Raw genomic sequence first — 144179 nt, 5'->3', positions numbered from 1 at the left:
TAGGTGATGTAACACTGTGCTGTAGGTGATGTAACATTGTGCTGTAGGTGATGTAACACTGTGCTGTAGGTGATGTAGCACTGTGCTGTAGGTGATGTAACACTGTGCTGTAGGTGGAGTAACACAGTGCTGTAGGTGATGCAGCGCTGTGCTGTCGGTGATGTAACACCGTGCTGTAGGTGATGGAACACTGTGCTGTAGGTGATGGAACACTGTGCTGTAGGTGATGGAACACTGTGCTGTCGGTGATGTAGCACTGTGCTGTAGGTGATGTAACACTGTGCTGTAGGTGATGTAACACTGTGCTGTAGGTGATGGAAAACTGTGCTGTTGGTGATGTAGCACTGTGCTGTATGTGATGTAACACTGTGCTGTAGGTGATGTAGCACTGTGCTGTAGGTGATGGAAAACTGTGCTGGAGGTGATGTAGCACTGTGCTGTAGGTGATGTATTGCTGTGCTGTAGGTGATGTAGAACTGTGCTGTAGGTGATGTAACACTGTGCTGTCGGTGAGGTAGCACTGTGCTGTAGGTGATGTAACACTGTGCTGTCGATGGAGAAACACTGTGCTGTAGGTGTTGTAACACTGTGCTGTAGTTGATGTAGCGCTGTGCTGTAGGTGATGGAACACTGTGCTGTTGGTGATGTAACACTGTGCTGTTGGTGATGGAATACTGTGCTGTCGATGGAGAAACACTGTGCTGTTGGTGTTGTAACACTGTGCTGTAGTTGATGTAGCACTGTGCTGTTGGTGATGTAACACTGTGCTGTAGGTGATGGAACACTGTGCTGTAGGTGATGTAACACTGTGCTGTAGGTGATGAAGCACTGTGCTGTAGGTGATGTAACACTGTGCTGTAGGTGATGTAGCACCGTGCTGTAGGTGATGAAGCACTGTGCTGTAGGTGATGTAACACTGTGCTGTAGGTGATGTAACACTGTGCTGTAGGTGATGTAGCACCGTGCTGTAGGTGATGTAGCACTGTGCTGTAGGTGATGTAACATTGTGCTGTAGGTGATGTAACATCGTGCTGTAGGTGATGTAACACTGTGCTGTAGATGATGTAGCACTGTGCTGTAGGTGATGTAACACCGTGCTGTAGGTGATGTAGCACTGTGCTGGAGGTGATGTAACACTATGGTGTAGGTGATGTAACATCGTGCTGTAGGTGATGTAACACTGTGCTGTAGGTGATGTAGCACTGTGCTGTAGGCCATGGAACACTGTGCTGTAGGTGATGTAGCACTGTGCTGTAGGTGATGTAACACTGTGCTGGAGGTGATGTAACACTATGGTGCAGATGATGTAACATTGTGCTGTAGGTGATGTAGCGCTGTGCTGGAGGTGATGTAACACTATGGTGTAGATGATGTAACATTGTGCTGTAGGTGATGTCGCGCTGTGCTGTAGGTGATGTAGCACTGTGCTGTAGGTGTTGTAACACTATGCTGTAGGTGATGGAACACTGTGCTGTAGGTGATGTAACACTGTGCTGTAGGTGATGGAACACTGTGCTGTAGGTGATGTAACTCTGTGCTGTAGGTGATGTATCACTGTGCTGTAGGTGATGTATCACTGTACTGCAGGTGATGAAGTGCTGTACTGCAGGTGACGTAACATTGTGCTGTCGATCCTGTAGCTGTGCTGTAGGCGATGTAGCACTGTACTGTAGGTGGAGTAACACTGTGCTGTAGGTGATTTAACACTGTGCTGTAGGTGATGTAACACTGTGCTGTAGGTGATGTAACACTGTGCTGTAGGTGATGTAGCACCGTGCTGTAGGTGATGTAGCACTGTGCTGTAGGTGATATAACATTGTGCTGTAGGTGATGTAACATCGTGCTGTAGGTGATGTAACACTGTGCTGTAGATGATGTAGCACTGTGCTGTAGGTGATGTAACACCGTGCTGTAGGTGATGTAGCACTGTGCTGGAGGTGATGTAACACGATGGTGTAGGTGATGTAACATCGTGCTGTAGGTGATGTAACACTGTGCTGTAGGTGATGTAGCACTGTGCTGTAGGCCATGGAACACTATGCTGTAGGTGATGTAGCACTGTCCTGTAGGTGATGTAACACTGTGCTGGAGGTGATGTAACACTATGGTGCAGATGATGTAACATTGTGCTGTAGGTGATGTAGCGCTGTGCTGGAGGTGATGTAACACTATGGTGTAGATGATGTAACATTGTGCTGTAGGTGATGTCGCGCTGTGCTGTAGGTGATGTAGCACTGTGCTGTAGGTGTTGTAACACTATGCTGTAGGTGATGGAACACTGTGCTGTAGGTGATGTAACACTGTGCTGTAGGTGATGGAACACTGTGCTGTAGGTGATGTAACTCTGTGCTGTAGGTGATGTATCACTGTGCTGTAGGTGATGTATCACTGTACTGCAGGTGATGAAGTGCTGTACTGCAGGTGATGTAACATTGTGCTGTCGATCCTGTAGCTGTGCTGTAGGCGATGTAGCACTGTACTGTAGGTGGAGTAACACTGTGCTGTAGGTGATTTAACACTGTGCTGTAGGTGATGTAACACTGTGCTGTAGGTGATGTAACACTGTGCTGTAGGTGATGTAACACTGTGCTGTAGCTGATGTCGCACTGTGCTGTAGGTGATCTAACACTGTGCTGTAGGTGATGTAACACTGTGCTGTAGGTGATGTAACACTGTGCTGGAGGTGATGTAACACTGTGCTGTCGGTGATGTAACACTGTGCTGTAGCTGATGTCGCACTGTGCTGTAGGTGATCTAACACTGTGCTGTAGGTGATGTAACACTGTGCTGTAGGTGATGTAACACTGCGCTGTAGGTGATGTAACACTGTGCTGTAGGTGATGTAACAGGGTGCTGTCGGAGATGTAGCACTGTGCTGTCAGTGATGTAGCTCTGTGCTGTAATTGATGAAGCACTGCGCTGTAGGTGATTTAACACTGTGCCGTAGGTGATGTAACACTGTGCTGTAGGTGATGTAGCACTGAGCTATAGGGGATGTAACGCTGTGCTGTAGGTAGAGTAACACTGTGCTGTAGGTGATGTAACACCGTGCTATAGGTGATGCAGCGCTGTGCTGTAGGTGATGTAACACCGTGCTGTAGGTGATGTAACATTGTGCTGTAGGTGATGTAACACCGTGCTGTAGGTGATGTAGCACTGTGCTGTAGGTGATGTAACACTGTGCTGTACGTGTTGTAACACTGTGCTGTAGGTGATGTAACACCGTGGTATAGGTGATGCAGCGCTGTGCTGTAGGTGATGTAACACCGTGCTGTAGGTGATGTAACATTGTGCTGTAGGTGATGTAACACCGTGCTGTAGGTGATGTAGCACTGTGCTGTAGGTGATGTAGCACTGTGCTGTAGGTGATGTAACACTGTGCTGTAGGTGTTGTAACACTGTGCTTTAGGTGATGTAGCGCTGTGCTGGAGGTGATGTAGCACTATGCCGTAGGTGATGGAACACTGTGCTGTAGGTGATGTAACTCTGTGCTGTAGGTGATGTAACATTGTGCTGTAGGTGATGTTACACTGTGCTGTAGGTGATGTAGCACTGTGCTGTAGGTGTTGTAACACTGTGCTGTAGGTGATGTAACACTGTGCTGTAGGTGATGTTACACTGTGCTTTAGGTGATGTAGCACTGTGCTGTAGGTGATGTAACACTGTGCTGTAGGTGATGTAGCACTGTGCTGCAGGTGATGGAAAACTGTGCTGTTGGTGATGTAGCACTGTGCTGTAGGTGATGTAACACTGTGCTGTAGGTGATGTAGCACTGTGCTGGTGGTGATGGAAAACTGTGCTGTTGGTGATGTAGCACTGTGCTGTAGGTGATGTAACACTGTGCTGTAGGTGATGTAGCACTGTGCTGAAGGTAATGGAAAACTGTGCTGTAGGTGATGTAGCACTGTGCTGTAGGTGATGGAACACTGTGCTGTAGGTGATGTAGCACTGTGCTGTAGGTGATGGAACACTGTGCTTTAGGTGATGGAACACTGTGCTGTAGGTGATGTAGCACTGTGCTGTAGGTGATGGAACACTGTGCTGAAGGTGATGTAGCACTGTGCTGTAGGTGATGTTACACTGTGCTGTCGGTGATGTAGCACTGTGCTGTAGGTGATGTAACACTGTGCTGTAGGTGATGTAACACTGTGCTGTAGGTGATGTAACACTGTGCTGTAGGTGATGTAGCACTGTGCTGTAGGTGATGTAACATTGTGCTGTAGGTGATGTAACATCGTGCTGTAGGTGATGTAACACTGTGCTGTAGGTGATGTGGCACTGTGCTGTAGGTGATGTAACACCGTGCTGTAGGTGATGTAGCACTGTGCTGGAGGTGATGTAACACTATGGCGTAGGTGATGTAACATCGTGCTGTAGGTGATGTAACACTGTGCTCTAGGTGATGTAGCACTGTGCTATAGGTGATGTAAGACTGTGCTGGAGGTGATGTAACACTGTGCTGTAGGTGATGTAGCACTGTGCTGTAGGTGATGTAACACTGTGCTGTAGGTGATGGAACACTGTGCACTTGGTGATGTAATACTGTGCTGTAGGTGATGTAACACTGTGCTGTCGGAGATGTAGCACTGTGCTGTCAGTGATGTAGCTCTGTGGTGTAATTGATGAAGCACTGCGCTGTAGGTGATTTAACACTGTGCTGTAGGTGATGTAACACTGTGCTGTAGGTGATGTAGCACTGAGCTATAGGGGATGTAACGCTGTCCTGTAGGTAGAGTAACACTGTGCTGTAGGTGATGTAACACCGTGCTATAGGTGATGCAGCGCTGTGCTGTAGGTGATGTAACATTGTGCTGTAGGTGATGTAACACTGTGCTGTAGGTGATGGAAAACTGTGCTGTTGGTGATGTAGCACTGTGCTGTAGGTGATGTAACACTGTGCTGTAGGTGATGTAGCACTGTGATGTCGGTGATGGAAAACTGTGCTGTAGGTGATGTAGCACTGTGCTGTAGGTGATGGAATACTGTGCTGTAGGTGATGGAACACTGTGCTGTAGGTGATGGAACACTGTGCTGTAGGTGATGGAACACTGTGCTGTCGGTGATGTAGCACCGTGCTGTTGGTGATGTAACACTGTGCTGTAGGTGATGGAACACTGTGCTGGAGGTGATGTAACACTGTGCTGTAGGTGATGAAGCACTGTGCTGTAGGTGATGTAACACTGTGCTGTAGGTGATGTAACACTGTGCTGTAGGTGTTGTAACACTGTGCTTTAGGTGATGTAGCGCTGTGCTGGAGGTGATGTAGCACTATGCCGTAGGTGATGGAACACTGTGCTGTAGGTGATGTAACTCTGTGCTGTAGGTGATGTTACACTGTGCTGTAGGTGATGTAGCACTGTGCTGTAGGTGTTGTAACACTGTGCTGTAGGTGATGTAACACTGTGCTGTAGGTGATGTTACACTGTGCTTTAGGTGATGTAGCACTGTGCTGTAGGTGATGTAACACTGTGCTGTAGGTGATGTAGCACTGTGCTGCAGGTGATGGAAAACTGTGCTGTTGGTGATGTAGCACTGTGCTGTAGGTGATGGAACACTGTGCTGTAGGTGATGTAGCACTGTGCTGTAGGTGATGGAACACTGTGCTGTAGGTGATGGAACACTGTGCTGTAGGTGATGTAACACTGTGCTGTAGGTGATGTAGCACTGTGCTGGTGGTGATGGAAAACTGTGCTGTTGGTGATGTAGCAATGTGCTGTAGGTGATGTAACACTGTGCTGTAGGTGATGTAGCACTGTGCTGAAGGTAATGGAAAACTGTGCTGTAGGTGATGTAGCACTGTGCTGTAGGTGATGGAACACTGTGCTGTAGGTGATGTAGCACTGTGCTGTAGGTGATGGAACACTGTGCTGTAGGTGATGGAACACTGTGCTGTAGGTGATGTAGCACTGTGCTGTAGGTGATGGAACACTGTGCTGAAGGTGATGTAGCACTGTGCTGTAGGTGATGTTACACTGTGCTGTCGGTGATGTAGCACTGTGCTGTAGGTGATGTAACACTGTGCTGTCGATGGAGAAACACTGTGCTGTAGGTGATGTAACACTGTGCTGTAGCTGATGTAGCACTGTGCTGTAGGTGATGTAACATTGTGCTGTAGGTGATGTAACATCGTGCTGTAGGTGATGTAACACTGTGCTGTAGGTGATGTGGCACTGTGCTGTAGGTGATGTAACACCGTGCTGTAGGTGATGTAGCACTGTGCTGGAGGTGATGTAACACTATGGCGTAGGTGATGTAACATCGTGCTGTAGGTGATGTAACACTGTGCTGTAGGTGATGTAGCACTGTGCTGCAGGTGATGTAGCACTGTGCTGTAGGCCATGGAACACTGTGCTGTAGGTGATGTAGCACTGTGCTATAGATGATGTAACACTGTGCTGGAGGTGATGTAACACTGTGCTGTAGGTGATGTAGCACTGTGCTGTAGGTGATGTAACACTGTGCTGTAGGTGATGGAACACTGTGCTGTAGGTGATGTAGCACTGTGCTGTAGGTGATGTAACACCGTGCTGTAGGTGATGTAGCACTGTGCTGGAGGTGATGTAACACTATGGTGTAGGTGATGTAACATCGTGCTGTAGGTGATGTAACACTGTGCTGTAGGTGATGTAGCACTGTGCTGTAGGCCATGGAACACTGTGCTGTAGGTGATGTAGCACTGTGCTGTAGGTGATGTAACACTGTGCTGGAGGTGATGTAACACTATGGTGCAGATGATGTAACATTGTGCTGTAGGTGATGTAGCGCTGTGCTGGAGGTGATGTAACACTATGGTGTAGATGATGTAACATTGTGCTGTAGGTGATGTCGCGCTGTGCTGTAGGTGATGTAGCACTGTGCTGTAGGTGTTGTAACACTATGCTGTAGGTGATGGAACACTGTGCTGTAGGCGATGTAACACTGTGCTGTAGGTGATGGAACACTGTGCTGTAGGTGATGTAACTCTGTGCTGTAGGTGATGTATCACTGTGCTGTAGGTGATGTATCACTGTACTGCAGGTGATGAAGTGCTGTACTGCAGGTGACGTAACATTGTGCTGTCGATCCTGTAGCTGTGCTGTAGGCGATGTAGCACTGTACTGTAGGTGGAGTAACACTGTGCTGTAGGTGATTTAACACTGTGCTGTAGGTGATGTAACACTGTGCTGTAGGTGATGTAACACTGTGCTGTAGGTGATGTAGCACCGTGCTGTAGGTGATGTAGCACTGTGCTGTAGGTGATATAACATTGTGCTGTAGGTGATGTAACATCGTGCTGTAGGTGATGTAACACTGTGCTGTAGATGATGTAGCACTGTGCTGTAGGTGATGTAACACCGTGCTGTAGGTGATGTAGCACTGTGCTGGAGGTGATGTAACACGATGGTGTAGGTGATGTAACATCGTGCTGTAGGTGATGTAACACTGTGCTGTAGGTGATGTAGCACTGTGCTGTAGGCCATGGAACACTATGCTGTAGGTGATGTAGCACTGTCCTGTAGGTGATGTAACACTGTGCTGGAGGTGATGTAACACTATGGTGCAGATGATGTAACATTGTGCTGTAGGTGATGTAGCGCTGTGCTGGAGGTGATGTAACACTATGGTGTAGATGATGTAACATTGTGCTGTAGGTGATGTCGCGCTGTGCTGTAGGTGATGTAGCACTGTGCTGTAGGTGTTGTAACACTATGCTGTAGGTGATGGAACACTGTGCTGTAGGTGATGTAACACTGTGCTGTAGGTGATGGAACACTGTGCTGTAGGTGATGTAACTCTGTGCTGTAGGTGATGTATCACTGTGCTGTAGGTGATGTATCACTGTACTGCAGGTGATGAAGTGCTGTACTGCAGGTGACGTAACATTGTGCTGTCGATCCTGTAGCTGTGCTGTAGGCGATGTAGCACTGTACTGTAGGTGGAGTAACACTGTGCTGTAGGTGATTTAACACTGTGCTGTAGGTGATGTAACACTGTGCTGTAGGTGATGTAACACTGTGCTGTAGGTGATGTAACACTGTGCTGTAGCTGATGTCGCACTGTGCTGTAGGTGATCTAACACTGTGCTGTAGGTGATGTAACACTGTGCTGTAGGTGATGTAACACTGTGCTGGAGGTGATGTAACACTGTGCTGTCGGTGATGTAACACTGTGCTGTAGCTGATGTCGCACTGTGCTGTAGGTGATCTAACACTGTGCTGTAGGTGATGTAACACTGTGCTGTAGGTGATGTAACACTGCGCTGTAGGTGATGTAACACTGTGCTGTAGGTGATGTAACAGGGTGCTGTCGGAGATGTAGCACTGTGCTGTCAGTGATGTAGCTCTGTGCTGTAATTGATGAAGCACTGCGCTGTAGGTGATTTAACACTGTGCCGTAGGTGATGTAACACTGTGCTGTAGGTGATGTAGCACTGAGCTATAGGGGATGTAACGCTGTGCTGTAGGTAGAGTAACACTGTGCTGTAGGTGATGTAACACCGTGCTATAGGTGATGCAGCGCTGTGCTGTAGGTGATGTAACACCGTGCTGTAGGTGATGTAACATTGTGCTGTAGGTGATGTAACACCGTGCTGTAGGTGATGTAGCACTGTGCTGTAGGTGATGTAACACTGTGCTGTACGTGTTGTAACACTGTGCTGTAGGTGATGTAACACCGTGGTATAGGTGATGCAGCGCTGTGCTGTAGGTGATGTAACACCGTGCTGTAGGTGATGTAACATTGTGCTGTAGGTGATGTAACACCGTGCTGTAGGTGATGTAGCACTGTGCTGTAGGTGATGTAGCACTGTGCTGTAGGTGATGTAACACTGTGCTGTAGGTGTTGTAACACTGTGCTTTAGGTGATGTAGCGCTGTGCTGGAGGTGATGTAGCACTATGCCGTAGGTGATGGAACACTGTGCTGTAGGTGATGTAACTCTGTGCTGTAGGTGATGTAACATTGTGCTGTAGGTGATGTTACACTGTGCTGTAGGTGATGTAGCACTGTGCTGTAGGTGTTGTAACACTGTGCTGTAGGTGATGTAACACTGTGCTGTAGGTGATGTTACACTGTGCTTTAGGTGATGTAGCACTGTGCTGTAGGTGATGTAACACTGTGCTGTAGGTGATGTAGCACTGTGCTGCAGGTGATGGAAAACTGTGCTGTTGGTGATGTAGCACTGTGCTGTAGGTGATGTAACACTGTGCTGTAGGTGATGTAGCACTGTGCTGGTGGTGATGGAAAACTGTGCTGTTGGTGATGTAGCACTGTGCTGTAGGTGATGTAACACTGTGCTGTAGGTGATGTAGCACTGTGCTGAAGGTAATGGAAAACTGTGCTGTAGGTGATGTAGCACTGTGCTGTAGGTGATGGAACACTGTGCTGTAGGTGATGTAGCACTGTGCTGTAGGTGATGGAACACTGTGCTTTAGGTGATGGAACACTGTGCTGTAGGTGATGTAGCACTGTGCTGTAGGTGATGGAACACTGTGCTGAAGGTGATGTAGCACTGTGCTGTAGGTGATGTTACACTGTGCTGTCGGTGATGTAGCACTGTGCTGTAGGTGATGTAACACTGTGCTGTCGATGGAGAAACACTGTGCTGTAGGTGATGTAACACTGTGCTGTAGGTGATGTAGCACTGTGCTGTAGGTGATGTAACATTGTGCTGTAGGTGATGTAACATCGTGCTGTAGGTGATGTAACACTGTGCTGTTGGTGATGTAGCACTGTGCTGTAGGTGATGTAACACCGTGCTGTAGGTGATGTAGCACTGTGCTGGAGGTGATGTAACACTATGGCGTAGGTGATGTAACATCGTGCTGTAGGTGATGTAACACTGTGCTCTAGGTGATGTAGCACTGTGCTATAGGTGATGTAAGACTGTGCTGGAGGTGATGTAACACTGTGCTGTAGGTGATGTAGCACTGTGCTGTAGGTGATGTAACACTGTGCTGTAGGTGATGGAACACTGTGCACTTGGTGATGTAATACTGTGCTGTAGGTGATGTAACACTGTGCTGTCGGAGATGTAGCACTGTGCTGTCAGTGATGTAGCTCTGTGGTGTAATTGATGAAGCACTGCGCTGTAGGTGATTTAACACTGTGCTGTAGGTGATGTAACACTGTGCTGTAGGTGATGTAGCACTGAGCTATAGGGGATGTAACGCTGTCCTGTAGGTAGAGTAACACTGTGCTGTAGGTGATGTAACACCGTGCTATAGGTGATGCAGCGCTGTGCTGTAGGTGATGTAACATTGTGCTGTAGGTGATGTAACACTGTGCTGTAGGTGATGGAAAACTGTGCTGTTGGTGATGTAGCACTGTGCTGTAGGTGATGTAACACTGTGCTGTAGGTGATGTAGCACTGTGATGTCGGTGATGGAAAACTGTGCTGTAGGTGATGTAGCACTGTGCTGTAGGTGATGGAATACTGTGCTGTAGGTGATGGAACACTGTGCTGTAGGTGATGGAACACTGTGCTGTAGGTGATGGAACACTGTGCTGTCGGTGATGTAGCACCGTGCTGTTGGTGATGTAACACTGTGCTGTAGGTGATGGAACACTGTGCTGGAGGTGATGTAACACTGTGCTGTAGGTGATGAAGCACTGTGCTGTAGGTGATGTAACACTGTGCTGTAGGTGATGTAACACTGTGCTGTAGGTGTTGTAACACTGTGCTTTAGGTGATGTAGCGCTGTGCTGGAGGTGATGTAGCACTATGCCGTAGGTGATGGAACACTGTGCTGTAGGTGATGTAACTCTGTGCTGTAGGTGATGTTACACTGTGCTGTAGGTGATGTAGCACTGTGCTGTAGGTGTTGTAACACTGTGCTGTAGGTGATGTAACACTGTGCTGTAGGTGATGTTACACTGTGCTTTAGGTGATGTAGCACTGTGCTGTAGGTGATGTAACACTGTGCTGTAGGTGATGTAGCACTGTGCTGCAGGTGATGGAAAACTGTGCTGTTGGTGATGTAGCACTGTGCTGTAGGTGATGGAACACTGTGCTGTAGGTGATGTAGCACTGTGCTGTAGGTGATGGAACACTGTGCTGTAGGTGATGGAACACTGTGCTGTAGGTGATGTAACACTGTGCTGTAGGTGATGTAGCACTGTGCTGGTGGTGATGGAAAACTGTGCTGTTGGTGATGTAGCAATGTGCTGTAGGTGATGTAACACTGTGCTGTAGGTGATGTAGCACTGTGCTGAAGGTAATGGAAAACTGTGCTGTAGGTGATGTAGCACTGTGCTGTAGGTGATGGAACACTGTGCTGTAGGTGATGTAGCACTGTGCTGTAGGTGATGGAACACTGTGCTGTAGGTGATGGAACACTGTGCTGTAGGTGATGTAGCACTGTGCTGTAGGTGATGGAACACTGTGCTGAAGGTGATGTAGCACTGTGCTGTAGGTGATGTTACACTGTGCTGTCGGTGATGTAGCACTGTGCTGTAGGTGATGTAACACTGTGCTGTCGATGGAGAAACACTGTGCTGTAGGTGATGTAACACTGTGCTGTAGCTGATGTAGCACTGTGCTGTAGGTGATGTAACATTGTGCTGTAGGTGATGTAACATCGTGCTGTAGGTGATGTAACACTGTGCTGTAGGTGATGTAGCACTGTGCTGTAGGTGATGTAACACCGTGCTGTAGGTGATGTAGCACTGTGCTGGAGGTGATGTAACACTATGGCGTAGGTGATGTAACATCGTGCTGTAGGTGATGTAACACTGTGCTGTAGGTGATGTAGCACTGTGCTGCAGGTGATGTAGCACTGTGCTGTAGGCCATGGAACACTGTGCTGTAGGTGATGTAGCACTGTGCTATAGATGATGTAACACTGTGCTGGAGGTGATGTAACACTGTGCTGTAGGTGATGTAGCACTGTGCTGTAGGTGATGTAACACTGTGCTGTAGGTGATGGAACACTGTGCTGTAGGTGATGTATCACTGTGCTGTAGGTGATGTATCACTGTACTGCAGGTGACGATGTGCTGTACTGGAGGTGACGTAACATTGTGCTGTCGATCCTGTAGCTGTGCTGTAGGCGATGTAGCACTGTACTGTAGGTGGAGTAACACTGTGCTGTAGGTGATTTAACACTGTGCTGTAGGTGATGTAACACTGTGCTGTGGATGATGTAACACTGTGCTGTAGGTGATGTAACACTGTGCTGTAGCTGATGTCGCACTGTGCTGTAGCTGATGTCGCACTGTGCTGTAGGTGATCTAACACTGTGCTGTAGGTGATGTAACACTGTGCTGTAGGTGATGTAACACTGTGCTGTAGGTGATGTAACACTGCGCTGTAGGTGATGTAACACTGTGCTGTAGGTGATGTAACACTGTGCTATGGGTGATGTAACACTGTGCTGTCGGAGATGTAGCACCGTGCTGTAATTGATGAAGCACTGCGCTGTAGGTGATTTAACACTGTGCTGTAGGTGATGTAACACTGTGCTGTAGGTGATGTAACACTGTGCTGTAGGTGATTTAACACTGTGCTGTAGGTGATGTAACACTGTGCTGTAGGTGATGTAAAACTGTGCTGTAGGTGATGTAGCACTGTGCTGTAGGTGATGTAACACCGTGCTGTAGGTGATGTAGCACTGTGCTGGAGGAGATGTAACACTGTGCTGTAGGTGATGTAACACTATGGTGTAGATGATGTAACATTGTGCTGTAGGTGATGTAGCACTGTGCTGTAGGTGATGTAACACTGTGCTGTAGGTGATGTAACACTGTGCTGTAGGTGATGTAACATTGTGCTGGAGGTGATGTAACACTACGGTGTCGGTGATGTAACATTGTGCTGTAGGTGATGTAGTGCTGTGCTGAAGGTGATGGAACACTGTGCTGTAGGTGATGTAACACTATGGTGTAGGTGATGTAACATTGTGCTGTAGGTGATGTAGCGCTGTGCTGTAGGTGATGTAACACTGTGCTGTAGGTGATGTAGCACTGTGCTGTAGGTGATGGAAAACTGTGCTGTAGGTGATGTAGCACTGTGCTGTAGGTGATGAAACACTGTGCTGTAGGTGATGGAACACTATGCTGTAGGTGATGTTACACTGTGCTGCCGATGGAGAAACACTGTGCTGTAGGTGTTGTAACACTGTGCTGTAGTTGATGTAACACTGTGCTGTAGGTGATGGAACACTGTGCTGTTGGTGTTGTAACACTGTGCTGTAGGTGATGGAACACTGTGCACTTGGTGATGTAATACTGTGCTGTAGGTGATGTAGCACTGTGCTGTAGGTGATGAAACACTGTGCTGTAGGTGATGGAACACTATGCTGTAGGTGATGTTACACTGTGCTGCCGATGGAGAAACACTGTGCTGTAGGTGTTGTAACACTGTGCTGTAGTTGATGTAACACTGTGCTGTAGGTGATGGAACACTGTGCTGTTGGTGTTGTAACACTGTGCTGTAGGTGATGGAACACTGTGCACTTGGTGATGTAATACTGTGCTGTAGGTGATGTAACACTGTGCTGTAGGTGATGTAGAACTGTGCTGTCGGTGATGTAACACTGTGCTGTAGTTGATGTAACACTGTGCTGTAGCTGATGTAGCACTGTGCTGTAGGTGATGTAACATTGTGCTGTAGGTGATGTAACATCGTGCTGTAGGTGATGTAACACTGTGCTGTAGGTGATGTAGCACTGTGCTGTAGGTGATGTAACACCGTGCTGTAGGTGATGTAGCACTGTGCTGGTGGTGATGTAACACTATGGTGTAGGTGATGTAACATCGTGCTGTCGGTGATGTAACACTGTGCTGTAGGTGATGTAGCACTGTGCTGTAGGTGATGTAGCACTGTGCTGTAGGTGATGTAGCACTGTGCTGTCGATGGAGAAACACTGTGCTGTAGGTGATGTAACACTGTGCTGTCGGTGATGTAGAACTATACTGTAGGTGATGTAGCACTGTGCTGTAGATGATGAAACATTGTGCTGTAGGTGATGTAACATCGTGCTGTAGGTGATGTAACACTGTGCTGTAGGTGATGTAGCACTGTGCTGTCGGTGATGTAGCACTGTGCTGTAGGTGATGTAACACCGTGCTGTAGGTGATGTAGCACTGTGCTGGAGGTGATGTAACACTATGGTGTAGGTGATGTAACATCGTGCTGTAGGTGATGTAACACTGTGCTGTAGGTGATGTAGCACTGTGCTGCAGGTGATGTAACACTGTGCTGGAGGTGATGTAACACTGTGGTGTAGATGATGTAACATTGTGCTGTAGGTGATGTAACACTATGGTGTAGATGATGTAACATCGTGCTGTAGGTGATGTAACACTGTACTGTAGGTGATGTAGCACTGTGCTGTAGGTGATGTAACTCTGTGCTGTAGGTGATGTAGCACTGTGCTGTAGGCCATGGAACACTGTGCTGTAGGTGATGTAGCACTGTGCTGTAGGCCATGGAACACTGTGCTGTAGGTGATGTAGCACTGTGCTTTAGGTGATGGAACACTGTGCTGGAGGTGATGTAACACTATGGTGTAGATGATGTAACATTGTGCTGTAGGTGATGTAGCGCTGTGCTGTAGGTGATGTAGCACTATGCCGTAGGTGATGGAACACTGTGCTGTAGGTGATGTAACTCTGTGCTGTAGCTGATGTCGCACTGTGCTGTAGGTGATGTAACTCTGTGCTGTAGGTGATGTCGCACTGTGCTGTAGGTGATGTAGCACTGTGCTGTAGGTGATGTAACACTGTGCTGTAGGTGATGTAGCACTGTGCTGTAGGTCATGGAACACTGTGCTGTAGGTGATGTAACACTGTGCTGTAGGTGATGTAACACTGTGCTGTAGGTGATGTAGCACTGTGCTGTAGGTGATGTAACACTGTGCTGTAGGTGATGTAACACTGTGCTGTAGGTCATGGAACAATGTGCTGTCGGTGATGTAGAACTGTGCTGTAGGTGATGTAGCACTGTGCTGTCGGTGATGTAACATTGTGCTGTAGGTGATGTAACATCGTGCTGTAGGTGATGTAACACTGTGCTGTAGGTGATGTAGCACTGTGCTGTAGGTGATGTAGCACTGTGCTGTAGGTGATGTAACACTGTGCTGTAGGAGATGTAACATTGTGCTGTAGGTGATGTAGCGCTGTGCTGTAGGTGATGTAGCGCTGTGCTGTAGGTGATGGAACACTGTGCTGTAGGTGATGTAGCGCTGTGCTGGAGGTGATGTAACACTATGGTGTAGGTGATGTAACATTGTGCTGTAGGTGATGTAACACTATGTGTAGGTGATGTAACACTGTGCTGTAGGTGATGTAACAATGTGCTGTTGGTGATGTAGCATTGTGCTGTAGGTGATGTAACACCGTGCTGTAGGTGATGTAACACTGTGCTGTCGGTGATGGAACACTGTGCTGTAGGTGATGTAACACTGTGCTGTAGGTGATGTAACACTGTGCTGTAGGTGAGGTAACACCGTGCTGTAGGTGATGTAACACTGTGCTGTCGGTGATGGAACACTGTGCTGTCGGTGATGTAACACTGTGATGGAGGTGATGTAACAGTGTGCTGTAGGTGTTGTAACACTGTGCTGTAGGTGATGTAACACTGTGCTGGAGGTGACGTAACACTATGGTGTAGATGATGTAACATTGTGCTGTAGGTGATGTAGCATTGTGCCGTAGGTGATGTAACACTGTGCTGTAGGTGATGTAACATTGTGCTGTCGGTGATGTAACACTGTGCTGTAGGTGATGTACCACTGTGCTGTAGGTGATGTAACATTGTGCTGGAGGTGATGTAACACTATGGTGTAGGTGATGTAACATTGTGCTGTAGGTGATGTAGCGCTGTGCTGAAGGTGATGGAACACTGTGCTGTAGGTGATGTAACACTGTGCTGTAGGTGATGTAGCACTGTGCTGTAGGTGATGGAACACTGTGATGTAGGTGATGGAACACTATGCTGTAGGTGATGTTACACTGTGCTGTCAGTGATGTAGCACTGTGCTGTAGGTGATGTAACACTGTGCTGTCGATGGAGAAACACTGTGCTGTAGGTGTTGTAACACTGTGCTGTAGTTGATGTAACACTGTGCTATAGGTGATGGAACACTGTGCTGTTGGTGATGTAACACTGTGCTGTAGGTGATGGATCACTGTGCTGTAGGTGATGTAGCACTGTGCTGTAGGTGATGTAGAACTGTGCTGTAGGTGATGTAGCACTGTGCTGTAGGTGATGTAACATTGTGCTGTAGGTGATGTAACATCGTGCTGTAGGTGATGTAGCACTGTGCTGTAGGTGATGTAACACCGTGCTGTAGGTGATGTAACATCGTGCTGTAGGTGATGTAGCACTGTGCTGTAGGTAATGTAACACTGTGCTGTAGGTGATGTAGCACTGTGCTGTAGGTGATGTAGCACTGTGCTGTAGGTGATGTAACATTGTGCTGTAGGTGATGTAACATCGTGCTGTAGGTGATGTAGCACTGTGCTGTAGGTAATGTAACACTGTGCTGTAGGTGATGTAACACTGTGCTGTAGGTGATGTAGCACTGTGCTGTAGGTGATGTAACACCGTGCTGTAGGTGATGTAGCACTGTGCTGTAGGTGATGTAGCACTGTGCTGTAGGTGATGTAACATTGTGCTGTAGGTGATGTAACATCGTGCTGTAGGTGATGTAGCACTGTGCTGTAGGTAATGTAACACTGTGCTGTAGGTGATGTAACACTGTGCTGTAGGTGATGTAGCACTGTGCTGTAGGTGATGTAACACCGTGCTGTAGGTGATGTAGCACTGTGCTGGAGGTGATGTAACACTATGGTGTAGGTGATGTAACATCGTGCTGTAGGTGATGTAACACTGTGCTGTAGGTGATGTAGCACTGTGCTGTAGGTGATGTAGCACTGTGCTGTAGGTGATGTCGCACTGTGCTGTCGATGGAGAAACACTGTGCTGTAGGTGTTGTAACACTGTGCACTTGGTGATGTAATACTGTGCTGGAGTTGATGTAACACTATGGTGTAGATGATGTAACATTGTGCTGTAGGTGATGTAGCGCTGTGCTGTAGGTGATGTAACAATGTGCTGTAGGTGATGTAACACTTTGCTGGAGGTGATGTAACACTATGGTGTAGGTGATGTAACATCGTGCTGTAGGTGATGTAACACTGTGCTGTAGGTGATGTAGCACTGTGTTGTAGGTGATGTAGCACTGTGCTGTCGATGGAGAAACACTGTGCTGTAGGTGTTGTAACACTGTGCACTTGGTGATGTAATACTGTGCTGTAGGTGATGTAACAATGTGCTGTCGGTGATGTAGAACTGTGTTGTAGGTGATGTAGCACTGTGCTGTCGGTGATGTAACATTGTGCTGTAGGTGATGTAACACTGTGCTGTAGGTGATGGAACACTGTGCACTTGGTGATGTAATACTGTGCTGTAGGTGATGTAACACTGTGCTGTAGGTGATGTAGAACTGTGCTGTAGGTGATGTAGCACTGTGCTGTAGGTGATGTAACAATGTGCTGTAGGTGATGTAACACTGTGCTGGAGGTGATGTAACACTATGGTGTAGGTGATGTAACATCGTGCTGTAGGTGATGTAACACTGTGCTGTAGGTGATGTAGCACTGTGTTGTAGGTGATGTAGCACTGTGCTGTCGATGGAGAAACACTGTGCTGTAGGTGTTGTAACACTGTGCACTTGGTGATGTAATACTGTGCTGTAGGTGATGTAACAATGTGCTGTCGGTGATGTAGAACTGTGTTGTAGGTGATGTAGCACTGTGCTGTAGGTGATGTAACATCGTGCTGTCGGTGATGTAACACTGTGCTGTAGGTGATGTAGCAGGGTGTTGTAGGTGATGTAGCACTGTGCTGTCGATGGAGAAACACTGTGCTGTAGGTGTTGTAACACTGTGCACTTGGTGATGTAATACTGTGCTGTAGGTGATGTAACCATGTGCTGTCGGTGATGTAGAACTGTGTTGTAGGTGATGTAGCACTGTGCTGTCGGTGATGTAACATTGTGCTGTAGGTGATGTAACACTGTGCTGTAGGTGATGGAACACTGTGCACTTGGTGATGTAATACTGTGCTGTAGGTGATGTAACACTGTGCTGTAGGTGATGTAGAACTGTGCTGTAGGTGATGTAGCACTGTGCTGTAGGTGATGTAAAAATGTGCTGTAGGTGATGTAACACTGTGCTGGAGGTGATGTAACACTTTGGTGTAGGTGATGTAACATCGTGCTGTAGGTGATGTAACACTGTGCTGTAGGTGATGTAGCACTGTGTTGTAGGTGATGTAGCACTGTGCTGTCGATGGAGAAACACTGTGCTGTAGGTGTTGTAACACTGTGCACTTGGTGATGTAATACTGTGCTGTAGGTGATGTAACAATGTGCTGTCGGTGATGTAGAACTGTGTTGTAGGTGATGTAGCACTGTGCTGTAGGTGATGTAACATCGTGCTGTCGGTGATGTAACACTGTGCTGTAGGTGATGTAGCACTGTGCTGTAGGTGATGTAACACTGTGCTGTAGGTGATGTAGCACTGTGCTGGAGGTGATATAACACTATGGTGTAGGTGATGTAACATCGTGCTGTAGGTGATGTAACACTGTGCTGTAGGTGATGTAGCACTGTGCTGTAGGTGATGTAACACCGTGCTGTAGGTGATGTAGCACTGTGCTGGAGGTGATGAAACACTATGGTGTAGGTGATGTAACATCGTGCTGTAGGTGATGTAACACTGTGCTGTAGGTGATGTATCACTGTGCTGTAGGTGATGTAGCACTGTGCTGTAGATGATGTAACATTGTGCTGGAGGTGATGTAACACTATGGTGGAGATGATGTAACATTGTGCTGTAGGTGATGTAACACTGTGCTGTAGGCCATGGAACACTATGCTGTAGGTGATGTAGCACTGTGCTGTAGGTGATGTAACACTGTGCTGGAGGTGATGTAACACTGTGCTGGAGGTGATGTAACACTATGGTGTAGATGATGTAACATTGTGCTGTAGGTGATGTAGCGCTGTGCTGTAGGTGATGTAGCACTGTGCTGTAGGTGATGTAGCACTGTGCTGTAGGTGATGTAGCACTGTGCTGTCGGTGATGTAACACTGTGCTGTAGGTGATGTAGCACTGTGCTGTAGGTCATGGAACACTGTGCTGTAGGTGATGTAACACTGTGCTGTAGGTGATGTAACACTGTGCTGTAGGTGATGGAACACTGTGCTGTTGGTGATGGAACACTGTGCTGTAGGTGATGTAACACTGTGCTGTAGGTGATGTAACACTGTGCTGTAGGAGATGTAACATTGTGCTGTAGGTGATGTAGCGCTGTGCTGTAGGTGATGTAGCGCTGTGCTGTAGGTGATGGAACACTGTGCTGTAGGTGATGTAGCGCTGTGCTGGAGGTGATGTAACACTATGGTGTAGGTGATGTAACATTGTGCTGTAGGTGATGTAACACTATGTGTAGGTGATGTAACACTGTGCTGTAGGTGATGTAACAATGTGCTGTTGGTGATGTAGCATTGTGCTGTAGGTGATGTAACACCGTGCTGTAGGTGATGTAACACTGTGCTGTCGGTGATGGAACACTGTGCTGTAGGTGATGTAACACTGTGCTGTAGGTGATGTAACACTGTGCTGTAGGTGAGGTAACACCGTGCTGTAGGTGATGTAACACTGTGCTGTCGGTGATGGAACACTGTGCTGTCGGTGATGTAACACTGTGATGGAGGTGATGTAACAGTGTGCTGTAGGTGTTGTAACACTGTGCTGTAGGTGATGTAACACTGTGCTGGAGGTGACGTAACACTATGGTGTAGATGATGTAACATTGTGCTGTAGGTGATGTAGCACTGTGCCGTAGGTGATGTAACACTGTGCTGTAGGTGATGTAACATTGTGCTGTCGGTGATGTAACACTGTGCTGTAGGTGATGTACCACTGTGCTGTAGGTGATGTAACATTGTGCTGGAGGTGATGTAACACTATGGTGTAGGTGATGTAACATTGTGCTGTAGGTGATGTAGCGCTGTGCTGAAGGTGATGGAACACTGTGCTGTAGGTGATGTAACACTGTGCTGTAGGTGATGTAGCACTGTGCTGTAGGTGATGTAGCACTGTGCTGTAGGTGATGGAACACTGTGATGTCGGTGATGGAACACTATGCTGTAGGTGATGTTACACTGTGCTGTCAGTGATGTAGCATTGTGCTGTAGGTGATGTAACACTGTGCTGTCGATGGAGAAACACTGTGCTGTAGGTGTTGTAACACTGTGCTGTAGTTGATGTAACACTGTGCTATAGGTGATGGAACACTGTGCTGTTGGTGATGTAACACTGTGCTGTAGGTGATGGATCACTGTGCACTTGGTGATGTAATACTGTGCTGTAGGTGATGTAACACTGTGCTGTAGGTGATGTAGAACTGTGCTGTAGGTGATGTAGCACTGTGCTGTAGGTGATGTAACATTGTGCTGTAGGTGATGTAACATCGTGCTGTAGGTGATGTAACACTGTGCTGTAGGTGATGTAGCACTGTGCTGTAGGTGATGTAACACCGTGCTGTAGGTGATGTAGCACTGTGCTGGAGGTGATGTAACACTATGGTGTAGGTGATGTAACATCGTGCTGTAGGTGATGTAACACTGTGCTGTAGGTGATGTAGCACTGTGCTGTAGGTGATGTCGCACTGTGCTGTCGATGGAGAAACACTGTGCTGTAGGTGTTGTAACACTGTGCACTTGGTGATGTAATACTGTGCTGTAGGTGATGTAACAATGTGCTGTCGGTGATGTAGAACTGTGCTGTAGGTGATGTAGCACTGTGCTGTCGGTGATGTAACACTGTGCTGTAGGTGATGTAACATCGTGCTGTAGGTGATGTAACACTGTGCTGTAGGTGATGTAGCACTGTGCTGTAGGTGATGTAACACCGTGCTGTAGGTGATGTAGCACTGTGCTGGAGGTGATGTAACACTATGGTGTAGATGATGTAACATTGTGCTGTAGGTGATGTAGCACTGTGCCGTAGGTGATGTAACACTGTGCTGTAGGTGATGTAACATTGTGCTGTCGGTGATGTAACACTGTGCTGTAGGTGATGTAACACTGTGCTGTAGGTGATGTAACATTGTGCTGGAGGTGATGTAACACTATGGTGTAGGTGATGTAACATTGTGCTGTAGGTGATGTAGCGCTGTGCTGAAGGTGATGGAACACTGTGCTGTAGGTGATGTAACACTATGGTGTAGGTGATGTAACATTGTGCTGTAGGTGATGTAGCGCTGTGCTGTAGGTGATGTAACACTGTGCTGTAGGTGATGTAGCACTGTGCTGTAGGTGATGGAAAACTGTGCTGTAGGTGATGTAGCACTGTGCTGGAGGTGATGTAACAGTGTGCTGTAGGTGTTGTAACACTGTGCTGTAGGTGATGTAACACTGTGCTGGAGGTGATGTAACACTATGGTGTAGATGATGTAACATTGTGCTGTAGGTGATGTATCACTGTGCCGTAGGTGATGTAGCACTGTGCTGTAGGTGATGTAACACTGTGCTGGAGGTGATGTAACACTATGGTGTAGATGATGTAACATTGTGCTGTAGGTGATGTAACACTGTGCCGTAGGTGATGTAGCACTGTGCTGTAGGTGATGTAACATTGTGCTGTCGGTGATGTAACACTGTGCTGTAGGTGATGTAACACTGTGCTGTAGGTGATGTAGCACTGTGCTGTAGGTGATGTAACACTGTGCTGTCGATGGAGAAACACTGTGCTGTAGGTGTTGTAACACTGTGCTGTAGTTGATGTAACACTGTGCTGTAGGTGATGGAACACTGTGCTGTTGGTTATGTAACACTGTGCTGTAGGTGATGGAACACTGTGCACTTGGTGATGTAATACTGTGCTGTAGGTGATGTAACACTGTGCTGTAGGTGATGTAGAACTGTGCTGTAGGTGATGTAGCACTGTGCTGTAGGTGATGTAACATTGTGCTGTAGGTGATGTAACATCGTGCTGTCGGTGATGTAACACTGTGCTGTAGGTGATGTAGCACTGTGCTGTAGGTGATGTAACACCGTGCTGTAGGTGATGTAGCACTGTGCTGGAGGTGATATAGCACTATGGTGTAGGTGATGTAACATCGTGCTGTAGGTGATGTAACACTGTGCTGTAGGTGATGTAGCACTGTGCTGTAGGTGATGTAGCACTGTGCTGTAGGTGATGTAGCACTGTGCTGTCGATGGAGAAACACTGTGCTGTAGGTGTTGTAACACTGTGCACTTGGTGATGTAATACTGTGCTGTAGGTGATGTAACAGTGTGCTGTCGGTGATGTAGAACTGTGCTGTAGGTGATGTAGCACTGTGCTGTCGGTGATGTAACATTGTGCTGTAGGTGATGTAACATCGTGCTGAAGGTGATGTAACACTGTGCTGTAGGTGATGTAACACTGTGCTGTAGGTGATGTAGCACTGTGCTGTAGGTGATATAACACCATGCTGTAGGTGATGTAGCACTGTGCTGGAGGTGATGTAACACTATGGTGTAGGTGATGTAACATCGTGCTGTAGGTGATGTAACACTGTGCTGTAGGTGATGTAGCACTGTGCTGTAGGTGATGTAGCACTGTGCTGTAGGCCATGGAACACTATGCTGTAGGTGATGTAGCACTGTGGTGTAGGTGATGTAACACTGTGCTGGTGGTGATGTAACACTGTGCTGGAGGTGATGTAACACTGTGGTGTAGATGATGTAACATTGTGCTGTAGGTGATGTAGCGCTGTGCTGTAGGTGATGTAGCACTGTGCTGTCGGTGATGGAACACTGTGCTGTAGGTGATGTAACACTGTGCTGTAGGTGATGTAGCACTGTGCTGTAGGTGATGTAGCACTGTGCTGTAGGTGATGTAGCACTGTGCTGCAGGTGATGTAGCACTGTGCTGTAGGTGATGTAACACTGTGCTGTAGGTGATGTAGCTCTGTGCTGTAGGTCATGGAACACTGTGCTGTAGGTGATGTAACATTGTGCTGTAGGTGATGTAACACTGTGCTGTAGGTGATGTAGCACTGTGCTGTAGGTGATGTAGCACTGTGCTGTAGGTGATGTAGCGCTGTGCTGTAGGTGATGTAGCACTGTGCTGTAGGTGATGTAGCACTGTGCTGTAGGTGATGTAACACTGTGCTGTAGGTGATGTAGCACTGTGCTGTTGGTGATGTAGCACTGTGCTGTAGGTGATGTAGCACTGTGCTGTAGGTGATGTAACACTGTGCTGTAGGTGATGTAGCTCTGTGCTGTAGGTCATGGAACACTGTGCTGTAGGTGATGTAACACTGTGCTGTAGGTGATGTAACACTGTGCTGTAGGTGATGTAGCACTGTGCTGTAGGTGATGTAGCACTGTGCTGTAGGTGATGTAGCACTGTGCTGTAGGTGATGTAGCGCTGTGCTGTAGGTGATGTAACACTGTGCTGTAGGTGATGTAACACTGTGCTATAGGTGATGTAGCACTGTGCTGTAGGTGATGTAGCGCTGTGCTGTAGGTGATGTAACACTGTGCTATAGGTGATGTAGCACTGTGCTGTAGGTGATGTAGCGCTGTGCTGTAGGTGATGTAGCGCTGTTCTGGAGGTGATGTCACACTATGGTGTAGATGATGTAACATTGTGCTGTAGGTGATGTAGCGCTGTGCTGTAGGTGATGTAGCACTGTGCTGTAGGTGATGTATCACTGTACTGCAGGTGATGAAGTGCTGTACTGGAGGTGACGTAACATTGTGCTGTCGATCCTGTAGCTGTGCTGTAGGCGATGTAGCACTGTCCTGTAGGTGGAGTAACACTGTGCTGTAGGTGATTTAACACTGTGCTGTAGGTGATGTAACACTGTGCTGTAGGTGATGTAACACTGTGCTGTAGGTGATGTAACACTGTGCTGTAGGTGATGTAACATTGTGCTGTAGCTGATGTCGCACCTTGCTGTAGGTGATCTAACACTGTGCTGTAGGTGATGTAACACTATGGTGTAGATGATGTAACATTGTGCTGTAGGTGATGTAGCACTGTGCTGTAGGTGATGTAACACCGTGCTGTAGGTGATGTAGCATTGTTCTGGAGGTGATGTAACACTATGGTGTAGGTGATGTAACATCGTGCTGTAGGTGATGTAACACTGTGCTGTAGGTGATGTAGCACTGTGCTGTAGGCCATGGAACACTAGGCTGTAGGTGATGTAGCACTGTGCTGTAGGTGATGTAACACTGTGCTGGAGGTGATGTAACACTGTGCTGGAGGTGATGTAACACTATGGTGTAGATGATGTAACATTGTGCTGTAGGTGATGTAGCGCTGTGCTGTAGGTGATGTAGCACTGTGCTGTCGGTGATGGAACACTGTGCTGTAGGTGATGTAGCAATGTGCTGTAGGTGATGTAGCACTGTGCTGTAGGTGATGTAGCACTGTGCTGTAGGTGATGTAGCACTGTGCTGTAGGTGATGTCGGACTGTGCTGTAGGTGATGTAACACTGTGCTGTAGGTGATGTAACACTGTGCTGTAGGTGATGTAGCTCTGTGCTGTAGGTGATGTAACACTGTGCTGTAGGTGACGTAACACTGTGCTGTAGGTGATGTAGCACTGTGCTGTAGGTGATGTAGCACTGTGCTGTAGGTGATGTAGCGCTGTGCTGTAGGTGATGTAGCACTGTGCTGTAGGTGATGTAGCACTGTGCTGTAGGTGATGTAACACTGTGCTGTAGGTGATGTAACACTGTGCTATAGGTGATGTAGCACTGTGCTGTAGGTGATGTAGCGCTGTGCTGTAGGTGATGTAACACTGTGCTATAGGTGATGTAGCACTGTGCTGTAGGTGATGTAGCGCTGTGCTGTAGGTGATGTAGCGCTGTGCTGGAGGTGATGTAACACTATGGTGTAGATGATGTAACATTGTGCTGTAGGTGATGTAGCGCTGTGCTGTAGGTGATGTAGCACTGTGCTGTAGGTGATGTATCACTGTACTGCAGGTGATGAAGTGCTGTACTGGAGGTGACGTAACATTTTGCTGTCGATCCTGTAGTTGTGCTGTAGGCGATGTAGCACTGTACTGTAGGTGGAGTAACACTGTGCTGTAGGTGATGTAACACCGTGCTGTAGGTGATGTAACATTGTGCTGTAGGTGATGTAACACCGTGCTGTAGGTGATGTAACATTGTGCTGTAGGTGATGTAACATTGTGCTGTAGGTGATGTAACACTGTGCTGTAGGTGATGTAACATTGTGCTGTAGGTGATGTAACACCGTGCTGTAGGTGATGTAACATTGTGCTGTAGGTGATGTAACACTGTGCTGTAGGTGATGTAACATTGTGCTGTAGGTGATGTAACACTGTGCTGTTGGTGATGTAGCACTGTGCTGTCGGTGATGTAGCACTGTGCTGTAATTGATGAAGCACTGCGCTGTAGGTGATGTAACACTGTGCTGTAGGTGATTTAACACTGTGCTGTAGGTGATGTAGCACTGAGCTAGAGGGGATGTAACGCTGTGCTGTAGGTAGAGTAACACTGTGCTGTAGGTGATGAAGCACTGTGCTGTAGGTGATGTAACACTGTGCTGTAGGTGATGTAGCACTGAGCTATAGGGGATGTAACGCTGTGCTGTAGGTAGAGTAACACTGTGCTGTAGGTGATGCAACAGCGTGCTATAGGTGATGCAGCGCTGTGCTGTAGGTGATGTAACACCGTGCTGTAGGTGATGTAGCACTGTGCTGTAGGTGATGTAGCACTGTGCTGTAGGTGATGTTGCGCTGTGCTGTCGGTGATGTAGCACTGAACTATAGGTGATGTAGATCAACGCTATAGGCGATGTAACATTGTGCTGTAGGTGATGTAGTACTGTGCTGTAGGTGATAGAACACTATGGTGTAGGTGATGAAACATTGTGCTGTAGGTGATGTCACGCTGTGCTGTCGGTGATGTAGCACTGTGCTGTAGGTGATGGAACACTGTGCTGTAGGTGATAGAACATGGTGCTGCAGGTGATGCAACACTGTGATGTTGGTGATGTAACATTGTACTGAAGGTGATGTAACACTGTGCTGTAGGTGTTGTTACACTGTGCTGCAGGTGATGTAGCACTGTGCTGTAGGTGTTGTAACACTGTGCTGTAGGTGTTCTAACACTGTGCTGTCGGTGATGGAACTCTGTGCTGTCGGTGATGTTACACTGTGCTGTAATTGATGAAGCACTGTGCTGTAGGTGATGTAACACTGTGCTGTAGGTGATGAAGCACTGTGCTGTAGGTGATGTAACACTGTGCTGTAGGTGATGGAACACTGTGCTGTAGGTGATAGAACATGGTGCTGCAGGTGATGCAACACTGTGATGTTGGTGATGTAACATTGTACTGTAATTGATGAAGCACTGTGCTGTAGGTGATGTAACACTGTGCTGTAATTGATGAAGCTATGTGCTGTAGGTGATGTAGCACTGTGCTGTAATTGATGAAGCACTGTGCTGTAGGTGATGTAACACTGTGCTGTAATTGATGAAGCACTGTGCTGTAGGTGATGTAACACTGTGCTGTAGGTGATGGAACACTGTGCTGTTGGTGATGGAACACTGTGCAGTCGGTGATGTTACACTGTGCTGTAGGTGATATAACACTGTGCTGTAATTGATGAAGCACTGTGCTGTAGGTGATGTAACACTGTGCTGGAGGTGATGTAACACTATGGTGTAGGTGATGTAACATTGTGCTGTAGGTGATGTAACACTATGGTGTAGGTGATGTAACACTGTGCTGTAGGTGATGTAGCGCTGTGCTGGAGGTGATGTAACACTATGGTGTAGGTGATGTAACATTGTGCTGTCGGTGATGGAACACTGTGCTGTAGGTGATGGAACACTGTGCTGTAGGTGATGTAACACTGTGCTGTAGGTGATGTAACACCGTGCTGTAGGTGATGTAACACTGTGTTGTCGGTGATGGAACACTGTGCCGTCGGTGATGTAACACTGTGCTGGAGGTGATGTAACAGTGTGCTGTAGGTGTTGTAACACTGAGCTGTAGGTGATGTAGCACTGTGCTGTAGGTGTTGTAACACTGTGCTGTAGGTGATGTAACACTGTACTGTAGGTGTTGTAACACTGTGCGGTAGGTGTTGTAACACTGTGCTGTCGATGATGGAACACTGTGCTGTATGTGATGTTACACTGTGCTGTAGGTGATGTAACACTGTGCTGTAGGTGTTGTAACACTGTGCTGTAGGTGATGGAACACTGTGCAGTCGGTCATGTAACACTGTGCTGTCGGTGATGTAATACTGTGCTGTAGGTGATGTAACATTGTGCTGTAGGTGATGTAACATTGTGTTGCAGGTGATGTAACACCGTGCTGTAGGAGATGTAACACTGTGCTGTAGGTGATGTAGCGCTGTGCTGTCGGTGATGTAGCACTCTGCTGTAGGTGATGGAACACTGTGCAGTAGGTGATGTAACACTGTGCTATCAGTGATGTAACACTGTGCTTTAGGTGATGTCGCACTGTGCTGTAGGTGATGTAGCGCTGTGCTGTCGGTGATGTAGCCCTCTGCTGTAGGTGATGGAGCACTGTGCCGTAGGTGATGTAACACTGTGCTATCGGTGATGTAACACTGTGCTGTAGGTGATGTAACACTGTGCTATCGGTGATGGAACACTGTGCTGTAGGTGATGTTACACTGTGCTGTAGATGATGTAATACTGTGCTGTAGGTGATGTAACATTGTGTTGCAGGTGATGTAGCCCTCTGCTGTAGGTGATGGAGCACTGTGCCGTAGGTGATGTAACACTGTGCTATCGGTGATGTAACACTGTGCTGTAGGTGATGTAACACTGTGCTATCGGTGATGTAACACTGTGCTGTAGGTGATGTTACACTGTGCTGTAGATGATGTAATACTGTGCTGTAGGTGATGTAACATTGTGTTGCAGGTGATGTAACACTGTGCTGTAGGTGATGGAACACCGTGCTGTAGGTGATGGAACACCGTGCTGTAGGTGAGGTAACACTGTGCTGTAGATGGAGAAACACTGTGCTGTCGGTGATGCAAAACTGTGCTGTAGGTGATGTAACACTGTGCTGTAGGTGATGTACCACTGTGCTGTCGGTGATGTAACACTGTGCTGTAGGTGATGTAGCACTGTGCTGTAGGTGATGTAGCACTGTGCTGTAGGTGATATAACACCATGCTGTAGGTGATGTAGCACTGTGCTGGAGGTGATGTAACACTATGGTGTAGGTGATGTAACATCGTGCTGTAGGTGATGTAACACTGTGCTGTAGGTGATGTAGCACTGTGCTGTAGGTGATGTAGCACTGTGCTGTAGGCCATGGAACACTATGCTGTAGGTGATGTAGCACTGTGGTGTAGGTGATGTAACACTGTGCTGGTGGTGATGTAACACTGTGCTGGAGGTGATGTAACACTGTGGTGTAGATGATGTAACATTGTGCTGTAGGTGATGTAGCGCTGTGCTGTAGGTGATGTAGCACTGTGCTGTCGGTGATGGAACACTGTGCTGTAGGTGATGTAACACTGTGCTGTAGGTGATGTAGCACTGTGCTGTAGGTGATGTAGCACTGTGCTGTAGGTGATGTAGCACTGTGCTGTAGGTGATGTAACACTGTGCTGTAGGTGATGTAGCTCTGTGCTGTAGGTCATGGAACACTGTGCTGTAGGTGATGTAACATTGTGCTGTAGGTGATGTAACACTGTGCTGTAGGTGATGTAGCACTGTGCTGTAGGTGATGTAGCACTGTGCTGTAGGTGATGTAACATTGTGCTGTAGCTGATGTCGCACCTTGCTGAAGGTGATCTAACACTGTGCTGTAGGTGATGTAACACTATGGTGTAGATGATGTAACATTGTGCTGTAGGTGATGTAGCACTGTGCTGTAGGTGATGTAACACCGTGCTGTAGGTGATGTAGCATTGTTCTGGAGGTGATGTAACACTATGGTGTAGGTGATATAACATCGTGCTGTAGGTGATGTAACACTGTGCTGTAGGTGATGTAGCACTGTGCTGTAGGTGATGTAGCAGTGTGCTGTAGGCCATGGAACACTAGGCTGTAGGTGATGTAGCACTGTGCTGTAGGTGATGTAACACTGTGCTGGAGGTGATGCAACACTGTGCTGGAGGTGATGTAACACTATGGTGTAGATGATGTAACATTGTGCTGTAGGTGATGTAGCGCTGTGCTGTAGGTGATGTAGCACTGTGCTGTCGGTGATGGAACACTGTGCTGTAGGTGATGTAGCAATGTGCTGTAGGTGATGTAGCACTGTGCTGTAGGTGATGTAGCACTGTGCTGTAGGTGATGTAGCACTGTGCTGTAGGTGATGTCGCACTGTGCTGTAGGTGATGTAACACTGTGCTGTAGGTGATGTAACACTGTGCTGTAGGTGATGTAGCTCTGTGCTGTAGGTGATGTAACACTGTGCTGTAGGTGACGTAACACTGTGCTGTAGGTGATGTAGCACTGTGCTGTAGGTGATGTAGCACTGTGCTGTAGGTGATGTAGCGCTGTGCTGTAGGTGATGTAGCACTGTGCTGTAGGTGATGTAGCACTGTGCTGTAGGTGATGTAACACTGTGCTGTAGGTGATGTAACACTGTGCTATAGGTGATGTAGCACTGTGCTGTAGGTGATGTAGCGCTGTGCTGTAGGTGATGTAACACTGTGCTATAGGTGATGTAGCACTGTGCTGTAGGTGATGTAGCGCTGTGCTGTAGGTGATGTAGCGCTGTGCTGGAGGTGATGTAACACTATGGTGTAGATGATGTAACATTGTGCTGTAGGTGATGTAACTCTGTGCTGTAGGTGATGTAGCACTGTGCTGTAGGTGATGTATCACTGTACTGCAGGTGATGAAGTGCTGTACTGGAGGTGACGTAACATTTTGCTGTCGATCCTGTAGTTGTGCTGTAGGCGATGTAGCACTGTACTGTAGGTGGAGTAACACTGTGCTGTAGGTGATGTAACACCGTGCTGTAGGTGATGTAACATTGTGCTGTAGGTGATGTAACACCGTGCTGTAGGTGATGTAACATTGTGCTGTAGGTGATGTAACATTGTGCTGTAGGTGATGTAACACTGTGCTGTAGGTGATGTAACATTGTGCTGTAGGTGATGTAACACCGTGCTGTAGGTGATGTAACATTGTGCTGTAGGTGATGTAACACTGTGCTGTAGGTGATGTAACATTGTGCTGTAGGTGATGTAACACTGTGCTGTTGGTGTTGTAACACTGTGCTGTAGATGTTCTAACACTGTGCTGTAGGTGATGCAGCGCTGTGCTGTCGGTGATGTAACACCGTGCTGTAGGTGATGGAACACTGTGCTGTAGGTGATGGAACACTGTGCTGTAGGTGATGGAACTCTGTGCTGTCGGTGATGTTACACTGTGCTGTAGGTGATGTAACACTGTGCTGTAGGTGATGAAGCACTGTGCTGTAGGTGATGTAACACTGTGCTGTAGGTGATGGAACACTGTGCTGTAGGTGATAGAACATGGTGCTGCAGGTGATGCAACACTGTGATGTTGGTGATGTCACATTGTACTGTAGGTGTTGTTACACTGTGCTGGAGGTGATGTAGCACTGTGCTGTAATTGATGAAGCACTGTGCTATAGGTGATGTAACACTGTGCTGTAGGTGATGAAGCACTGTGCTGTAGGTGATGTAACACTGTGCTGTAGGTGATGGAACACTGTGCTGTCGGTGATGGAACACTGTGCTGTCGGTGATGTTACACTGTGCTGTAGGTGATGTAACACTGTGCTGTAATTGATGAAGCACTGTGCTGTAGGTTATGTAACACTGTGCTGTAGGTGATGTAACACTGTGCTGTAGGTGATGTAACATTGTGCTGTAGGTGATGTAGCGCTGTGCTGTAGGTGATGGAACACTGTGCTGTAGGTGATGTAGCGCTGTGCTGGAGGTGATGTAACACTATGGTGTAGGTGATGTAACATTGTGCTGTAGGTGATGTAACACTATGGTGTAGGGATGTAACACTGTGCTGTAGGTGATGTAACACCGTGCTGTAGGTGATGTAACACTGTGCTGTAGGTGATGGAACACTGTGCTGTAGGTGATGTAGCACTGTGCTGTAGGTGATGTAACACTGTGCTGTAGGTGTTGTAACACTGTGCGGTAGGTGTTGTAACACTGTGCTGTCGATGATGGGACACTGTGCTGTATGTGATGTTACACTGTGCTGTAGTTGATGTAGCACTGTGCTGTAGGTGTTGTAACACTGTGCTGTAGGTGATGTTACACTGTGCTCTAGATTATGTAATACCGCTCTGTAGGTGATGTAACACTGTGCTGTAGGTGATGTAACATTGTGTTGCAGGTGATGTAACACTGTGCTGTAGGTGATGTTACACTGTGCTCTAGATGGTGTAATACTGTTTGTAGGTGATGTAACGCTGTGCTGTAGCTGATGTAACATTGTGTTGCAGGTGATGTAACACTGTGCTGTAGGTGATGTAATACTGTGCTGTAGGTGATGTAGCGCTGTGCTGTCGGTGATGTAGCACTCTGCTGTAGGTGATGGAACACTGTGCAGTAGGTGATGTAACACTGTGCTGTAGGTGATGTAGCACTGTGCTGTAGGTGATGTAACATTGTGTTGCAGGTGATGTAACACTGTGCTGTAGGTGATGGAACACCGTGCTGTAGGTGATGGAACACCGTGCTGTAGGTGATGGAACACTGTGCTGTAGGTGATGTAACAATGTGCTGTAGGTGATGTAGCACAGTGCTGTAGGTGATGTAATGCTGTGCTGTTGATGGAGAAACACTGTGCTGTAGGTAATGTAACACTGTGCTGTAGGTGATGTTACACTGTGCTGTAGGTGATGTAACACTGTGCTGTAGATGGAGAAACACTGTGCTGTAGGTGATGTAGCAATGTGCTGTAGGTGATGTAACACTGTGCTGTTGGTGATGTAACACTGTGCTGTAGGTGATGTAACACTGTGCTGTAGCTGATGTAACACTGTGCTGCAGGTGATGTAGCTCTGTGCTGTAGGTGATGTTACATTTTGCTGTAGGTGATGTAACATTTTGCTGTCGGTGATGTAACACTGTGCCGTAGGTGATGTAACACTGTGCTGTAGGTGATGTAACATGTTGCTGTCGGTGATGTAACATTTTGCTGTCGGTGATGTAACACTGTGCTGTAGGTGATGTAACACTGTGCTGTAGGTGATGTAACATTTTGCTGTTGGTGATGTAACACTGTGCTGTAGGTGATGTAACACTCTGCTGTAGGTGATGCAACACTGTGCTGTAGGTGATGTAACATTTTGCTGCAGGTGATGTAACATTTTGCTGTCGGTGATGTAACACTGTGCTGTAGGTGATGTAACACTCTGCTGTAGGTGATGTAACATTGTGCTGTAGGTGATGTAACATTTTGCTGTCGGTGATGTAACATTGTGCTGTCGGTGATGTAACACTGTGCTGCAGGTGATGTAGCAATGTGCTGTAGGTGATGTAGCGCTGTGCTGTAGGTGATGTAACACTGTGCTGTAGATGGAGAAACACTGTGCTGTAGGTGATGTAGCAATGTGCTGTAGGTGATGTAGCGCTGTGCTGTAGGTGATGTAACACTGTGCTGTTGGTGATGTAACATTGTGCTGTAGGTGATGTAACACCGTGCTGTAGCTGATGTAACACTATGCTGGAGGTGATGTAGCACTGTGCTGTAGGGGATGTATCTCTGTGCTGCAGGTGATGTAGCTCTGTGCTGTAGGTGATGTAACATTTTGCTGTAGGTGATGTAACATTTTGCTGTCGGTGATGTAACACTGTGCTGTAGGTGATGTAACATTTTGCTGTCGGTGATGTAGCACTGTGCTGTAGGTGATGTAGATCAGCGCTATAGGTGATGTAACACTGTGCTGTAGGTGATGTAACATTTTGCTGTCGGTGATGTAACACTGTGCTGTAGGTGATGTAATACTCTGCTGTAGGTGATGCAACACTGTGCTGTAGGTGATATATCATTTTGCTGCAGGTGATGTAACATTTTGCTGTCGGTGATGTAACACTCTGCTGTAGGTGATGTAACATTGTGCTGTAGGTGATGTAACATTTTGCTGTCGGTGATGTAACACTGTGCTGTAGGTGATGTAACACTCCGCTGTAGGTGATGTAGCACTGTGCTGTAGGTGATGTAACATTGTGCTGTCGGTGATGTAACACTGTGCTGCAGGTGATGTAACACCGTGCTGTAGGTGATGTGACACTGTGCCGTAGGTGATGAAACACTGTGCTGTAGATGGAGAAACACTGTGCTGTCGGTGATGGAACACTGTGCTGCAGGTGATGTAACACTGTGCTGTCGGTGATGTAACACTGTGCTGTTGGTGATGGAAAACTGTGCTGTAGGTGATGTAGCGCTGTGCTGTAGGTGATGTAGCGCTGTGCTGTAGGTGATGTAACACTGTGCTGTCGGTGATGTAACACTGTGCTGTAGGTGATGTAGCACTGTGCTGTCGGTGATGTAACACTGTGCTGTAGGTGATGTAGCGCTGTGCTGTAGGTGATGTAACACCGTGCTGTCGGTGATGTAACACTGTGCTGTCGGTGATGTAGCACTGTGCTGTAGGTGATGTAGCGCTGTGCTGTCGGTGATGTAACACCGTGCTGTCGGTGATGTAACACTGTGCTGTCGGTGATGTAACACTGTGCTGTCGGTGATGTAGCACTGTGCTGTAGGTGATGTAGCACTGTGCTATAGGTGATGTTACACTGTGCTGTAGGTGATGTAGCGCTGTGCTGTAGGCGATGTAACACTGTGCTGTAGGTGTTGTAACACTGTGCTGTAGGTGATGTTACACTGTGCTCTAGATGATGTAATACTGTGCTGTAGGTGATGTAACACTGTGCTGTAGGTGATGTAACATTGTGTTGCAGGTGATGTAACACTGTGCTGTAGGTGATGGAACACCGTGTTGTAGGTGATGTAACATTGTGCTGGAGGTGATGTAACACCGTGGTGTAGGTGATGTAATACTGTGCTGTAGGTGATGTAGCGCTGTGCTGTAGGTGATGGAACACTGTGCTGTAGGTGATGTTGCGCTGTGCTGGAGGTGATGTAACACTATGGTGTAGGTGATGTAACGTTGTGCTGTAGGTGATGTAACACTATGGTGTAGGTGATGTAACACTGTGCTGTAGGTGATGGAACACTGTGCTGTAGGTGATGTAACACTATGGCGTAGGTGATGTAACACTGTGCTGTAGGTGATGTAACAATGTGCTGTTGGTGATGTAGCACTGTGCTGTAGGTGATGTAACACTGTGCTGTCGGTGATGGAACACTGTGCTGTAGGTGATGTAACACTGTGCTGTAGGTGATGTAACAATGTGCTGTTGGTGATGTAGCACTGTGCTGTAGGTGATGTAACACTGTGCTGTCGGTGATGGAACACAGTGCTGTAGGTGATGTAACACTGTGCTGTAGGTGATGTAACACTGTGCTGTAGGTGATGTAACACCGTGCTGTAGGTGATATAACACTGTGCTGTCGGTGATGGAACACTGTGCTGTCGGTGATGTAACACTGTGCTGGAGGTGATGTAACAGTGTGCTGTAGGTGTTGTAACACTGTGCTGTAGGTGATGTAACACTGTGCTGTAGGTGATGTAACACCGTGCTGTAGGTGATATAACACTGTGCTGTCGGTGATGGAACACTGTGCTGTCGGTGATGTAACACTGTGTTGTCGGTGATGTAACACTGTGCCGTAGGTGATGTAGCACTGTGCTGTAGGTGATGTAACACTGTGCTGTAGGTGATGTAACACTGTGCTGTCGGTGTTGTAACACTTTGCGGTAGGTGTTGTAACACTGTGCTGTCGATGATGGAACACTGTGCTGTATGTGATGTTACACTGTGCTGTAGGTGATGTAACACTGTGCTGTAGGTGTTGTAACACTGTGCTGTAGGTGATGGAACACTGTGCTGTCGGTGATGTAACTCTGTGCTGTAGGTGATGTTACACTGTGCTCTAGATGATGTAATACTGTGCTGTAGGTGATGTAACATTGTGCTATCGGTGATGTCACATTGTGTTGCAGGTGATGTAACACCGTGCTGTAGTGATGTAACACTGCGCTGTAGGTGATGTAGCGCTGTGTTGTCGGTGATGTAGCACTCTGCTGTAGGTGATGGAGCACTGTGCCGTAGGTGATGTAACACTGTGCTATCGGTGATGTAACACTGTGCTGTAGGTGATGTCGCACTGTGCTGTAGGTGATGTAGCGCTGTTCTGTCGGTGATGTAGCCCTCTGCTGTAGGTGATGGAGCACTGTGCCGTAGGTGATGTAACACTGTGCTATCGGTGATGTAACACTGTGCTGTAGGTGATGTAACACTGTGCTATCGGTGATGTAACACTGTGCTGTACGTGATGTTACACTGTGCTGTAGATGATGTAATACTGTGCTGTAGGTGATGTAACATTGTGTTGCAGGTGATGTAACACTGTGCTGTAGGTGATGGAACACCGTGCTGTAGGTGATGGAACACCGTGCTGTAGGTGAGGTAACACTGTGCTGTAGATGGAGAAACACTGTGCTGTAGGTGATGGAAAACTGTGCTGTAGGTGATGTAACACTGTGCTGTAGGTGATGTAGCACTGTGCTGTAGGTGATGTAACACTGTGCTGTAGGTGATGTTGCACTGTGCTGTAGGTGATGTAGCACTGTGCTGTAGGTGATGTAACACTGTGCTGTAGATGGAGAAACACTGTGCTGTAGGTGATGTAGCACTGTGCTGTAGGTGATGGAGCACTGTGCTGTCCGTGATGGAGCACTGTGCTGTAGGTGATGAAACATTGTGCTGTAGGTGATGTAGCGCTGTGCTGTAGGTGATGTAACACTATGGTGTAGGTGATGTAACATTGTGCTGTAGGTGATGTCACGCTGTGCTGTCGGTGATGTAGCTCTGTGCTGGAGGTGATTGAACACTGTGCTGTAGGTGATGTAACACTGTGCTGTAGGTGTTGTTACACTGTGCTGTAGGTGATGTAGCACTGTACTGTTGGTGTTGTAACACTGAGCTGTAGATGTTCTTACACTGTGCTGTCGGTGATGGAACTCTGTGCTGTCGGTGATGTTACACTGTGCTGTAGGTGATGTAGCACTGTGCTGTAATTGATGAAGCACTGTGCTGTAGGTGATGTAACACTGTGCTGTAGGCGATGAAGCACTGTGCTGTAGGTGATGTAACACTGTGCTGTAGGTGATGGAACACTGTGCTGTAGGTGATAGAACATGGTGCTGCAGGTGATGCAACACTGTGATGTTGGTGATGTAACATTGTACTGTAGGTGTTGTTACACTGTGCTGGAGGTGATGTAGCACTGTGCTGTAATTGATGAACACTGTGCTGTAGGTGATGTAACACTGTGCTGTAGGTGATGAAGCACTGTGCTGTAGGTGATGTAACACTGTGCTGTAGGTGATGGAACACTGTGCTGTCGGTGATGTTACACTGTGCTGTAGGTGATGTAACACTGTGCTGTAATTGATGAAGCATTGTGCTGTAGGTGATGTAACACTGTGCTGTAGGTGATGTAACACTGTGCTGTAGGTGATGTAACATTGTGCTGGAGGTGATGTAGCGCTGTGCTGTAGGTGATGTAATACTGTGCTGTAGGTGATGTAGCGCTGTGCTGTAGGTGATGGAACACTGTGCTGTAGGTGATGTTGCGCTGTGCTGGAGGTGATGTAACACTATGGTGTAGGTGATGTAACGTTGTGCTGTAGGTGATGTAACACTATGGTGTAGGTGATGTAACACTGTGCTGTAGGTGATGGAACACTGTGCTGTAGGTGATGTAACACTATGGTGTAGGTGATGTAACACTGTGCTGTAGGTGATGTAACAATGTGCTGTTGGTGATGTAGCACTGTGCTGTAGGTGATGTAACACTGTGCTGTCGGTGATGGAACACTGCTGTAGGTGATGTATCACTGTGCTGTAGGTGATGTAACAATGTGCTGTTGGTGATGTAGCACTGTGCTGTAGGTGATGTAACACTGTGCTGTCGGTGATGGAACACAGTGCTGTAGGTGATGTAACACTGTGCTGTCGGTGATGGAACACTGTGCTGTCGGTGATGTAACACTGTGCTGGAGGTGATGTAACAGTGTGCTGTAGGTGTTGTAACACTGTGCCGTAGGTGATGTAGCACTGTGCTGTAGGTGATGTAACACTGTGCTGTAGGTGATGTAACACTGTGCTGTCGGTGTTGTAACACTGTGCGGTAGGTGTTGTAACACTGTGCTGTCGATGATGGAACACTGTGCTGTATGTGATGTTACACTGTGCTGTAGGTGATGTAACACTGTGCTGTAGGTGTTGTAACACTGTGCTGTAGGTGATGGAACACTGTGCTGTCGGTGATGTAACTCTGTGCTGTAGGTGATGTTACACTGTGCTCTAGATGATGTAATACTGTGCTGTAGGTGATGTAACATTGTGCTATAGGTGATGTCACATTGTGTTGCAGGTGATGTAACACCGTGCTGTAGTGATGTAACACTGCGCTGTAGGTGATGTAGCGCTGTGTTGTCGGTGATGTAGCACTCTGCTGTAGGTGATAGAGCACTGTGCCGTAGGTGATGTAACACTGTGCTATCGGTGATGTAACACTGTGCTGTAGGTGATGTCGCACTGTGCTGTAGGTGATGTAGCGCTGTTCTGTCGGTGATGTAGCCCTCTGCTGTAGGTGATGGAGCACTGTGCCGTAGGTGATGTAACACTGTGCTATCGGTGATGTAACACTGTGCTGTAGGTGATGTAACACTGTGCTATCGGTGATGTAACACTGTGCTGTAGGTGATGTTACACTGTGCTGTAGATGATGTAATACTGTGCTGTAGGTGATGTAACATTGTGTTGCAGGTGATGTAACACTGTGCTGTAGGTGATGGAACACCGTGCTGTAGGTGATGGAACACCGTGCTGTAGGTGAGGTAACACTGTGCTGTAGATGGAGAAACACTGTGCTGTAGGTGATGGAAAACTGTGCTGTAGGTGATGTAACACTGTGCTGTAGGTGATGTAGCACTGTGCTGTAGGTGATGTAACACTGTGCTGTAGGTGATGTAGCACTGTGCTGTAGGTGATGTAGCACTGAGCTATAGGGGATGTAACACTGTGCTGTAGATGGAGAAACACTGTGCTGTAGGTGATGTAGCACTGTGCTGTAGGTGATGGAGCACTGTGCTGTCCGTGATGGAGCACTGTGCTGTAGGTGATGAAACATTGTGCTGTAGGTGATGTAGCGCTGTGCTGTAGGTGATGTAACACTATGGTGTAGGTGATGTAACATTGTGCTGTAGGTGATGTCACGCTGTGCTGTCGGTGATTTAGCTCTGTGCTGGAGGTGATTGAACACTGTGCTGTAGGTGATGTAACACTGTGCTGTAGGTGTTGTTACACTGTGCTGTAGGTGATGTAGCACTGTACTGTTGGTGTTGTAACACTGTGCTGTAGATGTTCTAACACTGTGCTGTCGGTGATGGAACTCTGTGCTGTCGGTGATGTTACACTGTGCTGTAGGTGATGTAGCACTGTGCTGTAATTGATGAAGCACTGTGCTGTAGGTGATGTAACACTGTGCTGTAGGCGATGAAGCACTGTGCTGTAGGTGATGTAACACTGTGCTGTAGGTGATGGAACACTGTGCTGTAGGTGATAGAACATGGTGCTGCAGGTGATGCAACACTGTGATGTTGGTGATGTAACATTGTACTGTAGGTGTTGTTACACTGTGCTGGAGGTGATGTAGCACTGTGCTGTAATTGATGAACACTGTGCTGTAGGTGATGTAACACTGTGCTGTAGGTGATGAAGCACTGTGCTGTAGGTGATGTAACACTGTGCTGTAGATGATGTAACACTGTGCTGTAATTGATGAAGCATTGTGCTGTAGGTGATGTGACACTGTGCTGTAGGTGATGTAACACTGTGCTGTAGGTGATGGAACACTGTGCTGTCGGTGATGTTACACTGTGCTGTAGGTGATGTCACACTGTGCTGTAATTGATGAAGCATTGTGCTGTAGGTGATGTAACACTGTGCTGTAGGTGATGGAACACTGTGCTGTCGGTGATGTTACACTGTGCTGTAGGTGATGTCACACTGTGCTGTAATTGATGAAGCATTGTGCTGTAGGTGATGTAACACTGTGCTGTAGGTGATGTAACACTGTGCTGTAGGTGATGTAACATTGTGCTGGAGGTGATGTAGCGCTGTGCTGTAGGTGATGTAGCGCTGTGCTGTAGGTGATGGAACACTGTGCTGTAGGTGATGTAGCGCTGTGCTGGAGGTGATGTAACACTATGGTGTAGGTGATGTAACATTGTGCTGTAGGTGATGTAACACTATGGTGTAGGTGATGTAACACTGTGCTGTAGGTGATGTAACACTGTGCTGTCGGTGATGTAACACTGTGCTGGAGGTGATGTAACAGTGTGCTGTAGGTGTTGTAACACTGTGCCGTAGGTGATGTAGCACTCTGCTGTAGGTGATGTAACACTGTGCTGTAGGTGATGTAACACTGTGCTGTCGGTGTTGTAACACTGTGCGGTAGGTGTTGTAACACTGTGCTGTCGATGATGGAACACTGTGCTGTATGTGATGTTACACTGTGCTGTAGGTGATGTAACACTGTGCTGTAGGTGTTGTAACACTGTGCTGTAGGTGATGGAACACTGTGCTGTCGGTGATGGAACACTGTGCTGTAGGTGATGTAACACCGTGGTGTAGGTGTTGTAACACTGTGCTGTAGGTGATGTCGCACTGTGCCGTAGGTGATGTAGCACTGTGCTGTAGGTGATGTAACACTGTGCTGTAGGTGATGTAACACTGTGCTGTCGGTGTTGTAACACTGTGCGGTAGGTGTTGTAACACTGTGCTGTCGATGATGGAACACTGTGCTGTATGTGATGTTACACTGTGCTGTAGGTGATGTAACACTGTGCTGTAGGTGTTGTAACACTGTGCTGTAGGTGATGGAACACTGTGCTGTCGGTGATGTAACTCTGTGCTGTAGGTGATGTTACACTGTGCTCTAGATGATGTAATACTGTGCTGTAGGTGATGTAACATTGTGCTATAGGTGATGTCACATTGTGTTGCAGGTGAGGTAACACCGTGCTGTAGTGATGTAACACTGCGCTGTAGGTGATGTAGCGCTGTTCTGTCGGTGATGTAGCCCTCTGCTGTAGGTGATGGAGCACTGTGCCGTAGGTGATGTAACACTGTGCTATCGGTGATGTAACACTGTGCTGTAGGTGATGTAACACTGTGCTATCGGTGATGTAACACTGTGCTGTAGGTGATGTTACACTGTGCTGTAGATGATGTAATACTGTGCTGTAGGTGATGTAACATTGTGTTGCAGGTGATGTAACACTGTGCTGTAGGTGATGGAACACCGTGCTGTAGGTGATGGAACACCGTGCTGTAGGTGAGGTAACACTGTGCTGTAGATGGAGAAACACTGTGCTGTAGGTGATGGAAAACTGTGCTGTAGGTGATGTAACACTGTGCTGTAGGTGATGTAGCACTGTGCTGTAGGTGATGTAACACTGTGCTGTAGGTGATGTAGCACTGTGCTGTAGGTGATGTAGCACTGAGCTATAGGGGATGTAACACTGTGCTGTAGATGGAGAAACACTGTGCTGTAGGTGATGTAGCACTGTGCTGTAGGTGATGGAGCACTGTGCTGTCCGTGATGGAGCACTGTGCTGTAGGTGATGAAACATTGTGCTGTAGGTGATGTAGCGCTGTGCTGTAGGTGATGTAACACTATGGTGTAGGTGATGTAACATTGTGCTGTAGGTGATGTCACGCTGTGCTGTCGGTGATGTAGCTCTGTGCTGGAGGTGATTGAACACTGTGCTGTAGGTGATGTAACACTGTGCTGTAGGTGTTGTTACACTGTGCTGTAGGTGATGTAGCACTGTACTGTTGGTGTTGTAACACTGTGCTGTAGATGTTCTAACACTGTGCTGTCGGTGATGGAACTCTGTGCTGTAGGTGATGGAACACTGTGCTGTAGGTGATAGAACATGGTGCTGCAGGTGATGCAACACTGTGATGTTGGTGATGTAACATTGTACTGTAGGTGTTGTTACACTGTGCTGGAGGTGATGTAGCACTGTGCTGTAATTGATGAAGCACTGTGCTGTAGGTGATGTAACACTGTGCTGTAGGTGATGTAGCACTGTGCTGTAATTGATGAAGCACTGTGCTGTAGGTGATGTAACACTGTGCTGTAGGCGATGAAGCACTGTGCTGTAGGTGATGTAACACTGTGCTGTAGGTGATGGAACACTGTGCTGTAGGTGATAGAACATGGTGCTGCAGGTGATGCAACACTGTGATGTTGGTGATGTAACATTGTACTGTAGGTGTTGTTACACTGTGCTGGAGGTGATGTAGCACTGTGCTGTAATTGATGAAGCACTGTGCTGTAGGTGATGTAACACTGTGCTGTAGGTGATGAAGCACTGTGCTGTAGGTGATGTAACACTGTGCTGTAGGTGATGGAACACTGTGCTGTCGGTGATGTTACACTGTGCTGTAGGTGATGTAACACTGTGCTGTAATTGATGAAGCATTGTGCTGTAGGTGATGTAACACTGTGCTGTAGGTGATGTAACATTGTGCTGGAGGTGATGTAGCGCTGTGCTGTAGGTGATGTAGCGCTGTGCTGTAGGTGATGGAACACTGTGCTGTAGGTGATGTAGCGCTGTGCTGGAGGTGATGTAACACTATGGTGTAGGTGATGTAACATTGTGCTGTAGGTGATGTAACACTATGGTGTAGGTGATGTAACACTGTGCTGTAGGTGATGTAACAATGTGCTGTAGGTGATGTAGCACTGTGCTGTAGGTGATGTAACACCGTGCTGTAGGTGATGTAACACTGTGCTGTAGGTGATGGAACACTGTGCTGTAGGTGATGTAGCACTGTGCTGTAGGTGATGTAACACTGTGCTGTAGGTGTTGTAACACTGTGCGGTAGGTGTTGTAACACTGTGCTGTCGATGATGGAACACTGTGCTGTATGTGATGTTACACTGTGCTGTAGGTGATGTAGCACTGTGCTGTAGGTGTTGTAACACTGTGCTGTAGGTGATGGAACACTGTGCTGTAGGTGATGTTACACTGTGCTCTAGATGATGTAATACTGTGCTGTAGGTGATGTAACACTGTGCTGTAGGTGATGTAACATTGTGTTGCAGGTGATGTAACACTGTGCTGTAGGTGATGTTACACTGTGCTCTAGATGATGTAATACTGTTTGTAGGTGATGTAACACTGTGCTGTAGGTGATGTAACATTGTGTTGCAGGTGATGTAACACTGTGCTGTAGGTGATGTAACATTGTGCTGGAGGTGATGTCACACCGTGCTGTAGGTGATGTAATCCTGTGCTGTAGGTGATGTAGCGCTGTGCTGTAGGTGATGTTACACTGTGCTGTAGATGATGTAACACTGTGCTGTAGGTGATGTAACATTGTGTTGCAGGTGATGTAACACTGTGCTGTAGGTGATGTAACACTGTGCTGTAGGTGATGTAACATTGTGTTGCAGGTGATGTAACACTGTGCTGTAGGTGATGGAACACTGTGCTGTAGGTGATGTAACACTGTGCTGTAGGTGATGTAGCACAGTGCTGTAGGTGATGTAATGCTGTGCTGTAGATGGAGAAACACTGTGCTGTTGGTGATGTAACACTGTGTTGTAGGTGATGTTACACTGTGCTGTCGGTGATGTAACACTGTGCTGTAGGTGATGTAGCACTGTGCTGTAGGTGATGTAGCACTGTGCTGTAGGTGATGTAACACTGTGCTGTAGATGGAGAAACACTGTGCTGTAGGTGATGTAGCAATGTGCTGTAGGTGATGTAACACTGTGCTGTTGGTGATGTAACATTGTGCTGTAGGTGATGTAACACCGTGCTGTAGCTGATGTAACACTGTGCTGTAGGTGATGTCGCACTGTGCTGTAGGGGATGTATCTCTGTGCTGCAGGTGATGTAGCACTGTGCTGTAGGTGATGTAGCACTGTGCTGTAGGGGATGTATCTCTGTGCTGCAGGTGATGTAGCACTGTGCTGTAGGTGATGTAACATTTTGCTGTAGGTGATGTAACATTGTGCTGTAGGTGATGTAACATTGTGCTGTAGGTGATGTAACATTGTGCTGCAGGTGATGCAGCGCTGTGCTGTAGGCAATGTAACACGGTGCTGTAGGTGGAGTAACACTGTGCTGTAGGTGATGTAGCACTGAGCTATAGGTGATGTAACACTGTGCTGTAGGTGATGTAACACTGTGCTGTCGGTGATGTAGCGCTGTGCTGGAGTTGATGTAACACTATGATGTAGGTGATGTAACATTGTGCTCTCGGTGATGTAGCGCTGTGCTGTAGGTGTTGGAACACTATGGTGTAGGTGATGTAACACTGTGCTGTAGATGGAGAAACACTGTGCTGTAGGTGATGTAACACTGTGCTGTAGGTGATGTAACATTGTGCTGTAGGTGATGTAACACTGTGCTGTAGGTGATGTAGCACTGTGTCTTAGGTGATGTAGCACTGTACTGCAGGTGATGAAGTGCTGTACTGGAGGTGACGTAACATTGTGCTGTCGGTCCTGTAGCTGTGCTGTAGGCGATGTAGCACTGTACTGTAGGTGGAGAAACACTGTGCTGTAGGTGATTTAACACTGTGCTGTATGTGATGAAACACTGTGCTGTAGGTGATGTTACACTGTGCTGTCGGTGATGTAACACTGTGCTGTAGGTGATGTAGTGCTGTGCTGTAGGTGATGTAACACTGTGCTGTAGCTGATGTAGCATTGTGCTGTAGGTTATCTAACACTGTGCTGTAGGTGATGTAACACTGTGCTGTCGGTGATGTAGCACTGTGCTGTACATGATGTAGCACTGTGCTGTAGGTGATGAAACACTGTGCTGTAGGTGATGTTACACTGTGCTGTAGGTGATGAAACACTGTGCTGTAGGTGATGTTACACTGTTCTGTAGGTGATGTAGCGCTGAGCTCTAGGTGATGTAACACTGTGCTGTCGGTGATGTAGCACTGTGCTGTAGGTGATGTAGCGCTGAGCTCTAGGTGATGAAACACTGTGCTGTAGGTGATGAAGCACTGTGCTGTCGGTGATGTAACACTGTGCTGTCGGTGATTTAACACTGTGCTGTAGGTGATGAAACACTGAGCTGTATGTGATGTTTCACTGTGCTGTACGTAATGTAGCACTGTGCTGTAATTGATGAAGCACTGCGCTGTAGGTGATGTAACACCGTGCTATAGGTGATGTAACACCGTGCTGTAGGTGATGTAGCGCTGTGCTGTAGGTGATGTAACACTGTGCTGTAGGTGATGTAACACTGTGCTGTAGGTGATGTAACACTGTGCTGTAGGTGACGTAACACTGTGCTGTAGGTGATGTAGCACTGAGCTCTCGGTGATGTAGCGCTGTGCTGTAGGTGATGTAACACTGAGCTATAGGTGATGTAGATCAGCGCTATAGGTGATGTAACATTGTGCTTTGGGGGTTGTAGCACTGTGCTGTAGGTGATAGAACACTGTGCTGTAGGTGATGGAGCACTGTGCTGTAGGTGATGGAGCACTGTGCTCTAGGTGGAGTAACACTGTGCTGTAGGTGATGCAACATTGTGGTCTAGGTGGAGTAACACTGTGCTGTAGGTGATGCAACATTGTGCTGTAGGTGATGTAGCACTGTGCTGTAGGTAATTTAACACTGTGCTGTAGGTGTTGTTACACTGTGCTTTAGGCGATGTAACACTGTGCTGTAGGTGATGTAACACTGTGCTGTAGGTGATGTAACACTGTGCTGTCGGTGATGTAACACCGTGCTGTAGGTGATGCAGCACTGTGCTGTATTTGATGAAGCACTGCGCTGTCGGTGATGTACCACTGTGCTGTAGGTGATGTAACACTGTGCTGTAGGTGATGTAACACTGTGCTGTAGGTGTTGTAACACTTTGCTGTAGGTGATGTAGCACTCTGCTGTAGGTGATGTAACACTGTGCTGTAGGTGATGTAGCACTGTGCTCTCGGTGATGTAACACTGTGCCATAGGTGTTGTAACACTGTGCTGTAGGTGATGTAACATTGTGCTGTAGGTGATGTAACACTGTGCTGTCGGTGATGTACGACTGTGCTGTAGGTGATGTAGCACTGTGCTGTAGGTGATGTAACACTGTGCCATAGGTGTTGTAACACTGTGCTGTAGGTGATGTAACACTGTGCTGTAGGTGATGTAGCACTGTGCCGTAGGTGTTGTAACACTGTGCTGTCGGTGATGTACGACTGTGCTGTAGGTGATGTAGCACTGTGCTGTAGGTGATGTAACACTGTGCTGTCGGTGATGTAGCACTGTGCTGTCGGTGTTGTAACACTGTGCTGTCGGTGATGTAACACTGTGCTGTAGGTGATGTAACATTGTGCTGTAGGTGATGTAACATTGTGCTGTCGGTGATGTAACACTGTGCTGTCGGTGATGTAACACTGTGCTGTCGGTGATGTAACACTGTGCTGTAGGTGATGTAACACTGTGCTGTCGGTGATGTAACATTGTGCTGTAGGTGATGTAACACTGTGCTGTCGGTGATGTAACACTGTGCTGTCGGTGATGTAACACTGTGCTGTAGGGGATGTAACACTGTGCTGTAGGTGATGTAACACTGTGCTGTCGGTGATGTAACATTGTGCTGTAGGTGATGTAACACTGTGCTGTCAGTGATGTAACACTGTGCTGTCGGTGATGTAACACTGTGCTGCAGGTGATGTAGCATTGCACTGGTGATGTCGCACTGGCTGTAAGTGATGTTGCCCTCCGCTGTCGTTGATGTAGCTCTGCGTTATAGTTGATGTAGCACTGCTCTGTCGGTGATGTTGCACTAGCTTTTGGAGCGCTCCTCCTGACATAGAACTGATAAAGGAACAGTACTCCAAAAACTAGTGCTTCCAAATAAACCTGTTGGTCTATAACCTGGTGTTCTGTAATTTTTTCTTCTGTTCATCCCAATCCAACAGCAGCACCTCCAAATCATGACTTTCATGTTAAGTTCTGGATATCTAACCTCTCTCCAGCACATGGTCTTATACGATCCTGCATACAAATGGGGAGACCTTTGGAAGTAATGATCGTGTTAATGAGCAATAATTCCAATCAATAGGCATCATTTCACCACTCACTAGTGTGAACCTCATCGTGTCGTCAACAACAAGTCAGATCTCACGTGACTTCTTCAGCAGTTCTCCCAGATGTCCTGCCATAACCCAAATCATTCAGGCCTTTGCAAGATTCGCCAACAGGAAGCACCACCCCCTGCAAGTGTCCTCTAAACCACTCACCATCCTGACTTGGAAATATCTCACCATTCCTTCAGTGTCGCTGTGTCCAAATCCTGGAACCTTCGCTAAAATCATTGTGGGATGGGCAATAAATGCTGGCCTGACTTGAAATGCCTACATTTCCTGAATGAAGGTTTAAAAACCCACAAATAAAACAAAATAACTTGTAACCCCAGGTTTGGTATGTTAAACACACATTTCCCAACAACTGCAATTTGACCTTATATATGCTGTGTACATTCTAATGCCTATTCTGACAGAGATGCACTAACGCTGACAGAATGTACACTGTAAACTAAGAACATCAAATTATATTTGTTTTATGTATTCATGTAAAAGTCACATCTTTTAGACTATTGTGATTTTGAAGATTTGTAGCACAGGTTGTGGATCAGGTTGTAAGTTTGCTCGCAGAGCTGGTAGATTTGTTCTCAAATGCTTCATCACCATGCTCGGTAACATCATCAGTGAGCCTCTGATGAAGTACTGGTGTTCTGTCCCATTTGCTATTTATGTGTCTCAGTCTGTTGTGGTGGGTGATATCACTTCTGATTCTGTTTCTGAGAGTTTGGCAATGGGTTCAAATCAATATGCTTGCTAATGGAATTCTGGTTTGATTGCTATGCCTCTAGAAATCCACGTGCGTGTCTTTGTTTAGCCTGTCTCAGGATGGATTGGTCAAACTGGTGTCCCTTCTCGTCTGTGTATATGGATACTCGTGATAGTTGTACATTCTTTTGGTGGCTTGTTGGTGCTCATGTGTCCTGGTGGCTCGTTTCCTGCCTGTCTGTCCAATGTAATGTTTGTTGCAGTCCTTGCAGGGTATTTTGTATATGATGGTCACTGTGCTGGTTGTTGGTAAGGGGTCCTTCAGATTCATCAGGAGATGTTTCAGTGTGTTGGTAGGTTTGTGAGCTATCATGAGGCCAAGGGGCTGGAGTAGTCTGGTTGGTATCTCCTAGATGTCTTTAATGTACGGCAGGGTGGCTAGAGTCTCTGGGTGTGTTGTGTCTTCTTGTTTAGGTCTGTTGTGTAGGAATTGGTGGACTGCGCTTATCGGGTACCAATTATTCCTGAATATGTGTACAGGTGTTTTTCCTTGGCTTCTCTCAGTTCCTGGGTCCTGCAGTGTGTTGTGGTCATTTAAATAACCTCCTGATGCAGCTCTGTTTGTGGGTATTAGGGTGATTGCTCCTATAGTTGAATATCTGGTCAGTGTGTGTGGCTTTTCTGTAGATACTGGTCTGCAGCTCTCCATTGGCTTTGTGTTCTACCGTGATGCCTTGCAAGGGGAGTCTGCTGTTGTTCTCCTCCTCTTTGGTGAACATTATACCAGTAAGGCTGCTGTTTATATGTTTATGGGTTTCTTTTAATCTGTTACATTTCATGATGATAAAGGTGTCATCCACATAGAAGACTGAAAGTTTGGGCTGGATTGTGGGAAAGGCTGTTGACTCTAAACTCTGCTTAACTGCTTCTGCTAAGAGTCCATTATATTGGTGAAAAACACCAAGACTCTCAAGCTACCCTGCCATATAAAGGACATCCTTTCCTTCTCTTTACTCAGCACTCCTGAACACAGATTACACATTGTACTCAGACTTCTCAGAAACATCCAGCTTAGCTTGCCTCTGTGAGGTGGAGCTAAATGTGCAAAGATGTGCAGGTCAGGTCAATTGGGCCATGCTAAATTGCCCATAGTGATAAGTTCATTAGTAGGGAGTAGGGGAATGGGCCTGAGTAGATTGTTCTTCGGAGGGTCAGTGTGGACTTGTTGGGCCGAAAGGCCTGTTTCCACACTGTAGGGAATCCAATCTAATCTAAATGTTAGCAGCACATGATCTGATTAAACTGGAAATTGCCTGACAATACAGTGCCTCAGATATTAATTCTCACTTTGGAAAAAAAATCAGATTGTAAAAATGGTTTATTTTATAATTTATTACAACTATTTCACTCCAAATTAATTTTTGTACTGACATACCTGGAGTAAATAACTTTGGCCAATCTACCAACTCAAAATTTCACTTACTGAGAATCCCTACAGTGCAGAAGCAGGCCATTCGACCCGTTGAGTCCACACTGACCCTCCAAAGAGCATCCCACCTAGCTGAGGAACATTAGCAGATGTTTTAAAAATAGTTCAGAGTTCACAGCAAAGATATATCCCAGTAAGGAAAGGGGAATTCCAGGAGGAAGAGAAATAAACCCTGGTTAATCAGGGTTAAAGATTGTATCAAATTGAAAGCGCACTGAGAAAGTTTTAAAAACCAACAAAAGATTACCAAAATACTTTGACAGTAAAATCAAAATGGACAGGAGAAGCTTCTTTGAATATATAAAAAGGAAGAGAGAGGCCAATCACACATAGGCCTCTTAAAAAGTGAGGCTGGGATAATAATCATGGGAACAAGGAAATGACAGAGGAGTTGGATAAATACATTGCATTAGCCTTTACAGTGAGACTGACAGCATTTCAATGCTATTAACTAAGCAGGCGTAAAAGGAGGAGAGGCACATGGAAGTTAGTACAACAAAGGATACATAGGTTAGTCTGATCTTCGAGTAGGATAAGAGGCCAGCACAACATCAAGGAATTAAGGGTTATGGTGAGCGGGGGTGGGTAGGTGGAGCTGAGGCTACAAAAAGATCAGCCATGATCATATTGAATGGCAGAGCAGGCTCCAAGAGCCAGATGGTCTACTCCTGCTATTTCTTAAGTTCTTACTTTATTAGATAGATAGTACTGGAAAACTGCCAATTTATTTACTTAAAAAGGAAAGGAGGCAAAGAACAGTTAACTTTAGGGCAATTAGCTCAGTGTCTGATATTGGGAAATTGTTTGAGTCCATCATAAAGAATGTAAATCAGAGCATTTCAGAACGTGTGACATGATTAGATTAGATTCCCTACAGTATGGAAGCAGGCCCTTCAGCCCAACAAGTCCACACCAACCCTCTGAAGAGTAATCCCCCCAGACCCATTCCCCGATATTTACCCCTGACTAATGCAACTAACACTGTGAGCAATTTAGCATGGCCAATTTACCTGACCTGCACATCTTTGAATTGTGGGAGGAAACTGGAGGAAACCCACGCAGACACAGGGAAAATGTACAATCTCCACACAGATGGCACCAAGAGACAGGAATCAAACCCAGGTCCCTGGCGCTGTGAGACAGCAGTGCTAACCACCGTGCCAATGTCAGCATAAGTTCATGTAGGGGAAATCATACCTGCAAAATATACTTTGAGGAGGGGACAAGCAGGATAGGTAAAGGGGAAGCAGTGGATGTAATATACTTGGATTTTCAAATGGTTGATGAAAGCATACCACATGTTAGGCTACTGAATAAGTTAAGAGCTCGTGGTTTTTCAGGTATTATACTGACATAGATGGAGGATTGGCTAACTAACATAGGTGGAGGAATGCTTCAGTAGGGAAGGGGGTTACGTGCATGTCAGTCAATCTGGTGAGCAAGGGAAAATGACAGAGGGTGTAAGGTACAGAAATAAAGAACAAACAGAAATTGGAGAAACTCGTCAGGTCTGGCAGCATCTGTGGAAAGAAAGCAGAGTTCACGTTTTGGCTCTTCATCAGAACCGAAGAGTTTCTCCAGCAATTGCTGATTTAGTTTCAGATCTCCAGCATCCACAGTTCTTTGTTTTATAAAAAGAAAGAAAATGGACTTTTTAATACTTTCAGTATTTCTTAGATAAACTTACATTAGTGCACAGGGTCGTTTACATGCAAAGTGTCGTGAAGGGGTTAAACTCAAGTGAGAGAAAGTGAGAACACAAGTTCCAGAGTTTGACAGCTCAACATGAAAGGATGGCAGACTACAACTCCCAGGGTACACCTCAAAGACTGAGCCCAATATCCAGTTTAAATCAACACGACTAAAGATCACGCTGTCAGTTCACTGCTGCTGAACTCACAGATGGATGGCGATATCAGCTAGCGGCTATTACTTTAGCAGCGTCACACACACACACACAATCCGCCAAACTACCTGCAGGAAGTGAATTAATTCGCCATGGAACGTAGTGCTCATTTTTTTTGTATTTGCAGGCACCGAGAAGCTGTTGGAGGTGTGGTTCACTCGGGCGGATGAAACACAAGGCTCAGGAAATCTCCTTCACATCCCCAGGTACAAGCAGTGAAGGGAAAGGGCAGCAGAAATCCATTTAGCGCTATCTACTTATACAGAAATGCACACACAGCACTTGGCTAAAGAACACAGCATAGCTGCTGTGAAATATTAAAACAGACTTGGTGCCTGATGATAGCTGCACGCCAACCCATTCGAAAGAGGGGGTGTGTAAAAGGAGCAGGTTACAGGAGGTGACTCTGTTTTCAGTTTATGGTATAATGAATCCCACCCAATGCTCACCTCCAGGGAAACCATCAAGTAGCGCAATTTTAACACGGAAACAATTTTTAAAAATCCACAACAAACCGCCCCATATTCCTGATGAATTGAATTTGTACAGAATCAACTAAGCCCTCAAACTCAACTTCGGTCAGCTGTAACTCACCCTTAAAGAGTGTGAACTCTTGTTGCTGAAAATTAAAGGTGGGAGAAGGAAGTGGCTCATTTCCTAAAACCAGGTCGATTTACAACAAAGAAAAACCTCCAATTAGTTTGATCTCAAACTTTTTGGTGCCTTATTTAATAATATGTTGAGATAATCTTGACTCCAACATGCCCCCCCCCCCCCAAGAAAAAACATCAAATGCTGGCCTGAGAAAAGGCAGATGCTGGAATTCTGCACCATTTTTTTTTGTTGTTTATTCAGTACCGATTCCAGCATCTGCAGTGATTCGCTCCGACATCAAATTCTGGTCATTTCGAGGTCCCTGTTTGCTGTAGGTTCTCTGTGTGCTGATAGGGGCTGGCAGGAGTGTGCTCAATCCCTTGGGAGAATTTTGTCCCAAACAATTCATCTGTAACATTGTTTAAAATGTCAGTTTCAGGAAATGCGTTTATTCTTCACATGGTTTGGGGTCGGTGTTCAGCTGCTTGTGTTTTTTTTTAAATAACCTCACAGCCCTTTGCAATCTGGAGACTTTCAGCCACAGGAACTTCCAATCCTGGCTCAGTAAACGGAGTGGGGGAAATGGCTGTAGTTATTTTCCTGCAGACGGTAGTCCAACCACTGGCGTTTAGAGGGGGGGGAGTGGTGTCTTTGTGTAGCTGCCTGTGGTAAGTTTGCTTGTTGCTGTTCATTTTCAAGACACATGAAGTACTTGGGGAAAGTGCAACTGCTGATGTAGTAAATATTTTTTTTAAATGTGAAACAATATCAGAATCTGCACATTAAAGAGTTTCAAAATATTGTAAAGGATAACAAAAGCCTTTTTGACTGCTTCAGAATTGAACTTATTACTATCTACTTATTAAATTAAGTATTCTTATGTCCAAATTTGGTTAAAGTAGGTGTTGTTGGTAGAACAGGGTTGCAGTAGTGCAGTTATTGAGTAATGTAGTAAGCTCTTGTTACAAACATACTGACTATTAATATTAATATTGAGTCCCCGAGCAGGCTCATTAAAAATACAACACACATTGTCGGTGGACCATTTCCTGACAGTGCTTTTACGATCACTGTGCACAGTTATAATTAGGAACAAAGCGCATTATCCCAGTCAACGTTTCCAGAAACATTAGGCCGGCCTCTCATGTTTTAAAGGCAGACTGTTCAGGAGAGATGTTAGGAAGCATTTCTACACACAAAAGGTGGGAGAGTTTTGGAACACTCTTCCACAAACAGCAGTTGATATGGATCAGTTGTTAATTTTAAATCTAAAATAAATAAGTTTTGGTTCAGCAAAGGTATTAAGGGATACGGGCCAAAGGCAGGTAGATGGAATTAAGTCGCAGATCAGCCGTGATCTCATTGAATGGTGGAACAGGCTGGAGGGGCTGAATGGCCTCCTCCTATTCCCATGTTGCTGTGTTACAGTAAAGATAATTATTGGACTGTATTACTGCAAGAGAACTTTTTCAAACTCTAATATTTTGTTTTGAGATTCTTCAGATTTCACCTTTTTTTCTGTAAAAGCATGACTCATTTTAGGATGTGAATATCTATTGTTTAAAAACATCTGGATAGTAACCACTGCTTTGTTCTCATCAATCTCCAATTCAGGAAGTAGCAAGGGTTACCAAGGTTCTGCTCCTGCTCACAATCTGATGACTGGAGCTGGGAAGGGTTGGTGTGTGGACATCAGACTGGAACACCGCATACCTGTTGCTCATGTCCCTCTCTCCTCCCAGTTAGAGAATTACTCAATACTCAATTGGGATGAGCTTACAGATGAAGAATAGCCACTGACAGGATGATCAGGACAGCCAGTGAAGAAAAGATAGAATGAAAAACCTTGGGTGCTGTGTGGGAATGAATCAAAAACCACATTTTTTATTGACTACTCTTTTCTTGAACCACAAATTATTACACACTTAGGAAAACTGGGTAGATGACAATTTTAGTGTATGTGGAATTCATCTTAAAAAGAAATGTCCTCCTTGACTCTTGATCAGAGTGAAATTCATGAGTTGCTATTTTAAGAAATATTCACCATAAATGGGAAAATGAGACAATAACCCACTGTTATCTTGGACAGATCATTCACACTGGCCAAGTGTTTGGCAGACCTGTGTCAAGGCTACCCTTGCATCAATGCCATCCTTTATCTTTGCTCAATTCCTATTACCTTTGGTTTGCAGAAAATAGATACCTTAACCTGAGGAACCTTTTAACTGCAAATATTTGAAAGAAATGTGAATATTTATCATTAATCATTGCTGCTTGACAATGTTGTATGCCATTTGATGTTAGCACAAGTAACATCACTTGATTAGTGTAGCTAAAATCATAACTTGTTCACTTGTTATACAATGTACCAGGTTGAAAGCTGGTAAAAACTGATGGCAAAAGGTAAGGTTGCAATGAATCAGAAATCATCATTACCTCTTGCCTCAGAATTTATTTTTGATCCACCAAATTTCAGCATGTCGTTTTCATGGGTGATTACATATAACACTCTTATAACATGCTGTTACAGATAACAGAGCCTGACAGTATTAATCTAACAGTAAGGTCTTCCTGTTCTCAAAAAACAGTTACTGTGACTGGACAGGTAGTCACAATGAAGATGATAGGAAAGCTTTCTTGTCAGTAACTGCTGCCATCTTTTGTGTAAAATAGATTTGAATGGAACAAGCTGCTGAAAAATGTGCATTGTTTGATTGTCAGTGTGACAAGAACAGACTGGCAAGATGTTTATGTGCTCAGGTAAGTGACAGCTTTGGGATATAATACTCTGCTGATTGTGGACTGTTTTAAGGACCCCTGAAATCCATTGTTTGACAATTCTTATTCATTATTGAAGACAAAAACTAGCTGGGTCTTGTTTTCCACACTTTTTTCAAAGAAAACTTGAGCAGCAGTTTTAAAAGTGTAGGACAGGCTTTAATTTTGACAAAGTTATTCCAACTTAATAACTTCTTGTATGAATATTCCAAAGAATGCATCTTATTCAGGAGTCAAACATCTGTAAAGTCTTCATATAGGAATATGGAGATCTTTTAAAAGTGACTTGCTGTACTCATTAATTTATAATAGGAAGACAGAAAGTTGTAATGATTTTCCAGAGCCAAATATTGAAGAACTATGCAATAGAATGAATTGCTCTGCCTTCCTACTGGCCTCCAGAGTCCATTGTAACTTCCTGTGATGATGAGAACTGAGTGATTAATGGTAAAAGATTGTAAGCCTCACAAGAGGAATGGAGGATGTTGCGTTGGCTCCAGGCATTGTTTGTGCACTCAAGGCTGTGCTCTTATAGGGAAGGCACATTTAAACTATTTACAACCAAAAACTTGAACTCATTATTTATTTTAGAAACTTCAGCTGCATTTTGCAAATGTAGAAAAGTGAGGGTTCAATCTGTATTCTATATATAAGCTCCCTGTGAATTAAATCTTTTGTATAATACCTTAAATTTGAGGCTGGTATATCAATGCTTGAAGCTCAAAAAACAAGGATAATGTTTTCTGATTAACATAATTAACCGTGCATTAATTTAGCAAAATAAATTTCCTTCTCCTGCCTTCCTGTGAAAAGAAACCAATGAATGTTATGTCTAAGTTTGTTCATTCAATGTAAACATCTCAAACCAGCTCTGCTTTGAAGGCAACTATTCTCTTACAAGATTAGATTCCCTCCAGTGTGGAAACAGGCCCTTCAGCCCAACAAATCCACACTGACCCTCTGAACAGTAACCCACCCAGACCCATTGCACTACCCTATATTTACCCCTGACTAACGCACCTAATGCTATGGGTAAATTAGCATGGCCATTTCACCGGACCTGTACATCTTTAGATTGCGGGAGGAAACCTGAGCACCGGGAGGAAACCCACGGAGAGAATATACAAACTCCACACAGACAGTCACCCAAGGCAGGAATCAAACCCAGGTCCCTGGTGCTGTGAGGCAGCAGTGCTAAACACTGAGCCACCTTGCTGCCCACTTACATAGAGTTTCACATTTTCATGATCTCATGGAAAGAGGAAAAGGATTTCTAAATTGCCCACCTTGCTCAAGACTTAGGAATTTTGTTTGTTTGTTCTTCCAAGTTGTGATAATTTTTCCATCTTGTTATCTCATCAGTTGCCAGTGCATCAGATGTTGTGTTTGAGAGGACTTGAGAGCAAAATCTAATATAATATTCCACTGCAGTGCTGGGGGGGTGTTGCACTGTCAGAGGTGCTGCCTGTTGGGTGGGGTATTAAACTAACACTTTTAACTTTCCCCTTTGGAGAATGTATAAGACTTCATAGCACTGTCTCGATGAACCACAGTGGAATTATGCCCATTTCTTGGTCAAATATTTATCCCTTAATCAGTGTCAGAAATGTAGACTGTCTAGCCATTATCATATTGTTGTTTGTGAGACCTTCCTATGTACAATGGGCTGCCATCTTTCTACATTACAAGAGTGACTACACTTCAAAATTGCTTCAACGGTGTAAAAGCTTTTGGGACATCCATAATACCATAAGAAACAGCAGAAATGATTATGACTGACATGTTTCTCAATGCCATCCTTCTGCCATCTCCCTGTAACCCCTGAACCCCTTGGTCACCAAGAATCTATCTATCTCTATCTTAAATACACTCAATGACTTGGCCTCCACAGCCTTCAGAGCAATGAATTCCACAGATTCTCTGGCTGAAGAAATTCCTCCTCATCTCAGTCCAAAGAGTCACCCCTTCACTCTGCGGCTGTGCCCTCAGGACTGATGCACTGATCATTAAAAGCTCCTGTCATGTGTTAGCGCAGATGAAATGATCTCAGTCCAAGTCCAGAGTGCGGTTCGACAATCGGTAACTTTATTGAAGTATTTAACGCCGGCGGAGACCAACCGAGGTCCGAATCTCGATCGCTCTTCCGTTCCCCACGCGATGTTACAAGTTATATACTTCATGAGTCAGGATGTAGGAGATTGGGTATGAATGAGTGTGAATGGTGGCAGTCATGGCTGGAGTATGTGTGAATGTCAAGCTTCCTGCCGTCCTCGGAGAGTCGGCACCGTGCACAAAAGGTGTGCTGTTTATCTTTACGTAAAGGGGTCCGGGTCCCATCTGCTTGTCTCTCCGTGAGGGCTGGAGGCTAGCATCCCCCCCTTTGTTACTTCCAAAGTTTCTGTTGGGTTCATCCTGTTTGTTTGGTGTTTGCCTTTTGTGTAGGACTGTTTTGCATGATCAGGTTATGGGTGTGTGTCAGTTGGAACCTTGCCGAGATTATAAGGTGGGTTTCGATCTGTGAGTCATGACCATTGTCTGGAGTCCTGACTAGTGTCTGGTCCGGTGTGTATTCGGATCTGTCTTTGGGCCCCCTTCTCCTGATCACATGGTCGCGCTGGCAGCTGCTGTCTTAAAATGAATACTGTTTGCTTTAAAATGGATACTGCTGGCTTTCCCGATGTGGGCCTTGCTCCGTGGTAAACACGGGGCGGTTTATACCCGCCTTAGGTCCCCCCTTTCGGCAAGGGGTTGGCCATGTCCACACCCCCGAAGCCGAGAGCTTAAAAGCTGCTACCCCGCCCGGTACATTCCGCCGGCCGTCATGCTGCAGTCATGGGGCCTTTGGATAGTCCCGGGAGATGGTTACATTAGTTCGAGCCCCGTGAGCTCGTGGTGTCTGATTACTCGCCAGGAGTCCATGGCGTGGAGCATGGCCTTTCTGGCCTTTCGTTTCTTATGTTGGCGGCATGAGTGACATGCCACCAGGAGCCAGGCCAGAGCTAGCAGTAACTGTACCCCCACGATGGCATGGGAGATGATTCTGACCCAGGGGTGTATGTTAACATTCAGGCCCCAGTTCCAAACCCTCTGGGCCCAGCCCTGGGTCTGCAGAGCCGTCTCTGCATCCTCCTCTAGGTCTTTGATATGGGCTTGTAATTGATGGTATAGTTTTACTGAGTGTCCCACCCGGGTCCTAAGTTCCCGCAAGACCTCGGCCAAATGTGGGATGGGGGCTTGTTTGGGCTCCTGGTACTCCCTAAGGGTGTTTCTGAATTTGTCGGCGGCCTGTATAGACTTGGGGTCCCGACGTCGGACCTCCGAGATATGGGCTTGTCCAATGGTCACTGGGCCCCTAGGGGTGAAGCAGAACTCTTGCTGGGGAATTGGGCGTTGCAGTCCGTTGAACCAGAAAGATGTTTCAAGGGTAGAGACACAATATTGTCCCCTGCCACCATACCCCGCCCTAGTGAAGTGGGGGCCCGTGGGTTCGATCTCAAGGGTGCAGCTCTGTGTACGGTTGAACCCACATTCCACTGTTTCACTCCGCCATAAGGGGTGGGGGCAGATTGTGATTGCCCCTCGCCGTTTGTAGCCTACAAGCAGTACCCCGTACACAACGCCGTCCCGGGAGATGGTTGTGTCGTGTGCCATAATATATGTGAGGGAGGCGTTTTCCTGTATTACTCCAATGTTCTTGATGTGGAACAGGGGAAATGGCCCAGACCCCGGGGTGACCACTGGGATCAGGAGGACCATCCCGACTCCCGTTGCCTCACTGACCTCACAGTCGGGAATCACCAGGTACACCCGGGTCATTCCCTTCAGGGTCCGGCTATCAAGCGGTCCGGAGCGTCCTGCGAGTGAGGCCAGTTTGGTGCTATCGATCCAGTCAGGCACCTCCCCCCTTTGTATCTGATCCAGGTTGTGTCGGATCTGAGCTACCATTCACAGGCCATACGCATGGCACAGCTGCCCCTCCTGAATGTGAGCCGTATTCTCCCTTTCCCCATCAATAAGGCGGTTGATGGTGTGGGCATGTGTCTCCAGGACTGCAATGCTGTCGAGCTGAAGGTGTGTTCCCTCTTCCCCCAGAAATTCCTGTTCTGCCTGGTGTGTGAGGGATCTCGCTAACAGGTCTCTCATCACCCCTTTTAGCTATTCGACTTTCTCGTTAAGGCCCTGGATATCTAGGGAGTTTACCACGGATGTTCCTGTGTTGAGTCTTGTGAGGGTGTCACTGATAATGTCCCGTCTGTGTCGTTATGTGTTGTGTATGTCGGTTCGATAGTGGGTTGCCCCCATGGCATCTATAGCCCTCTCTATCACCTCTGTCCCCATCATGGTGTATAAGCTGCGTACCTGTGCTGTGCAATATTCTGGTACCCGGATGCCCGATATATTGACCAGCACGGGCACGACCTCATGTCGGACATTATCATAAAGGACTTCCCCCTCCTCCCATAATACCAGTCCCCCCACGGGCCCTGCCTCAGAGCGGGGCACGGTAGTATCTCGGGAGTCGTGGTTGTTGGTGGTGTGGTTGGGGGGTGGGAAACACAAATACAGAGAGATCGCGGCGGCATTGGTCGGTTCATAGTAACTGCAAACGGACAGGTCCCGTATCGCGAACGTGTCGAAGGCCGGGGCTGAAGTGAGCTCGTCCGGCATAGCGCACATCGTTCCGAACATGTACCCCCCCAGGTCCATAGCCTCTGCACGTTGTAGGCAGGTTGGTCATGGGTCGCATTCCAACGTGCAGAGTAGGTAGATTGTCTGTATGTCCGGGAGGACCTCCAGCCAGGCGTTAAAAAATGTGTCGACCTCGTCAGGCTTATCCCTCGCAGGGATGCAGATGGCACTGGATGAGTTGAAGGCAACGCCATGGTGGTAGAAGTTCTCTGAAGCTCCGGAGGAATAGGGTACAAGTCCTATGGCGAAGAGGAGGAGGTGGAGGACGGTGCACCGGTGGGACATGATCTGTGAAAGAAAAGAGAAAGGGAGAGAGAGAGAGAGAGAGACACCCTCGTCAGGGTGTATGATCAGTAAACGTACATGTGTTCTGCGGCCCCCCCCCCCCAGACCACTGTTGCTGTAAGGGGAGAAAGTGTTAAAATCCCGTCAGGCGTGTCGGGGGAGTGCGGGTAAGAGGGGGGATAAGTCGGTGGTGGCTGCCAGTCAGGTGGCTGGGCCGATGTTCCGGCCACTCCACGTATCGGCCCTGCGTGGCTTGGCGCAGAGACCAGAGGAAGCCTGTGCTCCGGCCACTCCACACATTGGCCCCGTGTGGTTAGGGACGGGGACCACAGACTAAGTCTTTGTCGTCCATCCAGTCGGGCCCTGGGGGAAAGGTTGAAGTTGGGACCAATGTTTCCACCTGCCCTTCCCCTTCATATCGATGCAGGCGCAGGTGTCACTGGTGAGGATGATCTCGTGCAACCCCAGCCACCGAGGGGCGAAGCCGGGCCGGTCAGGGGCGGCCCGGACCAGGACTTTGTCCCCAATGCCCGGGAGGGGTTGGGGAGGTGGTTGTTGCTGCTGTTTCGTTTGGTCCCTGATGTCCTGTTGATCGCGGGCGGCCTGTCTGAGGGCCCGCAACTGCGAGTCTAGCTGTCTGATGTAATGGGCCATCCTATCCCTAAGTGGGGCCATGTCCTCACCCCCTTCGATGACGGTCTCGGGTAGTCGCATGGCCCTGCCCGTCGTGAGTTCGAAGGGAGTGAGGCCAGTGGAACGGCCTGGGGTGGCTCTGAGGCCCATCAAAATGCAGGGCAGGACGTCCACCCAGCCCTGACTGGTCTCGGCAATCGCTTTCGCGATCGCCACTTTGAGGGTCCGGTTCATGCGTTCGACAATGCCCGAACTCCGGGGGGTGGAAGGGGACATGGAAGCGCTGCCTGATACCCAGGAGGCGGCAGGCCAGTTTCATCGCGCGTCCCGTGAAATGTGTTCCCTGGTCTGAGTCCATCTGGAGGGGGACCCCCCCCATCGTGGAAAGATGTTGAATACCAGGATTCTGGCCACAGTGGCTGATGTGCAGTCCCGTGTCGGGAAAGCCTCTACCCAGCGCGTGAAGTGGTCGACTATGACCAGGCAGTACTTCTTGCCGCGGCTGGCGGGCAAGGGTCCTGTGAAGTCGACCTGGAGGTTCTCCCAGGGCCCCTTGGGCCGTGGTTGGTGGGCCATAGGAATGTGCAAGGGCCTCCCTGGGTTATGTTGGGTGCAGACAATGCACCGGCGGCAGTGCTTGGCCACATCGCGGCCAAGTCCAGGCCACCACCAGTCGGTCCGCAGCCTCGCGAGGGTCCCCTCCCAGCCTGCGTGGTCGGGCTCGTGATGTAGTTGTATCAGGGTTGTTCTGATTGCTGAGGGGGCCACTACCTTGCCGTCGCGGCACCATACCCCATCGGGGTCGGAGATCGCGCCCCTTGCCCTCCAGTCCTCCCTTTCCTCGGGCTGAGCACCATTCTGGACGTCCCGGACTTCATTCACAGGCGCAGCGCGTACAGGGGGTAGAGGGGCACCTGCGGCGGCTTTGGCGGCCTGGTTGGCCCAATGGTTCCCTAACTGTTTGGCGGTGGTGGCCCGCTGGTGCGCCTTGATTTTTACAACGGCCGCGAGCAGGGGAAGGCGCGCTGCCGCCACTAAGTTACGGACTGTGTTCTCGTGTTTTATCTGGCCACCACCGGCCGTGACAAAACCCCGGCGGCTCCATGCTGTCATATAGTCATGGACTACCCCAAAAGCGTACTGGCTGTCGGTGAAAATATTCACCCGCTTGCCCGCTCCCATGCGGAGCGCTGCCATAAGGGCGACCAGCTCCGCGACTTGGGCTGAGGTATCGCCGTCTAATGTCCCCTGTTCTCGGGTGGCCCCGGTGTCGTCAACCACTGCCCAACCTGTCCGGTAGGACCCCTCAACCAACCGGCGTGAGCCGTCAACATATAGGACCAGGTCGTGGTCCGAGATAGGACTATCGGCAACTTAGTCCTCCTCAGCCGAATCCATGACGGCCTGGCAGTGGTGGAGTTCCTCTACAGTTATAATCCCGTCCGCAGGGTTCATTCCCGTGTCCCTAACTATTCTAATGAATTAGTCCCGGGGGAGGAGGGCTGCCTCCCAGGTTGCCCTACAGGCGTCAGAGACGGTTCGGAGGCGTCCTGTATTCAGGAGCTCCACTATAGTGTGTCCGGTGTGCAGGATGATCTGACCGGACATGGTGACCGGCTCGCACACTCGGACCGCCCATGCGGTGCAGTCAAGTGCGGTCACACAGCGGTGCATCCCCCTCACGACCGGGGACTCCTTAGTAGAGTTGTACCCTACGGGCATCATGCGGTCCCCGGAGAGTTGGGTGACCACGGCGCTATAGAACCCCCCCTTCCAGGCTATAAAAGACGTGAAAGGGCTTAGAGAGGTCGGGAAGGCGCAGGGCTGGGGCACTGAGGAGGTGGGTTTTTAGCTTGGAGTAGGCATCGTCTTGCTCGGGGCCCCACTCCACCCTCTCTGCCCCGGGCCTACCCCCCTTCACCAGGCGCTGGATGGGCTCAGCGATGGTGGCGAAATGCGCTATGAAGGCGCAGCAGTCGTTGAAAAGGCCCATAACGCGGCGGATTCCCCTGACCGTGTCCGGACGTGGCATGTCGGCGATGGCCGACTTACGATCGGGAGGCAGGGCCCTGCTACCCTGGCTAATGTTGTGGCCCAGGTATCGGACTGTGGCCAGGCCGATCTGGGCCTTTGTGGGGCTGATTCTAAAACCTGCCCGGGCGAGGGTGCACAAGATGGTGGTGAGGGCTCCCAGGTGGGAGCGCGCTTCTGTGGACGCGATCAGGAGGTCGTCCACGTACTGTAAGAGGGTGCTAGAGTAAGGGGATAGGTCGCATTCCTCGAGGGTCCGACTCATGACCCTGTGGAAAATGTTGGGGCTGTTGTGAAAGCCTTGTGGCAGCCGGGTCCATGTGTATTGCCTGTCTCGCAGCGTGAAGGCAAACTTGTCCTGAGAGTCATGGTGCAGCGGGATGGACCAGAAGCCGTTTGCCACATCCAGGACCATAAAGATCAGGTGGGAAGGCTCTAGGCCATTAAAGATGGTGGACGGCTGGCAACAATGGGGTGCTCTTTAGGTGTGACCCGGTTGAGTGCCGTATAATCGATGGTGAGCCGATAGCTCCCATCCGGCTTACGGGCTGGCCATATGGGGGATTTGGTGGTGGACACCGCGGGTCGCAAGATACTGCAGCTGGTGAGTTCGGCCACAATGATCTCTGTGGCGCACAGTGCCTCGGGTTTGATCGGGTACTGTCGGTGTGGGGGGTGTACAGGGCCTAGTATCCGCTCGGGAGGGGAACGGACAAGGCCGCAGTCCTGCTTGCTTGTGGCCCAGACCTCCGGGACCAACTGGCAGACTGTTCCGAAGGCGCCGTCTCCGGTCCAGCCCCGGGTGATAGGGACGCAGGGCGCGAGTGTAGCGACCGATCTAGTGGGGACCCATCTACCCTCAAGGGTGCTCTTATGGGATTTGCGGGACATCCATAGGAGGCGCCGGTGGAACGCGTCCACCACTGCTCCCAGTTCGCCCAGCAGGTCAATGCCCAGGATCATCCCTTCCGAGTTCGGGCAAACCCAGAAGTGGACGGGGAGTAGAATGTCATCGATCTCCAGAAGGGTGGCCTCGCTACGGCGGGCCACAACCGAGCTTCCCCCCACCCCCGTGATGGAAATGGAGTGATGGGTGGAAGGGAGGTCGAGGTCGGTGAGGGAGACTGACGCCCCCGTATCTATCAAAATGTTGCATCGGCGGCCCCCAAGCGATGCAGAAACCCAGATATGGGGGTTGGCTCACTCGGCGGGGGCCGACGCTACTCAGTCCTTACGCCGGGCGAGTAGCTGTAAGAGCTCAAGCAGCTGCCCGCGACTGAGCTGATCCCAGTCGGGGGGGGAAGGCTTCGGGCTAGGGCTGCGGGGTTCGTGGGGTTTTTGGGGCCATGAGTCGCCATTGGTTCCCTGCTTGGGGGTTCCCTGTTTGCTGGGGCGCGAGGGGCGCTGACGGTGGGCATGCTGCGGTGGGGAACGGCCCCGGTGCTGACCTGGGTTGTCCCTGCCCTGGCCAGGGCTGCCCCCTCCCAAGTCGGGGTCTCCGGGCGTCGGAAGGAGAGCGGGCAGTTAAACTTGTAGTGACCCGTCTGTCTGTAGTGGTAGCAAACGAGTGGCTCGGGTGTCGAAAGTGCCGCAATGGTGGCCGGGGCTTGGTTATCGAGGGACATGGCCCAATTCTCGAGCTCCGTGAAAGAGACGTAGGGTACCAGGCCTGTCCGGAGGACAGCCTGGTGTGTGGGGCCTAACCCGTCCTTATATAGTTGGATAAATGCGGGGTTCTGCCTGTCAGCATTGGGGATCCCGCTATGCGCCTGGAAGGCCTCGAACTTACAGGCCCCATATTCCTGAGCACCCTCGCCGGGTTTCTGGGTGACGGCCACAATGGCGTTCCAGTCGACTGGCGTGTGGCCGAGAGCCTCGCTGACATCGGCCTTAAAGTCCGCAAGGGTGGCCTCCTGTTCGCGACGGCTGTACTGAGGTCGGCGCACCAGGACCCATTCTGGTGCACAGATCGGAGCCTGGACCACAGGTTCTCCGGGAGTTTGGTCCGGACCAGACCGGCCACGTCCCTATTGTGGAGGTTGTGGCAGATCGGCATCTCCCTAAGCCACTGCCAAAATTCAGCGTTATTGTGGCGGGGCTTGAGGGTGGGGAGCCTGTCCAGGAGTTTCATGGTATCACCTGGGGTTAAGGAGACGTATGTCATTTTAAGGTGGGGGTTGTGGGTTTGGGGCGCTGGTCTCCCTGTCTCCCCACCTCCGGGGGGTATATTCAACTTTAACCAGGGCGGCGCGAGCTAGGCTTGCGTGTGATTCCCGGGGGCCTGTGTTGTCCACGAGCCCCTCCCAGTCCCAGGTGGGGGATGGCGGGGCGCTTGGAGGCTCAGATAATGTCGGTAGGATCGTATAGTTGGCAAGCGCCTGGGCTTCGATGTGTTCTGAGGCCTGTTTCTGCTTATCTTGCACGTATAGTTGGACCTTTCTCGTATCTATCCCTTTTCTGGTGGGCCCACCACTCCCACTGGGCATCCAGTGGATCAGCGGGCCGCCAGCCCGATCTGAGTATAGCCTTGATGACCTTTTTATTCTCGTCGGCTATGAAACGAGTAAGGGAGCCTTCTGGCCCCCATTCTAAATCGCCGGCCGCGCAGCCAGCCATGTTGGGGGGCGGGGGGCGCAGCGGGCGTAATGGAAAGAGGACTTGAAAATAACAAAACTACCAGCGTAGGAGCGCAAGAGATGTAACTGGCGCTAACTTATTCACCTCCTAGTCGGGGAGCTCACTCCCTGAAATTGGACCCTAGCCCCCCGGGTCGACAAAGGCAGGTGTGGGTTAGGTACTATACCCGATCGCGTGACCCCAGGTTACTGTGAGTCTCACTCTCACCGCCTAACACCCAACGACCGTGCGTGCCCTGCGAACACCGGGCATGAACCAGGGGCCCGTGTGCAAGGGCGGGTGGGGGGGGGGGGGACGGCGTGAGCGCAGACCACTAAAAAACAGAAATGAAATAAAAAGGGCGCGGCGCGGGCCTGTACCAGGGCGCGCAACCTAAAAAAAAACCATGAGTCTTTCTCTCACCATCTGAAGTTCAGCGGCCGTGTGTACCCGCCAGCACCGGGCGTGAACCCGGGGCCTGTGTGCGGTGGGGGGGTGGGGGGTGGTGGTGGGGGGGGGCGGGCGTGAACTCAGACCTCTCCGCGCTAATCCCACAGAGGCCACTGCCCGGGACTCCGGAGGCAATGGGCAAAAGCTTGGCCCAGAGGCTCTGCTCGTTGGGCTGGTTTGGAGGACTTCCCGTCTTGTCGCGCGTGTAGGCCTTCCAGACCCTACCGCGGACTCAAGGATTGGCGCCAAAATAAAAAACCAGGCTCAACGTACAATGGGATCCCCTAAACTCCCACTGCAGAGGTTATCCATGAAAGTTTTGTTTGTCGGTGTTTTACACAGTGGGGTCAATCTGTCGAGGTCTCGTACCTAAAGTCGTCAGTCCAGGGAAATTCAGTCCATCAGTCACTAGAACACGTCAACAATAAATGACAGTAAACGAAAATCAAAACGGTCTCATGCACACCTTTACCAGTGCTTCGCGACCCCAGTCGCCCACCTGCAAAGGATCCCACTCACACAGGCACACACACACACTCTTACAGAGTAGTCTATCGTTACCTGACTGCCGGACCCACTCTGTTCACAGGTTCGGATAACGGCTGGCAGTGGAGTCCCTTGTGGGGCTCTGGGGAACTTTTATGGGAGAGGTAAAAGAGTAAAGATACTCACCCAGAGCCTTCGCAGAGATCCAGCAGCCATTTTCATCCCGGACGAGCCCCCAGTTGTTAGCGCGGATGAAATGATCTCAGTCCGAGCCCAGAGTGCGGTTCGATAATCGGTAACTTTATTGAAGTATTTAACGCCGGCGGAGACCAACCGAGATCCGAATCTCGATCGCTCTAACGTTTCCCGCGCGATGTTACAAGTTATATACTTCATGAGTCAGGATGTAGGAGATTGGGTATGAATGAGTGTGAATAGTGGCAATCATGGCTGGAGTATGTGTGAATGTCAAGCTTCCTGCCGTCCTCGGAGAGTCGACAGCATACACAAAAGGTGTGCTGTTTATCTTTATGTAAATGGGTCCGGGTGCTATCTGCTTGTTTCTCCGTGAGGGCTGGAGGCTAGCATCCCCCCCTTTGTTACTTCCAAAGTGTCTGTTGGGTTCATCCTGTTTGTTTGGTGTTTGCCTTTTGTGTAGGACTGTTTTGCATGATCAGGTTATGGGTGTGTGTCAGTTGGAACCTTGCCGAGATTATAAGGTGGGTTTCGATCTGTGAGTCATGACCATTGTCTGGAGTCCTGACTAGTGTCTGGTCCGGTGTGTATTCGGATCTGTCTTTGGGCCCCCTTCTCCCGATCATGTGGTCGGGCTGGCAGCTGCTGTCTTAAAATGAATACTGTTTGCTTTAAAATGGATACTGCTGGTTTTCCCGATGTGGGTCTTGCTCCACGGTAAACACGGGGCAGTTTATACCCGCCTTCACATGTTAAAAGATTAAATTGGACTATCTCCCTGGACATGAATGTAATATCAAAGGGTTAAACTGCACTGTCTTCCTCCAGAAGCTGAGTATTCTGGAAGTGGGTAGGGATGACATTTAGGCAGGAAGGCGGATGACTCCCACTCCATTTATACAGTCATTTACTAATACTCTCTTACTATTTCAAATTAAATTCTCATTCTACCCTTTCCATTCAGAAATACCATTCCCCAGCCAATCAGGTTCACTTGAGTGATCGTCACCGATGCCGAAGCCTATCATACCTAGAATTTCTAGGGAATTTGCAGAGCCGGAACTCATTTGCAGGGCTGCCCCAAAGCTAGGACAGCTCACACGTATGTTGTCTTGGGGGATCACGGAGTCAGGAAATCGTCTGTAAAACAATTCTGCAGCATTAGGGCATTTACGTTGACATTATCTCTGAGGATGACCTCATCCTGCCTTTGTATCTGAGGTAACGTGATTCTTGGGGAGAGGGTGGGGGGGGCTGCAGTGAGTGGCCAGAGTACCTGTGAGCATTACCAACTGACCTGTATGAAGAGGATGGGTTTCCTTTGTTTGGGGCCTCATTTTGACTTGAGTTCGCATGTCTGTGATGAGGGTCAAAGGGGGTCACCTAGCTTGTCCAGGCGTTAATAAACTTTAATTGTTTGCAGAAGTTGGTGTGTGCAATTTACATCTCGTGTGTGAAACCTTGAGAAAAGAACCTAACTCTCCGACATAAATGCAATGCATTCTTTCTTAAAAGGCTCATACATGTTCCCCCAAAATCTATTTTCCAGGAGAAGTAAATGTATTCAGTCGAATCTTTCTATGTAAACCTGGACATCACTGAAATGTAGACCAAGAAAGCTACCAGGCGGGAAGATGGATGTCACTCAGAATGAATTTTAATATAATCTTAATCACCCATTTATATCTAAAAACTTGTGATGATAGCTGCAGCTATCAGAATAAACTCATCACAACATTTTATGTTTTCAAACTGTTGCTATCTTGATTCTTGATTGAGCTGAATATCAAATTAAAAAATTAATTGGCCGATGAAGTAGAATCTAGATAAATGTGAGGTGCTACATTTTGGAAAGGCAAATTAGGGCAGCACTTATACATTTAATGGGAAGGGTCAAGAGTGTGGTGCTGGAAAAGTATAGCAGGTCAGGCAGCATCCGAGGAGCAGGAGTATCGACGAATTGGGCATAAGCCCTGCATCAGGAATTGTTATGCCTGAAACGTTGATTCCCTGCTCCTCGGATGCTGCCTGACCTACTGTGCTTTGCCAGCACCACACTCTTGACTCTGATCTCCAGCATCTGCAGTCCTCGCTTTCTCCTACTTAATGGTAAGGTCCTGGGGAGTGTTGCTGAACAATGAGACCTTGGAGTGCAGATTCATAGTTCCTTGAAAGTGAAATCACAGGTAGATAAGATAGTGAAGAATACATTTGGTATACTTGCCTTTATTGGTCAGTGCATTGAGTATTGGAATTAGGAGGTCATGCTGCAACTGTGCAGGACATTGGTTGGACCACTTTTGGAATACTGTGTTCAGTTCTGGTCTCCCTTCCAAAGGAAAGATGTTGTTAAACTTGAAAAGGGTCAGAAAAGATTTACAAGGATGTTACCAGGGTTGGAAGGTTTGAGCTATAAGGTAATGTTGAATAGGCTGGGGCTGTTTTCTCTGGAGCATCAGAGGCTGAGGGGTGACCTTATAGAGGTTTAGAAAATCATAGGGGCATGGATAGGATAAATAGACAAGGTCTTTTCCCTGGGATGAGAGAATCTTAAACTAGAGGGCATAGGTTTAAGGTGAAAGGGGAAAGATTTAAAAGGGACCAAAGGGGCAACTTTTTCAGGCAGAGGATGGTGTGTGTATGGAATGAACTGCCAGAGCAAGTGGTGGAAGTTGGTATATTTGCAACATTTAAAAGACATCTGGATAGATATGTGAATATAAATGGTTTTGAGGGCCAAGTTCTGGCAAATGGGACTAGATTAAATTAGGATATCAGTTTGGCATGGACAAGTTGGACTGAAGGGTCTGTTTCTGTGCGGTATATCTCTCTGACTCTATTTTTTGTACTTTTCATATGATGAGGGAATCCCTGCTAAGTCTGACATTTGTTGTCCTTCCGCAATTGCACTTAAGGCTGAGCGGAGCCATTTTGTTCAAGGAGAAATAATAAGAAACAAATACATGATTCTCCCTCATCTCTTCAAATATACATACAGATCGGACATAATATGTCAAAATTAATTCTCCATTTTTTTCCCTGCCCATCTCCTTGCAGTGCAAGGCCAGAGTAATGCTTAATTTTCCTGTTCCATTGTGTTTTTGGATTTCTCTAAATTGGAACGCAATAATGGATTCTGAAACTGCACAAGTGTCAATTTGTGTCTCACTCTAATAGATTATCAGTCCCAAAATTGTTCTAATTGTTCTAATTAATGCTCCCTAATACAATGGTAGAGAGGTACACTGGGGCATACAACCAGGGATTCTGCCTCCAGCTGTGAATACTGTTTTACTGCATATTATTTTGTTTAGGCTTTAAAGACATATTCCAGAATTGGATGGAGAAAAAATTCTCCCACATACATCTTTCCAATTGGAATTCAGCTCTTGGGGGGAAAGAAAAATCTCTCGAAACAGCTGGCATCTCATTTAATCACAACCGAGGCAGTCTTGAAAGTAATCTAAAGACCCAGTGGTTTTAATTTTAACAATCTATTGCTCATTGTCCCCTCTCCTCCACCCTACCACACAATATTGCAGTCATAGCCCCCCTCCTCCAAAGTGCACTGCTTAACACTCTCTGCCTCCGCACTCCCTTCCTGCTGAATGTCCACTTCCTGGCTGGGAGGGGACACACTGATCACTGATTCTAGCTCCCAGACTGCCTGTGAGTAATGCCATGGGAGATTGTTTAATTAACAATTAAAATGAATTAGGTAAGTGAGAAAAAGATGGATTTAATGGTGCATCTTGTGCTTTAGTTCCAGTGTACCTAAAGGGACTGTGGGCACTAATTAGGTTTTTGTTGTGCGATACAACAAACATTTTCTTCAACTAATAAATATAGTTGCAGCAATTATACTGTGATGTGGTGTCAGCCCATGAAAAATTTATCGAAATTGCAGTTGCTTGCAGCAAAGTTTTAGATCCAAACACTGGGGAACAAATTGCAAACTCATTGGAGTTTGAATCATGGATTTGGTGCATTTAGCCACTTTAACTAATTCCTCAGAAAGGTATTCATTTTTACAACTAATGAACTTTTATAAGGATTAATGAGAATAGAATAGACAAAAGGCATCTGCTGTGTGAAATTAAAAGCTAATCATTTGAACAAAAGAAGCATGCTATGAAAGCCTTTCATCTTACACTCATCAGGACAGATGCAAGAATGCCAAATTTCAAAGGGAACAACAATTTATATTGCATGAGGGACTGGGAACTGTTTGGCTGGTTGTGGATTCTGATTCGTTAAGGCATTGTCATAGAGATTGCACCCAGGAACAGTTAACCCCAAACTTCAATTTAAATTTATAAAAGGCCAATCCATTCTTATCAGTCCAATTTACTGACTAATCTCAAGTGTGCCAGAAATTACACTCATGAGCAATTTAAGATTATCAGTTTGGTTTGCAAAGTGGCTCAATTAGCTGGAAGCTATGTGTACTCATACACATAGAAACACAGGAGGACTGTTGTCTTTCTGAGGAGTTAGTTAAAGTGGCCCCATAGCACATCTCAACCCATCAGTCAACTTGAACCCATAAAAGGAATGGCGACATTTGTCCACCTAGTCTATCCTTCCAAACCACATCCAGATCCCTATGCTCCCCATTGACCCCATTCTCTAACTTCATCCCCTCCCTCAAAACCATGTCATCAGTAATTGTGGAACTCATAGTTTAAGCTCTTTCAAATGGGATATTGTCCATTCCTTAAAAAATATACTTTGCCATAATTTACTGCTGAATTTTACCATCCTGTCTAATAAACTATTGCATAATCCTATCATTTGAAACTGCTTTCTTTCCTGTTTTCCTCTGACATTTCAACTTGCACATTCAAATAGTTTCTTTGCTTTTTGCACCACCTTTGAGCATTGAACACGCAGTTTTAACAACCTAGTCATCATTACTGCCAGATCTCCTCTCTGCTGTTACCTCAAGCACTTTGCCACCTAATCGATATCCTCAGTTCTTCTATGGAATATCAGTATTTTTCTACAGTATATTCATTTGCCATCTCTCTGATCATTGCCTTTGGGACATGAGAGTGATTAGCATCAATTCGATCTTCTCCAGAAAGCCAGAAATCTTTGAGAAATTCTTTACTTCTTTTCATTTGTGAAGATTCTGGAAGTGAATCCTGGAACTATGCCTGAATAGACAAATAATTTGTCTATTCTGATCAGTTAAGCCCAAAAGACTATTTTTAATATTTTGGTTAAAGGCTTGGCAATGCCAATAAAGCATCTTGGGTTCACATCCATTGGGAATAGCATTCTCTGCTCAGCATTGAAGAAAAGGAAATGCCTGCATTAATTCACCGAGGGAGGCCATTCGGCCCATTGATTCTGCACCATGTCTTCAAATTAGGATCTTTAATTTCATGCCATACCTTTGCAGACCAAATCTATCCAAATGTCTATTCAGTGCCCCTCTTGAATGCCTCAATTGAACCTGCCTTCACCACATTTTTAGGCCTAACTACCCGCTATGTGAAAAAAGTTTTTTTTCTCACATTATCTTTATTTGCACATCACTTTAACTCTGTGCCTCCTTGATCTTTTGTCTTGGAAGCAGCTTCTCCCTTCCTACTCTGTACAGCCTGCTCGTGATTTTGAAAATCTCAAGACAGTCCCCTTTCAACTGTCTGTACAAGCATAACAGTCCCCAATTTTTCTGCCCCCACTCCCCAACTCCTCACCATAACTGAAGATCCTCATCCCCGGAACCATTTTTGTAAATTGCATCTGCACTCTGTCCAACAGTGGTCTAACAAACATCTCATACTTATTGAGGTAAATCTTCATGACTGTAGGTTATCCAAAATACTTCATAGCCAATGAGAGAGTGGTGGCTGTGTGGAATGCTCTGCCCCAGAGGGCAGTGGAGGCCCGGTCTCTGGATTCATTTAAGAAAGAGTTGGATAGAGCTCTCAAGGATAGTGGAATCAAGGGTTATGGAACTAAGGCAGGAACAGGATACTGATTAAGGAGATTAGCCATGATCATATTGAATGGTGGTGCAGGCTTGAAGGGCAGAATGGCCTATTGTCTATTGACTGCTTTTACACAAATGTGTAATCACTGTTAAAATATGCAGTGAACAAGTTGCTTTCAGTAATTCCTGCATTTCTATAGCCCCATTCCTCCCCTTAGAACATGCTTCACAGCCAGTGAAGTACATCTGAAGTGTAATCACTTTTGGATATAGGTTTGCTCACTGGGTTGGAAGGTTAATTTCCAGACATTTCGTCACCCTACTAGGTAACATCCTCAGTGAGCCTCCAGGCGAAGCACTGCTGCTGATTCCAGCTGTCTATTTATATGTTTGGGTTGGTGATGTCAGGAAATGTAGGGTGACAAAATGTCTGGAAATGAAACTTCCAGCTCAACGAGCAAACCTACATCTAGAACCTCAATCTGAGCTACAAATCTTCTCAAAACACCCTGTAAACACTTTTGGAATATAGAACTTGTGGCTGGTCATTTGCACAATGCAACATCCCAACAACAGAAATGTGATGCAATGTGATGCTGATCAGCTAATCAGTTTGTGATGTTGATAAGGCCATAGATATTGGTCCGCACGCTGACGAGAACTCTCCTACTCTTTGATATATTATCGTAGGGTAGTTTACAGCCACTTCAGATGACAGAGGACACTTGGTTAACTTCTCATCCAAAAGCCGGAATCATTGCCAATGTAGCTGTGATTCTGTAGTCAAGTCTGAGAGTGGGATTTGAACATGATATATTTTGACACAGAGACGTGAGTGCAAACAACCAAGTCAAAAACTTACACCTAGTTTAATAACTTAAGAAACTTATTCATTCCAAAAATACCATGGAGCTAAATGACTGGCAGAAGATCTCTTTTAGTATTGCATATTGTTTTCTAGATGGCCAAGACACACAGGCAAACTCTTTTAAAGGGTTCTGAAATAACTCCCCAGAGGCCAGTATCCCATCACCAAATCTCCCATTATTTACATGTGGAGAGTCATTGACACTGATCCAGCTCCCTCAGCACCAGCTTTCAGAGTGAACAGAACCTCTGACACTTGTGTTTTTTTTCTTTTTTTAATTTAACCCTCACACTACCACCTAACTGCGGTAGTGCTTATTTTTCCCCAGCACTCATGGTGTGTGTGTGTGTGCAGGTGTGAGACACAGTGAGAGACACAAAGTGCACAAATCTTTATTCAATTTCCACCACCAGGATGATATGAAAAACACCCGAGTGGCCAGTGACAAGCACTGCCCTTCACATCAAAGGGCAATGCTGTGTGATCAAAACAGTGAAGGGGAGGGTAGGGATTAAATCAAAATAGAGTTGGAGGGGGAAATAATGCACTCCACTCCCTACGGCGCCCACCTCTCCCTGAACGACTCCAGGGTGTCGGTGGACACCGCGTGCTCCTTCTCCAAGGACACCCGGGCTCTAACGTAACCCCGGAAGAGGGGCAGGCAGTCGGCCCTAACGACCCCCTCCACGGCCCGCTGCCTGGACCTGTTGATGGCCAGTTTGGCCAGGCCCAGGAGCAGACCCACGAGGAGGTCCTCGGACCTGCCCTCCCTCCTCCGTACCGGGTGCCCGAAGACCAGGAGCGTGGGACTGAAGTGCAGCCAGAAACAGAGGAGAAGGTTCTTAAGAAAATCAAAAAGGGAGTGCAAATGCCCGCACCCAATATATACATGGTCCACGGACTCCACAGCGCCACAGAACAAGCAGTTGGGCTGGGAGTCCGTGAACCACCGCAATCTGCGGTTTCAGGGGACTGCTGCGTGCAGCACCTTCCACCCCAGATCCCCGAGAGAAAGGGGGAGGACTCCCGCTTAGAGAGCCCTCCACTGGGGATCCCCACCGTCCGGTGGCAAATGGGCACGCCAAGGCGTGTCCGGACGGTGGATGAGGGAGAAGCGGTGGACGGTGTGCAGCAACAGTCTATACAGGGCCTTGTGTTTTTATCTGTCAGCTCCGGCTCACTGATTGGGGCTGTTAATCTGCTCCAATCAGGGAACTCAGATTCTAAGAGAACTGAAAGAATCGTGGAAGCTGCAAATCAGAAACAAAACCAGAAAATGTGGGAAAAGTTCAGCAGGTCTGGGAGCATCTGTGCTGCCGGACCTGCTGAGCTTCTCCAGCAATTTCTGTCTTTGTTTCACGCTCTGAGGTCTACCTGACGGACCTTGTTACAATTACAACAATTCTCTAACAGTTTTCAGTGAAGAGAGATAGCATTTCAGTTGAACGGGGAGATGGACCAGCACAAGGTCATTGTACATATTGGAACTTCACCTGGACCAGAGGCATACCAATATCCTGGGGGGACATCTGCTAATGCTCTTCGGGTGAGTTTAAACTAATTCAGCAGGGGGATGGGAACCCAAATTGTAGTTAGAGTATACAGGCGGTTGAGAGTAGTGAGGTCCGAAATAGGCATTCAAGGTTGCAAGAGGGCACCTGCAAGCAAGAAGTTGGTTTGAAGTATCTCTACTTCAGCGCCAGGAGCATCCGGAATAGGGTGGGTGACCTTGCAGCATGAGTTGGTACCTAGGTTTTTGATGTTTTTGCTATTTCAGAGACATTGGTAGAGCAGGGACAGGAATGGTTGTTGCAAGTTCCAGGATTTAGATGTTTCAGTAAGAACAGAGAAGATGGTAAAGGGGAGTGGGGCATTGTTAGTCAAGGACAGTATTATGGTGGCAGAAAGGACATTTGAAGACTCATCTACTGAGGTAGTATAGGTTGAGGTTTGAACCAGGAAAGGAGAGATCACCCTGTTGGGAGTTTTCTATAGGCCTCTGAATAGTTCCAGAGATGTAGAGAAAAGGACAGCAAAGATGATTCTGGAGCGAGAGTAACAGGGTAGTTGTTATGGGGGACTTTAACTTGCCAAATATTGTCTGGGAATGCTATAGTTTAAGCACATTAGATGGGTCAGTTTTTGTCCAATGTGTGCAGGAGGGTTTCCTGGCACAGTATGTAGATAGGCCAACAAGGGGCGAGGCCCCATTGGATTTGGTACTGGGTAATGAACCCGGTCAGGTGTTAGATTTGGAGGTAGGTGAGCACTTTGGTGATAGTGACCACAATTCGGTTATGTTTACTTTATCGATGGAAGGGATAGGTATATAGCACAGGGCAAGAGTTATGCTGGGGGAAAGACCATTATGATGTGATTAGGTAAGATTGAGGATGTACAGGATGGGGAAGGAAAACTGCAGGGGATGGGCATAATTGAAATGTGGAACTTATTCAAGGAACAGCTACTGTGGATCCTTGATAAGTATGTACCTGTCAGGCAGGGAGGAAGTGGTTGAGCAAGGGAGCCATGGTTTACTAAGGAAGTTGAATCTTTTCTTCTCAAGAAGAAGAAGACGGCTTCTGTTAGGATGAGATGTGAAAGCTCAATTAGGGTGCATGAGAGTTACAAGTTAGCCAGGAAAGACCTTAAACAAAAAAGAGTTAAGAAGAGCCAGGAGGGGACATGAGATGACTTTGGCAGATATGATCAAGGAAAGCCCTAAGGCTTTCTATCGGTATATCAGGAATAAAAGAATGACTAGAGTAAGATTAGGGCCATTCAAGGATAGTAGTGGGAAGTTGTGTGTGGAGTCAGAGGAGATGGGGAAGTGCTAAATGAATATTTTTCATCAGTATTCTCACTAGAAAAAAGACAATGTTGTCGAGGAGAATACTGAGATACAGGTTACTAGACTCGAAGGGATTGAGGTTCACAAGGAGGAGTTGTTAGCATTTCTGGAAAGTGTAAAAATAGATAAGTTCCCTGGGACGGATTCTCTGGGAAGCCAGGGAGAAGATTACTCAGCCTTTGGCTTTGATCTTTATGTCATAATTGTCTACAGGAATAGTGCCAGAAGACTGGAAGATAGCAAATGTTGTTCCTTTGTTCAAGAAGGGGAGTAGAGACAACCCTGGTAACGAAAGACCAGTGAGCCTCCCTTTGGTTGTTGGTAAAGTGTTGGAAAATGTTATAAGAGCTAGGATTTGTAATCATCTAGAGAGGAATAAGATGATTAGGGATAGTCAATATGGTTTTGTGAAGGGTAGGTTGTGTTTCACAAACCTTAATGAGTTCTTTGAGAAAGTGACGAACAGATGGATGAGGGTAAAGTGGTTGATGTGGTGTATATGGATTTCACTAAGGCATTTGATAAGGCTGTTGCACAAAATACGGAGGCATTTAGTGGTTTGGATCAGAAATTGGCCCTTTTAAAGAAGACAAGGTAGTGTTTGATGGGAAATGTTCATCCTGGAGCTCAGTTACCAGTGGTGTACCACCGTGATCTGTTTTGGGGCCACTGCTGTTTGTCATTTTTATAAACGACCTGGATGAGGGTGTAGAAGGATGGGTTAGTAAATTTGCGGATGATACTAAGGTTGGTGGAGTCGTGGATAGTGCTGAAGAAGTTATAGGTTACAGAGGGACATAGATAAGCTGCTGAGCTGGCCTGAGAGGTGGCAAATGGAGTTTAATGTAGAAAAGTGTGAGGTGATTCACTTTGGAAAGAGTAACAGGAATGAAGAGTACTGGGCTGATGGTAAGATCCTTGGTAGTGTAGATGAGCAGAGAGATCTCAGTGTCCATGTCCATGGATCCCTGAAAGTTACTACCCAGGTTGATAGAGTTGTTAAGAAGGCATACGGTGTGCTAACTTTTATTAGTAGAGGGATTGAGTTTCGGAACCTTGAGGTCATGCTGCAGCTGTACAAAATTTTGGTGTGGCTGCACTCTGGAGTATTGCATACTGTTCTGGTTACTGCATTATAGGAAGGATGCGGAAGCTTTGGAAAGGGCTCAGGGGAGATTTACTAGGATGTTGCCTGGTATGGAGGAAAGGTCTTATGACTAAAGGCTGAGGGACTTGAGGCTGTTTTTGTTGGAGAGAAGAAGGTTGAGAGGTGACTTAATCGAGACGTAATCAGAGGGTTAGATAGGGTAAGACAGTGAGAGCCTTTTTCCTTGGATGGTGATGGCTACTACAAAGGGACATAGCTTTAAATTGAGGGGTAATAGATATAGGATATATGTCAGAGTTAGTTCCTTTACTGAGAGAGTAGTAGGGGCATGGAACACACTGCCTGCAACAGTAGTAGACTCGCCAATGTTAAGGGCAATTAAATGGTCATTGGATAAACATATGGATGAAAATGGAATAGAGTAGGTTAGATGGGCTTCAGATTGGTTCCACAGGTTGGCAAAACATCGAACACTGAAGGGCCTGTACTGTGCTGTAATGTTCTATGTTCTATAATTAATGACATAGGAAAAGAAAAGGATGAGATTCTGAAGGGAGAGTATAGGAAGTTAGGCAGGAATTTTAAAAAGGAGGTCTTCGAGGCTGGTAATGTATGGATTACTCCCAGTGCTATTTGCTAGTGAGGATAGGAATAGGAAGATAGAGCAGATGAATGCATGTCTGAGGGGCTGGTGCAGGGGAGAAGGGTTCACATTTTTGGATCATTGGAATCTCTTCTGGGGTAGAAGTGACTGTATAAGAAGGACAGATTGCACCTGAATTGGAAGGGAGATTTGCTAGAGCTACTTGGAGGATTTGAACAAGTGGCGGGGGACCCAGGGAGATAGTGAGGAAAGCGATCAGACTGAGACTGGTGCAGTTGGGAAAAGAAGTAAGTCAAATAGACAGGGCAGGCAGGAACAAAACAGAAAATGAGGTAGGACTGATAAACTGCATTTAATCAAAGTTTGTGAGAAGATTTGTAGCTCGGGTGCTCATTGTTGTGGTTGTGTTCGCCGAGCTGGGAATTTGTGTTGCAGACGTTTTGTCCCCTGTCTAGGTGACATCCTCAGTGCTTGGGAGCCTCCTGTGAAGCGCTTCTGTGATGTTTCCTCCGGCATTTATAGTGATTTGTATCTGCCGCTTCCGGTTGCCAGTTCCAGCTGTCCGCTGTAGTGGCCGGTATATTGGGTCCAGGTCGATGTGCTTATTTATTGAATCTGTGGACAGTCTTACCGCAAATTCAACCCAAACTCTGGGTCAGATATGTAGATGATACCTTTGTAATCCTTAAAAAACACAGAAATATAGAACACACACCGAATCATCAACGCCACACTCACAGGAATCCGATTCACTAGAGAGGAAGAAAAAGACAACCAACTCCCATTCCTAGATGTGATGGTACAGAGAACACCGAACGGAGAATTCACCACAAAGGTTTACAGGAAAGCCACTCACACAGACCAAGTCCTAAACTACGAAAGCAACCACCCAACACACACAAACGAAGTTGCATCAAGACACTGTTCAAAAGAGCCACAACACACTGCAGTACACCAGAACTGCAAAAAGAGAAAGAAGAACACCTATACAATGTATTCGCCAAAAACAGATACCCGCGCAATTTCATCAACAGATGCCTAAGGGAAAGACAACGGAATGAGGACATGCCACAGCCTAAAGGACCAGCTACACTACCATACATCAAAAACATTTCTGAACTGACAGCCAGACTACTGCGACCACGAGGACTAATCACAGCACACAAATCAACAGCCACGCTCAGACAACAACTCACCAGAACGAAGGACCCGATACCCAGCATGAGCAAAACCAATGTAGTGTACAAAATCCCATGCAAGGACTGCACAAAACACTACATAGGACAAACAAGATGACAGCTAACGATCTGCATCCATGAACACCAACTAGCCACGAAACGACATGACCAGCTATCCTTAGTAGCCACACACACAGATGACAAGCAACACGAGTTTGACTGGGACAACACTACTATTATAGGACAAGCCAAACAGAGAACAGCCAGGCAATTCCTAGATGCATGGCACTCATCCACAGATTCAATCAATAAGCACATCGAGCTGGACCCAATATACCGGCCACTACAGCGGACAGCTGGAACTGACAACCGGAAGCGGCAGAGACAAACCACTATAAATGCCGGAGGAAACATCACAGAAGCGCTTCACAGGAGGCTCCCAAGCACTGAGGATGTCACCTAGACAGGGGACAAAATGTCTGCAACACAAATCCCCAGCTCGGCGAACAGAACCACAACAACTGCATTTATTTCAATGCAAAATGCCTAACAGGTAAGGCAGATGAACTCAGGGCATTGTTGGGATCATAGGACTCTGATATCATAGCGATTACAGACATGTGGGATGGACATTGTAGCAGCTTAATGTTCCAGGGTGATAACATTATTGGCTGTATTTAGGGAGGATATTTGAAGAACAAGAACAAAGAAAATTACAGCATAGGACCAGGCGCTTTGGCCCTCCAATACTGCGCTGATCCAGATCCTCTATGTAAACCGGTCGCCTGTTTTCTAAGGGTCTGTATCCCTTTGCTCCCTGTCCACTCATGTATCTGTTAAGATACATCTTAATGACACAATCATGCCTGCCTCTACCACCTCTGCTGGCAATGCATTCCAGGCACCCACCACCCTCTGCATAAAGAACTTGCCATACATATCTCTCTCAAACTTTTTCCCTCTCACCTTGAACTTGAGACCCCTAATTATTGAGTCCTCCACTCTGTTTCTTACTATCCACCCTGTTTACAGCTCTCATGATTTTGTAGGCCACAATCAGGTCCCCCCTCAACCTCTGCCTTTCCAATGAAAATAATCCTAATGTACTCAACCTCTCCTCATATTTAGCACCCTCCGTACCAGGCAACATCCTGGTGAACCTCCTCTGCACCCTCTTCAAAGCATCCACATCCTTTTGGTAATGTGGTGACCAGAACTGTACACAGTATTCTAAATGTGGTCGAACCAAAGTCCTATACAACTATAACATGACCTGCCAACTCTTGTACTCAATACCCGTCCAATGAAGGAAAACATGCCACATGCCTTCTTGACCACTCTATTGACCTGCATTGCAACCTTCAGGAATAATGGACTTGAACACCCAGATCTCTCTGTACATCAATTTTCCCCAGGACTTTTCAGTGTACTGTCTAATTCGTTCTTGAATTGGATCTTTCAAAATGCATCACCTCATATTTGCCTGGATAGAACTCCACCAGCCATTTCTTTGCCCAATTCACCAAACTATTTATATTCTGCTGTATTCTCTGACAGTTCCCTTTCCTATCTGCTACTACATTACTGTTAGTGTCATCTGTAAACTTGCTAATCAGACCACCTATACCTTCCTAGAGATCATTTATGTATCTCACAAACAACAGTGGTCCCAACATGGATCCCTGTGGAGCACCACTGGTAAAGTTCTCCATTTTGAGAAACCCCCTTCCACTATTACTCTCTGTCTCCTGTTGCCCAGCCAGTTCTCGATCCATCTAGCTAAAACACATGGACCCCATGTGACTTCACTTACTCCATCAGCCTACCATGGGGAACCTTATGAAGCGCCTTACTGAAGTCCATGTAAATGACATCTCCAGCCCTTCCCTCATCAATCAACTTGGTCACTTCCTTAAAGAATTCTATTAAGTTGGTAAGACATGACCTTCCCTGCACAAAATCACATTGCCTATCACTGATAAGCCCATTTTCTTCCAAATGTAAATACATCCTATTCCTCAGTATTTTCTCCAGCAGCTTTCCTACACTGATGTCAGGCTCACCGGTCTATAATTACCTAGATTATCCTTGCTGCCCTTCTTAAACACGGGGGCAACATTAGCAATTCTCCAGTCCTCTGGGACCTCACCCGTGTTCAAGGATGCTGCAAAGATATCTGTTAAGGCCCCAGCTATTTCCTCTCTCACTTCCCTCAGTAACCTGGGATAGATCCCACCTGGATCTGGGGGCTTGTCCACCTTTTAGAATACCCAACACTTCCTCCCTCCTTGTGCTGACTTGACCTAGAATACTCAAACATCTATCCCTAACCTCAGCATCCATCATGTCCCTCTGCTCGGTGAATATTGATGCAAAGTACTCATTAAGAATCTCACCCATTTTTTCTGATTCCACGCATATCTTTCCTCCTTTGTCCTTGTGTGGGCCAACCCTTTCTCTAGTTACCCTATTGCTCCTTATGTATGAATAAAAGGCTTTAGGACTTTCCTTAACCCTGCTCGCTAAGGATATCTCATGACCCCTTTTAGCCCTCTTAATTCCTCATTTCAGATTGGTCCTACTTTCTCGATATTCTTCCAAAGCTTTGTCTGTTTTCAGTCATCTAGATCTTATGTAAGCATCCTTTTTCCTCTTAGCTAATCTCACAATTTCACCTGTCAGTCATGGTTCCATAATCTTGCCATTTCTATCCCTCATTTTCACAGGAACATATCTCTCCTGCACTCTAATCAACTTGTCTTTAAAAGCCTCCCACATATCAAACGTGGATCTATCCTCAAACAGTTGCTCCCAATTACATTCCCCAGCTCCTGCCGAATTTTGTTATTGTTGGCCTTCCCCCAATTTAGCGCTCTTCCATTAGGATCACTCTTGTCTTTGTCCACGAGTATTCCAAAACCTACGGAATTGTGGTCACTATTCCCAAAGTAATCCCCTACTGAAATTGCAGCCATCAGGCTGGGTTCATTTCCCAACACAGTATGGCACCTTCCCGAGTTGGACTATTTACATACTGCTCTAGCAAACTCTCCTGGATGCTCCTTACAAATTCTGCTCCATCTAGACCTCTAACACTAGGTGAATTCCAGATTAGCGTGGTGCTGGAAAAGCACAGCAGGCCAGGCAGCATCTGAGGAGCAGGAAAATCAATGTTTCGGCAAAAGCCCTTCGTCAGGAATGATGAAGGGCTTTTGCCCGAAAAGTTGATTTTCCTGCTTCTCGGTTGCTGCCTGACCTGTGCTTTTCCAGCACCACTCTGATCTTGACTTTAATCTCCAGCATCTGCAGTACCCACTTCCAACTAAGTGTCAATGTTGGGAAAATTAAAATCTCCTATCCCCAACACCCTAATGCTCTTATATCTTTCCATAATCTGTTGGCATATTTATGCTTGTTGTAGGGAGAGTTGTAGTGCAGCTCCAACATTGTTACCGCACCCTTATTTCTGAGCTCTGCCCATATTGCCTCTCTGCTCGAGTCTTCCATAGTGCCCTCCTTCAGCTCACCAATGATACCTTCTCCGACCAGTAATATAACTCCTTCACCCCTTTTACCTCCCTCTCTGTCCCGCCTGAAGCATCAATATCCTTAGTTGCCCATCATGTCCTTCCCTCAACCAAGTCTCAGTAATAGCAATAACAAGATACTCCCAGGTACTAATCCAAGCCCTAAGTTCATCTGCATTACCTACTGCACTTCTCGCATTAAAACAAATGCACCTCAGACCATCTGTCCCTTTGCGTTCAGCATCTGCTGTCTACTTACTCTTCCCTTTAGTCACAGTGACTTCATTATCTAGTTCCTTACGGGGTTTAGTTACTACCTCCTTACTGTCCACTAACCACCTCATTTGGTTCATCCTGCCACAATAGTGTAAACCCTCCCCAACAGTGTTAGCAGAAGCACCCCAAGGACATTGCTTCTCGTCAGGCCCAAGTGTAGACCGTCCAATTTATTATAGTCCCACCTCCCGCAGAATTGGTCCCAGTGTCCCAAAAATCTGAATGCCTCCCTGCTGCACCATCTCTCAAGCCACACACTGATCCTGCCAATTTTTTCATTTCTGGGAATATGTCCAGGGAAGTTATTTGGGTGGAACTAAAAAAAAAAGCGATGATCCCTTTATTGGGATTGTACTATACACCCCTCAGCAGTTGGGGGAAATTCGGAAAAAAATTTTAAGGAGACCCCAGTTATCTGTGGGAATAATAGGGTGGTTATGTTAGGGTATTTTGACTTTCCAAACATAGACTGGGGCTACCATTGTGTTAAGGACCTGGATGGAGAGGAATTTAAGTGTGTACAAAAAAAGTTTCTGTTTCAGTATGTGGATGTACCTACTAAAGAAGGTGCAAAACCTGACCTACTCTTGGGAAATAAGGCAGGGCAGGTGACTGAGGTGTCAGTGGGGGAGCACTTTGGGACCAGTGACCATAATTCAATTGCATTTAAAATAGTGATGGAAAAGGATAGACCAGATCTAAAAGTTAAAGTTCTAAGTTGGAGGAAGGTCAATTTTGGCAGTATTATGCACGAACTTTCAAAAGTTAATTGAGGACCGATGTTCGCAGGTAAAGGGACAGCTATAAAATGGGAAGCCTTCAAAATTGAGATAACGAGAGTCCAGAGAAAGTATGATCCTGTTAGGGTGAAAGGCTGGTAGGTGTCGGGAATGCTGGATGACTAGAGAAATTGAGGTTTTAGTCAAGAGTAAGAAGGAAGCATGTGTCAGGTAAAGATGGCAGAAATTGAGTAACTCCCTTGAAGAGCACAAAGGCAGCAGGCGTATATTTAAGAGGCAAATCAGGAGGGCAAAAAGGGGACATGAGTTAGCTTTGGCAAATAGGGTCAAGGATAATCCAAAGGGATTCTACAAATATGTTAAGGACAAAAGGATAACTAGGGAGAGAATAGGGACCCTCAAACATCATTCTTGATGAAGGCCTTATGCCCGAAACGTCGACTCTTCTGCTCCCTGGATGCTGCCTGACCTGCTGTGCTTTTCCAGCACCACACTCTCAACTCTGATCTCTGGCATCTGCAGTCCTCACTTCCCCCTCAAAGATCAGCAAGGCTGCCAATGTGTGCAACCGCAGAAGATGGGGGCGATAGTAAACAAATATTTTGCATCAGTGTTTACCATGGAGAGGGATACAGAAGATAGAGAATGTGGGAAAATTAGTAATGACCTGTTGAAAAATGTCCACATTACAGAGAATGTGTTTCTGGGAACGTTAAAATCCATAAAAGTGGATAAATCTCCTAGACCTGATTAGGTGTACCCTAAAACTCTGTTCAAAGCTGCGGAGGTAATTGCTGAGATATTTGTGTCATCAATAACCATAGGCAAGGTGCGGAAGACTGGAGGTACCACTATTTAAGAAAGTGGAAAGGAAAAACCAAGGAACTATAGACCAGTCAGCCGGGTATCCTGAGGGGCAGGATTTGCATGTATTTTGAAAGGCAAGGACTGATTAGGGATACCCAACATGGCTTTGTGCGTGGGAAATCATATCTCACTAACTTGAGTGTGTTTTTGACGAAGTAACGAATAGGATTGATGAGGGTAGAGCAGTGGATGTGACCAGTATGGACTTCAGTAAGGCATTTGACAAGTTTCCCCACGTTAGACTGCTTAGCAAGGTTAGATCTCATGGAATAGAGGGGAAACTAGCCATTTGGATATGGAACTGGCTCAAAGGTAGAAGACAGAGGGTGGTGGTAGAGAGTTGCCTTTCAGACTGGAGGCCTGTGACCAGTGGAGTGCCACAAGGATCGGTGGTGGGTCCTCTACCTTTTGTCATTTATATAAATGATTTGGATGTAAGAGGTATAGTTAGAAAGTTTGCAAATGACACTAATATTGGAGGTGTAGGGGACAGCGAAGAGAGTTACCTCAGATTACAGCAGGATCTTGATCAGATGGGTCAATGGGCTGAGGAGTGGCAGATGGAGTTTAATTTAAATAATTGTGAGATGATGCGTTTTGGAAAGGCAAGTCAGGGCACTATACACTAATGGTAAGGTCCTAGGGAGTGTTGCTGAACAAAGAGACCTTGGAGTGCAGGTTCATAGCTCCTTGAAAGTGGAGTCGCAGGTAGATAAGATAGTGAAGAAGGCATTGAGTATGCTTTCCTTTATTGGTCAGAGTATTGAGTACAGGAGTTGGGAGGTCATGTTGAAGCTGTACAGGACATTGGTTAGGCCACTTTTGGAATACTGCAGTGATTCTGGTCTCCCTGCTTTTGGGAGGATATCGTGAAACCCAAAAGAGTTCAGAAAAAATTTACAAGGATGTTGCCAGGATTGGAGGGTTTTAGCTGCAGGGGGAGGCTGAATAGGCTGGACTGTTTTCCTGGAGCGACAGAGGCTAAGGGGTGACCTTATAAAGGTTTATAAAATCATGAGGGGCCATGGATAGGATAAATAGACAAGGTCTTTTCCCTGGTGGGGGAGACCAGAACTAGAGGGCATTGGTTTAAGGTGAAAAGGGAAAGGTTTTAAAAGGGACCTAAGAGAAACTTTTTCACGCAGAGTGTGGTGCGTGTATGGAACGAGCTGCCAGAGGAAGTGGTACAATTACACCATTTAAAAGGCATCTGACTGGGTATATGAATAGGAAAGGTTTAGAGGGATATGGGCCAAATGTTGGCAAATGGGTTGACTACTTGTTGTCATTTATGTAAATGATTTGAATGTGAGCTTAAGAGATATCATTAGTAAGTTTGTAGTTGACACCAAAATTGGAAGTGTAGTGGACAGCCAAGAATGTTATCTCAGATTGTAATGGGATTTTATCAGATGGGCCAATGCGCTGAAGAGTTTAATTTAGATAAATGCGAGGTGCTCCATTTTGGGAAAGCAAATCTTAGCAGGACTTATACACTTGATGGTAAGGTCCTAGGGAGTGTTGCTGAACAAAGAGACCTTGGAGTGCAGGTTCATAGCTCCTTGAAAGTGAAGTCGCAGGTAGATAGGATAGTGAAAAAGGCTCTTGGTATGCTTTTCTTTATTGGTCGGAGTTGGGAGGTCATGTTGCGGCTGCACAGGACATTGGTTAGGCCACTGTTGGAACATTGCGTGTAATTCTGGTCTCCTTTCCAGAAGGAAGCGAAGGTTGTTGTAAAACTTGAACGGATTCAGAAAAAGTTTACAAGAATGTTGCCAGGGTTGGAGGATTTGTGCTATAGGGAGAGGCTGAAACAGGCTAGGGCTGCTTTCCCTGGAGCGTTGGAGGCTGAGGGGCTACCTTTTAGAGGTTTATAAAATCATGAGGGGCATGGATAGGGTAAATAGGCAAGGTCTTTTCCCTGGGCATAGGTTTAGGGTGAGAGGGGAAAGATATAAAAGAGACCTAAGGGACAACATTTTCACGCAGAGGGTGGTATGTATGTGTGGAATGGGCTGCCAGAGGAAGTGGTGGAGGCTAGTACAATTTCAACACTTAAAAAGCATCTGGCTGGGTTTGGAGGGATATGGGCCAGCTGCTGGCAGGTGGGACTAGATTAGGTTGGGATATCTGGTCGGCATGGACGGGTTGGACTGAAGGATCTGTTTCTGTGCTGTACATCTCTATAACTCTATGACTCGATAAATGGGACTCGATTAATCTTGAATATCTGGTCGTCATGGATGAATGAACCGAGGGGTCTGTTCCCGTGCTGTACAGCTCTCTGACTGTTTGACTCCATCTCGTTTGAACAATGGCACTTCAGACAGTGAGTCTTCACTAAGAACCGCATTGCAGCAGCTCTGTAATGGAGTTTGAACCTTTCCATCCAAAAGACTTAAAGGTCTACAGTAACTCAGAACGACTTAAATATCTTTTCTTGGGCATTCCCATAAAATCAAGAGGAAAAAAAAATATTGCACCATATTATTCACTGCTCCTGCTACTGCAGTGGCTTTAGTGTGTTACAGTTCACTCAGGGAGTCCACGTTGCCGTGGCAACGTGCACCTTTTATGTGTCTGTTGTAGCCTGAAACTGTGGATAATGATGAGAGACGCTCCGGTTTCTTTCCATCCAGTAGCTGACCAGGAGTCTCTCTCACTCTTACCACCTGCTATTGGCATGAGCTGGCGGGATTTGCAGGTTGATACTGTCTGGTCCTACTGTGGATGCATCTTCCCGAGCCAATAACTCCTGGGGCAATCTCAGACCCAGACCTTGCAGCTGAGAGGCAGGAAGGAGTGCTGCTTATTGTACAATAAGACCTCCAAGCTATTTAAACAATCCATTTGAATTCTCTAAAAGTGTTCAATAAACCACCTTTTACAATATATATTAATAACTTGCAGGAAGGAAGCGAATGCACTACAGCCAAATTTGCAGACTACACTAAAGTAGGTGGAAGAGCTGGTTGGGAGAGGGATACAAACAGTTCACAGAGAGATATCGATAATGAGTGGACAGAATGTTGGCAAATGGAGTATAATGTAGGAAAAATGTGAAGTTGTTCATTTCAGAAGCGACCACAAAAGAGCAGGGTATTATTAAAATGGAGAAAAGCTGCAGAAGGGTACGGTGGGGGGGGGGGATCTTGTAGAGAAAGCCAGCACATAGATACAGCAGGGAAGTCTCAGGAATTGGTCTGGTGCAGATGCTGAGGTGGGGACGGAGGAGAATCAGCCAGTGGTGAAAAATACCACCTGAAGATTGGCGACTTTGATGTTGTTTGGGTTCGGTGGAGACAGTGGCAAAACAGTAGAAGAAGGATGGTGGTGCAGACGTTGTTGGTGATTAGCTGACTCAGGACTGAGGCACTCACTTTAAGCTTTTCTTTCTCTTTATTCTTAATTTATTCAAAATGGTGCTGAATCGTAGTGACAAATGAAAGCTTTTTGCTTATTATGTTCTTACTGACATGACAATAAAATCATTCATTCATTCATTCAAATGTTGGCTCTTATTTCAAAGGTTTGGAGTTCATTTTTTCATTCACGGTATGTGGGCGTTGTTGGCTAGGCCAACATTCATTGCCCATCCCTCATTACCCAGAGGGCACTTGAGAGTCAACCACATTGCTTTGGGTCTGAAGTCACATGATGGCAGATTTCCTTCCCTGAAGAACATGAGTGAACCAGATGGCTTTTATGACAGTGGTTTCGTGTCATCAGTGGATACTTAACTGAATTCAGATTCCATCATCTGTCATGGTGGAATTTGAATCTGGGTCCTCATATCATTAGCTGAGTGTATTAATAGTCTGGTAATAATACCACCAGGCTGTTGTGTTCCCTATAAGAGCAGGGAAGTCTTCCTTCAACTGTACACAGTGCTGGTGAAGCAACATCTGGAGTACTGTGAGCAGGTTTGGTTCCTTTATTTAAGGAAAGACAGTATTTCATTGGAGACAGTTCACAGAAAGTTTAGTCAGATGATCCCTCGTATGGAGGGATTGTCTTATGAGCAATGTTTATACATGTTGGGAATCTACTCATTGGAGTTTAGAAGAATGACCTGTGATCTCATTGGAACATATAGGGTTGTTAAGGGGCTTGACAGGGTAAATGCTGAGAGGTTGTTTTCCCTCATGGGAGAGTCTAAGACCAGATGGCATTATCTCAGAATAAAGGGCACCAATCTAAATCTGAGATGAGAAAGATTTTTTTCTCTGAGAGTTGTAAGTCTTTCGGATCTCCTTACCACAGAGAGCAGTGGGAATAGAGTCCTTGTGTATAATTAATGCTGTGATAGATTCTTGATCAGTCAGGGAAAGAAGAGTTACAGGTAAAGAGCAGGAAAGTGGATGTGAGGAATGTTGGGTCAGCCATGATCCTTTGGAGCAGGCTCGAGGGACCGAACAGCATTCTCTGGTTCCTATTTCGAATGGTCTTATGCTCTAATTTTTGTTTTAACATGAACTCAACATAGAAATGTAAGTTAGGAATCTGTACAAATTTTGACTAAGCTTTGAATATTTTGTTCGTAATAAACAAATAAAAAAAATAAGGAGAATGATACCTTTTTCATAAGTTACAGGCTATGACTCTTTTTCAGAACCACACTGCACTCAGAATGTAAACTGTTTCTGTCCACACAGAAGCTGCTGAGTTTCTCCAGCATTCTCTGTATTTATTTCAAATTTCCAGCATCTGCAGAGTTTTGTCTTTAATTAAATTCATAACGAAGGGAGTTTAATAAAAGTAGAAAATGTTGGCAATGCTGAGCAGGTCAGGGAGCATCTATGGAGAGAGAGGCTGAGTTAACCTTTCAGATTGATGGCTTTTTATCAGAATGTTTGACGTGGCTCTCTGCTATTTTTCTTATAAATCCCCACCTTCATCTCCTTACAGCCTGGAAAATTCTTCCACTCATGTCTATCTTGCAGTTGTAAGAAGTTACTGGTCTGACACAGAGCTCTGCTCTTTTCAATACATTGACAACACTTCGCACTCAGGTGAAAAACCTCACTTGCTCAGTACATTTAAACAGAGGCTAAGTAAGTCAATGAATTATTCCAGTCACCCAGTAAATCAGCCAAGTACATCTTTTAATCCAGTCTTTGTACTGAAGGTGTATTCCATCTGCTGTTAAACCCAATGGTTTGAGTCAATCTTTTACCATTGTATTCCATAGTCAGAGCCGGATGAATTTATAGACTTGTACTTTTACCTCAATGTGCAGTCTGCAAATATTTCACTGTCATGGTTTCTATAATGTACACAACTTTGAAAATTCTAGGATAGAGTGTGGAAACAAAAATTATGGGAGTAAAACTATAAAATGGGACTCAAATTAACCATTTGTGGTTCTAGGGAACACTGGTATAAGATTAGCGTTGTATTTGTTATATATGTGCACAAATAATAGGTCAACGACCACTCATATTTGTGCAGAAGAACGTAATAGACCTAACTCAGTTATTTGGCAATGGGGTGAAAATACTTAATGATGTCCCTACAGTTTTGATGGAAAAAAAAATGTGGGGAACAAGCAAACAGGGAGCACAAAGGAAGCAGCTGGGTAAGTCTGTTACTGAAATCCTACATTTGTACATCGTGTTTAAGTTATGTGTACACATGTGAACTGACTATGTTTATTTAAATGAAACAGAGTAAAATAGAGTGAAAAGATATCTAAAATAAATAAATGACATGTCAGACTCAATTAAATGAAACAACAATGCAATTTTTTCTGGGCTTAAGTTGCCCTTGTTTATCTTCTAAATGTAAACATCACAATTCAACCACATGAATGAGTGCATCGACAGGAACCACTGATTCCAAATCACCACTGTGAAGCTTTTTTTTAAGATCCACCCTCCGCCCCCAGCACCATCCCATCGATAAGCAGTCAGCCTCTCTATGCAACTGACTATCCTTTTCCAAAATTCCATGTCATATCTCAGTTTCAGTGTTGCTGCCCATTCCTGATACAGCTGGTATCAAAAAACACCCTGAATGACAAGCAATGCCATGTGCCAGAGGAGCAGTGGGTTACAGCTTCACACCCTCACATGCCCACACAGTAAACTCTTGATCTGAGTTGTGCAGTCCATGCAGACCCCACCAGATGATTCCCCACAGGAAGGAAATGAAAACCAGAAGGTGTATTAGCCCAAACTGCAGGGAGATCTCTGTCAGTTCTAGTGGCTGTGATAGGGAGCCAAGAACAAATCGAGTGGTTTCCCTTGGACAGGGGAATGCTCCACATCGAAACCAAATAAGGAGGAGAGAATGATATAAGTCACTTCAAGTGAAAAATTATCCATCAGTGATGTTTGCATAAGTGTCATTGAGAAGGTCAACCCTTTTGTTCCCATTGACTTAAAAGCACATTAACCTAAAACCTAATGTTTGGCCATATAATTGAATTTCATCCTTTCTCTTCAGCACAGTTTTGAGATTTTTAGAAGGAATTCCAATATTTTGCTGATACCCAGTTTCAGCAGCATTGCAGTGAGTCTGCCTTTTTTCTACATTAACATCAAAAAGTCCAATAAGTTTCAGTTTGATCACGATCAGAATCTGGGTTAGCAAATAAATTGCTCAGTTCACAATGATTCATTGGAATCATCAGGCTGAATGTTTATAGTAAAGGGTTGAAATTTAACCTTGAGCAATGAAGCATTAAAATTGCCTTGCTTTTTCACCATCTCAACTTAACTCTCCTACGGGCAATCTCCCAGAGCCAAAATCAGCTTCACACTTGGCACGTCAACTTTACATTTTTAATCACAGACAGACCCCAAGCTGAGTGTGTGTAAAACTGCAGGGCCATCTGGTGAGGCGGATGCATGAACAGGGTTGCTGCTGACCAATGCTGGGCAAGGTGATGCCCCGTGAAGGTGACTTCTCCAGGATCAGAAAGGAGACTGCTAGGAAATTAGGTTAGAGGAGAGAGAAAACAATAAAACATAGAAAAGATGCTGTGAATCTACTCATTCGGATGAAGCTTCTCTCTCTGCTGTTTAAAATAAATGGGCTAACTTTTATCGAAAGACCAAAGAGAAGACATTTAGATTGGAGTCTTAGGCAGTCATACATTGCTATTGCATTGTACAGTTTAGAAGCATTTAATCCTTTTCCTGTCCGTACAGTTTCGTCTGGGTAAGCTTACTGCAAAAATAAGAATCTGAGTAATTATCAGAAGTGTTAATAACAGTGAAGCACATTTGAACAGCAACACACAGAATTAAAGAGGAGTGGGACATCGGCCATGCTTGTGATTTCCCAAGTGGTGAGATTGTAATCTTAGCTTGTCATTGTGGAGAGACACTGAGTGGAAGCTGGCACAGGAAAGTAAGGAAATTTGCCAGGAAAGTAATTTCAGGTCACTCTCAATCATCTCCTCACAGCCTAATCAGAGAAATACCAGAAAAAGAAATGAAACAAAAGGACCCTTGTTCTCAGTTATAAACTTCAGTAACTGTGAAAATACGTGATTGGGTATTACACACTTGCACTAAACACCTTTTTATCTGAAATTTCTCTCCCAGTAGATAAATAAATACAGCAGATTTTCTTATGCTGAAGCCCCATGGTATTATTCTGGGACTGATGTTACACCAGCTGGGTATTTTTCTTTTGTTGAGTCAAAATGCTGGTTTGAATATAAATCCAATTTCTGACCTCTTTTGCTAAAATAAGTAAATCAAAAAAAATTATCCCCTTCAAAATTGATTGTAAATGATCTGTGAAAGCTCAAACACTTTCAATATTTCTTTTGCTAGATGTTTTGGACTAGATCAGACATGCATTGAAAATTTTAAAATTCTCCACCTCATTCTCAAATCCCTCACCTCCAGGTAATGTTCTCCAGTTTTAAAAGCCTTCAGGACATTTGTGTTCATATAATTCTGGCTTGTTAATCCACTCCCAGTTTTAATTGCTGCATCATTGGTGGCCATGCCTTCAGCAGCCAAAGCCCTAAGCTCTACAGATCCCTATCCAAACTGATCTATTTGCCTTTAAAGTACTCTGTGACCAAGTGTTTGGCTACCTGCTTTTTATTTATATCGAACTATGTGGTTCAGCATGTCACACATCACTGTATGGTGACTCAGCGGTTAGCACTACTGCCTTATAGCGCCAATGATCTAGGTTCAATTCCAGCCTTGGGTGACTGTGCAGAGTTTGCACATTCGCCCTGTGTCTGTTTGGGTTTCCTCTCTCAGTCCAAAGATATGCAGGTTAGGTGGATTAGCCATGGGAGGGGGTGCGATGCTTTTTCAGAGGGTTGGTGTGGATTCAATGGGTTGAATGGCCTGCTTCCACACTGTAGAGTTTCTCTGATTACAGTCAGTTCTTCTATAACGCGATGATTGTATTCTTGTGCACCCCCATGTTATGGAAACATTGTGCTTTAGAAACAGCGCTTAACGTGTTGGCAACGTAATAGAATTACAGCCAACACACATTTTTAAAAGTTTGCGCTTTACAAACAGTGTTCCCAAATTGTCAATCACGTTATAGCAAATTCGTGTTAACGAAACATGCGTTATAGCAGAACTACCTGTATAATTTTGCTTTACAACATTTGTGTAAGGTGCTTTGGGACATATTATTATGTTAAAGGTGCCGTTTAAGTATAATCTGTTGTTGTGTGAGGTGCAATCCTTTTCATTGCTTGTCTCTTGCCAGTGAGAGCAGTATGTTTGTGTCGAAGAGATGCTACATTCTGAAAACCTGTGGTACCACCATCTTATTACAAGCAATGGGACTCCTTTTTGAGCTGGCATAAACATATTGTGGCTTTGATACCATTGAGGTAAGAAATAACCAGGGATACTTCACTTTTTCACCAACAAGTCAAGGAAGGATACAGTGCAAAATGAAAGGACTACTTACGATCCAACTCAAGTGACAGGAGTCTGGACTATGGGCTGAATCTTACTAGATATCGGCAAAGTGTAAATTTTGTGAATTTCATGGAGGGATTTTCTCCGTGAGCATTAGTGGGTTTTCTCGCATTATCTTTCCAAACTCTCTTCATTACCGATGCACTCACCACAATACAGTCCATTGCTGGGATTCCTGGTGCCATCTTTAAAGTGCAGCTGGGCACCCAATCAAGTGTCAACCGTTCACAGCTGCCCTGCACGGTTCCTGTTAACTGCCCCAGATGTGTCAGGCAGAGGGGAATTGCCACTTACTGTGCCGCTGGACACCTGGGGGTCCGTGTGAACGGGGTTGTGTGTGTGGTCACTGCCCATGGCACGTGCCCTGAGACACTGGTGATTGATGAAGATCCAGCAGAGCAAGAGATGAACTGGAGTCACTAGGAACCTGCTCGGAACTTCATGTCAGGAACTGTCTCCATCTGGTTTCTATTGGAGGGAAGTGGTTGTGGAATGGGAGACTGCATAAATTAATGAGAGATGGTGAAATAATGAGGATGTTGATATATGTTCATTTATGTAAATAGTCCTCTTGCAGCTCCTCAGTGGGAATCTCATCTCATCGTTCAACACTCAGTTGGAAAATGGGACCTTGTCCTCTTGACTTTGAGGAGCTCCTCACTGGGCAACTCAACACGATTCTCAGCCACATTTGGGAGATTTAAACAATCCTTAGATAAGCACGTGGATGATTTTGGGATAGTGTAGGGGGACGAGCTGAGAATAGCTCACAGCTCGGCGCAACATTGAAGGCCGAAGGGCCTGTTCTGTGCTGTATTGTTCTATGTTCTCTCACCTTCCTCTCCATTTCCCACCTCGTTCATTGGCTAGGAAGGTTCAGCCTTGACTGTTAACCAGCAGCTTCTCATGAACTCAGAAACATGCCGTCAGAAATGGCAGAACAGTGAAGGTGAATAAATCCGACAGAAAAAAAGATGAGAGGATTGAAAAAGAAAGAAGCAACTGACAAGCAGCTCACAAGAGAAGTAATTGATGTTTGAACCTTTTTTCTTTACAGGACATCCTTTCCTCTCACAAAAACTTTATAAAACCTATGAGCCAAGATTATCCTCATAGGAGCTTTAAGGAAGAAGTAGGGTTCTTAAACAAATTGTTTCCAAGTAAGCCGAAATAAAATGTTTAAATTTGCTGCAATATTTTAAAGCTGACTGACATGGAGAGATTAAATTTCTCTTTCTGTTCCAGATGGTGCGGCCTATTGTATGGGATGTATTCTTTCCGACTGCTGGTATGTTATCCTGAATACACTTTACTGTCAGATTTTTGGATAAACCAATTTAAGACAGTAAGCAGCCACTAGAATATAATAAACTTTGACATAAAACCATAAGATCAGCCCTCGATAAAGAATTCCACATATTCTCAACCCTCTGAGAGAAGAAATTCCTCCTTATGGGTGACTCCTTACTCAAGGATGATACCCTCTGGTCCGAGACTCTCCCACAAGGGGAAACAATTTCTCCACATTTCCCTTATCAAGTCCCCGAAGAATCTTGTACATTTCAATAAGGTCGCCTTTCATTCTTCTTAATTTCAATGAGTACAGGACCAACCTACTCAACCTCTCCTCAGAAGACAGTGCCTCTCTACCCAGAATCAATCGAATGGACCTTCTCTGTTCAAAACGGTTCCCACTATTCTTCGTGTGGTCAAACTATTGTGTAGTTTTAGGAAGAACTTCCTATTATTAATACTCCATTCCCTTTGAATAAAGGTCATCATTGCATTTGCTTTCTACTGAAATTGAATGCTGGCTTTTTGTGGTTTATATATGAGGGCCTCTGAAGTCAGGAATGTGATGGAATACTCCCCACTTGCATGGATGGGTGAAGCTCCAACAACATTCAAGAAGCTTGACAACCTCCAAGACAAAGCAGTCTGCTTAATTGGTACCAAATCCACAAGCATCTACTTTCTCCATGACCGACAGCAGCAGTGTGTACTATCTACAAGATGCACAACAGAAATTCACCAAAGCTCCTTCATCAGCACCATTTAAACCCATGAACACTTCCATCTAGAAGGACTAGGGCAGATACATGGGAACACCACCCCTTGCAAGTTCTTGCCATCCTGATTTGAGGATATAATCACTGTTCCTTCACTGTCACTGGGTCAAAATCCTGAAATCCCCTCCCTGACAGCATTATGGGTCAACCTACCGCACATGGACTGCAGCAGTTTGAGAAGGTAACTCACCACCGCCTTCTTCAGGACAATGTGGGATGGTCATAAATCTTGGCCCAGCCAACAATGCCCACATGCCATGGATAATTTTTTTGAACTGCTTTCTGCAGTCTTTCCCCATTCAAATAATCTTCAGCCATTCCATTCTTCTTGCCAGACTACATAACATCATATTTTCTCATGTTATATTCCATCTGCCAGGTTTTTGACCACTACCAAGTATAGCAGCCTGAAAATCTTATTAGTAAGTAATAAAAAAAAGTATCTGTTCAACATCCACCTCATCAACACCCTTTAGCATTTTACATACCTCAATCCGATCTGCCCCCTTCTCACTCTCCCGAACTCCAGTAAGTACAAGCCCAAACTATTCAACTGTTCCTGGTCCGACAGTCCTTTCATTCCTGGAATCACCCTGGTGAATCCCCCTCTGAACTACCTCCAGTGCCACCACATCCTTCCTCAAGTAAGGAGACCAGAATTGGACACAGTATTCTAGACATGGTTTCACCAATGCCTTGTATAATTGTAACAGCACTTCTTTACTCTGGGAGCAGATGCCATGCCTGGTGTTTAGTCTGGAGGTAGACATCATCCAAGATCATTCTGGATGAAGGAATGAGGCAAAAGTTCAATGTGATTAGATTTCCTACAGTGTGGAAACAGGCCCCTCGGCCCAACCAGTCCACACCGACCCTCCAAACAGCAACCCAACCCAACAGGTAATATTAACAATTCCTAACTCATCCAGACCCGTTTCCCTCTGACTAATGTACCTGACACTATGGGTAATTTACCAGGGGCAATTCACCTGACCTGCACATCTTTGGACTGTGGGAGGAAACTGGTGCACCTGGAGGAAATCCACGCAGACACAGGGAGAATGTGCAAACTCCACACAGTCAGTCACCCGAGGCTGGAATCGAACCTGGGACCCTGGTGCTGTGAGGCAGCAATGCTAACTACTGAGCCACCGTGTTGCCCCTTTGGGCATTATTCGACCATTGGGACAAAAGGGAACATCCCAGAAGAGTTGACCCGAATTTGAGTTAGGAATTGTTAATATTGCCTGTTGGGTTGGGTTGCTATTCGGACGGTCGGTGTGGACTTGGGCTGAAGGGCCTGTTTCCACACTGTAGGGAATCTAAATCTAAAAAAAAACCTTTTAGTAGGTGGCACAGTGGCACAGTGGTTAGCACTGTTGCCTCACAGCACCAGAGACCCGGGTTCAATTCCCGCCTCAGGCGACTGACTGTGTGGAGTTTGCACATTCTCCCCGTGTCTGCGTGGGTTTTCTCCGGGCGCTCCGGTTTCCTCCCACAGTCCAAAAATGCGCAGGTTAGGTGAATTGGCCATGCTAAATTGCCTGTAGTGTTAGATGAAGGGGTAAAATGTAGGGGAATGGGTTGCACTTTGGCGGGTTGGTGTGGACTTATTGGGCCGAAGGGCCTGTTTCCACACTGTAAGTAATCTAATCGAAAGATTAACCATCACCAGCTCAACCAGACAGCGTTGGATGTTTGGCTGCAAGATTCTACCAGTGAAGCATGTAGAAATCAGACTAAAGATAAAACAGAGCTCAAAGAATGAGACTTATCCTAGCCAATTGAAATAAACATTTATTTTGCTCAATGAGAATGAAGTTTTCACTCTTTGCTCGCAGTTGCAGGAGTGTTTCATTTGTCCCTGTTTTCTTTGAAGGGCATCCACTTGATTGAGCCAAGGGGATAAATTGCAGGAAGTGACATCACTAGGCATGGGGTTACATCTCTTAGTTGTCGCAAATTTCTGGTTCTGAGTCAGGGAATCAGTGATTGAGCAAGAATGTGCAACACCAATCAACCACTGTCATCATTCTGGCTTGCTACCCAGAGATCAGTACCAGGGCAGATTTTTGTAACTGTTGAATGAATCTGTTACTTTGCACGTTTGAAACATCCTGGACGATGGAAACTCATTCCCTGAAATAATAGTTAAGGCAGAGCCTTTCATCGTGCTTAAACTGATATTCATCTGGTCATAAAGTAGTGTCGCACCCAACAAAACTATAGTCCAAGAGCTGGGCGCTGACCTGAAGCTGGAGGGCTTGACGTGAACCTGATGGGTCAAATAGCCTCATTCAGTGCTGTAAGGCTTCATGATTCTATATTCTGCACCATTTTGACATTGTGCTTGTGTCAATGCACCAAAGTGCTGATTTGCTAAAGAATATTTTAATGACCTCTGATTGAAATGAATCTCACACAAATCAAACTGTTAACCAATTGCAAGCCACCTCTACTACTGCCAAGTTTTTAAAAATTTATTCAGGGGATGTGGTGTTGCTGGCTGGGCCAGTATTTATTACCCGACCCTCGGTGTCCTTGAGAAGGTGGTGGTGTGCTGTCTTCTTGAACCTTTAGAGATCATTGCCTGTAGAGAGAACCACAATGCCCTGAGGGAAGGTATTCCAGGATTTTGACTAAAGGAACGGCAATATATTTCCGAGTCAGGCTGGTGAGTAACTTGGAGGTTAACTTGCAGGTAGTGGTATTTCCATACATTTGCTGCCCTTGGCCATCTAGCCGGTAGCAGTTATGGGTTCAAAAGGTGCTATCTAAGGATCTTTGGTGAATTACTTAACTGCATCTTGTAGATAGTACACACTGCTGCTACTGAGGGCCAGTGGTGGATGGAATGGATGTGGATGAGTCAATATGTAAGAAAGGTGGTAAGAACAAGCCAAGGGACTATAGACCAGTGAGCCTGATGTCAGTTGTGGACAAGTTGTTGGAGGGAATCCTGAAGGACATATGTTCCCTGGAGCGTCGGAGGCTGAGGAGTGACCTTATAGAGGTTTACAAAATTATGAGGCGCATGGATAAGATAAATAGACAAAGTCTTTACCGTGAGATCGGGAGGTCCAGAACTAGAGGGCATAGGTTTAGGGTGAGAGGGGAAAGATATAAAAGAGACCCAAGGGGCAACTTTTTCACGCAGAGGGAGGTACATGTAAGGAATGAGCTGCCAGAGGAAGTGGTGGAGACTGGTACAATTGCAACATTTAAGAGGCATTTGGATAGGTATATGAATAGGAAGGGTTTGGAGGGATATGGGCAGGGTGCTGGCAGGTGGGACGAGATTGGATTGGGATATCTGGTCAGCGTTGACAGGTTGGACCGAAAGGTCTGTTTCCAAGTTGTACATCTCTATGACAAGATGTACATGTGTTTGGAAAGGCAAGGACTGATTAGAGATAGTCAACATGGCTTTATGCATGGGAAATCATGTCTCATAAACTTGATTGAGTTTTTTTGAAGAAGTAACAAAGAGGATTGATGAGGGAAGAGCGGTAGATGTGATCTATATGGACTTCAGTAAGGCGTTTGATAAGGTTCCCCATGGGAAGCTGGTTAGCAAGGTTAGATCTCATGGAATAAAGGGAGAACTAGCCATTTGGTACAGAACTGGCTCAAAGGTAGAAGACAGAGGGTGTTGGTGGACTTTTCATCATTTATATAAATGATTTGGATGTGAGCATAAGAGGTATAGTTAGTAATTTTGTAGATTACACCAAAATTGGAGGTGCAGTGGATGATGAAGAAGGTTACCTCAGATTACATCAGATCAGATGGGCCAATGGACTGAGGAGTGGCAGATGGAGTTTAATTTAGATAAATATGAGATGCTGCACTTTGAAAAGCAAACCTTAGCAGGACTTATACACTTAATGGTAAGGTCTTAGGGAGTATTGCTGAACAAAGAGACCTTGGAGTGCAGGTTCATAGCTCCTTGAAAGCAAGTAGATTAGGATAATGAAGAAGGCATTTGGTATGCTTTCCTTTATTGGTCAGAGTATTGAGTACAGGATTTGGGAGGTTGTGTTGTGACTGTACAGGACATTGGTTAGGTCACTTTTGGAATATTGCATGCATGTCTGGTCTCCCTCCTATTGGAAGGATGTTGTGAAACTTGAAAAGGTTCAGAAAAGATTTACAAAGATGTTGCCAGGGTTGGAGGATTTAAGCTCCAGGGAAAGGTTGGATAGGCTAGGGCTGTTTTCCCTGTAGCGTCAGAGGCTATGGGGTGACCTCATAAAGGTTGATAAAATCATGAGGCCATGGTTAGGGTAGATAGACAAAATCCTTTCTTTGCAGTGGGGGAGTCCAGAACTGGAGGGCATAAGTTTAGGGTGAGAGGGGAAAGATATAAAAGCGACCTAAGGGGCAACTTTTTATGTGTGTAGAATGGGCTGCCATGGGAACTGGTGGAGGCTAGTACAATGACAACATTTAAAAGGCATCTGGAAGGGTTATGAATAGGAAGGGTTTGGAGGGATATGGGCCGGCTGCTGGCAGGTGGGACTAGATTGGGTTGGGATATCTGGTCGGCATGGACGAGTTGGACTGAAGGGTCTGTTTTCATGCTGCACATCTCTATGACTCTATGAAGCCAATCAAGTAGGCTCACACCTGGCTGGTGTCAAGCTTCTTGTAGTTATTTCAGCTGCGCCCATCCGGGCAAGTGGGGAGCATTCCGTGACACTCTTGATTTGTGCCTAGTGAACAGGCTTTGGGGAGTTAGGAAGTGAGCTCCTCACTACTGTACTCCTAGGGTCTGAACTGCCCTAGTTGTCACTGTATTTATCTGACGAGTCGGATTCAGTTTCTGGCCAATGGTAACACCCAGGATGTTCGAGTCATAAAGATCTACAGCATGGAAACAGGCCCTTCACTCCAACTTGCGCATGTCATCCAGTTTTCACAATTTAAACTAATCCCATTTGCCTGTGTTTGGTCCATATCCCTCCATACCGATCCCATCCATGTACCTGTCTAAATGTTTCTTCATGTTGATAGTTGAGGATTCAGCAAATGGCAATGCCATTAAGCTGGCAAGGGCCATTGGTTTGATTCTCTCTTGTTGGAATTGGTCATTTCCCTTCGCTTAAAGAGATTAGTGAATCAGATGAATTTTAACAACAATCAAAGTGTTTTTTTGTGACAGTTTGACCTTTAATTCCACAATTTTTCAAACTACTAGCTCCACCATTTGCTATGGTGGGGTTTAACCCCAGATCCTCTGGGCATTACCTGTATCTCCAGCAACAATACCACAATAGCATTGCCTCCTATTATCGTTGGCTGTGTCACTCGCTCTAACATTTATCTGATGCTGAAAATCGTAAGGGGAGCAGAAAGTGTTTGGCTGGTTATACCACAACCACAGACTTTTCACACAAAACGGGAGACTTTGTATTGTGTATGATACACATTTAGTGGATAAATATACAGTAACAAATCTCTGGCAGTGAGTCAGTAAAATGAGTCAGACAATGTCAGTGTAGAATTCCAATAACACCCTAACCCAGTCAACAAAGCTCCAACAGAGCGTCAGCATCATCTGTCTCCAGGATGGATTACCAAATTTCATTCTCAGGTTGCTGTGATTTTGTGCAGTGCACAGTATGAATTCTGACCTATTTCCATACGGTGTCTCAGACTGAGACAAGGTGGATAGGATTAAAGCTATTGATGACGTGCAGTGAGGGTTGGAAATTGCGGGCATAGTTGACACAAACTTCGAATGCATGGTCCCAGTGGGCACAGCTCCCCCATCTGGAGTGCAGACTCAGTAAATGAACTCTTATCATTTTCACCCTATTTGGAACATTAGTACCATTTAGCTAAATCAGAGCGATGCAGGAAATGTGGTCATAACACCAAAGAGCACACAGTGATGAGTAACCAAAATTAAAGTTAGGTTTTTTTCCCTCAATATTTTATTATGTGTAGCATAGAAATGAATATCCAGAACCATGTTGTGTTCTTTGAATTTGGAGTTTTAAGTTAACAGTAGTAGTTTCATGCTCATGATAGCTGCAGACATTCACAGTGAGAAATAAAGGGGTGACGTGAGAGGAATTATATATTTGTGATCATGGGAAAAAACAGGAAAATGGAGGCAGGTTGGCAAGAAAAGCACAAAGTGAATTAGAGTAAATAAACAAAGTGTTTGCTCCGTAAGCAAATAAATACTGCAAATCTGCTGAGGGAAAGCAGCACAAAACAATTGATTTATAATACAGGAGAAAAGGTAAGCAAATTTACTCACATCTTAACCAAGGATTTTGTTGATGTTCTGTAAATTATGCTGTAAGTATAATTGCTCCAAGATCATACTCCCAGCTTCCTTGGATGTCCACTACCATTTTAGTAAAATCCTTGTTTTATTTCTCTGTATTCTTTCATGGCATAATTGCCCATGAACCAAGAGCCTTGCTATACCCTTTCAGATGCAGTTAAGAGTCATAGGAACATAAGACACAGGAGCAGGAGGAGACTATTCAGCCCCTCAAGCCTGCTCTGTCATTTAATACGACTGTGGCTGATCTCTTCTCAACCTCTACTTACCTGCCCGCTCTCCATAACCCTTCAACCCATTACTCATTAAAAATCTGCCTAACTCTTCCTCAAATTTACTTAATAGCTCAGCATCCACTGCACTCTGGGGGAGTGAATTCCACAGATCCACGACCCTTTGAGGGAAGTAATTTCTCCTCGTCTCTGTTTGAAATCTGTTACCTCTTTGCTGAAAACATTGCAATGGGTCGGGAGTGACTTATAGTCTAGAGTAGGTAAGAATGGCAGATTTCCTTCCCTTAGTGAACCAGGTGGGTTTTTACAACTGTCGACAATGGTTGTGATACTCGCTTTTTATAAATTGTCTTATTAATTGAATTAAAATTGCACCAGCTGCCACAATATCCCTCGACTTGCTCTACTAGCCCAGGGATGTTATCACTATGCCAACACTAGCTTCTATATTTAGACTTGAGTAAGGTTTCTGCCATAATTACTGTGTCAGAATGGGAGGCATTCTGTAAAATTCCCAGCACACATCTTTCAGGAGTTGGGAGGTTTATAATATTTGTTTCTTTGTTTGATCAGTCTTTTTGAGTTTGGGAAACAGCAAGCATTCTCAGGCTCGATGAGGAGTGCTGCAAACTTCAGAAACAGTCAGGGTGGCAGGCTGCCTGTGACTGCCGGGAGATTTACTACCAGTGGGAATACCATCTCGGAATGTGGCCTGACACTGTTCCATTTGGGAATTCTGACGCCTGAATTCAGGCAGCCCACAAGCAGTTCACAGAGACATCTGACTCCAATTACTTCCAGTAGCTTCAGAAATTATTTGCTGAAGGGGGTTTTGTGAACACATCGAAGAGAATGCAGAAACGGTTAAAACGAATGGTTCCCGGGTGAGGAATTTCAGCGACGAGGGGAGTTTGAAGAAGTTGGGACTATTCTCTTCGGAAGACTGTAAGGAAATGTGAGAGAGGTTCTCAAGATCATGAGCGATCTGGACAGGGTAGATCAGGAGTTCCTAGTCCAGAAACTCCCCACATACGTTCGAGACACCACACATGCCCTCCACCTCCTCCAAAACTTCGGTCTCCCCAGCCCCCAATGCCTCATCTTCACCATGGATATCCAATCCCTCTACACCTCCATCCGCCATGACCATGGCCTCCAAGCCCTCCGTTTTTCCCTCTCCAGACGTCCCCAACAGTACCCTTCCACTGACACTCTCATTCGTTTGGCCGAACTGGTCCTCACCCTTAACAATTTCTCCTTTGAATCCTCCCACTTCCTCCAGACCAAAGGGGTAGCCATGGGCCCCAGCTATGCCTGTCTCTTTGTTGGCTACGTAGAGCAGTTGATCTTCCATAATTACACCGGCACCACTCCCCACTTCTTCCTCCGCTACATTGATGACTGCATTGGCGCCACCTCGTGCTCCCGCGAGGAGGTTGAGCAATTCATCAACTTCACCAACACATTTCACTCTGACATTAAATTTACTTGGACCATCTCTGACACCTCCCTCCCCTTCCTGGACCTCTCCATCTCCATTAATGACGACCAACTTGACACTGACATTTTTTACAAACCCACCGACTCCCACAGCTACCTGGATTACATCTCTTCCCAACCTACCTCTTGCAAAAATGCCATCCCGTATTCCCAATTCCTCCACCTCCGCCGTATCTGCTCCCAGGAGGACCAGTTCCACCACAGAACACACCAGATGGACTCCTCCTTCAGAGGCTGCAATTTCCCTTCCCACGTGGTTAAAGATGCCCTCCAACGCATCTCGTCTACATCCCGCACTTCCACCCTCAGACCCCACCCCTCCAACCGTAACAAGGACAGAACGTCCCTGGTGCTCACCTTCCACCCTACCAACCTTCGCCTAAACCAAATCATCCGCCGACAGTTCTGCCACCTCCAAACGGACCCCACCACCAGGAATATATTTCCCTCCTCTCCCCTTTCCGCCTTCTGCAAAGACCGTTCCCTCCATGACTACCTGGTCAGGTCCACACCCCCCTACAACCCACTCTGCCATCCTGGCACTTTCCCCTGCCACCGCAGGAACTGTAAAACCTGCCCCCACACCTCCTCTCTCACCTCCATCCAAGGCCCTAAAGGAGGCTTCCACATCCATCAAAGTTTTACTTGCACATCCACTAATATCATTTATTGTATTCGTTGCTCCTGATGCGGTCTCCTCTACATTGGGGAGACTGGACGCCTCCTAGCAGAGCGCTTTAGGGAACAGCTCTGGGACACCCGCACCAATCAACCACACCGCCCCGTGGCCCAACATTTCAACTCCCCCTCCCACTCTGCCGAGGACATGGAGGTCCTGGGCCTCCTTCACCGCCGCTCCCTCACCACCAGACGCCTGGAGGAAAAACGCCTCATCATCCGCCTCGGGCATCAATGTGGACTTCAACAGTTTCCTCATTTCCCCTTCCCCCACCTCACCCTAGTTCCAAACTTCCAGCTCAGTAACTGTCCCCATGACTTGTCCGGACTTGTCCTACCTGCCTATCTCCTTTTCCACCTATCCACTCCACCCTCTCCTCCCTGACCTATCACCTTCATCCCCTCCCCCACTCACCCATTGTATTCTATGCTACTCTCTCCCCACCCCCACCCTCCTCTAGCTTATCTCTCCACACTTCAGGCTCACTGCCTTTATTCCTGATGAAGGGCTTTTGCCCGATATGTCGATTTCGCTGCTCCTCGGATGCTGCCTGAACTGTTGTGCTCTTCCAGCACCACTAATCCAGAATCTGGTTTCCAGCATCTGCAGTCATTGTTTTTACCAGAGAGACACTGTTCATTCTCACAATAGGACAAAAAACAAATGGGCATAGACTTAGTGATCTGCAAAAGAAACCATGGTGCAGCGTGGAAAGACTAGAGCACTTACAGTCTGTAAGGCACTGCCTGGAAATGGTGGAGGCACGTTCAACTCAGGCATTCAAGAGGGGGATTGAGTGGTTAGCTGGCTAAAAGTCATGTGCCAGGTTATGGATGAAAGAAGATTGGCATGAGGTAATGAGACACATCTAACAGGTCTGATGGGCTGAATGGTCTCTTTCTCCAACAATTCTGTGTGGAATTCTTTATCAAACAGGCATTGCTATTTCAAACGTAGTCCTATTTAATGACCAGGACAAAGCGAGGGTTGGAGGTGCTGGAGATCAGATTGGGGAATGTGTTGCTGGAAAAGCACAGCAGGTCAGGCAGCATCAGAGGGGCAGGGGAATCGACGTTTCAGCCCGATTCCTGATGAAGGGCTTATGCCCTAAACGTGGATTTTCCTGCCTCCGGGATGCTGCCTGATCTGCTGTGCTTTTCCAGCACCACACTCCCCACTCCAGTTTAATTACTAGCAGTTACAGCTCACGCCGGATCGAGCCCAGATCTTTGTACGGTTTTTGAGTTAGCAACTATGCAGCACTACATCGAAATATTGGAAGGAAGATCAGCACATATACAGTAGCCCTGCTAGCATTAACTGTTTGTAAGATCAGATTAATTACAAATGGTTTTATGGAATTGGAGGTTAGCTGCTGAATAAATGTGTAAATTTTGAGTCTGCCCTGTCATGAACGTCAATTCTATCCAAGACAACATGTGCTTAATTAAAGGGTTAGAGTCGATGAAGCAGGTCTTTGGGAATGTGGGCAGCTGCTGGGAATTGCTGCAAATCAGTCACGGAAATTTCCGGCAGTTCCCGGGATGTGAGTGGGCTTTGTACACGAGTCGGAACATAGTGAGGGACAAAGTAAAATAGCCATTTGTTAGTCTGAGGGAATGTATGTTGGGTCTTTAAAATGATACCCCAGTGGGGGATTGCGTTCACCGACACGAGTGTGTGTAAATCGGGCATTTGTAAACTTGGGGGGCCGCCTGGCTTAAAGTGCCCCGCTCCATAATGCAGGAATGAAGGAGTTGCAGCAACCTAACAGAATCTGAGGCAGAGATATCTGTTTGGTTTTTTTTTCAGTTCTTCACTGGCATAGGATGTACGTAGAGGCATTTGTAAAATAGACTAGTAATTCAGTGAGCACCTCGGACCCTGGGTTTGAACCTCACCACAGCAGATGGTGGGATTTAAGTCTGATTCAAAACAAAAAGTCTGGAATTAAAAGTGTAATGATGACCATGAAACAGCTATTAATTATTGTTGCAGAACCATCAGGGTCACAAATGTTGTTCAGGAAAGGAAACTGCTGGCCTTTCCTGGCTGGTGTACATGTGACTCCAGACCCACAGAAATGTGGTTGACTCTTGAGTGCCATCATCATCATCGTCATCGGTGGTCCCTCACAGATGAGGATGACTGTCTTCCCCTCTCAGGGTGAGTCTGTAGGTGGCTGTACAGATGGATGCAGGCTCTGTTACACATGGGCCAGATGGTAGTCATGGGAAGGGGGTGGGTGAGTGGGGAGTTGGTGTGATAGCATGGTCCTTACTGTTTTCACCTGGCCTCTGTTTTTATCCAAGTCTTGAGCTGCCTGACACCTTCCCAAATGTTCCTCCTCCACGTTGGATGGTCTTGTGGCCAACCAGTGATGCCCATTTCCTGTGGATGAATTTAAAACAAAAAGATCTGGGAGCCAATCATCCAGACAGGCTTTTCTTGGTTTGAAAGCAGAAATTGCTGGGAGAACACAGGTTTATATTAACCTCTTTTTCCAGAAATGGTCAGGCTGGAAAACCCATCTGTTAGTTTAAGGCTTTAAAAATGTTGCAGGGAGACTGTGTCTATCTTAACTTGCCCTCTCTCTTCCCCCCCCTCCCAATTCCATTGCAGCCTGCTGCTCATTCCAAACTGAATTGGCCATCCTGTTTTGAGAGCTGACCAGCTATTGTTAATGTGACAGGCTGTCTGTTTCCAGGCTACAAAATAGGGGGTATACCTGCCCCTCCATAAAAATCACAATCCTCTGTGAGCTCCAGGAAACAATGCATTTCACCTTTTCCCACCCTTAGCATGAAGATCCTGCTCACCATTACGGCATTGTGTGACTGATCAAAACCTCCACACCTGTGGTGCAATGGTAGTGTTCCTACAACTGCACTAGAAGGCCTGAGTTTAAGTCCCACCTCTTCCAGAGATGTGTAATAACATCTCTGCATAGATTGATTCGGGGGTGGGCGAAGTCAAAATCTCCACAATCTATAATTCCATTGATAAGCTTTTGTTTTTTTAAAAAAAGGATGCTTTCTGTCGTCTGTAACATCCCTGTAACAGTATTGAGTAATGCTCTGCACAGCCTCACAAGGCTACACCAGCCCTCCAAGCATTCCACATCATGGGATGTGCTCTCTCTAGGCAAGTCCAGCATTTGTTGCTGGTCTCCGAATTGCCTTGAGAAGGGCAAGTGTTCAGGCAGTGACTGCTGCTTGAGGATTGGTGTCAGCCACAGATCAGTCAGTGGCTCTCTCACCTCTTTATGCCTGCACTTCAAGACATAATCTGGGCTGACATACTCTACTGCGGCACCTGGGGAGTGTGCAACTGTCTGTGCTGCCTTTCAGATAATACATTAAACCAAGGGCTTGCCTATTCCACTGTATTATCCTTAGAAAGGAAAGGGGCTCTCTCCCTGCCTTGGACAATGTATGTCCCTCAAACAGTACCTAAAGTAGATGATCTACTCATTTATTTGATTGCTGTCTGTGGGAGCCTGCTGTTTACAAATTGGTATCCAGACTTCCCACATTACAGGAGTGACTACACATCTAAAATAAAAATTGACCTTAAAGGTTCTTTGGCCATTCAACTTTCAGTTGGTAAAATGGAAGAAATCTGGTTCACTGGTTGGATGAATCGATGTGCAGAGTAGTTCTTCAGTGGTGAGATTGGAAATTGTAGATGCACAAAGAGACCAGGGTGTCCTTGTTGATAAATCACAGAAGGTTACGTGCAGGACGCTATTAGGAATGCTAGAGGAATACTAGCCTTTATTGCAGGAAGGTTTGAGCACTACAGTAGTGAAGTCTTTCTCTAATTGTGAGGGAGGATGGTTAGACTGCATGTGGAGTATTGTGAGCAGTTTTGGTCTGCACTTCTCTGGAAGGATATTATTGCCATAGAGGTAGTGTAAGGAAGGTTCACCCAAGATGGTGGGACAGTCCTGAGAAGAGAGATTGGGCAAACTGGGCTTGTATTCTCTAGAGTTCTGAAATGAGATGAGCTCATTGAAACCTACAAAATATTCAAAGTGGTAGAGAGGGCAAACACAGGTAAGAGGGCTCCCCTGGTTCAAGAGTTGAGAACAAGTGAGCAGAATTTAAAAATAAAACACCTTAGACTTTGTCTAAGATAAGGAGACTTTAATTTTTACTCAGTGTTGTGAACCTTTGCAATTCTCTGCCAGAGAAGACCGTGGAGACTCAATCTTTGAGTATATTTGAGACAGGGAATGTTGATTTCTGACCAATGGGATATAGAGTTGTGGGCATGAGGTGAGTAAAAAGCATTGAAGTGTGTGAACATCCATGATCATATTAAATGGACGGTCAGACTTGATGGGCTGAATAGCCTACACCTTTTGCTATGTTCCTAGTTTATGTCCTTTAAAATACTTTTAGACATTTAAGTATTTAATGTAATTGAAAGTCTGTGCAAATATTAACTATTTACTCCACCGTCTAACCCCACTTCCCTGAGATCAATTGTTGGGATCAGCTAATTTAGCACAGGCTAGAGATCAAACTGAACAATTTCCAACCTGTACAATATCACCTGAGAGGCTTAATATTTGACTTTTAGACACAAATCAGTTTTCAGCCGTGCTACTACCTGCTGTGCTAAATTCTCCTTTTGCTCAGCACTGGTATTTAAGATCTCTTGCACCACTTTCTCATTCCCTAACCATATCCCTTTTGGGATTGAAATCTGTACCTAATCAATTTCATCAATAAATAGATGGGAAACAAGATATTTTAAGAATTGCAAATTTGTTTTCATTCATTGGGTGTGGGTGTTGCTAGTGAGGGCAGCATTTATTGCCCATCCCTAATTGCCTGGAGGGCAGTTAAGAGTCAAACACATTGCTATGGGTGTGGAGTCACATGTAGACCAGACCAGGTAAGGACAGTAATAATTGCAGTTGAAGGATTGAGTTTAGATCTATTTAAATAATTAGCGACCTAAAATAGATTATTTGAAATCGGGTTTAGAGATATACAGTTCATGGAATTGGACTGATATTAAGGTTTGAGAAGTGATGATTTGTATCACAGTTTGCCAGTTACTCACCAGGCCTCCAACAGCAATTTCTTGAAATGAAGTCCACAGTATCTGCACAATGACTGATAACAAGCTGGAATTCTCTCCCCTCCTGGCCACAGAATGTTGTTTTGAACTGAGACTCTCAGGAGAGAATTTCTTTACCTTGAACATTCTTTAACAATGTATAAAAAACAAAGATGTGGATAGAGCTGCTTTTATCTGCAAGTCTCTTTGAAGGGGAAGAACAGATGGATTTTAAAGATACCACTATACAATGAAGCAGCACGCTAGGACAGTTTGAGATCACATATACTTTAGTTAAATAGCTTGAGTGCTAGCTTTTAGCACATAAACACCCAGTGAAACCATAGACTGAATCCCGCCAGAAATTACCAGTGACTTCCATGGAAAGTTTCTGTCCCTGACCCCTGGTGAGTTTCCTCATGCTCAAACTCGTGCCTCTTTACCTAACACCACTCTGTTTTGGTGCTTGCTCATCCTGTTGTCTGACTCACTGGGGGTGCAAGTCCTTGGCACGGCCAGATAGCCTGGAATCCTCGGTACAGGCAATGGCTGTGTGGTACTGTCCCTAGATTATTATTTCAGAGACCCCAGTAATGTTCTGGAGACCTGGGTTTGAATCCGACCATAACAGGTGGTGGAATTTAAATTCAACCAATAAAAGAAATCTGGAATTTAAAGTCATAGAGTCCCGACAGTGTGGAATCAGGCCACACAGGCTATTGACTCCAAAGAGCATCCCACCTAGACCCACCACCTCCCCAATCCTATAATTTCCATTGAAAACTCACCCAGCCAGCAGGTCCCTGGACACCACAGGGTAATTTAGAATGGCCAATCCGCCTAACCTGCACATCTTTGGACTGTGGGAGGAAACCAGACCACCAGGAGGAAACCCATGGTGACCATGAAACTGTTGCCAGTTGTTTGGGGTAAACCCCATGGCCTTTTAGGGAAGGAAACTGCCACCCTTACCTGGCCTGGCTTACACGTGACTCCAGACCTGGGGCAATGTGTTTGGCTCTGAACTGGCACCTGGGCAATAAATGCTGGCTCAGCCAGTGACACCCACATCACATGAATAAATATTAAAAATTCTTTGGAGGTGAGTTCTGCATCTGGTCTGGAGTTGCCCTTCACTGTGCACAGGATGGGAGAGAGCAGCCACTGAATAATTCTCACCAGGCCGCATGATTGACACACTACTACTTCACACAGCTTACCTCTCCCTAGCCACATCCCACCCTACACCCCTGTATAGGTCAGTGCTACTTTTTCCCCAATGCCCACTCGTCCAACTTCGTCCCATTGTTCAATGTGGGATCATCACACACTTTTGAAACTTACACTTTTTTTTCAGTAACATTAAAAGTGAACCAATAACAGACAGAAACTGCATATGCCTCTGTGAATAGACAGGGAGCTTGGCTATCGAGCATTGACTGATTGTGTTCAGAATTAATTTAACAATAATTTCACAGTAATTCTATTCTGGGTTATCCTGTGAAGTTGTGTTAGGGAAGCTGAGGGGGATTCAGTGCTGGAATTGGAGGCAGCAACCAGGGAGCAGCAAAGGTTGAGAAGAGACCTGATAGAGGGGCAGAGGCAACAGGAAGCCAGGGGCAACAAGAATTGTGCAGGTGGTTAGTTCACCATATAATGAAGGGAGTTACAAGTGCAAGAGAGGAGATGACATAGTGAGAGGGGGCTATTAGCAGTCACCCCCTCCAGGACATTGATGAGAGGCACTGTGCAACTCAATGGTGGTAGAGCTTCGTTCAGGAGGTAATGATGTGACACAGTTCCAGAAGGGGTGTGGGAGTATGTGGAGGATCAGTAATGATGGGCTGACCAGAATTCCAGACATGAGGGTTTGGGGGTGGAGGGCAGTCCCCTTAATTGCCAGGCTGAGCCTGTGACCCACTGGCTGAACATGTCCTGGGTGCCTTCCTCAGAGACCCATAGACATTGACAACACACAAGGAAGCCATTTGGTCCATCAGGTTTGTGTCAATCAACAAATATTTCACAACACTAATCCTGTTTTCCAGATGTTGGTTCACAGCTTTTGAGGCTGTAGTGATGCAATTAAATGGTCTCAGTGGTTAGCACTGCTGCCTCACAACGCCAGGGACCTGAGTTCAATTCCAGCCTCGAATGACTATCTGTGTGGAGTTTGTACGTTCTTCCTGTGTCTGCTTGGGTTTCCTCCCACAGTCCAGAGATATGCAGGTCAGGTGAATTGGCCATGCTTAATTGTCCGTAGTGTTAGGTGGATTAGTCAGATGTAAATATAGAGTAGGCGAATGGGTCTGGGTGGATTACTGCTTGGAGGGTTGAGGTAGACTTGTCGGGTCGAAGGGCCTGTTTACATACTGTAGGGAATCTAATCTAATCCAAATGACACAGGTGGGGAGTATTTTGTTTGGATAATTGAATGTTAGGATAATCAAATACCGGATAACACAGTTTAGCCAAGCATCGGGACCTTGTGACCTTGTTTGGATAAACCGAAATTTGGATGATTGAATGCCAGATAATCGAGGTTCCTCTGTAAAACTTTTCTGTACCCTTTCAAGTTTAATGTCTTTCCTATAGGGATACCAGATTTCAATGCAGTATTTCAAAAGTGGCCTCACCAATGTCCTGTCTGCTCAATAAAGGGGAGAAAGTGAGGACTGGAGATGCTGGAGATCAGAGCTGAAAATGTGTTGCTGGAAAAGCGCAGCAGGTCAGGCAGCATCCAAGGAGCAGGAGAATCGACGTTTCGGGCATCAGCCCTTCCTGAAGAAGGGCTGATGCCCGAAACGTTGATTCTCCTGTTCCTTGGATGCTGCCTGACCTGCTCAATAAAGGGCACAATTGTATAAATTTATTAAACTATTTAATCGTAATTGTATTGGCATCCAAAGGACAATCTGTACCCCTGTGATTCATCCTGGTTGGGCACAACGAGTGTACTGGCCAATGTTATATATACCCTCACCTAGATCATGCTGCTATAGAGAACACTGGGAAAGGGAGGTAAATGGAGTGACCTCTGCCCCATCCCTGCATGAATTAGATCATAAGTTGAGAATCCCATTTGTGTCCATACTCTGCATTTCCTTATGGTGCAGACAGTGTGAATCAGCTAAGGTTGTTTTCCTTGGAACAGGGAAGGTTGGAAAGAGGCCTGATAAAGGGATGGGAAGGCACCTTTTCCAACAGTAGAGAATCAATAACCAAGGAATGTTGACCTAAGGTAGGAAGTAGAATTGAAATGAACTGTGTTCACTCTAGAGGGGGCTGGGGGTCAGGAACTCACTGTCTGAAAGGGGAAATTGAGTCAGAAACATTTAAGCAGTATTTAATATTTAGATTAGATTAGATTTCCTACAGTATGGAAACAGGCCATTTGGCCCAAGTCCATCCCAACCTTCCAAAGAGTAGCCCACCTAGACCTATTCCCCTACCCTATATTTACCCATCACTAATTCACCTAACACTATGGGCAATTTAGCATGGTAAATTCACCTGACTTGCACATCTTTGGATTGTGGGAGGAAACTTGAGCACCCAGAGGAAACCCACACAGATACTGGGAGAATGTACAAACTCCCCACAGACATTGCCTGAGGCTGGAATCAAGCCTGGGTCACTGACATTATGAGGCAGCTTGCTAACCACTGAGCCACCATGCCTCCCATGGATAATCAAAGTTCCTCTGTACAAGGATGTTGTCAGAGTTGGAGGGTTTGAACAATACAGAGAGGCTGAATAGGCTGGGGCTATTTTCCCTGGAGCATCAGAGGCTGAGGGGTGACCTTATAGAGGTTTAAAAAATCATGAGGGGCATGGATTGGGTAAATAGACGAGGTCTTTTCCCTGGGGCAGAGGAATCGAGAATTAGAGTGTATAGGTTTAGGGTGAGAGAGAAAAGATTTAAAAGGGACCTAAGGGGCAACTTTTTCACACAGAGGGTGGTGTCCGTATGGAATGAGTTGCCAGAGGAAATGGCAGAGGCTGGTTCAATTACAACATTTAAAAGGCATCTGGATGGGGATATGGATAGGACGGGTTAGGATATCTGGTCAGCATGGATGAGTTGGACTGAAGTTGGTTTCTGTGCTGTGTGACTCTGACTATGTTGTTGCAATTGGATTGCACTTTTTTTTATATAGAAGGACCCAAAAGGATCTGCTGCAATAATTCATGTCTTTTCTTGGGATGTTTGAGTTGTAATTAAAAATAATCTCTATTTCATCCATAGTACTTAGGACCTGCCAAAAGATTCAACCAGTTTTCACATTAAAAAGGCAAGAAATGTTATTTAACATAGGGGTTCAAGTTCATAGCTCCTTGAAAGTAATAGGGTGGTAAAGAAGGTGTATGTCATGCTTGTCTTTATTGGCCAGGGAATTGAGTAGAGGAGTCAGGATGTCATGTTGCACCTTATAAGACTTTAGTTCGGCCACAGTTAGAGTATTGCGTTCAGTTCTGGTCACCACGTTACAAGGAGGATGTGGAGGCTATGGAGAGGGTGCAGAAGAGGTTTACCAGGATGCTGCATGAATTAGAGGGTATGAGCTATAAGGAGAGGCTAGAAAAACTTGGGTTGTTTTCTCTGGAATGGCAGACACTGAGGGGAGACTTGATAGAAGGCTATAAAATTATGAGATGCATGGGTAGGGATGATGGTCAGAATCTGTTTCCCAGAGTTGAAATGTCTGATACTAGGGGGTATGCAGTTGACATGACGGGAAAGTTCAAAGGAGATGTAAGGGGCAACTTTTTCACAAAGAGTGGTAAGAGTCTTGAACGTGCTGCCAGGGGTGGGGGTGGAGACAGATAGAATAGGGGGGTTTAAGGGAATTTTAGATAAGCACATGAATATGCAAGGAATGGAGGGATATGGACCGAGGACAGGCAGAAGGCGTTAGTTTCATTTGGTGTCATGTTTGGCACAACATTGTGGGCCGAAGGGCCTGTTCCTGTGATGTAATGTTCTCTATTTTATAGCGAAAAGAAAAGGTCTTGTATTCACAGGACCTAATGCATCTTCACAATCAATACGTCTCTTGTGAAGAGTTCCCACTATATTTGACATCAGCAAACACAGCCCATGTACAGCGATGAGGTGAATAACCATCTTGCATGAATGGTTGCATTAGCAAAGGGATAAATATGAATGAGGATACTGTCAAACCTCCCTACTGTCCTGTAAAGAAGTGTGTGGGATCTTTAAGATTGTTTTTATTTACCTAAACAGGCTTCCACTTAACAGCTACAACATTATGAGAGGCATAGGTAGGGTGGATAGTCAGAGGCTTTTTCCTAAGGTTGAAGTTTGAATTATAGGGGGGCACAGGTTCAAGGTGAGAGGGGGAAAGTTTAAGGGAGATGTAAGAGGGAAGATTTTCACACACACAGTGGGTAAGAGCCTGGAACACACTGCCAGAAGAGGTGCTGGAAGAAGCACGTTGGTGATATTTAAGAGGCAGCTGGATGGTTACGTGAATAGGGAGGAAATAGAGGGAAATGGACCTAATAAGGGCAGAAGGTTTGTTTCATTAATTTAGTTAGGGCATGATGATCGGCAGAGGCTCGGTACAGGCTCCTGTACTGTACTTCAGATTTGTTCTTTTTATTCCCCCCAAAAGGTGGTGCCTTTGACAATGTAGGATTCTCCCCATGTGGTTCAAAAGTGAGGTATCCAGTTTGGCCTTCGTGCTTCTTGGAGTAGGACTTGAACCTTCAACAATCAGAGGTGTGGAATATGACTGTGAAAATGTTTGCGGAGGTGAACAGCAGTTTCCAAAACATGAACATTCCAGTGAGACAGACAGAGCAGTGAGATTCACCATCTGTGCCTACGCACATGTGTTTACTGATCTGTCAGGTACCTCGACACCCTGGATCAGGGAAGGTTTTGGGATCCTCTAGCCGGGTCAAACGCTAGAAATTTTAATGATCTCACGGTTAAATCTCACGGAATACAGGGAGAACTAGCCATTTGGATACAGAACTGGCTCAAAGGTAGAAGACAGAGGGTGATGTTGGAGGGTTGTTTTTCAGACTGGAGGCCTGTGACCAGTGGAGTGCCACAAGGATTGGTGCTGGGTCCTCTAGTTTTTGTCATTTACATAAATGATTTGGATGGGAGCGTAAGAGGTACAGTTAGCGAATTTGCAGATGACACCAAAATTGGAGGTGTAGTGGATAGCGAAGAAGGTTACCTCAGATTACAATGGGATCTGGACCAGATGGGCCAATGGGCTGAGAAGTGGCAGATGGAGTTTAATTCAGATAAATGCAAGGTGCTGCATTTTGGGAAAGCAAATCTTAGCAGGACTTATACACTTAATGGTAAGGTCCTAAGGAGTGTTGCTAGGTGGGACTAGATTGGATTGGGATATCTGGTCGGTGTGGATGGGTTGGACTGAAGGGTCTGTTTCCGTGCTGTACATCTCTGACTCTGAGTCAACTGGATCTGGATGTAGTTAAGCAATTCTTCCTGAAGGATGGTGTGATTGCTGATGATGTCACTCAGGTGCCAATTTGTATAAAGATACATAGGGCAATTACTTTTTGTTGGAAAACATGAATTTCCATCATGAAAACTATTTATCATGTTCGATATTATTGCTTGTTGGTCTTGCAGGTTGATGTGTCTGATGGCTGTGTCAGACTACACACAAAGGCATACACAGCCGAGCCAGCTGGATTCAATTGCATTTCTTCAAAAATGGAGTGCTTTATTTTAAAAGTAACACGATGTTGTTGCAAACCTTCAAAAGAAATTTTTAAATTTTAAAACTGGAGGAGAATTAACAAAAATTCTTATTTGAAACACCTCAGGTACGTTCCTCTGAATGTCTTTTAACACTAGGAACACCAGAACAAGAGAAATAGTTTACCCCTTAGCCTGTTCCAGTATTCAAAGAGGTGTACAAACTTATGAAGGCTATAAATAGGGTAGATAGGGAAAACCCTATCCCATTAATTCAGGGATTAGTAATCAGGGAGTATAGTTTTAAGGAAAGGGACAGAAGGTTTTGAGGAGAACACATTTAGCCCAGGAGATGTTGGGTCTCTAAAACCTATTACCTGAAAGGGTGGTGGAGGCAGGAAATGCTAAGACATTTGAGAGGTTTTTAGATGAGTATTTGAAATATCGTAGCAGGCAAGGCTATGGGCCAAGTGATGGAAAATGGGATTAGAATAGATGGATGTTTGACTGCATGGACAAGATAGGCCAAAGGGCCTCCTTCTATGATGTAAGGACATGATGGCTCTATGAAATTGTGGTGATCTGTAACTGAACTCCACATACACACCTTTGGTCCATATTCCTTAATACCTTTTGATAACGGAAGTCTATCAATTTCAGATTTAAAGTGGATGAAGTATCAATTACTGTTTACAGAGTTACCCAAGTTTCACAATCTTCTGTGTGAAGAAGTGTTTCCTAATTTCACTCTCAAAAGATCAGGCAGTAATTTTTAGACTCTGCTTCTTAGTTCTGGATTTCCCAATCCATAGAAACAGTTTTTCTGAAGGTCCCCTTCCCCTTAACACCTCATTATCTCAAACTTTCATTAAGTTACCCCCACAATCTATATTCCAGAGGTGACCATCAGTGTTTGCGTCATTGAGATGGAAAATGTTAGAAACATTTCCAGGTCAGGGCAGCATTTTTGGAGAGAGAGAAACAAAGTTCACAAAATGAATTGCCCTTAAGCTAAGGCAGTGGCAAAATGTTAAGGAGGCATCAAAAAGGGAGCCCACTCTTCTGTAGTCAGTGGCAGGAGTCTCGGCAGCTTGGATGCTGAGTGGGCAGCCAATTGAGATGCTTAGTCACCACAGTCCCACTCATTAGAGCGACAACTGCTGGTGATGTAAACTAAGTGTCACCCTGGCAAATTTGAGAATGTGGAACCATCATGATAACCTCAGCCAGTACAGCGACTGAACCCTTGTTCCTGTCTCTCAGCATTGCAAGCCAACTGCGCTAAGTGGCCCCCAATTAAGTGGTAAACAAAAAGTGAATTCTTGCCTCGTGGTATCCTGCAGGCAAGTAACAGGAAGAGAAAAGGATGTCCGTTGTGGGCATTCTGTGATCCACAGAGGGACTCCCTGGTGACAGTGGATACCCTGGTAGCAATGGTACTGCCAATGCTTCACAACTCGCTCCACCCCATCCACATACCCCAGTTGACCTGACCCTAGTGTCCCCAATTCAAATCCGCTGTATTCATAAGTGGCTGCTCCTTCAGGGCCTCTCCCCCTGGACCCAGCGATGGCACTGTTGAGATTGTAGTGCTACCAACCTTTTACCTCAATGGACAGTTTATAGGGATGAATCCTGTCTTTGATTGGTCAGCATCAACAATACTTTGCCCAAGATTCTGCTGCTCCTACTTTGACCCTCCCCTTGCAGCTAAACCCTTGGAGTCCAGGAATCATTCTGGTCAATTTATGCTGCGCTGTTGTTAATTAAAGCAACATTATTGGTTATTTTATGTCCACATTAGTTTGTGATCTGGTGATCTAGCTACATATCCCAGGTCAATTAGCATGTTTATAGATATTTGTTTGTGAACAGATTTCCTTGCATGACCGCTGTTTTCTCTACAGTCAGCCAGGGCAGCTGTGGTTCTGTGTTCCTTCAGTAGTTGTGACTTGCTCAGTTGGTCTGGAACTGTAAGAGTGGAAGAACTTTCCATGCCCCCACGGAAAGGGATGTTAGAGATAAAACGTGATTACCTCATCTCAGCCTCATTGCCTCTTTGTTGCTGGTTACACAGCAGCATCAACAGAAGCTGAAAACAGGCCATCCTCCCACCCTACACATGAGCAATACTACCATGGCAAGAACAGGGGGAATTCGAGAGTCAAGCACAGAAATGTAACATTGTGGGAGGTGAGGTGCTGGAGAGGGTGGGAGGCAGAGAAGTTGAAAAACAAAATAACTTTAGCTTCACGTCAGAAAATTTCTACTTTAAACATTCATTCAGAATAGGCAACGAGTGATGAAAGGATATAATTATTGGCAACTAGTATCCTGTAAATCACAATGAATACTATATTGATAGCAGGATAAACAAGATATTCGTATATTGAACAATTGCTGCCAATGTCAGCCTGTTAATTTTAGGATGTCAGTTCTCTCCTGAAGTGCAGAAACATCAGGGTATTGTTTTCCATCAAGATGACAGGAATGCAATGAAAATAAAAATGTATATTAAATAACTACTTTTTCATTAATTAAATATAGGTCTGTACTGTGCATTCTCTTGAGTAAAACGATGATCAATGTTTGTGAAATGATAAACCAGGAGATGATATTACTAGTAGTCAGATTGAATCCTAAATTCTGATCCTCAGCTAAATCCCTTTAATTTCATTTATCCATTTACATCTCAAGCAAATGGCTTAGTGCAGCACAGACGAGAAAGAAATTGTGACTTGGCATGGGGATAATTTTCTTTCGATTATAAGTCACTCCCTCTTGCTTCACTGGTACTTCAGTTTTAAGCAGACTTGTGCTTAACAGTCACGGCGTTTTGTCCCCTGCCTGTATCTATGAGGACAGCTTAATGCTGATTACTAATGCAGTCAGTCATACATTGAGTACCCGTCCGGCCCTTTCCCTGCTGTACTGATTCCAACACTAATATGAAACAGGGTGGCAGAATCAAACCGAGTTCCTTCTGGCTGTAAGACAAGTTATTCCAGTAATTGGCTGGAAATGTCTGTCAGTACTAATGGAATTCTAGCTGGAGGTTTATCTTTACGTGGCCGTTTAATCCCAAAGCTGGGGAATATTGAAAGTGAGGACACGCAGTAATGTGATGGGCAGTGTGTATTGGGTTGGCTGTGGTTGTTTAGGGTGAGTGGTTGGGATGTTGTTTTGCAAGGCCAGGGGATGGTCCTGAAGTTTGATGGACCTGGAATCAATGGAATTAAAAGTGCAAGCGTGCAGCCAAATTGTGCTGAAGGGAATTTTGGGATCAGCAAAACCGGTGGTTGAGTGATTAAAGATGGAACTTAACTCACTACACTCCTCAGGATCCTTCAAGAGTTAAAGTCAGAGCACCCAGTCCATACCAACAATTTGCATTTCTCCAGCATCTTTATGATTAAAAAGAAACCCAAGACATTTCCCTGAAGCACTTTTAAACGCAATATAACACAAAGTCCCCTTCATATAGATTAGGGTAGATGGCCAAAAGCTTGGCCATTGAAGAAGAGGAAGTAAGGAGCAGGTTAGACCAAGGAGAGCCAATAGATGTTATCTACCTGGACTTCAAGAAGGCCTTTGACAAGGTGCCACATGGGAGGCTACTGAGTAAGGTAAGGACTCGTGGTGTCAGAGGCAAGGTACTAGCATGGATAGAAGCTTGGTTGTCTGGCAGGAAGCAGAGAGTGGGAATGAAAGGGTCCTTCTCAGGATGGGCAGCTGGTGACAAGTGGTGTTCTGCAAGGCTCAGTGTTGGGTTCACAACTTTTCACTTTACACATTAATAATCTAGATGAAGGAACTGAGGGAATTCTGGCTATATTTGCAGATGATACAAAGATAGGTAGAGGGACAGGTAGCATTGAGGAGGCGGGGAGGCTGCAGAAGGATTTGGACAGGTTATGAGAGTAGAAAAAGAAGTAGTGGATAAAGTACAATGTGGGAAAGTGTGAGGTCATGTAATTTCATAAGGAAGAACAAAGACATGGACTATTTTCCAAATGGGGAGAAAATTCAGGAGTCTGAAGTTCAAAGAGACTTGGGAGTTCTAGTCCATGATTCTCTCAAGGTAAACTTGCAGGTTGAGTCAGTAGTTAGGAAGGCAAATGCAATGATGGCATTTATTTTGAGAGGACTTGAATATGAAAGCAGGGATGTACTTGTGAGGCTCTATAAGGCTCTGGTCAGACCACATTTGGAGTATTGTATGCAGTTTTGGGCCACATAATCCAGGAAGGATGTACTGTCCTTAGAGCATATTCAGAGGAGGTCACGAATATGGTCCCAGGAATGAAACAGTTAACATATGAAGAACATTTGAGCACTCTGGGTCTATACTCAATGAAGTTTAGAAGGATGAGGGGGGGATCTAATTGAAATGTACAGAATACTGAATGGTCTGGACAGAGTGGATGTTGGGAAGATGTTTCCTTTGGTAGGGGAGACTAGAACCGGGGGACATAGCCTCAGAGTAAAGGGAAGACCTTTTTGAACAGAGATGAGGAGAAATTTCTTCAGCCAGAGAGTGAATTTCATACATTCACCATTGTCACAGAAGGCTGTGGAGGCCAGGTCATTGAGTATATTTAAGACAGAGATAGATAGGTTCTTGAGTATCAAGGGAATCAAGGGTTATAGAGTCCATGCCGACCAGATATCCCAACCCAATCTAGTCCCAACTGCCAGCATCTGGCCCATATCCCTCCAAACCCTTCCTATCCATATACCCATCCAAATGCTTCTTAAATGTTGGAATTGTACCAGCCTCCACCACATCCTCTGGCAGCTCATTCCAAACACGTACCACCCTCTGTGTGAAAAAGTTGCCCCTGAGGTCACTTTTATATCTTTCCCCTCTCACCCTAAACCTATGCCCTCTAGTTCTGGACTCTCCCACTCCAGGGAAAAGACTTTGTCTATTTATCCTATCCATGCCCCTCATGATTTTATAAACCACTACAAGGTCACCCCATAACCTCCGACGCTCCAGAGAAAACAGCCTTAGCCTATTCAACCTCTCCCTATAGCTCAAATCCCCACAACCCTGGCAACATTCTTGTAAATCTTATCTGAACCCTTTCAAGTTTCACAACATCTTTCTGATAGGAAGGAGACCAGAGTCACGCGTAATAATCCCACAGTGACCGAACCAATATTCTGCAACATGACCTCCCAACTCCTGTACTCAATACTCTGACCAATAAAGGAAATCATACTAAGTGCTTTCTTCACTATCCTATTTACCTGCGACTCCACTTTCAAGGAGCTATGAACCTGCACTCCAAGATCTCTCTGTTTAGCAACAGTCCCTTGGACCTTACCATTAAATGTATAAGTCCTGCTAAGATTTGCTTTCCCAAAATGCAGCAATTCACATTTATCTAAATTAAAGTCCATCTGCCACTTCTCAGCCCATTGGCCCATCTGATCAAGATCCCGTTGTAATCTGAGGTAACCTTCTTCACTGTCCACTACACCTTCAATTTTAGTGTCATCTGCAAACTTACTAACTATACCTCTTATACTCACATCCAACTCATTTATATAAATGATGTAAAGTAGTGGACCCAGCACCAATCCTTGTGGCACTCCACTGGTCACAGGCCTCCAGTCTGAAAAACAACCCACCACCACCATACTCGGTCTTCTATGTTTGAGCCAGTTCTGTTTCCAAAAGGCTAGTTCTCCCTGTATTCCATGAGATCTAACCTTGTAAACCAGTCTCCCATGGGGAACATTGTTGAACACCTTACTGAAGTCCAAATAGATCACGTATACCGCTCTACCTTCATCAATCCTCTTTGTTACTTCTTCAAAAAACTTGATTAAGTTTGTGAGACATGATTTCCCATGCACAAAGCCATGTTGACTGAGTATCCCTAATCAGTCCTTGTCTTTCTAAATACATGTACATCCTGTCCCTCAGGATTCCCTCCAACAACTTGCCCACCATGGGGTGGCGTGGTTGCTCAGTGGTTAACACTGCTGCCTCACAGTCCCAGAGTCCCAGGTTCGATTCTAGCCTTTGGTGACTGTCTGTGTGAAGTTTGCTCATTCTCCCTGTGTCTGTGTGGGTTTCCTCTGGGTGTTCCGGTTTCCTCCCACAGTCCAAAGATGTGCAGGCTAGGTGAATTGGCAATGCTAAATTGCCCATAGTCTTAGTTGCATTAGTCAGAGGGAAGTGGGTCTGGGTGGGTTACTCTTTAGAGGGTCAGTGTGGACTGGTTGGGCCAAAGGGCCTGTTTCCACACTGTAGGGAATCTAAAAAGTAATCTAAATCTGGACTCTTGTTATCTCACTTCTGAAGGCTTCCCATTTTCCAGCCGTCCCTTTACCTGCAAACATCTGCCCTCAATCAGATTTTGAAAGTTCTTGCTTAATAATATCAATAGAACTTCAACTTTTAGATCTGGTCTATCCTTTTCAATCACAATTTAAAAATTCATAGAATTATGGTCGCTGGCCCCAAAGTGCTCCCCCACTGACACCTCAGCAGGAGAAAGACGTTGAGGAATTTATCAGCCATGATTGAATGATGGAACATTGAATGATGGTCTTAAGTTGACATGGAGGTGCTAGTGTTGGACTGGGGTGGTCAAAATCAGAAATCACACAACACCAGGTTAGTTTGACATCACAAGCTTTTGGAGCGCTGCTCCTTCATCAGGTGAAGTAAAGGGAAGTGCACAGGCACAGAGTTTATATGCAGAGAGATAATGGCAAGATAATTCCAGGTAATAGAGAGTGTTAAAAGATAGTACAAATAGTGTGAGTGGAGCGTCAACAGGCTAGATAACAAATCTTTGAAGAAGAAAATGTTGAGGAGCATCTTCAATGAGGAAAATGAGACAGAAAGATGAGACAGGGTTAGGGAGGGAATTCTGGAAGCAGTTGAAGGCATGACTGTTAATGATGGAACAAGTAAAACAGTATGTCAAGGGGCTGGAGATTTAGGTACACAGATTTTAGAAGGCTTTGCTGTTGGAAATGATAACACTGCATTTAGACACTCTGCGTCTTTTGTGTCATGTTAACTGTTTTATGAATAATTTGTGAAGAGTAAATTTTGCTACAAGATGATAAATAAATACAGCGTTCACTCAATATCTCAGACAGGGCTTTTCCAGAACACATGGCTAGTTTAATAAAATAAATTTCATCTCCAAATATAAATATTCACTTGGCAATGTTCCTTCCATTTGGAAGTTAGAGGGAGAAGCAGGACTTTCAGTGAACACCAAATGCAAAGATTCATCATGAAAACTTCCAGAAAATGTTGTGTTTCCACATCAGAAGTCCCAAGGTATTTTAATATCTGTTTTTGCCCAAGAAAATGAAAATAATCATCAGGTGAATTCAAAACATAATTTTAATTCACTGACAGAACCATGGAGTTTTGCAAAATTAATCTTGCACATCAGCAAGATAAACAAATCTTTTGGAAATATGGATTTGTCTTCAAATTGCAAGTGTAGACATTGGGGCAGTACCTACATTTATTTGTCTGCCAGGGTGATTTCCTAAAGTTATGTGTTACATTAACAGCTTTTATTTAGGATGATGTGGAGGTGCCAGTGTTGGACAGGGATGGACAAAGTCAGAAGTCAGGTGACACCCGGTTATAGTCCAACAGCTTTATTTAATATCATAACCTGGTGTCATGTGACTTCTGATTTTATTTAGAATTTCAATTGACTACTGAAATAAAATCTTTATTCATTTTATGTTCCGATAATTTTCAAGAATATGTAAACTTAAATATTAGAGCTAAGGACTGAATTTGATCGAGGAATACAGGGAAAGCAAGAGGCCATTCATTCCTTAAAGTCTGTTTGACCATTTAACTAGATCATGGTTAGTATGTACCTTAGCTACATTGACCCAGTAATTCTCCATCTTCCTCAATACTTTGCCAAACACAAATCTAGACTTTCAGTCTTGAATGGTTCCAAATCTCTCCCAGTATCCACAGCCTTTTGGGAATTTCTACTACATTTTGTAAGTGCTGGAATGTAAGGAGGAAATGAGATCACAGGAATATGATCAGCACAGATTGTGCTGTGACTCTCTGGTTCACACACATGCAGGACAGAAAGAGGTCATTCAGCCCCTCAAGCCTCTTCAATCCAATGATCAATGACTCAACTCCATACACCTACTTTTGTCTTGATATCACTGATTAACAAAAATTTATTGATCTTTGATTTAAGATTGACTGTTCATGCAGTATCAATTGCCATTTACAAGAGAAACTCTGAAATTTCTACCCTCCATTGAGAGTGGAAATGTTTCCTAATCTCACTCCCGAGAGGTCTAGCACTAACTTTTAGACCATGCTATATTGTTCTAGCCTCGCCAACCCGCATGAATAGAGAAAAGCTCTCAACCTTGTAGATTCCTCCCAACATCTTCACAATTATAAACAAATCACCTTTTAAACTTCTAAATTGCAGAGGAAAGTTCCTAATTTATAGAATCTCTTAATTTACCCATCGAATTCCAAGTATCATTCGGGTAAATCTACCGTGCACTCACTCCAAGGTTAATTTGAAGACAATGACTGTGTCCTTGCACCCACAATCTCGCAGCTTTGATCAGATTTCAGCAGCCTAACTAACTCAATACTTTTTGAAACAGGCTGATTGGGGGCATTATTCCAAAATGGTTACAGAAACAAATGAATAGTCAGAGCCAGAAGAGAATTGTTTTTCCAGTCAGACAGACAAAATGCTCACGTTTCATTCTTGAGAAATTGTGGATATTTTGTGCAGTCCGACTGCATAACCTGCCTTTAGCTGATAGAAAGTCGTAGGAATGACCAGATGGTCAATATTGATGTTGTGAGAGTCAGTCCATTTGAAGAACATAAGCCCATTTTCAGTCTGGTCCAGTTCTGGTTATTCCAGCTCACCTGAACCGAAAGTGCTGGAGAAATTCTGCAGGTCAGGCAGCATCTGTGGAGCCAGAAACAGAGTTAACACTTCGAGTCTAGTATGATTCAATTTTGGACCTTTGTTTCCCTCTTCACATATGCTGGCCGACCTGCTGAGTTTCTCCAGCACTTTCTGTTTTTATTTTAGATTTCCAACATCTGCAGTGCTTGCTGCTTAAAACAATCTACCAAATAGATTCATATTTTTGTCTAGAAACTAAAGCTATACGTCTGAGAAAGAGAGAGAGAGAGCTGCTGAGTGAAAACATTAATGAAGTTGGTGAAAATCACAAAAAATACAAAATGTCATAGAAAATTAATTTGTGAACCTTCCTTTCTGAATCTTTTTATTACCAATATTACGATGGACAGTAAGGATGACCAGCATTGGCAGATTACCAATGAAGGGCTTTTGCCCGAAACATCGATTTTCCTGCTCCTCGGATGCTGCCTGACCTGCTGTGCTTTTCCAGCACCAATCTGATCTAAACTCTGGTTTCCAGCATCTGCCGTCCTCACTTTTGCCTAGAGTACAATGAAGCCTGAGTAAAACTACATGGAGAGGGAAGTACTTATTAGATAATTTTCCCAATGCGAATGGTTATACAGTTGTATTACATTTTCTTTACACTTTTACCAGCAAAAAAGGTGTGATACTAAAGTGTGGAATGGAAGTTGTAACTTAACAATAAATGTCCTACTATTCTTCACTCTCACACACACATATCCACCTATACACTCACTCACTCATCCACTTCCATACTCATTTACACACTCACTTACACACAGTCATCCACCGATACACTCACTCACCCACTTATTCAACCACGCACTCAACTGCTTACATACACATACACACACATTCAATTATTAACACTTGCTCACCACTGACTCAATCGTCCAAACTCACTGACCCACTTATCCCATAACTCTCTCTCACTCACTCACTAAATCACAGACACTCACACTTTCACAGATGCAATCTTTCACACTCACTCACACACTCTCTCGCTCTCTCTCACTCAATCATTCAGACACATGGAAATGTACATATAAATGGAAAATTTGAATTTAATTTTTGTAAAATTAGTACTGTATGTTGTGGGGACAAACACAGTCTTGGAGTCAGAATCAGGGTTCAATGACAGAGTTCATTGCACAAGGAAATACCAGAGCTCTGGGGAGAGAGAGAAAGAGAGAGACACCAACAGCACAGTGGTCAGCTGCGAGTCTTCTCTCGACCCGGAGCACATATCAAAATACTTTTATACATCTTGTGCTACAATAGGTCAGTGATGAGATTATTGTCTTTGTAACATGGTTGGTTTATGGCGATCATTGCAGAATCATTGATAGTTTCAACACAGTCTTTGTCAGTTCCAGCGCAACCTTTGTTAATTTCCGTGTGGTCATTGTCAGTTTCAATATCTGCACAGAAATCTATTGCAGTAGTAATGGGCGCTCGTCACTTTGCCTAAGAAGAACGATTACTGCAGCCCTGGCTATTAGCATTTTGTATTGAGTCTGTATTAAGCTGTTAGCATTTCTATAAAAGGTGGTGGCTTGACCCAGACACTTTGGCGGGCAGTGTACGTTACTGATGTGTATTCTCTTCCCCCACCTACCTTAAACTAATCAACTGGGTTTTGAGTGCAGTGTGCTGGCATTCTGGTGGCCTCAGGCAGTGTCTGTATCTGCTCTGCTGTTTCTCTCCATATTGTGATCTTGCGGCCATCTTGTGTGTCAAGTTGGCTAACTGATGGCTCAGCGGCCATCTTGTGTGTCAAGTTGGCTAACTGATGGCTCAGCGGCCATCTTGTGTGTCTGTGTGCCATCTCCCTCTTCATTGTAGATGATGGAAATCTGTCATTAATGATTCATGAAAAACATTTAGACAGCAATTTATTGTTTTCGTCTGATTTCGAACTTCATGCTTTTGTGACTTCTGTATATTTTTAATAGATCTAGAGACATGCTTTTAAAGAGAAGGTGGACACATCAGCCTCATGGATAAGAAATAAGAGCTGGATTAATCAACTAACTGGCTTGCTGCACCATTTGAAAAGATCTTGACTGATCTTCTACCTCAATCCTACTTTCCTGCATTATTCTCATATTCCTTAATTCCCTCAGCCCAAAAACCTTTGGATCTCAGTCCTCAATACACTTTGATTTGATTTATTATTGTCACATGTACTAAGGTACAGTGAAACATATTGTTTTATTTGCTCGTACCAGATAAATCATACCTTACGTAATTATGTTAGGCTAATAGAACAGAGTGTAGAATATACTGTTACAGCTACAGAGAATGTGCAAAGAAAGATCAACTCTAATACATGAGAAGAGAGAGACTTAATGACTGAGTTCACAGCTGTCTGAGGTAGTTGATTTGAAACACAACACCTAGTGGTTTGAAAGGATCGATGTAACAGAATAAAAAAAAATTTATCTGCACTATTGTTTCAAATTTCAGTATAAACAATTGCAAAGTTGTCTATTCTTGACGATTGATCTCATCAGTGAAGTTGGGACATGCAAAAAAAATTTCGATCTCCTTACAATGAAAGATATTGGTTTCTGACACATGGTGAGAAGTGATCCTGACTCACTTCAGTAAATGGTGAATTAACATGTAATATTCATCTCTGTTCACTTACTGAGAACTCAACAAATTCTTGCCAAGGAACTCTCTGTGCTTATGATTCAGGGAATCCAAGACAATGGAATGTTATAATTTAATTGCTCTGCCCTTTTTGGAGAATACAATTGCAAATGAAATATTATAAAAGAGAAATTAAAGGTGTAATTTCAAAGCATTTAAGCACAGCGTACTTAGAAAATATGCAATTTCTTAGTTATCAATTTCATGCTTCAAATCAGATGAACTGTAGCTTATTTTGCAGAATAAAGACAGGAAACAAATTAAAAACTGAAATCATTCTGTTGATTTGTCATATGGATCTTTAAACATTTTGAAATGCTCAGGATTCTAAAACTCCAGTCCTGAAACAAACGTTTCATAAAGACTGATTGCAAATGATTTGAAATGTACAACTTGCACATAGTGTTCCTTACACTTTCCTAAAATAATCTGTCTCCTCAGATAAGTGGGATACATGACCTGATCCCTGTTATAAATGCAACAATGTTCAACCCCTGTGGCTACTCAGTGAATGGACTGAAAGCAGATGTACGTATTCAACTAGATAATTAAAAATCCAAATATTTTATTGAACTGGGTGACAAAAAATATTTTGAGATTTTGCAGCCTATTAAAAGAATTTGTTATACGTAGATAAAATTCAAGAAAAGGGAATCTGATTTGTACTTTGATTAAAATTATGCAGAACACCTTTGGGACAAACACTTGCAAGCAATTACCATAAGACAGTAGTAAGGGTTTAGAGGGATATGGACCCCAAGTGCTGGTAAATGGGGCTAGGTTAGGTTGGGATATCTGGTCAGCATGGACAAGTTGGGATCTATTGTACATCTCTATGACTATGACTATGACAATGACTATCCAGCCTCTACTTATGCAAACACTCCAGTCCTGGCAACATCCTGGTGAATTTTTTCTGCACCCTCTCCAATTTACTAATAACCTTCCTATAGCAGAGCAACTAGAACTGTACATAGTATTCCAAAAGTCACTACTACTTCTGCTGTTTGAGCTGAAGAGGATGCTGACCTGTTTGCAATGGATTAGAGTAGTTTTGTGAGGTAGAATTTCATCATTGACTTCTGGAAGGTTCTGAAGAAGAGTCAGACCTTCTCAAAACATTAACGCTGTTTCTCTGTTCGCAGATGTGACCAGACTTGCTGAGTTCCTCCAGCATTCTCTGTATCTTCTTCTATAATCAGGTTTAAAGTTGAGTCTTGGGCTAGTTTTGATAATCCTTTGTGGGGAAATGATGGTTGGGTTGAGAGGGGTTTCCCAGATTTTGCTTTTCCCTAATTGGCATGGGTTATTTCTGATTTCTTAACCTGAGTGAGTTGAAAATGTCCCAGAATCTGACCTCACCCATACAGACGAGTCAGCTAAATTGTCCCACTGGTCGCTCCCTGTTTGTCACTTCTGTTGTCTCCCTCCTGTCGTTATCACTGGTTTGAGATTGTGCTGTCTCAATATCTTTCATTTCCATGGACAGTTTAATAGATCGGGTAAATACCTTGTCAGCAACCAGCCTTCGATTCACGATAGAACCTGAAAAATGATATGGAGGTACTGGGGTGGACAAGGTCAGAAGTCACATAACACTGGGTTATAGTCCAACAGGTTTGTTTGAGATCACAAGCTTCCAGAGTGCTGCTCCTTCACTTGATGAAGGGGCAGTGCTCTGAAAGCTTGTGATTTCAAATAAACCTGTTGGACAATAATCTGGTGTCAGGTGACTTCTGACCGAGAAAGAATTATTACTGACCTGTGTATACACATTCAGGAAGAAGTGGAAACACTTTATTATGTGTTTTTTAGTCGGTTTGCTGTTGGAGTTCAGAAGCACTATATCCAATTAATGATGGAGTGTGGAGTTTGTTGTTCTTTATTGCTGCTAAATCTAACAGGCCATAAAAAACTGGTCTTCCAGGCGACGTCAAAGGCAGACTGCCTGTACATTTGTCGCTGGGAATGCTTTGCAGAGTTTGATAGCAGAAAGTGGCACAAAATTACAGAGAAAGAGTTCCAAGCAGTCTCATGTTTTTTCTGAGCATTGAAATTGTGCGGTCTTGTTGCCATCCTGTGCTGTGAATTGTCGACTGTGGAACAGACTTTAACAGTGGAGTGATGAGTGAACAATGCAGCAAAGTGGGTTGTCCTTCAGTATCAGCAAGGGATAATTGTCCTGTCTGCCTGAAAGCTCTTAAAGAAGCATACTTTTACTTTCCCAACAGCCAGTCTCGCCTTCCAATTATCTGGTGGAGTGGAACAGAGTAAGAAATGAGAGCAACGATCCATTCAGTCTATCATGCCTTCCCCACTGTTCAATAAGATCATTGTCAATTTTACTGCAGTTCCCTTTGTGGAAGGGAAACTAAAATTTCACGTTTACTTAACAACCTGTCCATCACAAAATTTTTTGTTTCACAAAAATCTAACCATTCTCTTCGGAAGAATGAAAAAGTAAAGCAGAAATTTTCAATAATTGAGCATCTTTCAAAATCTCAAGATATCACAGAGCAGTTTACAGCCAAGGGAGCACCGGATTATTGTTGCTCTAATGTAGGAAATGCAGCAGCCAATGTGAAGACAGTGAGCTCCCACAAAAACTAGTTTAATAATGAGCATACAATCTTTATCTTTAAATGTTAAGTGAAAACAGAATAATCACAGCGGACAGTGAAATAACTCTTCAGAGGCCAGCACTGCATAACCAATTACCCTTTATTGACAAATACATAGTCTTTGACAATAGCACTACCACTCACTTAGTCAGGCATATAGGTAGCCCAGTATCCCTGACGTTCATCCATTTATGTCAGCCAGGGCTCCCTGATTGGACCAGATTAACAGCCCCAATCAGGGAACTCATTCTATGATGTCCAGCTGCCTGAACACGTTACAACGACTACACACACTACATGTATTTCTCTGCATTTACATCAATATCATAAGCATAAATATACATACACTCTATATTTTGATGTGTTAATTTATTGTCAGAAAAATATTTTCATGTGAGATATATACAAAATGAATTTAGTAACTAGATTTTTCCATGGAAATGAATGTTTCTACTTCTGTAAAGATGCCTGTATTTCAATATCTTACTCTAACCAAAACACTAGCTGTTATAGATGCTTCATGTTGCCATAACATATTCCTTTGCCCTATCTGAATTGCAGCGGGAATTTGGTCTTGATTTTAAAAAATATCATTTTATTGGGCGTGGATGTCACTGGCTAGGCCAACATTTATTGCCCATCCCTCAATGCCCTTGAGAAAGTGATAGTGATCTGTTATTGCAGTCCATCTGGAATGAGACATTTGTGATGGCTTTGTTATAACTATATGTCTCACTGGGCTAGTCCAGATTCAACTACATTGTTCTGAGTCTGGAGTCTTCTATAAGCCAGACAAGGTATTGATGGCAGATTTCCTTCCTTAAAGAACATTATTGTAAAAACTAATGAATGAGAGTTTCAAGGTAGCCTTCACTGAGGCTAACTTTATATTCCAGATTTAATAATTAAATTTAAATGACAAAATTCTAATTTTGATTAAAAAGTAGCCAAGATGGACTTGACCCCATGCACACAGAACATTGGCCTAGGCTTCTGATTCCTTGCCCAGTGACAGTATCATTACACCATCTGCATCCCTTGTTACAACAGTGTATTATTGAACAATGCCACCAAAAACAAATATACTGTGACTTCATTTCAGTACTGTTTTGTGGAATCTTAATGTATTATTTAAGAATCTCCAATTTTAATCAGTCCTCCAATGATGGCCCTCTCTTCAGCTGCCTGCATTGCAAATCCTGCAACACCCCCCCCCCCCCCCCCCAATTCTCTCCTCCTCTATTTCCTATTTCCTTCTTTAAGATGTTACTTAAAACTCCCTCTTTGATTAAGTTTTTTTGTCACCTGCTGTGGTACCTTCTCATTTGGCTCAGTGCCATTTTTGTGGTATAATGCCCTTGTGAAGCACCTTGTTGTTAGTACCCTAACGGCATCTCATATTTGCAGTTTTAAAAATTAATATTTTAGTGTTTATCTACAGAAAAACAGTTAATGAATTTTCAAGTAATTCACTTTCTATGAAGTGCTTTTGGCTGTTTGAGATACTTCATAAGACACTATAGATTGATACAGTATCCTGCATAGTTGAGTTGTGTTTTACGAAGAATTTATTACATGTTTATAAGATTGGACAGTATCAGACATGTAAATCAAAGAGATCTTTGTCACAATCCAACAGGAACATCTGTATTATCGTGACTCCTGTCAAGTCAGCGTATAATAACGCGATAAACTTGTATTTGTTTAGTACCTTTAATGTCAGAGTACAGGTCGAGACATTTCTCATCAGGGATTTTAACAAAATCAGGCATGCTCGAGATGTCAGAATTGGGTGTGCACTGATATTGTGGGGGATTGTGGGTCTGGAGGACAATGCAAAGATAAGGAGGAGCGAAACCACAGAGGGATGTGCATGTACAATTTTAAAATCAAGGTGTTGCTTGATCAGGATACTAAGGAGCAAGAACAGGAGAAGTCAAGATATAATCATGTTCACATAGGTTTTAAGCAAATGATTTCTCACTGTTCAGATTGTTGATTTTAACAGTGTCTTGCAATTAGAAATTTCTGGCAGAGCTGCCAGGATTACCTGTAAATATTCAACAATCTGTGCAGAATATTGAGGATATTAAACCGAAAAATGCATTTGCCACTTTTTACAAGAAAGCTTTTGAGCTTTGATTTGAAGATATATGCAAGCTTCTTCCTGTGTTGTTTTTCCAAGCGATGGTAAATATTGCTGGTTTATATTTTTTGTTGCATGAGCTGCTATTTGTCTGGCTTTTTCGTTAATACATCCATTCTATGACAGCTACTTTATTCTTTGTCTTTTCATAACCTCAGGGAACATATTGGACTATTCACATCACACCAGAACCTGACTTCTCTTATGTAAGCTTTGAAACTAATCTCGCTTTGAACTCTTACACCAAACTGATTAAGACGGTTGAGGATATCTTCAAACTGGAGAAGTTTGTTACAACATTGTTTGCTAACCAGGTGAGTTCCAACTAGTGAGTTTGTAATCGTTTTATTTTGTAAAGTCACTTTTGTAAATCTAGATTAGTGGCATGTGTAGATCCAGTCTACATCATGTTCTATCATATGTTGAAAACTCAGTATTCTCAGAAAGAATGTGAACATGTATGTTCATATGTTCAATACCATGTATCCAATACTGGATACATGGTATTGAACATATGAATATACATGTTAGAAGAAACATTAAGCCATTTGATCCTTCAAGCCTATTTTGCCACTGTCATCCAATAAGTTCATTGCTAATCTGATTGTACTTTCTCATCCATCTCCTATACCTTTTGAGATCCTTGGCAATCAAAAATCTATCTAATTCTGCCTGTGAAACATTACTCATGTGATGTATGAATTTCAGCACAGGTATAATGTCACATATGGTGGCTGGATGTCCCAAGACTGATGGACTATATCAAACAGCATATCACTTTGGCTGTTTACACAAGCAATTTACTGACCTTAAATAACCACCCCAAGCTTGCAAAGCCCATATCACAGTGTCCAACAATAGATGTGTTTCCACAGTTGGACAACATTTGTTGGATAATCCTGAATGTGACATGCGTTAATACCCAAAGCACTGTTCTTTACAGACACAGAACATGAACGTCCACGGCAATTGTTTCAACTCAACAAAATAAGAGACAATCATTTACTGGCTTGCTTCTCAGGACCAACTTGTTTGGTATAATGTTTAAACAAAACTTGGCAGTTAACTATGAATTATCTTTAATTGGTGCTTTCTCCATGGCAACACCTCTACCAACGAAAGTTCTCTTGCTAATCAATCATTACTTGCCTGTCATGTAGTATAAATATTGTTTTTCTCTTTGAATTGGTATTCTCATGAATTATCCTGATGGGAGTAAGATGAAAAGCTTCACAAAATGTATCTTTTTCAGCAATTCTCAAATTCTGTACCACCAAACAACTACCTAATAAATGCATTAAGCATGATTTCTCTTTCACAAATGTCTTATTGACTCTGCTTGATCACATTATGATTATCTAAGTATTTTGCCATAGCTTCATGACGTGAATATATGAATTAGGGACAATTCTAGGCCGTTGAGCCCCTTGAGCCTGTTCTGCCATTCAGTAAGGTCATGTCTGACAAGTATAGTCAACTCCATGTTCTTGTCTACTCCACAAACCCTGTGACTCAAGGATCTATCTTCCTCTGGTTATTCCATGACCCCACCTGCAATGTCTTTGAGAAAGAGTTCCAAAGACCCATTCCTTCTGAGAAAAAAAAATCTAATCACCATCTTAAATGGAGACACCTTATTTTGAAATTATGTTCCTCACTCTCAGCTCCCACAAAAAGAAGCATCCTTCTAGGATTCACACTGTCAGTTGCCCTCACCATCTTACATGTGTCAATAAAATCACCTAATTCTTCTAAACTCCAGTGGACACAGACCCAGTCAACTGGCCTCCAAAGATATCCCACCATTCCAGGAATGTGAGTGATTCCAACAGAGTTCCAATTTAGTGAATCTTCTCTGAACTGTGTCTGATGCATCCATTCCTTTTTTTAAATAAGAAAAACAAAATTTTATACAGTGCTTCAGATGTGACCTTCTAAACACTCTATTAAAGCTGTAGCAACACACCTTTTTAAAATTCCATTCTATATTCCAGCAACAATGTTTCATTTACTTTCTTAATCACTTGCTATATCTGCATACTAACCTCTTGTAATTCATGTACCAGGACACCCTGATTCTGATTGTTCAGCTGCTTTTCCTGTCGGACGTAGACACGTTTACATTTTCCCATGCTATACTCTTATTTGCCAAAGGTTTGCCCATTCACTCAATCTGTTTATCTCCCTTTTGCAAATTCTTTGTGTCCTCTCACCATCTTACTTTCCTACTTTACTACCTCTGTATCGTCAGCAAAGTTAGTTATCATACATTTAATATATTTGTCCTAGTCATTGATATGAATTATTTCATTGAATTCAGAAAATCCCTATAGTGTGAGAATGGGGCATTTAGGCCCAACATGTCCACACTGACCCTCTGAAGAGTAACCCACCCAGACCCATTCCCCTACCCTGTTACTCTACATTTACTCCTGACTAATGCATCTAACTGCACATATCTGAACACTATGGGCAATTTAGCATGACTGATTCACATAACCTGCACATCTTTGGGCTGTGGGAGGGAAATGGAGCACCCAGAGGAAACCCACGCAGACATGGGGAGAATGTGCAAACTCCACACAGACAATTGCCTGAGGGTGGAATCGAACCTACGCCCCCCTGGCGCTGGGAGGCAGTAGTGCTAACTACTGAGCTACTTGTCACCCACAATTAGAACCAATTGAGGCTGAAAACACTGAGCCTTATTTCACATATCCTCATCTTAATTAATCCCAGCAATCTGAAAATGACCCATTTGTGCCCACTTTCCATTTTCTATTGGCTAACTAATCTTCTATCTATCCTTCTATTTTACATCCAACACCATGAGCTCTATTTTGCTTAATAATTAATAATGGAATCTAGCAATTTCCCTGTGACAGTTGCTAGACTAACTTCAGTCTCTCTCTTTCTTGAATAAAATTGTTAGATTGGCCATTTTACAATCTGCTGGGACACTTGCAGAATGTATGGAATCTTATTTTGTTGCTGTAGCCACTTCTTTTAAGACTCCAGAATGAGGGCATTGGCCTGGGAACTGGTCAGCCTTTGGCTTTAGTCGTTTTCCCAGCACCTGCTCACCGGAGTTGGTGATCGCTTTTAAGATCCTCCCTTCTATAACCAATTACAATCTGAAAAATCAAGAGGAAAATAGATGTCAGAGTTTACGGAAGGTTTCATGAAGTGAATGGCCATCATTTTAGAAGCGAACTGATTTGATGTGTGATGAAATGAGAGTTTGGAGTGGAACATTAGATTTTGGGTTGCATCTTACATATATAGCAACGTCGTGGATCGGATCCATGTAACACGTGTGTAACCAAGTGTGTTGTTTACTTAGTTGGATCCATTCCATTTTAAAGGCATCGCTGGTTCATGCTGATGGGTGTTCGGAACAAAGAGTACAGTAAAACATTAAACTGTTTTTAGAAATAGGTTAGAACATCAAAAATTTAGTAAAAGGTTTGGTGGTTTATTTATCACCAGTCAGTAAACATAATTCATGGATAAAATCAAGTCAAATAAACAACACACTTTAGCAGGAAGCGGTTCATCTACAATTAAGACAGGCTTGCTAGGAGGCTTCTCCCTTCAGAAATCTTTAACTTCAAATGCAGTTTTTCCAAGCACACAAGATCTTGAAGCGACATTTATTTTTCTAACCTCTCACTACACAGTGGGCTGATCAATCATTTTTCTTTAAGTTAACATAGGATGTTTGTGACATGGTATTTAAAATCCACTGCAAGTCAATACCCCGCTTACTGTACAAGACAACGCTTTCCTGTGACATATGGCATTGCTTTTGCCTGTGGCAAATTGCATATCAATGAGACTCTACATAAAAACTGCAAACACAGAGTTGGAAAGGATTGGAGGATACTTACAAAATCCAGATATTAGACAATTCATCCCTATATTTGGGGATGGCTTGACTTTGGTTTCAATAGGCATTTAGCTATAACACTAAGGTGGCATCACCTGGTTTCTTCTGAATTTGATAGACTTTTTATGAAAGCAAAGCTTTTTTTAATCAAAACTGAGTGATCCAATCAGTATTAAAATTCACATAGATTCGGTATTCACCAAATTTAATTAGGCATTGTCATTACTTTCAACTAAATTGAAAATGATGTGAAATAACATGAATTATATCCAAAACTGGATATTAAATGCACATAGTATAGCAACAAATTACTGCAATGTTGGAATCTGTACTGTAAACAACAAACACTGGAGATTGCAGCAAGTCGGGCAGCATCCATGGAGAGACCAAGCTAGTGTTTTGAGTCTAGATGACTGTTTATCGGGAGACAGCTCTGATGAAGAGTCATCTAGACTTGAAACGTTCGTGTGCTTTCTTTCCATGAATGCTGCCTGACCTGCTGTGATCTCCAGTATTTGTTGTTAAATGCACACAGTTACTTTGTACCAGTCTGAGAACAACTTGCTGCCCTGTGTTTTGAATGGTTGTTTATCATTTGCAATTCTTTAAAAGGAAGATTTATTTGAATTGTCATTATTTAGATTTATTTTCTGAATTTCAACAGTGCACTTGAATCTACTTTCAGATGGGGGCATAGATCATTTGTAAGTTACAAAAAACTTGCAAATATTCTGAGGCAGTATTTCACCACTTTCATACATTTAAATTGAGCAGATGTGAGAGCATCAGGAAATAGTGTCGAGCCACTGAGAACTCCAGCATTAGCCTCCCTCACTGTCAAACTCATTGCCGCCTTCCTATGGATGCCTGTAACAACTCCCTAAACTCAGCATTGGTGATTATCACATATGAGAACAGATGGTTCGAATTACTCTCATGTAAATTGGAATGTTTATTTAATCTGTTTATTCAATCTTCATTTCCCCTAACTTAAAGAAAAAGAATAACGTACCCAGGTCCTAAATACAGAATGAAATGACAGAGTGAGGTTAATGGACCGTATGTTGCCCTCAGTCTTGCATCTTATTATCCAGTTACAGTTATTACATTTTCCAATTCTTCTTCTGACTTTGAGATTGACTCCATTACATCATATTACAAAATAGTTACTTTTTGCTTAGTCGGTTTTGAGTATGAGACTGCTTTTGAATAGTGAAATGTTGAGGGATTTAAATACTGGTGTTGATTTTATTACTGATATATATTTCATTAAATGAATTTTGACGGTTCATTATAATTCCCATGGAACAGAATCTATAATACTCTTATTTATGTAGTCAGTTTAAAAATGGAGACTATTATCCAAATGCACTTCTGGAGCGATGAGAGTTGAATTAATTGCACATTTCTGAACCTCCAAAGTCTGGTATGGATTTTTTTTTTCATTTATGCATTAACATACTGACATGGCCACATCTAAAAGGTAAAATAGAGCAAACTCTGAGATCCATTTTAAACTGCAAAATAAACTTCCTTTTGCATCAGTCGTATATTTGGATGATTGCTGACAGAGCTTGTGGTTTAGTGGTGCTTATAATAACCAGTTGCCACAGAGCATGAGGGTAAGAGTTTACACCAACAGTTTCTACATGCTCATTTCCTGGACTTAATTTGGGCTTCGAAAAGGTGGACATGAATGGCGACAAAATGATTTGTTATTATGTTCTGAAGAGTGGCCTGGGGTACGATGTGCAAGTTTACCCATGCAGCTAGAACACACTTCCCTACTGTCTGGCTGGTAGAGACATAATTAGTTTATCTGACTGCTGCCTCTGCTCCTTTTTACTGTGTGCTGCAGCTACTAAAAACCACCCAAAGTTAAGCTTCAGTGCACAAAGCTGCTTCTGAGTGATTCTGAGGTCCCTCTGAGAAACGTCTTTCAGCTGGGAATTTCTTATCTGATGTTAGGGATTGGGGAAGTGAGTAGAGACCCCAAAATGTCCACTCCATTTTCATTGCAGACCATTAGGGAAGCAATTAAGGTACAAACAGCTCATGGTTCAGTGTATTTTTCATCGGCCCTGCCATCCGCATTGAGTATATTTTCTGAAAACCTTGTGAACCATAATTTTCACAAACCACATCACAGCAGACTGCAGATACAGCACATCATTGCATGCCTTCTATTCCAGGAAGTAAACTTCCTTTTAATGTGCTTTCTTTACAAATGTGGAGAGGTGAAGGTTATGTTCACAGTTGGCGGATGGTTTGTAGTCAGGTTGGCATGGATAAGCAAAGGGTGGGTATGCAAAGGTTGTACTCCAGAGATAACACGATGACTGATGTCACCAAACACCAGTGCGTAATAGAGTTTGAAGCAATGGGTTTGGAAATGGGAATTTTCACTTGTCAACATAAAACTGTTTCTTAAAGCAAGCTCTGCCAGGAACTCAGGATGTTAGTTTGAGGTTTCCAAGGAGGTTGTTAAGTTTCCTTATCTAAGGAAATACGGACTGGCATTTCAGGCTGTCCAGAGAAGGTTCACTAGGCTGGTATCGGGTACGGAGGAATTGTCTTCTGGCTGTATGATGCTCAGGACTGGAAACTAAATATACCAGGGTATAGGATTTACAGGACGGACAGGAAAAATGGCAGCGGACGTGAAGTTGCCTTACTGATTAGAAACAAAATTTCTTCAATGGTAAGAGAGGACGTAATGCAGAGAAAACATTCAGTGGAATTGGGGAACAGTAAATAATCTAAAACTGTAATAAGTTTTGTGTAGATACCCCTGGTAGCAACTCTGAAGTTCTAGATTGTATAAATGCAGACATAAGGTGAGTGTGTGCAAAGCCAATGTAGTATTAATGGAGGATGTTAACTTTAACTTAGATTGGGAGATAGACAAGCAGCTGCCAGAAAGGTTCTGAATTTCAGGAGTGTATTTGGGATAGTTCCCTGCACCAATATGTCCTGGATGCAACAAGGGAACAAGCAATATTAGATTTAGTAATGAGAAATGAGCCAGATTGAATTAGTAACCGAATTGTGTGTGAACATTTATCAAATAGTGATCATAACATGACAGAGTTTAATGTAGTATTTGAAAGCAAAAAGTATAAATCAGCTACTAGAGTTTTAGATTTAGGTAAAGCCAACTTTAACTTGATGAGACAGAGACTGTCCACAATAAACTGGGAAAATCTACTCATGGGTAAAACAACTGAGGAATAGTGGAGGACGTTTAAAGAAACACTTAACACAATACACACTCAATTTATACCTCCGAAAGGAAAAAGCTACATTTCACAGAACAAAAAAAACAACCAAGGACAAGTAAAGAGATAAGAGACAGCATAAAACTAAAAGAAAGAGCTTACAAAAATGCAAAACAAAAACACAGATGCTGCCAAATGGGAAAAATACAAAGACCAGTAAAGGGACCACAAGGCAGCTTTTCAGAGCTACTAAACAGGATTTTGAAAGGAAACTTGCCAGGGACAGCAGAATCAAGAAGAAGAAATTTTATAGTTCCATAAAAGGCAAGTGGTTGGACAGGAGCAATGTTGGCCCATAAAGGCTGAAAATGGGGATATTGTCAGTGGCTACATGGAAGTGATGGACATGTTGAATAGTTACTTTGCCTCAGTATTTACATAAAAATGCAGGAAACTTTGCTGGAGGTCCCATGGAAATTAATAGTGAATCAGGACAGGGACCGAATGAAATAAAATTAAGTAAAATATTGGTAATTAGGAAATTAATGGGAATTAAAGAGTGACAAATCCCCACAATCTGATGGTTTTCATTTGATGGTGTTAAAGGAAGTAGGGAAGCACATTGTCAATACTCTAACTATAATTTTTCAGAATTCCTAGATACAAGTGGCGGACAGGGGAATGTCTGTGAATGTCATTTACATGGTCTTCCATGAGGCAAATGATAAGATTCTACATAAGAGACTGTTAACTATGGTAGAAACCCATGATCCTGAGGGCACATTACTAACATGACCAGGAAATTGGTTGAGTGGGAGGTGGCAGAGAGTAGGAATAATAGCCATGAATTTAAATGGATAGCATGTGACCAGTGGTATCCCATGAGGAGCTGTGTTAGGGCCTCAATTGTTCACATTATTTATTAATGATATGGATAATGGCTTAGAAACTCGTATATTTACATTTGCTGATGACACAAAGAATACTGACAGACTATGCAAAATTATAGCAGATGGAGCCAATGGGTGGCAGAGTGGCTCAGTGGTTAGCACTGCTGCCTCACAGCACCAGGGACCTGGGTTCAATTCCATTTTTGGCTAACTGTCTGGTGTGTGAAGGTTCTCCCCGTGTCTGTGCGGATCTGCTGTGGGTTGATCCCACAGTCCAAAGTTGTGCAGGTTAGGTGAATTGGCCTTGCATTGTCCAGGGATGTGCAGGCTACATAGATTAACCAGGGGAAATGCAGGGTTACAAGGAGAAGGTAGAGTGTGTGGGTGAGATGCTCTTTGAAGAGTTGGCATGGGCTGAATGGCATGCTTCCACACTGCAGGGATTAAATGAATGTAAGGAGGTGTGAGGCTATCTATTTTGGACTGAAAAAGGACAGATCATGGTACTTTCTGAATGGTATAACATTAAATACAGTGAATGTCCAAAGAGACTTAGGTGTTCAGGGGCATTGATCTTTAAAATGACATGAAAACATGCATAAAATAATCAAGAAAGCTAATCAAATGCTGGCCTTTATATCTTGAGAACAAGGACAGAGATACCATGCTGCAGGTATACAAAACCCTGGTTAGACCCCACTGGGAATACTGTGAGCAGATCAGGGTATCATACTGGCCTTAGAGGAAGTACAATGTAGGTTTACAAGAATTATCATTGAATCATAGAATCCCTACAGTGTGGAAACAGGCCCTTTGGCCCAACATGTCCACACTGACCTTCTGAAGAGTAACTCATCTAGACCTATTCCCCTATCCTATTAGTCTACATTTACCCCAGACTAATGCTCACACATCACTCAACACTATTGGCAACTTAGCATGGCCAATTCAACCAATTCCCACATCTTTGGATTGTGGGGAGGAAACTGGAGCACCCTGAGGAAACCCACGCAGATACGGGGCTGTGCCAATTATACCTGGACTTCAGGGGTTAAGTTATGGGAAAAAAGCATATAAGTTAGGTCTGTTTTCTTTATAATATAGAAGGTTAAGGGGCAGCTGATGAAAGTCTTCAAGACAGTCTCCTGGTAAAGCCAGGGTACATAATTATTTTCACTGGATGAGGATTCTTGAACTGGGGATAGACTGAGAATTAGGCCCAGACAGTTCAGGAGTGGTGTTAGGAAGCACTTCTGTACACAAAGGGTGGTAGGTATTTGGAACTCTCTTCCACAAATGGCAATTGATGCAGGAATAGTTGTTAACTTTAAATCTGAGAGAGATAAATGACAGGAATATGGAGTTATTTTACATATCAGCTATTAAATGGTAGAACAGGCTTGGGGCTGAATGGCCTACTTCTGTTCCTGTGCTCCGATGAAGAGAGATTGAGTTGGTTGGACCTGTACTCATAAGAGTCATGAACATTTCATTTAGCTTCACCACTCCTAGGACCAGTTAGTAAACAATGTAAACAGGCCAGGAAGACAGTAGGCAAAAGTGAGGACTGCAGATGCTGGATACCAGAGTCTAGATTAGAGTAGTGCTGGAAAAGCACAGTAGGTCAGGCAGCATCCGAGAAGCAGGAAAATCGATGTTTTGGGCAAAAACCCTTTATCAGGAATGGAGGCAGGGTGCCTACAGAGTGGAGAGATAAATGAGAGGGGAGTGGGGGTGGGGAGAAAGTAGCATAGACTCACTGATATTCTTGTAGAGGGAGGAGGAAAACTTCTTCAAGGCAGGCATCCTTGAAGGCATCCAATCTAGACCCCAGGAAGCCAGTAGGTTGGATGAAATTAATTAGGTATAAAATTTGTTCCTTTTTTGTATTCTGCTGCTGTAGTTATTGAAGGCATTCACACCACCTTTGCCCAAAAACCATTGAATGTATCTGCGATGATTTTTAAACTCTTTGGGTTGGCTTAATTCTAATTGGTCAACTCCATTTAGTAATGAATGCAATTATTTTTTCTGTGATTTCTGTAATTTATGATTTCATGAGAAATGAATATATCAGTTAAAATTACACAGAAATGATTACTGTGTCAATCAGAAAGGAACAAAATACAGTTTATTTTCTTTTTTAAAAAAAAGCATCATAGAGAGAGAGAAAGAGTGTGTGTTTGGGTTTTTGAGCATCTTGCTGGTGCAGGAAGATGAACAGAAATCCCTGCAGTGTATTGACCACGTGTTCCAGCTGAACTCACATTACTTGATGCTGTCACATTATTAAGAGGAAATGAATATTATCTTCCTGAACATCAGATCTGTAGATTTAATAAGTATATTAGCACAAACAGAAAATAACATGCTTATAAATCTATAGCTGAAGCACACTGCTAAGTCCAGACATGGTAATTAATTTTGGTGATTCCCCGCAGAGTTTGAAATGTCACATCTCCTGTTCGGCACCTCCAGCCGTGGATGGATTCAAGCGCAAAGATTTGCTGTACGCTCAGTTCAACAACTACAGCTTTGTATTTGCGAGTTACGTCAAGCATTCACTTCACAGCAGAGGAGAAACCATCCCAGCTGCACAGAGTGAAACATGAATTACTGCATCAATTATATTCATCTGTTTGTAACAGCTTGCATGTCATAGTTAAAAAGGATGGAGAAACTGAGTATGAATGTACAAATTTGGAGCAGGAGTAGGTCACTCAAACCTGCTGTACCATTCGATGAGATCATGGCTGATCTCTTTACTCCACCTTCCCGGCGTGCCTCCCTAAGCTTTTACTGTCTTGCCATTGCAGCCAGACTCTGAAGATGAATCATATCAGACTTGAGATGTTAACTCTGTATCTCTCTCCACAGTTGCTGCCAGATCTGCAGGATTCTTCAGTGTTCTCTCTGTTTGTTTCTGTGTACAATAACTTGTGCAATATTGTTAAGGTAATAGCTTTGTACAATACGCAGTGATTTGGTGCACACGATTTTCATTGATAGATTTTACACTTGAAACATTTAAGACATACTTAAAAAAATTAGAGCTATACTATTAGCAAAACTGTTGTATAAAAGACAAAGCTGAAATTAACTTCCTCCATCTAATAAGTTATATGCTCTGGGAAAACACATTTTGTAAACGAAGTTCCAGATCATCTTAAAAAGCATTGAATAGTATTCATCATCATGAACAAATACTTTACAATATTATAGACCTTTGTACCTCAATATTCCACTGAATGCAACTGATTTTACTGTCACATGTACCTAAGTACAGTGAAAAGCTTTGTTTGTGAGCAGTAGAGGCAGATCATTGTAAGCAAGGCCATACAGATTATAGGTTGAAAAAAATTTTGGACAGAATGAGACATACAGGTTACAACACATGGGCTTGTGCGAGGCAAAAATAACATTTACAAGATCAACATTATTTGAAGTCAGAAGTCACACAACACCAGGTTAAAGTTTAATGGGTTTATTTGAAATCACAAGCCTTTGGAGCATCCTTTGTCAGGCAGCGCTCAGACAGCTTGTATTTTCAAATAAACCCATTGGACTATAACCTGGTGTTGTGTGACTTCTGACTTTGTCCACCCCAATGCAACACCGGCACCTCCACTTCAACGTTATTTGAAGTTAGAGAATCCATTCATCTGTCTAATAATGGCAGGGAAGAGGCTGGATATTCACACATCCTCATGAGGTTTAACAGATGTTCAGACATTCTAAAAATGCAGCCATTTTATATCAATAGAAATGGTACTGAGCAGCTGAACTTATGAGTTCAAAGGGGAATTTTAATCCATATTAATGTAAAGTCAATTTCAATTGACTTAATATAAAGTCTGTTTACCAACACAAAACCCAACTATATATTCCAAAACAAGAGTAATCCAGATTCTTGTATCATATTTATATGACATATATCCAAAATCAGCCTGCAGCTTTGCACTTCTGTCACTCTATGGAAAGGATATATCTTCCTGCTGTGCAGTCTGAGCAGATTAATGTTAAATGGTTTTATCATTTGGATGCGTTTGATTGAATGGATCTGATTTTTTAAAATTCTTTAAAGTAAGATACATTTATACTGATGATTACACATAATGTTTTGCATTTTGAACATATGCAAAGGTGCAGACAATTATTACCTATTCCATTTAATCAGATATCTTCCCTTTAATAAACTTCTAATAAATGATTAGTTGACAGTCAGATAAATCCGCTCTGATATAATTCTTCCTGGCGTATCAATAGAATAGAGATGTATCCAGGCTGTTAATATCTCAGAAAATATAAGTTAACGGTAAATAAAAGGAAATAACTTACGTGTTCCCCATTGGTAGTTAAGCTTTTCGTTGCCTTAGTCACAAGCTTTGAAATTCCGTCTGTAACCCTCTCCACTGCTCTTACCTCCTTTAAAATGCTGCTTAAAACCTACCTCTTTGATCAAGCACATGACCAGCTGCCTCAACAGATCCTTATGTAGCTCAGTATCAAACTTTGTTTGACAAAATTCCTGTATAGATGCAAATTGCTGGTCATTACAGATACAAAAGTAGAAAGCTCTAAAATGATACATTTAAAACAAAGGTAATACTGAAAATGGACTAACAAACAATTTAATAAAAGTTTATTTAATAATTATATACAACTCCCAAACTTCTGTATTTTTCTACAGAAAACTGAATGACAAAGTGGATTTAATGCTGAGATTTGGGTTTGAATCTAGCCCAAAACAGATGATATGAAACTCTGTCTGGGACATCTAGGTCCTAACAAAAGACACTCGGGCCATCTTGAGCTCCCACTGGTTAGAAGACCATATAATAAAATGGTCCTTGCATTTAATACATTTACAAGAATTTTCTGAAAGGGTCTGTACTGATGGGCAGTTATTGGAGAGCGAAAGTCATTTAAGCTGAGTCGAGATTTCTCTTTTAGTGACATTAGGAATGAGATAACGTTATCAGGCAAATATGTGGCAGGGGGTTTGGGTGCTAACACTGCTTTCAGTCTAGGATATATCTGATCTACAAATACTTAATACTGACATTCAAAACTAAGTGGACAATATGTTTCTCTTTGCTGCCAGACCTTTTGAATTTCTCCAGCACCTGCTGTTTTTATTACAGACACCACCTTGTCCCAGAAGAATGCGGATAAAATTATTTGCAACATTAAATGTCTTAACATGCCATACTTCCAGTCTATT

General features: G+C 44.8%; 1 pseudogene; it reads left to right on the top strand.

The window, feature by feature from the left end:
- The first annotated feature begins 50475 nt into the window (after positions 1 to 50475).
- Positions 50476 to 143292, top strand: LOC140453728 (S-adenosylmethionine decarboxylase proenzyme-like; annotated as a pseudogene).
- The last annotated feature ends 887 nt before the right edge of the window (positions 143293 to 144179 follow it).

Source organism: Chiloscyllium punctatum, chromosome 27, assembly GCF_047496795.1.
Source record: "Chiloscyllium punctatum isolate Juve2018m chromosome 27, sChiPun1.3, whole genome shotgun sequence".
Taxonomy (NCBI): Eukaryota; Metazoa; Chordata; class Chondrichthyes; order Orectolobiformes; family Hemiscylliidae; genus Chiloscyllium; species Chiloscyllium punctatum.
This window is presented reverse-complemented; position numbering and strand designations above follow the sequence as displayed.